The 121,896-nt window shown below is 40.9% G+C and overlaps 1 protein-coding gene across 1 annotated transcript; it reads right to left on the minus strand.

Annotated features, from left to right (window-relative positions):
• Nucleotides 1-48,413: 48,413 nt before the first annotated feature.
• On the minus strand, nucleotides 48,414-100,962 carry ALDH1A2 (aldehyde dehydrogenase 1 family member A2). The gene is made up of 13 exons (XM_088443117.1): nucleotides 100,720-100,962; nucleotides 87,733-87,837; nucleotides 87,243-87,383; nucleotides 85,786-85,915; nucleotides 84,259-84,320; nucleotides 69,490-69,618; nucleotides 69,273-69,386; nucleotides 63,315-63,417; nucleotides 62,442-62,626; nucleotides 60,784-60,948; nucleotides 60,069-60,226; nucleotides 56,559-56,633; nucleotides 48,414-50,783 (listed from the first exon to the last, which is right to left on the minus strand). The coding sequence occupies exons 1-13, from the start codon at nucleotides 100,834-100,836 to the stop codon at nucleotides 50,711-50,713; spliced, it is 1,557 nt and encodes a 518-aa protein (XP_088299243.1). The 5' UTR covers nucleotides 100,837-100,962; the 3' UTR covers nucleotides 48,414-50,710.
• Nucleotides 100,963-121,896: the final 20,934 nt, after the last annotated feature.

The raw sequence follows: 121,896 nt of genomic DNA on the forward strand, positions 1-121,896 counted from the left end.
CAGAAGAGGCATACAGTGGCAAACACAGGATTTCTGGAGGGGGGTTTCCCAATTGCTTGATTTTAGAGTGAGTGTTGCCTGCCAATGAAGAGGGCATAATTAGCACTTATCCAGCTTTAATATGTTACATACAAAGTATATTGTGTTGCATAATTCCAGCATACACAGGACCAGCGATCACAGTAAGTCCTCAGATGCGGCAGTAGGTCCATCTTGTCTGAGCAGAATGTTTTTTTTTTCAGATGTGGGCACCATTCCTGAGCATTGGAGCAAGTCCGGGAGTCTGGGGGAGCTGCAGAAGAAACTAGCACTGCCCTGGACATATATGTACATATAGGTCTCCTTATGTACTGGATAGTGTATTATTATACAGTATTAATAATTTACCCTATTGATGGTTTATAGCAGTGCACCCCTAACAGTGCATGTTTTCCATATCTCCTAGTTGGTGCACAGGTATATTTATTACTGGCTGACACATTTTAAAAGATCCACAGTTGGTGCTAATCATTTAATTTGTGATACTGAGAAGAACATGCAGCACTAATAACATTCTATTATTTTACTATTTCTATTGTGGCCATGGTGTGTGCTGGGGAGGGGGGTTTCCAGGCAGACAGAAACCCCTCCTGTGTTTGCCTTTGGCATATAATCAGGGACATAATCAGGGACAATAACTTACAGGCACACATCTTTTTTTTTTTTTTTAACTTGGGAATTTTCTCTGAAAGCTGCAATTGGAAACTATAACACTGATCACCAGCTTCTCCAAATAAGTCGTGAAATAGTCAGATACTGTAACAACTACAATTCACCCTATTCCCTTTGACAGAGGCTTCCTTCATCACTCGCATCGCACTCATACTAACATTTAGGGTAGATCGCATTTATGCACAAATGCATAATATAATAAATGGGGCAAATGTCCAACCATTCTAGGATTTTAATTACTTTTTGACAAACATGGACCCTAGTGCAGTGGTTCCCAAACTTCTTTGAACCACGGCGCCCTAGAGTATCAGCATTGTTTTCATGGCACCCCAAAGCCAAAAGTTTGTTATTAAGAAATTCTGAAAAAAATGTAGTAAAGTGAAGTAAATTGTGCTTACCTGTCATCCTTAGGGTCAGTTATGTGGTGATGGACAGGTTTGCGCTTCTGTTTGTCCACATATTTACATTACATTGACCATAAATAATTTGATTTGATGCTGGACCACAAACCTGAGGCACCCCTGCAAGTGTCCCGAGGCACCCCAGGGTGCCACTGCGCACAGTTTGGAAACCACTGCCCTAGTGTGTGGTGTGTTGGAATTCATTCTGTAAGCTGCAATGGGACAGTAACTCATGTGAATGATTACCTCAAATAGCAACTGAGTGCGCCTAAGATGACTGCCTCACCTCTTGCAATTATGTCAATTGGTTTGAGTCCAACTGAGAAAAGGTAATATGTAAATAAATAATTATTGCTATTATTATTATTATTATTATTATTACGTTTTATATACAAAAAAGAGAATATTGTCTTAACAGCTATTATTAAAGGACAAAGTCACATTTTAAATATAAGAGGTAATTAAACACAAATACCTCCTAATCCCTTGATTATCCTTTAAAATGAAATGGGAATCTTTTTTCCTGTTAGTAGTCAAACTCCAAATGATACTGTTAAGTAATGTGAACACACAGTAGGGATGATATACATTCCGGTTTTCCTGGGATCGTACCTGTTTTTGTGCATTTACCCCGGTGTCCTAATAACTGTGTTCGGGATGCACAAATCTCCCAGTTGATGGTGAAGCCAGAGATGGGTACTGGAGGGCGGAAGAGAAGCCGGTGGGGAAGGCACTGGAGGGTGGAAGAGAACCCCTACCACATGGCTCCTCACTGCCCATCCTCCTGGTCCTGTCTGAGGAGTCTGCTGCTGCTTCCTGCTGTGCAGCGACTTCACTGGTGCCCCCTGCTGCACCATGTGACTGATCCTGGCCACAGTTCCATCGTTATGCCTCCTTTGTTGCACCATGACACTCGGCAGCCGCAATCAACCCTCTCCACTCCACTGTCAGCTGTTTCTCTGATGGTTAATGCTGGATCTTCCAGGTCCCTTTGGCTACATCTGGGCTCCAATATGCTCAGTGGTGATGCTCAAGTTCAGGTCCTTTCACTTCTTGGACCCCAGCTTCATGCTACACAACCATTCTTGGACCCCAGTACCATGCTAGACAACCATATTTGAGAAACATTTACAGGGGAGCAACGTTCACCATTCCTGACTGCTCTGCCCCTGTACTCCCTGATCCTGTACTCTCCCTCACTCCCGTCAGCTTGCCATTGACTACCACCTATGATTGTGCTTGAATTGTTTTACCTGCAGCCAAGCTTGTTGTTCTCTACTTACAGTATCTACTGCCGTATTCTACATGCCAGTACCTACTATTATTTACTGCCCAATTTATTGTTTACTACCAACTGCACCATCTACTACCATCTACTGTACACATTATAAGTCTCCTTCACTTCACCACCAGCTTGCTCTTGAGTACCACCACTGGGGGAATTTCAATTCAACGCGATGTTGAATAGCCGCGGGAGGGAGCTCCCGAAGCTATTCAACACACCGCGCTGTTTGGGTGCGCTAAGGATTTCTTCTCTTACCCCCCTGGGGATGCGAGGAGAAATCTGACCAAAGTGCCGGGTGTGCAGCTGTTTTTCTGCTTAGCGCGGCGCTAAAAGCAGCGCGACCGGCACTTTGGTCAGTGAATGCCGGTTAAAGCGCCTTAACACCCTTGTTAAGGCACGATAACTGACATTCTCCAACCACACAACGCACTGAATTGAATAGCTCCGGGTGCTCACTCCCGGTGCTATTCAATTCGCGTTGAATTGAATCGCCCCCACTGATTGTGCTCGAATTGTATTTTTGGAAATACCCACCCTCACCCCCTGCTCAGCAGACACATTATTGCATATAATCAGGATAAATTGGAAACTTTAAATGTGCTTTAAATAATCAAACACAACCGATTTCTATGTACAGCCAGAATTTTGCCTTCATCGCAATATAATTCCTATATTATGGGGTTTACGTAATAGGGTCCGGTGCAGGTTGACTGGGATCCTCGTGAATGTGTCCCGTTCTATTTTTGAAATATAGCAACCCTAAAATACAGCCACGACTTGATATAATGTAGCCGCAATGTTTGTAATTTATGTTAGCTGAGAGTGTCAGTACGCATGAGGGAGGGGTTAAACTTGAGTACTCCTAATCATTGTTAAATTATTGTTGGCTCCTGTGATAGTACTTGTCTATTGTTTAAGTGACAATAGCTGATAAATGTCAAGGTAAAAAATTATGTCTGTCCGTTATATGCCCCATCCACAACAACTACTGTATAAACAAGCCCTACTGAAGTGATTCTTTCAGCCTCCTTTGATCCCCTGTCAGTCCTCAGCTAATGTAGTGGAGGCCCTATCCAAAATTCAGCCATACAGCTATTACTGTGCTTAATACTGTGTTTAAACCAAGAAAACAAATTAGCTCTCTGCCACAACTTATCAAGTAAATACATAAAATAGGTAAACGTGAATGTACACAGGCCAATGTTGGTGGGCTGACTTCTTCCTTGTGACCGGAATGTGGAAGTTGTACAAGTTCCAAAAAAACCAAATCTCCTTCAACCACTGGGGTGAGAATGGCCTAATTCATTTAGCCAAATCCTTAGCAGTTTTCTTTTGATTATCTGGAATTCCCATCCCATTATGGCCATTTGCAATGACATTAGCAAATAAATAAAAACTGGCTTCAGAACAGGATGCGTGCACTACTACCAGCTCTTCATCTGAAAGTACTACATCACCTGCAAACGTCATCCACAATGGTGGCACTTATAAATACAAATAGCCGTGAGTGTGTATTTTATACTCATTTTTGTTAGCATGTATTTAGGTGAGTGGATTTGTGTAAATATTACTTTGTTCTTCTGGTTACAACTCTGCTGCATGTGAACAGACAAACAATGAGTAAGAAAAACAAAAATTATTTACTGTAGCGAGAAACATGTTTTTTCTGGATGTGATGTGATTCAGATCAATGAGTGTAAATGGATTTGGACAGAGATAATATTCAAGCAGAGCCACTTATGATATAAGACGGGCCATCTACACTCTGCAGATGTTCTGTTTGTTTGTTAGATATTTACAACCATCTGATTCCTTTGTGTTTTCTTGCTGTTTATTGACATAATCTGCTCCAACTCTGGAGCATTATACGCTTATATATTTAAATAATGGTCTATCATGTATTTTGTTAGTTTTTGCTTTGTTTATGCTAGTTTTATTTCTCATCATATACTACAGACTTCAATTTTAATTTCTCTTAAAAATATTTTTATAATATTTTTAATATTGTATTTAAAACATTCACACATCTTGCTGAAATTTGCCTATGTGATTATTTTATTTACAGTTCTTTAAAATATAATTTGTGAAGCAAAACAAAAACTAAAAAACTGTGTTTAGTACAGTGCATTCTACAAAGTCTGGGGCATGTTATCCTCACTGAATAGTCTGCTGTACTTGGTATACCTAGATCTTCCATACTTGCTTCATTGTTTCTGCTGGACAGGACAGGTACAGGTAATAGTTTCACTAAACATATTAAAGTCTTTGCAATAATTTGCACTAATATGAAGCATAATGTGTATGATCTCTTAGTTTGGATGAAATTGGAGTTGGTGTTCAGACTGCCATACACAGTCATTTTTTATTAGATGACAGTCATGTCACCCACAATATGTGATGCCATCTTGTAGTGCCAGGGATAGGGTTAGGGAGGCTAGAAAGTGTGTATGTGTGGGCTTTACATTTTATGAAATAATTTGAAATTGTTATTTTTTTATTTGTTATATATTTGGCAACATTGTTGAACTCCCCTTTGAGATATCCTAGAGGTGAAGGGCATGGGGGCATGACTCACATAATTATGCCCCCCCCCTTACCTGTCTGCATTACCACAATGCGTAGCATCATTTAGTGATAGGACAGGCCATGATGGCATGATTCACAGTGAATCAGAGAATCACATTATGAAGCCCCGTCCACTGTACAGGTGGTGAGGTGTGGCAGGGTGTCTTATTCTTTGGGAGTCTACAGGTAAGTGTGACAGATTGAGAAAACAGTTTCTCTTAGATTTCTATTTCTATTTCTATTACATCTTTAGACTGTAAGCTCCATGGGCAGAGCCCTCCTCCCTTCTGTTCTCATTACCACTTTCTCTTGCACACAAGCTACACTCTACACCTCCTCCTTGGGCTCTCTGCCCTGGACTGTTTTATTTCCTCAGATGACCTAGACCTGTTATCTGTTCCCGTGCTAATAGCTACCAGTTTCAGCTTACAGTGAATATTTCCATTGCACCCATTGCATCAGTGGCTTTTATGATATTTCTAGCACTATTTGATACTTGTCTGCTATATTGTACTGTACTGTTTTAACCTGTACTGTCTTATTGTTTTGCCCTCTGTATGGCGTTGCAGACCACTTGAGGTGCCTTATAAATAAAAAATAATAAAAATGATAATAATCTAGTGTTACATTGTGTCTTATACTGAAGTGCCAAGTCATGGGATAGATACCTAGTATCGTGTAGGACCCCCTCTATCCCAGCAAAGTGCAGCATCTAGATGTGGAATCGACTCAAGTTGATGGAAAACCTCTGGAGAGATGTTGACCCATGCTGCCTGGATAGCTTCCCACAGCTCCCTGATATTTGTAGTTGCCGGATCTTGGTTGCGAATGGACATCTCTACCATGTCCCACAAATGCTCAAGTGGGTTCATGTTGGACGAGCATGGTGGCCACACCATTCGTAAGTACTCTCCAGAATGCTCCTCGAATGAATTCTGAACAACTTGGTACCGATGACCTGGTGCATTACCCTGCTGGAATATTCCATAATTGTCGGGGTACATGAAGTCCATGAAGAGCTGAATATGGTCAACAAGCAATGCACAGTAGTGGTTACTGGTCAATGAAGTGTTTAGGCAGACCAGTGAACCCAACCCATGCCACATGAACACCATTATGGAACCACCACCAGCCTGTATGGTGTTTAGTTGACAAATGGAGTCCATGGCCTCATGAGGTCTGCGCCATACCCAAACTCTACCATCAGCCTGAAACAACTGGAACCATGACTCATTGGGCTACGCCACATGTTGCCAGCCCTCCAGGGTCCAATTAGCAACATCATGAGCCCAGGTGAGACGCTGTGTCTGGTATCATAGTGTTGACCTGGGCACTCTGGTGGAACTTCTGCTCCCATTTCCCATGGAAGCTAAAGAATGCTGCACTGACCTGCTGGACATGCACAATATCTTATATGTGCTGCATACCAAGATTCACACAGTATAAAATCCCATCTGCTGGACATGCATCTGATACCTCCTGCATTGAATGTGGATGTGATTTGAGCCAGTGTCACTTGTATGTAACCACAGACAATTCTTACCAGATGCCACTGGACACTATCATTAAGCACCTGGAGAGGTTGGGTTGGAAGATATTTGAGATACGTGATGTATGTTGGTGTGGTTTGGTTAATAGCCTTATGAATAAGTAAAAGTATTTTATATTGAATAAAGTAGAAAACAGTGGAGAAATCAATGGAGGCACTGACAGAGCGGAGCAGCAGATGATGAACGTTTAGTGAGGAAAACCAGCCTTGCAGCTGCATTCAAAATGGATTATAGTGGTTAGAGTCTGTTTTGGGGAAGACAGGTGAGGAGACTATTAACAACAATTAGTGCGAGAGATAATGAATGTGAGTTTTTGCAGTGTCTTGTGTAAGATATGGTCGTATTCTGGAAATGTTTTTTAGATATGTATAACATGATTTGGAGACATATTGAATACGGGGATCAAAGGACATTTCAGAGTCAAGAATGATACCTAGGCAGTGAGCGGGTTTGATTGTCGTGTTATCAACAGTGATATAGATATCAGGTTGGCAACTACTATTTGCTGGTGTAAATATTACTAATTCTGTTTTGGAAATTTGAAATTTGAAGTGGTGAGATGACATCCAAGATGAAATGGCAGAAAGACATTCAGTGACACGGACTAATACAAATGGTGACAAAACTGGGGAGGATACGTAGGTTTGAGTATCTTCCACACACAGATGATACTGAAAATAGAAGGAAGTTTGACAAGATATGTGGTATGGATTGAAAAAAGCAGAGGACCTAAGACTGAGCCTTTTAGGTACTTTAAGTGATAGAAGTAGCAAAGAGGAGGTGAATTCAGAGAAATGAACACTGACAGAGTTAGATAAGTAGGATGATAACCAAGATAGGGCTGTGTCCTGTAGACATAGGGATTGTAGAGTTTCTATGAGAAGAGAGTGGTCAACAGTAGCAAATGAAGCAGAGAGCTCTATAAGAATAAGAAGTGTGTAAGGGTTAGACTTACACTATTCCCATTTCATGATGGCGGTAGCTCTAAGAGGATTGTGGGGGAACTTGTAAAATAAATAGAATTTACTACAGGAAATTTAGAACAGAAAAGTAAAATATCTTTGTATTAAGTCCATACCTCAGTTATTCCATACTTCTCAAGAGTGCTAACACATTTGGCCTGACTAACCACTGTAATAGCACATCTCCCCTACTCACCGCTCATTAATACATTCTTCTCCGAAACCTATATAGTAACACATACCTCCATCACCTATGTAGTAACACATCTGCCATTACCTCTGTAGAAATACTTTTCAGTAACTGGGTGGGTGGTTTGGCATATCGCAAGCCACCTTTCCCTGCTACCTGGGCCAAGTCTTAGCCACATTTAAGACCCTCTCCTACATCTATATTTACTATCATAGCCAGTAGTCACAGTGGAATGATGTCATGTTAGCCTTTTATAGCATCTCAGGCATGCCAAATGTCCTGGGTGCTATAGACTGCACACACATTGAGCTGAGACCACCTAGGGCCAGGGCCCACATTTACCTTAACTGTCATCATGGGCATTCTACCCAGGTGGGTTGTGATGCAAAGCAAATAATCATGAGTGTTGTGGTGGGCTATCCTGGCTCATGTCATGATTCCCTCCAGACCCTCAGCACCTCACCACCGCCATCAGCCCTTGTCACCTCATCACAATCTTCTGCTCCTCAGCCCCGCACCCCCATCCTCAGCCCCTCACCCCCATTCTTAGCCCCTTGCCATTCCCCAGCCCTTGTCTCAGCCTCAACATTCCCCAGCCCTGTATCTTCAGCTCCAGACCCCCTCTCCCCCTCCCCCTTGACACTAGGCAGCCAGATTTATTAGATCAAATCTACTTACTGAATATTGACTGTCACACTACTGTGACAAAGTCAGAACTGGCGGGACGGGGCTGGCTCTTTGTTCTCCTTGACTTCTGTCATGATGTGCACTGACTGAGCAGGGCTGCAGGCTGCTGTTGTGCAGTAGTGAAGGCTGGAGGGTGATGGAGGCGGGCCGTGGACGGGCTGGAGGAGGAGCCGTCAGTGGTGACTGACGGCTCCACAAAGGCTTATGGGAGGAGCTGCTGTGGGTGGGCATACGCAGCAGCTCCCCCGTCGGCCATTTTTATTTAACTTCATCCCTCCAGTAAACGCTGCCCGATTGGAGCCGATCGTGGCAGTGGCCAGCAGAGCAGGAGACTGAAGGGTGGCCATACACACAGGGACCGGCCCAGTGGGAAACGGCCCGGTGTCCCGGCGGCCCAATCCGCCACTGGGCAGAGCCTTTCCTTTCATACTTAGGTATACTCCACAGTTTTAGGGGAAGGGGGCCTGGACTCTAGCTAGCTCTTTCTAATAGGATGTGCTACCTAGCTGAGACTTAGTACTACAACATAGAAAAAAGAGAGAGACCAGATGCACCATACAACCATTGATAATTATACATCATATACTAGGTTTTTGGCATAAATTTGGCCAAAGTTATGAGCTTACCCACCAATGTCAAGGTGACCTCATCGGGGAAGTCCCTAACACTATGGGGGTTCATGTCTGGGGCGTGGGGCACCTCCAAACCATACCAGCCAAACTTCAGAGTTTTGACTATAAAAATAAATAAAATGTAAAGAAAATATTATAACTTTGTATTATTCAAATCATCAGTCAAAACTCTGGAGTAAAAAGTGTATGGCAGGTGAGGCACTGCCTCCCCTGTCTACCTTTGCCACACATCCCTGATCAAAACACACCAAATTTCCAGCACGATATCCTGCTGCACCTTTGTATAATGCCCACATAAACCCTCGGGTTCATATATGTATCTGTAAATCTTGCTCTGATACTAGCCAGTGCCTCCCCAGCCATTTACCTCACTGCATGTCACTGCAAGCAGAGGTAGTAAGCCTCTTAAGCGGCCGGTTGTTATGGCTGCTAGAAACGGACCAGCGGTTCTCCCCCGCTACTACAGTGGCCTGTGATCTAACCCCTGATGGTGGCAGCATGCCCGATCACTTACAGTGCTCTCTCTCCTTACTGTTACCTCAGCGGTCGTTCTCTGGACACCTGGTGCATCGCTTACCGCACCCCCCGCTGTGGTCACACCAGCTGTTCTCTACTCTGTCTCATCCTCTCATTCTGCTTGGCTGCTGACGGGATCTAGCAGCTTACTGGTTGTTCTCTCTGCGGCACTTGTCCTTCAGCGCAGTCCGCGCGGTCCCTACCAGGCTCTCCTCACTCCATGGGGCACCGGAACCAGCCCCCTCAGAGCGCTCTCTCTCTTCCTACTCTCCAGGCTCCGCCCCTCTAACCACTAGGGAGCAGCGAATCACCGGACTTTTTCCTTGGCGCTCTCCCAGCACTGTCACTTGCTTCCTCTGGGTCCTAATGCCTCCCGGGTTCTCCCCGCTGACATCACCAAACAACAGGGAATCGTTAACCCCTGCAGCTCCAGAACTTGAAGAGGCAGGATTGTTACAGCTGATCACCCCAGGGTTTCAGGGGGCCATAAGTGAACCAAAGTTGTAGTGGGGTACCACAAATGTATTTTGCCCACATAATCCTTGACCCATAGTACTGATCCAGTAAACAACAAGGGCGGGATGTACTAAAGTGAAAAATGCGGTAAAACTCCCCAAAATGCCATTTTCTGGAATTTTACAGCATTTTTCATATGTGCTAAGCCCTGGAATGCGTTCCGGTGCTTTGTCCCGGTGGGTAACGCCATCTTCAAGTTTTTTAAACAAACTACTAAATATACATGTAGGCTGCTAACATGTGCATGAACACTGGGTTAACTAAATCTATGTATACTGGGTTAAGTATTTCAATACCAGAGAAGCAACTGTGCTTATTGTAAGCCTTTACAACATGGAAACACACATTTTATACATTTTATAATGGCAGAAAGAAATACACATTCCTTTTTTTTCTGGACCAAGTAAAGTATTACTTTTGTGAGTTTCACAAATAAGCTACAATATGGACTCCAAAAATATTATGGTTTTGTGGACATTATTTTATCCTAAGTAGACATGTCAATGTATGCACAAAACACAGGACATTGTTTGTGAAGTACTATGCAGATTTGGTATCAAGTTGTTAAACTTATCTTTTACATGACATTATGTCATACATAAAACAATAAACTAACAATCCAAAGTTTTTCATTAACTTGTGCACATGTATAACCTGCAACATCTCAGGAGGAATTATGCTGCACAGTGGCTCCTCATATTCCAGTCATGCCTGCTGGAATGGGGAGTCCCACCAGCCTGCCTTTCCAGCTGCACCTCAGTGGTCACTTTCTGCTTCACAGTACGTTTTATGTGCTGAAGTGTTTTCTATACACCTCAACACTACACTTCAGCGAGCCAGAGCAGTTGACTTCATCCAGAATGTTTTTCTATATCATGGACTTTTAGCGTCCACTAGCTCTTGAGGAATGGCAGCCAAACAACACCTCATAACTTTTCATAACTCCTCTCATGAGGGCCACATTCTCCTCAAAGGAGAACCACACATTTCGGTTGTGGCCACTCTTGGTCTTTGCCCTCACCAAAGACCCATCATCATCATCATCAACCTCAGACTCCTCCAAAGGCTGCTGCACATGCAGCTCCTCCTCTTCCACATCTGACTCATACACCTCAAAATTCACAGCTCTCCTCCTAACAGTCTCCTCTGCATCACCACAAACAACACTAAACACAGAGAAATAAAAGAAAATAAAAAACATATTCAACACCACTTCTCACACACTCTTCAAACACACAAACACACACACACCACAGACACTAACAAATAATGACAAGACCAAAATTAAAATGACATGGGACAAAAATGAAGACAGACTGTAAAACCAAACAAGACAACAGAATAAGACAAGACAAAACCACCCAGCAATTACAAAAATATCCAAACAACTCTCTTCTCCAAACACAGTGCACACTCCTTCCAATGCAAACGCCACCAATGCACGTGTTTCAGTGGTTTGGGGGCGTATTTATTAGGTCATGGTGATGACACAGTAGCATATGTGGCTTTGGACCAATCAGAATAGATTTGGGAACGTGATGCAAATTTACTACTATTATATTGAAATTTCAGGTGCCTGTTCAGGTGCTTTGAGATTTTTTATAGTTTGTATTGATCCAGCAGGATTTGGCTTGTATCCTCTTCCCATTTTTACCCCAGAATCCATGGTCTTCCTGTTTCTGCTTTTCTTCCTTTAGCACCATAAGAAATGCTTTGTGTTGTGCAGCAGGACTCAAAGTTAACTGTACGTTTTGCTGCCAGGTGAGAGGAAGGGGGTATTGAAAAGAGTTCTGATAGCAGTGCTGGGCTTTCAGCTGCAGCCTCCACATGTGAACTAATTATTATCTGGAGATTCTCAGATATCCTCCACTACAGCTCATTGCAATAAATATATATTGAACCTCATGGTAATTAGTGCACACGTGTGAGGATTCCCACTAGAGTTCCATCACGACTGCTGGAACTCCACTAATAGCTTATTTTGTAAACCTATTACAATAAGTTAACTATAAGCTAACAAAAAAGCTTTATATTCTTGCAATTTTAAACTACTAAATGAAAAATGATCTAAAACAAAAATGTGTTACAAAAATGAAGATATTAATCCATTCAACCAGCCCTGCATAGCCATCTGGATTCAAAGTTAAAGTATTAAATTGTTCTTTTCAGCATAAAAATCATCTTTTGTTTTTATGGGTTTTTTTTATCCTTCTTTGTACTTGTTTACTAGAGATGATTTAAACTCATTATGAAAGCTGATTTGACCAACACTCTTGAGGTTGATAAAAAGCTTAAATGCTAATTCTTCTTCTAGTTCTACTTTATATCAATAAGAAGCTTTGTGTATCTGAAAACACACTGTATAGTAGATACTCCTAATATTTGGATGGATTAATCAGTATTTATTAGCATATTTCCACATTTTGTTGCAAATAAATATCATTAAGTGTTAATTGCTTGACCATAACGAGTAACGTCTTCATTGATGGAAGAAAGTGTATAACGTACAGGAGCGTATTTATAATGGGTGCACACCCTGCACCCATATTTTTTAATACTTACCCCTCCGAAGTCCGGCATCGGCTGTAGTGCTGCACAAAACACTTGGAAAATTGCCACCGTGGCCATTTTCCCAGCGTTTTGCGCATGCGCAGTAGGTAAATTACCTCCAAAAAGGCTGCCGCGCCATTTTCCCGGTGACCTGCGCATGTTCAGTAGACTGTGGGCACAAACTAGTGCCTATAGTTTACTGCTGTGGTGATGCGGCCGGCTGCCGGGGAGAGAGGAGGGGGCCCCCGACGGGGAATGCACATGAGCCCCCTCCTCTCTTGTGCACCAATGGTGAGTTTGGTTGTGATTGCTTACAATGTTTCCTTAGTGATGTCATAATTTAATCATTTAAAAGGCACCAGTATGTGGTGTCAGAATAATAGAACCAGATGTTTTTAAGGGTATAACAGTCACATTCATGTATTGTGACCTTGTACGTGTACTTGTATGGTCACAGAACTCCATAGCTATCTCCAAATTCCCAAATATCTATTACATGGCGATGATCAACTAATAAATAATGATTATAAATGTAATACATCAACTATTTCATATATGCAAATCAACTAATGTAAAACTATGAAAAAATGCTATTTGTTCAATATTTCGCAGCCCATTTAACACATGGAAGAATCTGATATAATTGCTCATATGAGATGAGCTTTTAAGCAATTAATCTAGTCAGGAATTTCTTGGAGACTTATACCCCTTTTACACCGACCTGCAAATCCCGGGTTGATGCACATGAACATGCATTAACCCGGGATATTTGTTAGTTAAATGGATACACCCGGATCCAGGGACCCTGGGATCCAACTTGGGTAGTTTGCAGGGTTGACCACGGGTCATTCCCGTGTCACCCTGCTGTGTAAACGGCGCAATCCGGGACACAATGACCCGTATCGAGCCGCATGCTGCCTGATTGGCTGGCTTCAGTGGTGCTTGGAGATGACATAATTTCCAAACGTTCACTGCAACCAGGGTCGGGCCAACCAGCTCCTAACTCTCTGCCTCTGGACCGCTGCAGAATGAGGTTTAGAGGGGAAGTGGAGGGAGTAGAAGAAGCGCTGCTCACCTGCGCCAGAAGAGCCGGGTCACTGCAGACCCGGCTCCGGTGTGAACGGTGCCGGCCACAGTTTAAAATGGTCTGTCCCGGGTTGGAAACGTGTTCCAAATCCTGGGTCAGACTTGGGACTTTGTTATAAAAGGGGTATAACATACCTAGCCTCTACTATTCAACTTAAAATATATTTGTCAACATTGTTTAATTGTATTGATGTAACTTAAAGTAGATCTTAGCACATAGGCCCTGTCTGTGTTAACATGGACCTATGCCAGATAATTAATTTTAGTTCCCTATAAACATACAAATGTCTTAAACAAGGCATTTTTCTTCTTTATACTCTAACTACCCTTCTTAGATTTTCTATTCCAATTATTATAATGAAATTATCCTGCAGAATAAAGTTACACACAATTTCAGACTGTAATGAGGTACGGTGCCTTTAGATTAGTTCATTTAGATTTTCATCAGAAACCATTAAACAGTAGCAGAGTAACGTGCCAAGAGATTTGTTGAAAGACTCTGCACACCTTTACAGGTAAACAGTTTTGTTTTATATGATGGTGATAATACATTTCTAAATTACATATAATTTACAAATGGGAACCTTACACCAGCACTCACAGTGGTGAGAACCAAGTTATGTTTAATGCTTCAGAACTAAAATTGTGGAGAAGCAGAAACTCTGACAACAGTGCATGACAGTGGTGAGAATAGGCCTGTCTTTAGTGCTTCAGAGACAAAGTTACTCAGGACTGTATTGGCTCCTATAACCACCTCTCATATACGTCATAGCACATTATTCTCCGGTTACTCCCATGAGGCTTATAACTACGGTAGTTGAGATCGACTGTACATTATAGATCTGTTTCATTGCTCCACCAATTGGGTCTAAATGTTTCTTATATTTTGGTTACATTGTTACATTAATCAGCTGATTATATTTTTCCATTAAAAGTGGTTGTGCACAATGTATACAATTGTTAATTATTTTTCATTTAATAATAACAAGCATTATTATTTATTTTTGTCAGAAATAGCTTTTAATATACTACTGATATACAATGGTAGTTAAATAAGTAAGGTAACAAGACCTCTCACATGTGTAATGTTTTCTATTTCATTCTAATTTCCCACCAGGGGAGAGCAGGGAGACCACTGCTTCCCCTCACGGCCATTAGACTGCGCCTCATAACAGTCATACTGTCCCAACACCAGTTGGAAGATGGCAGAGGTGGCGGAAACACAGTCAAACATTGAAGTGCGTAGTGTGATCAGATTTCTGAGTCTAAAGGGCACATCAGCAGCTGAAATTCATCACCAACCTGTCAAGGTGTATGGGATAATGTGATGTCATGGAAACAGGTTTGGTGCACTGCCTTTGATAACGTCAACCACATGCATGAGTTGTTACAGCGCTACCATTGGGAGGTGCTTATCTGTGAAATAAAACATGCAACAAAGGGCGTTGGTTGCAAATTATATAAAATTTTATATGATCTTAATTAAAATGTATTTGATTAAGGTTAGTATGGTGGCAGTCATGCATTCCAAACTCAAGTATTGGTGTGCAACCTTCCAATGTTAGAAACACTTGGACGGGCGGTATCAAAAGCCCGGATGGGTTGTAATCCTATATATTGGTTGAGGAGAGCACACCCACTAAGAAATAACTTAACAACTTAACAACTTAACAAGAAACAGAAGTTCTTACTACTACCACAACAATAAAACAGAACACCATATCAAAATTGGGAGGTCCAGCAGACAAGAGAGATTAAAATAGCTACAAAGACTAATATGAACCTTGAAAACCACACCCTAATTTGTGAGTACACAACCTTAACATTTTAAGCAGGAACCACCAACATCTTAAAGGGGCCGTGCAGTAGCAACTTTGTGGTTTCTTTTTTGCTCTGGCTTATTCAGCCCTATGCATCAATTCCTTTCATTGCAAATGTAAATGACATCTTATATGTACAGTGTAAGGTGTATTACTATTTATATTATTTCATCTTTACTTTCTACTACATGTCTTTGTATGCAGTTTGGTTTTTGTCATGACCCCCTCATTGTACACCAATAATATGTCCGCACAGTCTGTCAGGATTTCTCCTGATACTACTACTGCGCCATTTGGTGTTAGTGCCGTGGTTCACTACAAAAACTGCTAGAAGAATTTTTTCATTTGGTGAGTGCAAAGTAGCAGGAGGGATAAGTTGAGTTGAAAATGAGGGATCATTTATGATTTGAAAATTAAAGATGATAGTATGTGACCTTTAGCTGTTTTATTTCAAATCCATCTTGACTTCAAAATCAATTGATAATGATTAAAATAAAACTATTAATCGCTTCTGTAGTGTTAGGCACACACACTGAGAAATCACAAATTAATTCAGGCAATTGTCTTAATAAAGTAGAGATGAATGGTTCTGTTTGTCAGAAAACCAAACACACCCAAACTTGGGGTTTCCGAGGAGAGCACAGCCCCGGCTCGAGGCAAAATGTAATTTTCCCAGAAATGTTGGGTCTTACGTGTTTTGAATTGCATATAACAGTCATTCCCTCATGATCAGGCGCCAATTCACACAGGAGAAGATTTGGGCTTTAGTTGGGCTTTAAAAAACACCATTATAAGGGCAGAGAGAGTTGTATTAGTAGGTAGATCGGTAGTAGGTGGGAAGGGTAACAGTCCTCAGCGCTGTTGTGTTTTTATTTTGTGTATGTAGTTTAAAGTGAGCTTGCAGTTATTTTTCACAAGGATATTGTATATCAGTATCTCAGATACAGTAGTAATATGTCATATATAAAAATATAAAAAAATAGCAGGTGTTTTATTCAACGTTTCGGGATAGCAACCCCTTGCATCCTGACAAAGGGGTTGCTATCCCCAAAATGTTCAGTAAAACACCTGCTATTATTTCAACTACAGTCTCTGAGTGCCACCTATTATTGTCTACTACAATTTGGGGGCCAGCTTACCTCTCTGGAGTGCACTAAAGCAAGGTTTTTTATATCAGCTTGTGAGCGCCGGACCTTGTGTCTGAATATAAATATATTAGCTTGCATGCTGAATGGTTGTCCTCCTGTGACTGGTCCTGATAAATACCCTTCGGGGCCGAAACATCGACTAACTTTGGACTTTTGGTGATGTTGGATTAATAAATCTAGGTGACATTCTAAAACAATGGTGAGTGCCCTCTTTTTGGCTTAAGTAGCCATATTTTGTATATATATATATATATATATATATATTTATATATACAGTCAGAAAGGAAGAATGCACTCACCACTTGTTGTACAAAAGTATAAATCAATTGGTTTAATCCATAACACATGGTCTGTCAACGTTTCGGTCACTAAGGACCTTTGTCAAGACACCACCCAAGACAGTACAGCAACCAAGAAGCAATAACACCCATATGTCTGAGCCTGCTTATATAGTCCCCACACCTGGTAATGCACAACACCTGTGTCTCATCAGCATGAAACAGGAAGTAGCCTTGCAGAATAGCAAAAAAAACACTGCAAAGTGCCCATGCAGGCTAGGAGACATGATATTATATAATCCCTCATTTTCTAGCTAAGACCTTGCCATTGGATGGTTTGTCATCCAACATGTGGTTGGCTACCATGGACGTTGCCTCACTTTATATGGTAATCCCCCATGATGCTGGCTTAGAGGTTATGGAAGCTGCATTAATGATGGGTGTGCACAATGGACCACCCATTCCTTTATTGTTGGATTTGGCATGATTGGTATTGTGTAAAAACCACTTTATATATGGTGGAGAGTACTATATGCAGGTGGCGGGGACGGCAATGGGTTCCAACCTGGTGCCATACTACGCCAACCTGTATATGGACCACTATGAGCGTAAACATTTGCTAAGTACTTACGGTGAAAATATCAGATATTATAAGCGATATATCGACAATATTTTTTTGGTTTGGTGTGGCACAGAGGGAGCATTTTATGCGATGGTTAATGACCTCAATACACTAGAGAGTCCGATTAGGTTCACGGCCCTATTACATAGGGACACAATCAATTTTTTGGATGTTACAATCTTTTTTGATAATAATCGACTGCACTCTACTTTATTTTGTAAAAGTACTGACCGCAACACGTTGTTGCATTCCTCCAGTCACCACCCACCCCTATTGAAAGAAAGTCTGCTGATATCGCAGTTCATGTGAGTACTACGCAATAACACCAATGCGATACAGACTGAGAGAACTTGAAGAAATGAAAGGACGGTTCCTTGAGAGGGGATATGCATTAAACACGGTTGTTAGGTGCCTCCACAAGGCTAGACATCGACATGCAAATGAGACCACCAAGACAGTACTTGATCCCACCCAGATGATACATACATCCACTTATGATCTGTCTTCAGCACAGACCAAAAAAGCAATATATAAACATTGGGATATAATATCCACAGATAAGGCTTTCAGTAATGTGAGTAAGCGACCTGGTTGCTTCAAATGTGCCAACTGCACTACTTGTAGGTCTATGATTGTGGTTCCAGTTTTCCCCATCCCCATAGTGGCAGGAAGATCAATATTAAGCACAAATTACTTTGCACCATGGATCATGTCATCTATATCTTGATCTGCCCATGTGGGCTTTACTACGTTGGGATGACTACTAGAGGATTCTGTGAGAGGATGGTTGAACCACAGGTCGTCTATACAGTTGGCATTATCAACGCATGTTACCAACAAACCTGTAGCACAACATTTTTTGGATGCAAAGCACCAGTTGGCATCATTACGGTGCATGCTAATTGACCATATTCCCAAACTGATAAGAGGTGGCAAGTATTATGCACTTAAATGTGGTTATGATGAATATTGTATTTGTTCTATCCTGTTTGAGCCTGCTTGGTGTCCTTACTACTGGTTTTGCATTTATTTTTGCAATATATTGATTAACAGTTTTGAACAGCTAATTCTATTTGATTATTTACTTTTGTTGCCATGGTGACATTTTTCCTTTTAGTCTGGAGCGCAAGCCCTGATTTGCTATCTGGGCTATCTAGCCATTTTGATATGTCATTGGTGTGCTGCCTCTGTCTTTGTGCGCCCCATCATGTGGAACGCACAGTGTTTGATACAGCTGGGTTCTCTATAGATTCAATTGCTCACTCTGATGCGCTGCCGATCATGTGACTATGCAATTCCGGTTTGCATGCGCTCCACGGCGTGGAACACATGCCACTTCCTGTTTGTCCATGAACAGCTGTTTTTTTGATGTGACTATGTTTGTCCATACATATGCGATGCGCATCTGTCAAGGTGAGTGAGGGATTATATAATATCATGTCTCCTAGCCTGCATGGGCACTTTGCAGTGTTTTTTTTTGCTATTCTGCAAGGCTACTTCCTGTTTCATGCTGATGAGACACAGGTGCTGTGCATTACCAGGTGTGGGGACTATATAAGCAGGATCAGACATATGGGTGTTATTGCTTCTTGGTTGCTGTACTGTCTTGGGTGGTGAGTCTTGACAAAGGTCCTTAGGGACCAAAACGTCGACAGACTGTGTGTTATGGATTAAACCAATTGATTTATACTTTTGTACAACAAGTGGTGAGTGCATTCTTCCTTTCTGACTGTATGCAAATGGGCCTTTGAGCCTCTAGAGGAGCACCCGCTGATGTCATTCTGTATGGACTACAGTGCAATCTTTTCTGGAATAATATATAAATATATAAATATATATATATATATATATATATATATATATAGATAGATAGCTATATATATATATATATACACACACACACACATTTTTGTGCTATTGGTTTACCTTGAGTGCCGTCCTTGCTGGAAATATTTGTGTTGATTGATGAGCACTGGGGGCTGTTGTTGTGATTTACACTGAGTGACGGCAGTTTTGGACATATATATATATATATATATATATATATATATACATACTAGTATGCCCGTGGCGAACATTTCGCCAACTTGTACCCAGACCATACGAAAAATGCTTTGCTAGCTAATCGCTAGATCATATGTAAATACAACGGAATCGGGTAAGAAAAGATGTGATTTAAACAGAAATTCACATTTAATGTCTCTGTTTATTGAGTAAGAATAAAATTAAAAACATAATATCATTGACAAAGTTTTTCAAGTACCTTGAAAATTGACTCAAATTATTATCTTACAGTTTATTGAGCAAGTATATTAAATAAGAAATGTATAATATTATTGCAACAGTTCTTTAAGTATATAATTTTTGGTCTAATATTCCCTTTTATAGTGGAAAACATGCCACCTGTTCTTTTATACTATACATGCTTTATTACATAGGTACACATATAATCATAAACGCACAGTCATATACTTATAAAACATCCACATAGAGACCCCCATGTACATATTTGCACATATATTCATATATGCATAAATATAGGTACATACACTCAAACATAGAAATACAAATACACACTTATATACAGAAACGCATTTCCAGAAGTACCTACTATGCCAGTTGCACGATGGCTGCAAACTTCATTCTCAGTCTCAGCCCTGCAGCTGGCTCTGCCTCCTCGTTTACAGCCATGTATTCCCCAAGGGAAGTGGGGAGGAGAGAGAAGGGGAGGAAACCTGCTAGGGAAGGGCACCTGCGCTTGTTTCACAGCGGATGTCAGCTGATGACGTTAGCGCTGTGACAGCCCATCTAATGAGCATTACAATAGCTCTGACTTGTAGGGTTATCTAATGTGGGGGCATGCCTGAAGGTATTTGCTCATTCAAGAACTCAGTTGGCAAATGTAATACTGTTTCCTCGTCATCTGTTACAATAGTATCCACACTACAATATTGCTCAGACTCTCCATGAATCAAGAGTGCATCTTTGTTCCTGGCACTCAGAATAATTTTGTTATATAGCTCTGAAACTGATTCTGAGCTATCAACGTAGATACACCCATTTTTGGTATTTGGTAATTTTTTATCAGTTTTATTCCAAATTCTGTAATTTATTGCTGATTGAAATCCATTTCCAAAGAATCAAATGAATATCTTAATTAGCCTTTGAGATATTCAAATTGAAAGAGCGTTCTGGACAAAGGGAACTAAGCAAAATATATATATATATATATATATATATAAAAATATATATACAGGTTGAGTCTCCCATATCCAAATATTCTGAAATACGGAATATTCCGAAATACGGAATTTTTTTGGCATGACTCAGATAATGAAACCTTTGATTTTTGATGGTTCAATGTACACAAACTTTGTCTAAGGCACAGATTATTAAAAATATTGTATAAAATTACCTTCAGGCTGTGTGTATAGGGTGCATTTGATACATAAATTAATTTCATGTATGTACACAAACTTTATTTGAGCCACAAAATTTTGGAAAATATTGTATAAAATTACCTGCAGGCTGTGTGTATAAGGTGTATATAACACATAAATGCATTCTGTGTGTATATTTGGGTCCTATTCCCAAGATATTTCATTATGGTATGCAATTATTCCAAAATACGGAATATTCCGTTATCCAAAATACCCCTGGTCCCAAGCATTTTGGATATGGGAGACTCAATTTTCACTCGCTTCGGGACTCACTACAAGACGGGGCGGCTGTCGATTGTGATTGACAGCTCGCCCCGTTTTGTAGGCATGCAAGGGGGGTGGCTGGACAAACGGTGGCGTTCCTGAAGGAACGCCTGCCAGTTGTGGGCGGCCCTACTGACATCACCAGAGAGGAAGTTCACTTGGGCTTGTGGTGGACGAGACCCTACCACAAGGGTCTCGTCGCAAGCCCGATGGTCGCGATAATCGTGACCATAGCCAGGCAGCCCGCTAAAGCTGTGGGTGGTCAACCACAGCTTAGCGAGCGGCCTGGAGGCCGGTGAAAAAAAAAACATCCCATCCTGATTCAGAGCGAGCGCTCGCAAATAGCGAGCACCTCTGAATCAGGGCCTTTATTTTATACCATGTAGAGATTGATACGTATTATCCGGTTTCTCCAGGAAAATTGATGTAAGCGCTGTTTACTAATACAAAATTTCAGTTTTACCATTTTTTTACAATTCCTATTTCATTTGTGTGATAAATTATTCTTTAATTTAAAACAAGCCCAATTCCCGGTAAGAGCCTGCTTTGGCATGACAATAGAAAAAGCACAGGGACAGACACTTAACATGGCTGGAGTTGACCTAAGTGGTGACTGTTTTGCTCATAGACAACTTTGCAAGGCCCTTTTCAAAACTAAGGGCCAAATGTAATTGGTTGAGAGTTTAGAAAATGTGAGCGTTTAGCAGTAAGCTCTCACACTATTACATTGGTCGAGCTTTATTTTCAAAATGGGAAAACATCTGGATGAGTATTTAAATCGTGAGTTTTTGAGTCTGAAATACATACGAGTTTGTATGTTCTCGGACTCTATTACATTGGCCGAGTTTAAAAGGTATGAGAGTTTATTGTCACATTTTCTAAACTCTCACTCTATTACATTTGACCCTCTATATTTTCGTGTTGCTGTCAGAAGGAAAAGCGACTAATGTCATCTATAATCTTATAAGAACTCACATAAAAAAAGACTATGCCGTAAATTCAAACCCTATCCCTCCCTTTCCGGTGCCTGAACCTGACCTCCCCCCTAGTACCTAAGCCTAACCTCCCCGCACCCTAAACCTAACCCTCCACCTTAGTGCCTAACCCTCCCCCCAAGTGCCTAACCCTAACCCCTAACCCTCAACCTCCCCCTAACCCCACTACTTACCTTCGGGATTCCGGCGGTCGGAATGCAAGCCCAGGAATTCTGACAGGTGTCGAGATTCTGGCGCTACCATTCTGACTGCCGGAATCCCATCCGCCGAGATATTGAACGTATCCCATTGTTAGTCACTTGTGTGTGAGGGCAGAGACAGTGTGATTTCAACTTTAAGCTTATATTTATCCAAAAATGACTGTGCAGTGTCACTCTGAGTGAGCTGTACTCCAAAGAAGACCTCTATTACTGTTGTGAAAATATAATTGAAAAAAAAAAATAATAAAAATTTTTAGCTGGTGTTTAAAAATCAATTTCAAGGCTTTTATAACATTTCAATTAAAATTTTATTTTTTATCAAGAGTGTGTGTTTCCTAAAGGCAGTATATACTACTGTGCTCAGTTGGCGTGCCAAGTGTAGATTAGTAGATGTGTCCCAGACAGTTGTACCCAAAAATAAATAAGTGGAAACAAGGCATTTTATATTTTTGGTGTTAAAAAAAAAATCTATCTCATTGTACGCTCACATGGTGTGGTGGAAATTAAGTTCAACTACAGTAGCTTTACTCCTGTCCTGGTGTAAAAAATAAAACCAACCATGGATCAGTTGATAGAAGAGCAGACACCCAGTACTAGTGCTGCCAGTCATATTACTTCTTCAACATCTACTAAGGGAGTTCAAGGGGAAAAAAGGTGGAAAGGGCACCTAAAATGTAAACAGTATTTCACTATCATAAAGAAAACATCGCCTCTAACTATAAAAAGAATACTGACTGCCAAAGAAAAGTAAAATGTCACGTTTCACTGGGAAATTTCCCTGTGTGTGTGTTAAATGTAGGAAGCACACAAGCACAGAAGAATAAAGTGAACTGAAGGCTTTATTGAACACACATACTGTAGGGTAGCGCAAGGTGAAGCATGTTTTAAGCAGGCTAATATCTGGTAGATACTGGAGTATAGCAAATAGCTCACAGTAGCTTTAAGTCCATAAATCAGTTAGGTGCTGCAAACAGGAGACACTGGGACAGGGGTTAAAGTGGGCTGGAATGGGGCGAAACTGCGTTCCGTCACTTCTATTTGGAGACGGATCCTCCGACCCAACTTAGATTGGCGCCGCAGGGAGGCTCCATTTGCTGGGCACCTGCTGAAATTTTGTTACCAGCGGGTGCTCCACTCCCTCCCCGCAGTGTTAGCGGCAGCCGGAGGCTGGAGCTCACTCTTGAGCTCTGACTTCCGGCTCCGCTCCCTCCATGGGCACTATGGAAAAGACGTCATGACGTCTCTCCCATAGTAACTTCAGAGGACTCGAAGTAGCCAGGTGGACCGGAGCCACGCAGGAGCGGGGCTTAAGGTAAGTATTGTTTTTGGTTTTTTTGTGTAATTGGAGGGGGCACTACTACTAGGGGGAATTACACAGGGGGCATTACTACTGGGGGCACTGTATAAGGGGCACTATCACTGTGGGCACTGCATAAGGGGCACTACCACTACTGGGGGCACTGCATAAGGGGCACTACTACTGAGGGCACTGCATAAGAGGCACTACCACTACTGGGGGGACTGCATAAGGGGTGCCACTACTGTGGGCAGTGCATAATGGGCACCACTACTGGGGGCACTGAATCCGGGCACCACTTCAATGGGCATTGCATTTGCATAAGGGGCACTACTGCTGTGGACATTGTATAAGGGGCACAAAAGTGGGTATTGTGTAAAAAGGGCACTGCTGTGTGTCATACATGAATAAGGGACACTACTATGTGGTGTACTGTGAATCAGGTGAATCAAGATTGTGCTACTGTGTGGTGTAATTTGAATTGGGAATACTATTGTGTGACCACGCCCATTTATTTTGTGACCACGCCCCTTTCTTTTGAGATCACGCCCATTTTTGCTGCGCGTCTACGGCGTGCACTGTAATTTTTTTTAGAAGAGGGAGGGTGAGTTCCCCCACTTCTCTAGGACCACTTTAAGCACTGCACTGGGATATAACTGGTAACTACACAGTAACATAATGTCCTCAAATCAGTGAAGTGCAGCACCTGGGAAACACTGAGCTCTAGCAGGTAACTTCACAGTAGCATAATGTCCATAAAAAAGTAAAGTCTAGCACACAGGAACACTGGGATATAACAGGTAACTCCAGTGCTGTAACTAGGGCAGGGCCGCCGGAGCACCTGCCCTGGATGCTGCCGGCCACCGTACCGGCCCGTCCTAGTAAGCAAGTGTAGTGCCGATCGCAGTGAGTGCGGTCAGCAGTACCCATTTACACAGGACCGGCGCTAGGCCTCCCTGCGCTCAGAGCAGTCCTGTGCTGTACAGCCGAGCCCCTTCCCTCCCCCTGAGCACTTACCCAATAGCAAATGGACCTCAGACTGCACACCTTGAACATATATATACATAATTGGAGGTGCTACCTGTGGAGACAATATATTCACAAAAAGAAGAAATACAGGTGCTCAACTCCAAATTAACTGATTGGATATAAATTCATTTTTGCAGTGAATAGAGGTTTTTGGCATAATCTTGGCCAAGGTTATGGGCCTACCCACCACATCCGGGTAACCTCTGTCAGGTAGGTCCCTAACATATTAGGGTTCAAATCCAGAGCGCAGGACACCTCCAAACTGGCCCAGCTAAGCCGCCCCAGGGCACTGTCATAGTTAGAGAAGTGCAGTGTAAAATAGATAGTTAAGAGCAGACACTGCTGCATATAAAGAATGAAAATAAAAAAGTGAGGTACATGTATAATAAACAAACAGTGAAGGGTTAAAATGTGTTATAAAGGAAAAATGTGTTATAATGCGGTGCCCTGAAACAGATCAACCAAAGCAATCCAGGGGGACTCACGCCCCAAAAATTAACCAAAGCTGCACTACACAGTCTAAATATTTGCAGGACTTACCTATATTGTGCCTCTGACTGGTGTGCATATTACTATGCCAGACTCCATGCTCTAAACCAATGTAGTAAGGGTGCTAGTCTGAGTGGAAAGTGTCTCAGGCTTTCAAGGTGTGCAAAGCAAAGCACTGATTGGATTCATATAGGAAATGGACCTCAGACTGCACACCTTGAACATATATATACATAATTGGAGGTGCTAACTGTGGAGACAATTGATATATGCACAAAAAGAAGAAATACAGGTGCTCAACTCCAAATTAACTGATTGTATATAAATAAATACATTTTGCAGTGAATAGAGGTTTTTGGCATAATCGTGGCCAAGGTTATGGGCCTACCCACCACATCTGGGTACCTCCAATTATGTATATATATGTTCAAGGTGTGCAGTCTGAGGTCCATTTCCTATATGAATCCACCAGTCAGAGGCACAATATAAGTAAGTCCTGCAAATATTTAGACTGTGTAGTGCAGCTTTGGTTCATTTTTGGGGCGTGGGTCCCCCTGGATTGCTTTGGTGGATCTGTTTCAGGGCACCGCATTATAACACATTTTTCCTTTATAACACATTTTAACCCTTCACTGTTTGTTTATTATACATGTACCTCACTTTTTTATTTTCATTATTTATATGCAGCAGTGTCTGCTCTTAACTATCTCTTTTACACTGCACTTCTCTAACTGTGGCGGTGCCCTGGGGTGGCTTAGCTGGGCCAGTTTGGAGGTGTCCTGTGCTCTGGATTTGAACCCTAATATGTTAGGGATCTACCCGACAGAGGTTACCCGGATGTGGTGGGTAGGCCCATAACCTTGGCCAAGATTATGCCAAAAACCTCTATTCACTGCAAAAATGTATTTATTTATATACAATCAGTTAATTTGGAGTTGAGCACCAGTATTTCTTCTTTTTGTGCATACACTTACCTAATAGTGCCAGGTGGAGGGTCGGAGGTGTGTGTGTTTCAGCAGCCAATGAGAGTCAGACAGACTCTCATTGGCTGCTGCTGCGCCCACTGCAAGAGCCGGGCTGGAGCTCACTCATGAGCTCCGTCTTCCAGCTCCTGCAGTGGGTAATGTGAGAGACATCATGACGTCTCTCCCATAATGCAGAGTGCGCCAGCCCAAGATGACGGCGGCCGGAGCAGGAGCCGGAGCATGGATTCAGGTAAGTGTATTTTTCTTCATTTATTTACTGTGTGTTTTATTTACACTGTGTATTTGTGGGGGAGGGTGGACTACTCCTGGGGGCACCACTTGGGGGGCTTCTACTGGGGGCACCACTGTGGGGAGCTACTACTGGGGGCCCTGCATTGGGGGGGAGGACTACTACTGGGGGCACTATGGGGGGGACCTCTACTGGCGGCCCCACTGGGGGGATCTCTACTGGGGGCACCACTGGGGGGGGACCTCTACTAGGGGCACCACTGGGGGACCTCTACTGGGGGCACCACTGGGGGGACCACTACTGGGGGCACTGCATTGGGGGACCACTACTGGGGGCACTGCATAAGGGGGCTACTACTGGGGGCACTATATAAAGGGCACTGCATGGGGGGACTTCTGCTGGGGGCTGTATATAAAGGGCACTGCATAGGGGGGACCACTACTGGGGCACTGCATAGGGGGGTCTACTACTAGGGGCACCATATAAGGGGCTTCCTACTGGGGCACAAGGGACTGCACTGGGGGGGCACTACTGGGGGCACTGAATAGGGAGGACCAGTACAGGAGGCACTGGATAGGGGGGACCACTACTGGGGGCACTGCATAAGGGGCCCTACTGGGGGCACTGCATAGGGGGGACCACTACATGGGTCACTGCATAGGGGGGACCTATACATGGGTCGATGCATAAGGGGGATCACTACTGGGGCATGTATAAGGGACACTACTGAGGGCCTGCATAAGAGGGACCACTACTGGGGACATCGCATTCTGGGGGTACTGTATAAGGGGCACTACTAGGGGCCTGCATAAGGGGGACCACTACTGGGGCACTGCATAGAGGGGACTGTATAAAGGGCACTGCATTAAGGTGCCTATGGAATGTTCAGAGTGATGAGAAAGGGGTGTGTGTTATGTTGACACACCCCATTTTTAAGTGACCATGCCCATTTTTTGGTGTATGCACATAAGGGGGCTACATTTTTTAATTTGCCCTGGGCTCCAAATACCTTAGTTACGCCAGTGGCTCTGTCACTTAGTCTAGCCAGCCAGCTCGCTGCAGCCTTTGGTGAATATTGGTGAAAACATTATTGTGAGCTGTGAGGTGGTCAAAATGGACTGCAAATTAATGTTATTGATGTTAATAATACTGTAGGGACAAAAACAGTTCCTAGTGACATGATTTTAGCTGTTTTTATCAATAAAGCAGTCCAAAACCAAAACATTTGAGGGTGGCTTTGCCAAAACCAAAACCAAGACACAATGAAGATTTAAAGCTAAAACCAAAACACACTGGATCTGCGCACTTTCCTACAATAAAGGGGTTTGTGGCTCATGACCGTGCTGCATAATGATTTCATCAATATGGACACAGGGCCTGATTCAGACCCGCTCACGAGTGCATAGCACTCGCAAGTGGGTCGATGGTCGGCCACTGCGCACGCGCGCATGAGCAATGCGCGTGCCTTGTAGAGAGTGAGAGCTTCACTCACTCCGGGGCTCGCTACAAAACGGGGCGGCTGTCGATGCTACCATCGCCAGGCCTATCGCAAAAGCTGTGGGTGGTCACCCACAGCTATGCGAGCGGCCTGGAGGCAGAATTCTTTAAATAAAAATTCCGCCCTGATTCAGAGCGAGTGCTCACCTCTGAATCAGGCCGACAGTCCTTATGGAACATGCTGATAGATATGTTTGAAGGTTGGCCAAATATACTGTATTTCAACGTATGACTGCGCTAACAGGCACTACTAACATGATGGGCTAAATGTAATAGGTTGCGATCTTCCAATGCTGCAGGGATTTATGTGAGACTCCCCGTATATATTTAAAGTGACAATCATTGGTTTAGCATTTAAAATGATTGTCGCTTTAAAAATACAGGGAAATACGCATAAATCCCTGCAGCTTCGGAAGATCACATCCAATTACATTTAGCCCAGAATCTGGTCTATCTGCGAGGATAGCAAATAGATGGATCTCCTCCTCCATAGACACCCATTTCTCATTACATATTCTACAATGAGAATATGCGATTTGACTATTTCTGGGACAAAATTTACAATAGAACACAGGGCCTGATTCAGAGCCGGACGCTATTTGCGCTCGCTCGTTCAGAAAAAGGGGCCGGCTATTTAAATTGAGTGCTCACTCTTTGCGGTCTGTTGACGCCTCTATGTCTGAGCGAGCAAACGAAACATGCGCTCGCTATTTTGTAAAGACATATGATGCGAGCGGCCAGGGGGGGCCGCTCGCATCATACGTCATCTCCGCTATTTATTTGATTAATCGAGTACATCGAAAGGCATCTGAACTGCTCGCAGTGCTTGTGGTAGGATTTTCCTACCGCAATCATGCGAACAGTTCAGGCTAAGAAACAACCAAGTGACGTGGTCGATGACGCTGCTTTGTTAATTATGCACACCCTTAAAATGCCCGTTTTGACCATTTGGCACGCCTGCGTTCGGATCACCACTTCCCGTTTTCAAGCACCTTCCCCTGTTACCGCCCACAAACGCCTCATCCTGTCACTCAAATTAGCAGGCACTCGCTATTTTGCGAGCGCTCGATTTCCGACCGCAATGACTGGTTGGCGAATGCGCATTACGACCCATACCCATGCGCAGATGTGCGAACATCGCTCGGAACAAACGAGCGGCTGCTTACGAGCGGCTCTGAATCAGGCCCACAGAGTGATCAACGCATACGAAAGCAACTTATAAGTTGTAGATTCCTCAGAAGCAGCAAAAGATGGAATTAAAGTGATAATCTTTATTAGCCAACTAAGTAGACTTATAAGCTTTCCAGACTACTTGGGTTGTTTTGGTTTTTAACTATACTGTACCCGATTATATGATTTAAGTAATATTGAAAAGCTATTCAGTTAGCCAGTAAAGCTTTAACTCTAGAACTTTAACTCTAGAACTTCAATAGAATATTGAAAACATAATAACATGAACAACATTAAAACTGTGAATTTGTTTGGGGCCATAAATAGTTAATTTTATTCAGAGTTAATACACCTAAGCTTTAATAACAGTTAAATATTCCCCCTAGGCGATTACACTGGACGGATTCCCATTCAAACCCACTGGCAGGGAGCATTGAATCAGGAATCCTTCCTATCCACAGAAAACATCTGGCCGCATTCCTAGCCCAGCACATGCATGTGTCAGTGAATAGAAAAATCGCCTGCATTTACAGTATTAGGCTTTTATTCATATAGGCGACATTGTTATTGCGTTAGTATCTGGAGCTTAAAAAGACAATGCTGAACGATTTGATGCAAAAATGAAATTAAATTTTAGTGAGATCATATTTTCTATTTTAAACTGCAATTTCTGCCAGTTAAACTCTACAGTATATCAAATCAACATATGAAATGTAAATCACATGTACATAGGTTTTTGGTTGTATTTTACAGAAATCAGTACCGTTCACTACAAGGGTGGGGTAAATTTAGAAGCAACCAGATGCAAAACAAATTTTTCTATTTATTTCTACATAAAAAAGTACTGGGCATCGGCACTAAGATATCATTTGTGTGTGTGTTGTTGAGTGACATCATTGAGTCACAAGAATATGAGGATCACATAGGTAATGTCAAAGGATGGTATTCTCTAAATGTTATATGTTTCACATGAAACCGGAAGGTTTTACTTCATCTTTCAAATGTTCTCATGCATTTTCATCATTATTTTTTTATTAATTTACATCTGGTTGAAGTATGTCACCACATGAAATGGTTGGAAGCAGCTGCATACAGTAGTTGTTACATTGCAGTGGCTCCAGTACTGAGCATTGTGCCATGTACTGCCAGGGGCGCCGAGAGGGGAGGGAGCGGATACAGATTACCCGGGCCCGGGCTTCCTGAGGGGCCCGATGGGGGCCCGGGTCCGGTGCTGCTCTTCCCCTCACAGCAGCTCAGAGTGTGCTGAGCTGCAGTTGGAGACTGCTCATGGCTGCTTAGCAGTAGCCACAGCAGTCTCCTATGCCTGTGCGGGGGGAGCGATCACACTGATCGCACCCCCCTGGCTTTGCGCCAGGCTGAGGGGGCTCAGAGCTCCCCCCCTCCCCAGCGCGCGGCGCTGCAAATCTTTTTTTTTTCTCGCCAAGGGGGTGTGGCCACGCCTCCCGCGATTAGGCTATGCCCCCTATTACCAGGGCCCGCCACGGCTCTTGGCGGGCCTGTGTACTGCCTGTATGTGAATTCTACCATCATCGTCATCATCTATTAGAAGGTTAGATAAGAGGTACATTCTGCAAACTCACCAAGCACCTGATGTTTATCATGCTTGTGTTCATAGTCCACATACTGTATGTTACTTAAACAATATTGATCCTTATGATGTCTGGGTTTGTCACACTCCATATTTAAACTGGTTTGATGCATCTTACACACAACACATCCCTGTCAGTCTTTAGTGGACGAATTAGAGGTCTCTTTCAAAATTACAGTTTTTTGGTGTAAAACATTGGCTTCCCAATAAATTATCTACTGAGGAAGCCACTACAGATAAGAATACTAAATATAGATAGGGATCATTCAGAGATACACTAGTCTTATATGCTGGTATTTTGTCAATTGTAAGCTTTGACTCTGGGCCTGATTCAGATTTGGGAATAGAGAAAGAAAAAGCAAGTAACTTTACATCTTGGTAAAACCATGCTGCACTGCAGGTGGTGCAGATTTAAAATGTGCAGAGAGATTTAGGTGTTGGAAGGGTAAGTCCAAACTAACATCTAAATTGCAATGTAAACCTAAAGCATACTTGCCGACTTCTCGCTCCCTCCTTCTGGGAGGGAGCTGTCGGGCATTCTCTGCGAGGGGGCGGGTCATGGTAAAAAGGGGGCATGACCTGCAAATTACGTGATTTTGGTGGTGGAGCTTGGGCGTGACAGCGATCGCGTCATCGTGGCCCCACCCCCTATTCACAATTCCGATATTAATGGTATTGTGAAGTAGGGGGCGTGGTCACGATGACGCCATTCAGCGTGAAATGCGTCACCGGCCCCCTGGTGCCGGGGATTTACACTGTAACGGGAGGAAGTGGACGGGTCACTGGGAGGCTTGCCTGACTTTCCGGGGGGCTGGGAGCGGCACCCGATTTTCGGGAGGCTCCCGGCCGAATCGGGAGAGTAGGCAAGTATGACCTAAAGCTGTCCAGCATTTGTAGGCTACATGCAAAAGCAGCCAGGCTTTACCCACCATGCAAAATAATGTTTTTTTTTGTATTTGCACCAATTGTGATGGTTTGTCCAGGTGCACAGTAACTTGCTCTATCTTATACTATTTCCAAATATGAATCAATCCCTCTGGTTAGTGTTAAAAATGACCTCTACCAGTGGTAAAAACGTGCCATGTAATGCTAGAATATCTCTGAGAGACAGTGATTGTCTGTACTGTAAAGAACCTAAGTTAAATTTGCAATATGCATGTACCTTTTCAAGATAAAGATGTATAGTTATCATAGGGAGAAGAGCCTGGTAAAAGTGGTTGTTTTTACCGGAGATAGGGCTTCTCCATTTTTAACAAGTCCCACAGCTGGCAAAAGCTATAGCCGGGTATCGTCAGCAATAGTCTTTACTGACTGCCTCTGGCGATAACCCATCTCTTTGTTCTGAAACCAAACATTTTGAAACCCTCATTTAGATTATGTTTGTCCCAGGGCATCTGTGGAGCCTGGACAGTGTGCATCTCTACTGCGTGCATCTGGACTGTAGCGTCTCCAGAAGTAGGTAAGAGGTTTTTTTTTCTTTTAGCAAAGTCAAGTGTGTGAGGGGCTCGGAAGTGGGTATTGCAACAGGAGTGTGGTAGACCCTGCCCCATTGGAGCTTACAATCTAAATTTCCCCAACTCCAACTGCTGGTTGTCTCAGGTTGTCCTTGTTGGTTGGCCTTCTTACTCCTGGAAGTTGTCTCATGATTTACACCCATTGTTTGCCATGCATGATGAACTCACCTTATCTGATGGTGTCCTCATGAAGGTTCAATGGTTTGACATTCCTCATGCTCTTCAGAGTTTCTATGCCACTTAGATTCATCACCTGGAGTATGAAGCTATCAAGTGCAAATAATCAAAAGAGACCATTTTCTGGCCTTCCATCATCAGGTAAATGGGGTACTGGATGGAGAAAACTACAGGTACCAATACTTGAGGGGATTCCTCATGTGGTTTAAACTCCCATATTAGTAATTTCACAATGCAACAGCAAGATACTCCCTTGCAGCCTGCTACTGCACTATGACAGTGCGGAAACCTCTCTTAATGAATTTTAGAGGCATATTGCAAATGGCATACTGTGCTTCAAAGGGATTTAGTCGACATCCCGGCGTGCGGGATGCCGACAGTCAAGACTGCAGCATCTTTGGGGGTGTAAGCACTTGCATCTACTGTGTTTGATGGGATTATTATAATGAGATAACATGATGCTAATTTATAGAGTCATCTCCTGCTTTGCAGGCATGTGCACAACATTTTTCTCAACACAAAAGCCCTTAACTTAACCATCACCTCTGAGGTCCCAGGAACCTTTTCTCATTCCTACACCTATCATGTCCCTCATTACCCTCATTGCAAATATAAAGATGAAATGAGTAAAGGAGGTGAGATACCAAGACTGAACTCCTTATGATAGAGCACCACATTTGTTCAGTACATAATTACATAAAACTGCTCCTCAAATACAATATCCTCATAGATCTTCTATCTCAGTTCCTTACATACAGCAGTGGTGGGCCACCCCCACACATCTGATAACAAAATGTCATGAAGAAGAGGCTGGGACCAGGAAACGGAGAGGAAATTTAAGTGCAGACAGCTTTAAGACTGCTCACCAGGCTACAGGGTGCCTTTCAAGGCACCATTATTATTATCATTATTATCATTTATTTATATGGCGCCACAAGTGTTCCGCAGCGCCTTACAAAGTACATAAACAAATAAGTAACCAGCGACTTACAATACAATACAATGCAGGACACGGACATGGGCAATAAATGCAAGCCAAATGCAGGTGCCAACAGGGCAACAAAAGTGCCGCCTCTACAGCCTTGCGCCCTGGCCGGTGGCACAGCTTACACATTCCTAGCTATGGCCCGGCTTATGTATGCCCTCACTGTCATTGCCTCATAGTTACCTCATCCATATCACATATGTTTATTTATCCTAAAATATATGTAACATTTATAATTCTCTAATGAAGTAACCTGCTGCTTTATTTTAATAAAATGCACTATACTAATATATGAATAAATTCCTGCAATTAATAGCTGCACAAATGGTCAACTCTAATGTCATTGCTTATAATCTAAGCCCTGATGTCAATCACTGTGCATCAGGATAACATACATTTTATAAATAATGTACTCCTTAACGTAAATTATTATATTAGAAGTCAATTCAGATTTCCTGCAGTCTTGTGACTGGACATGGTCACTGAATTCATCTGTGACATCTAATATCTTAACAATTTACACTCAGTAGGGTGTACATTATTCCATATATACTGTGCATAATGAAATAAACAGCATGTTTGCAAGCCCTCTAGATATGGAAGGAAAAAGAAGAAAAATAAAATTGAAACTATGAAAACTCCATTTAAGAACTTTGTACTGGAGATGGTACAGACAAGAAAGCATTCTATTTGGACCAGCAACATGCGTTGTCATGGAAGTCTGATAAAAATACAAAGGGTTGCTTGAGTTAAGAATGTAATGTATCAGCTGCTAACAGAACAAGTCTGTTGAAACAAGAGGAAAACATAGGGAGTGACAGAAGAAAGATTAAAGTGATGCAATGTAATACTCTTTGGCATTGACGTGGTTATGTGTTGTGTTCTCCATTGGGAGAAAACATATAGGATGATTTGCCATCTCTTTAGTTCTTTGTGACTTAACCTCCGCTTGATCTAACAGAAATTCTGAAACTGCACCAAGAATCACTAAACAACTCACGAAAATTGATCCAAGCGCTGAAAAGAATATTTGTCCAGAAATGTCTCTGCTGAAACTATACTTGTATTTATTAGCTTCAAGTTTCTCAATTGAGTATTAAAACAATTGTTGTTGACTGTAATTACTGTTAAGCGCTGATTTTCTTACACAACATTATAGGCTGAAAGTTACTATGCTTTGGAAACCTCTCCAGATCTGTTTTCCCCCAGTAATAATAATAATAAAAAATAATAGCAAAATGCTGCTTAGATTTCTAAATTTGTTTTTTGACTTGTTCTTGATATGCTTCATTTATGGAGCCTCGGGCAATGATAAATAGAGGCTTACCTAAGTCATTGGAAGTGTAAGGTCAATGCAAGTACAAACCTAGCCAATCTCTAGCCAACTGTTTTTATGATACCGCTATTTTATGTATTATGTACTGTTGTTGAAAATGATGCAGCTCATTACTTATAGTCGTTTAAGTTGACATAACATGGTTACAAATGTAACTTACTTCTGGCAAGATCAGATTTATTTTTAATGAATTCTAGAAGGCGACTGAATAGGCTATCATACCGACCTGGTTAGTCCTTCCTGTTATGGCACATTTGAAAACTACATCAACTCCTAGAATCCGCTGGAGAGTGCTTCACCTATAACAGCGACCATTTTCCCATAGAGAAAGATACTGTCACTGGTACTTAGATGCCACCAGGAGCTAAACTATAGATAATAGGAACTGATGTTGGAAAGTGGGTGGCTGTAGGGAATGAAGTTGAAGTAGATAACAAGCAGCAGGGTACCTGAGTCATATGTAATGCAGAAATACAGTTTTCTGTAGTGAGAAATGCTGTCAGGCTGAAGTACTAAACACTGCAATCAGGTGTAATGCAGGAGTGCTGATTGCAGCAGTGAGAAATGCTGGCAGATACTGGAGTTGCTGAAAACTGCTGATAGACCAGCATAGACTGGAATCCCAGAGGAAAAGAAATGCTGAATATTGCTGCTAGACCAGTGGCGGATGCTACCTAGGGGCTGCGAGACTGCACCCCCCCAGTAAAAATCTGCTACTGTGAGTCCCAAGTGAGCTCCAGTCCTGGCTCTGGCACACCCCACTCACCGACATGATCAATGCAAAGCAGGGCAGGCACAGCAGTCTGGCAGTCTCAGGGAAGGAAACTCCTCCCCCTGTGGGTTTGCCAGTCTGGAGTGTGATAGCACAGTAAGAGCTTCCAGCAGGAAACATGCTCTGTGCTAATCACTGGCTGGCTGTAATGTGCTTCAAGGGACTGCACAGTGTGCAGCCCTAGAAGCTGTTATACTCCAGTGTTTTTTTTTACATTACTTTAACGAACCTGGCTTCTGCGCATGCACAATACAAGATTAAAGACTCTGATCAATGCTGACCTAAGTTGCAGCCCATGCAGCCCCCTGAACTGGAAAAGGTAGGAACTGCCTAGGGGCATTTCTATAATTGGTGCAGGGTGTGCGGGGCACATGGGTCCAGGGGGGGCCACACTGCACACCCTGTGCCCATATTTTGAATACTTACCACTCCGCCGCTGGAGTCCCACGTTGCCGCCGGTATCAGCGCTGTCAAAATCGCCTGGAAATTTTTCCCTGCATTTTGAGCATGCGCAGTAGGGAAAACACTGGGAAAATGGCTGCTGTGCTATTTTCCCAGTGACCTGCACATGCACTGTAGACTCTAGGCACACTCTAGTGCCCAGAGTTTACCAATGCGGTGCTGCGTTCAGTGTGCAGCCGGCCGCTTAATGAAAGAGGAGGGAGCCCCGGACAGAGACTGCACACAGGCCCCCTCCTCTCTTGAAACGCCACTGGAACCACCACTCTGGTAGACACAACACAGGCTGGAACCATGAAATAAAAAGGATCAGCAAAGGCAGGAGCACTGCAGGTCAGGATCAATGCAGGACAAAGACACTATAACTGTTCATGGGGTCTATTTACTAAGCAGCAGTGTTAGGAGAAAAGTGATAAGAAAGTGATAAGGTACCAGCCAAGCAGCTCCCAACTGTCATTTTTCAAACACAGCATGTCTCCTAACGCTGTTTAGTAAATAGACCCCTATAACTTTTACCTTAGCAGGCATACAATCACCTTGTCCGCTGAAACAAGACCCCTAATTTGCATAACACGCTGCAGCTGCCAGGCTGTAAGGGGAGACAGCGGGGAAAAAGTGTCTCGGCAAGAACCGGGACCAGGAGACAGTGTCCTGGTCAACTAGTAACGGCAGCGGGGCCATGTGCGCTGTCGCAGCCAGTGCGTCGGTTCATAACACTTTAATGATTAGTGTTACAATTTTGTTTACCTAATAGCCTCTGACTGGAGTGCCATTTTGGGGGTGGAGCGGGGGTATGGCTGGCCCATGTTTTTTGGGAGGGACAAGGTCAGGGATGCAGATTTCCTGGTCTTGCACGTGACCAGGACCCGGTCAGTCTGTGGTAAGCTTCAGCAATGGTTGCGATGGTGATTCAGTCGCAGCACTGGGATCACAGATACAGCAAGGTGATGTTTGTTTCCCACACACAGCTCCTGCTGCATTAGCATTCTCCATTGACGGAATTGCACAGCCGCCTGTGTGCGGCTCTGCAATTCTGTCCATCTCTGAATCAGGCCCGTTTGATTTAAACATCTGAACATTTTTTACCTGTAAGATTTGTGATTGGCAGAGTTGTGGTCATCAAAAAGATTCAGTATTAGCAAGCTAACAAGCATCAGAATAAAATAGTGAATAGATATAAACCTATGCAAGGCTGCATTCGCACGCAGCCAGCTGATGTTTGCAATCTGCTCATGCATATAAGATGCAGTGCGAGTGCGCGAACCGCCAACAGCGATCGGAAAGCAATCGCAGTGAGCACACAGAGCCTTCACACAGTGATTGACAGGAAGTGACCATTTGAGGGTGAATACAGGGGGTGGTCAGAGAAACACAGGCATGCCTGGGCATATAAACGCCATGGCAGGGGCGTGCATAATTAAGTCCCTGCGATAGCATACGCTGGCAGAGGTCTAGATGGCTACAGGAAGTTTAGCAGTTTCTGCGGTAGGGTCGCCACAACTGTGCGGATGGTTCTGATATTACTCGACGGTACCGATGTTTTCGCTGACTTGCGGATACATGTCATGGGAAGTGGGCATGCTTTATACAGTGATGGGCGTCTTGGTATAGTGCTGCGGTTGCCATGCAATTGCATGCATTACGTTAGGGTTAGTGGGGAGAGGGGAGGGAAGGGGAGGGTTAAAGTACTACTTACCAGCCGGTGTTGAGATCTCCTGCTGTCGGGCTTCTTGTGTCGGGATTTGAACAGCCGCTGGTATTACATACTGATTCTGTGTATTGATGTACAACAATAGAACAATGCATACAATCTGAATGCATGGTGAATACTGAGAGCACAATTCTCATTGTTTTAAATATATCCTATCTGCAGTGCAGTTGAGCCACATTGAATATACAGTACCACAAGGGAAATTTACAATTTATCAGCATAGCACCAGCATATTACAATTATGAAGTACCATGAGTATAAGCCCTTTATGCACAACTGCAAGGGAGGCAAAACCCCTCAGCTATGCATTCATGACTGATCAGCGTAACATAGGTGTACAGAGCCTCCCCTGAGCATAGGTTACCTAGGTACTTGCCTACGACGACCTAGTTCTAGTGGTGGCACCCAGGGATACAGCTGTAGGGGGCAGACGAGGCACGTAGCCCGAGTGGCAAAGGGAGGGGGAGCCACGGTTCCATGATCAATTATCACCCTTCAAATATGCGGTACAGCGCAGGCTCGGAGTGCAGGGAGGAAAGGGATGTGGATCTGGGAGGAAGACACAGACAGGCTCGGAGGAGATGGGAGGTAGGTCAGAGAGATAAGATAGGTGGGCCGGAGGAGGGGCGGGTGGAGCCTGGAGGACACTACAACTCCTTTTTTGTGTTAAATACATAAATATGTGTACTCATTTATGTACCAAAGGGGTGTGCGAGCGGCGCTGTTGCATGGTGGCACCGTCGCTGCCCTATAGTCCCTGCATCTGGCCAGCAGGGTGCCTGGAATGATACCCTCTGGACGTTCCAGACATGGACACCGCAACCTATACAGCACACCAGGATATCCTGAGGGTGCTCCGGAAACTGCTGTTCTTCTGGGCACTGGTTGGCACAGTGCGCTGTAACACCCAGTTACAGTGCTGCCAATGGACATATATACAAAATAAATAGTAAATAGTAAATCACAAAGAGAACAAACAAAGAAATGCTAAACTAAAACATTATATATACAGTATAACGGGCAACCATTGCATGGGTTTGAACTCAATTTAATCATTTAATATACACTATGAAGGAATTAAAACATGAACATACTCTGTCATTTGTTTTATAGTTCAGTGTCATTTAGCCAAAACACAAATTACCCATCCCCAATAAATTATAGACCAAAGCAATGTAAAAGGACTGAAACAAAGTACACAGACAGAACCTCAATCACCTTGAAAATAGGAAAAGGTCATATATACGTGTGACATGGAAAGAAAATATGCCATTCAAGTGGTTTTCCTTTAAGGTTAAAAAAACATTTCAACAAAGTGCTGAATACACTTTATGCCATCACTAATTTCCTGGCAACAGTTCACAATACAACTAAGATATTTATTATTATATACTCAATATCTTGAGCTGGAAACTGCTTTTAGAGGCACATCCATTCACGTGTGTATATATTAGGGATGTGCGCCGGACCATTTTTGCCGGATTTGGATTTGGATTTGGTTCTAATTCGTCGTCCGGCTTTGGATTTGGATTTGGATTTGCCAAACTGCGGTGACTGGCTTTGGATTTGGATTTGGATTTGGATTTGGATTTTTTTACAAAAATTTACAAAAAAAGCTAAAATCACATAAATTGGTCTTTTTTTTCTTCCTAGAGTATTATTAACCTCAATAACATTAATTTCCAGTCAATTTAGACCATATCACAGCTTATAATATTGTTTTCAACATTATTGGCCAAAGGTTGCAGTGAGCTGACTGGTTACTAAGCGACAAAGCAGCGGCACAACGACACCACAGTATAAAGCACATCTATGACACATTGCCACACAGCAGTGGCAGAAATGAAAAGTAGTGCACACACCCAGTGGGGTACGGCCAGCAGAGTCACAGTACTTGTTTACAAAGTGGGCTACGGCCCTAGGAGTCACAGTGCACAATCTTATTAGCATTACACCGCACATAGGGCCTGATTCACATTACACCATAAAGTAGTGTCTCTTATTTATGTTACGACACACAGTAGTGCCCCTTTTACACAATGCCCACAGTAGTGACCCTTTTACACAATGCCCACAGTAGCGGTGTCCCTTACACAATGTCCCCCAGCAGTGGTGCCCCCTATGCAGTCCCCTTAGTAGTAGGGTCCACTATGCAGTGCCCCCAGTAGAATGCCCCCCAGTAGTATGCCCCCCATTAGCAGCCCCCCCCCAGTAGTATGCCCCCCATTAGCAGCCCCCCCCAGTAGTATGCCCCCCATTAGCATGCCACCCAGTAGTATGCCCCCCCAGTAGTATGGCTCCCCCAGTAGTAGGCTGCCCCAGTAGCAGGCCCCCCCAGTAGTAGGCTGCCCCAGTAGTAGCCCCCCTGTAGTATGGGCCCCCCCTGTAGTATGGCCCCCCCTGTAGTAGGCTGCCCCAGTAGCAGCCCCCCCAGTAGTAGTAAGCCCCCCCAGTAGCAGGCCCCTCAGTAGTATGGCCCCCCCAGTAGCAGACCCCCCCAGTAGTATAGCCCCCCCCAGTAGCAGGCCCCTCTGTAGTATAGCCCCCCCAGTAGTATAGCCCCGCCTAGTAGCAGACCCCCCCAGTAGTGCAGACCCCCCCAGTAGTATAGCCCCCCCCCAGTAGCAGGCCCCTCTGTAGTATGGCCCCCCAATAGTGCAGATCCCCCCCAGTAGTATGGCCCCCCCAGTAGCAGACCCCCCCCCAGTAGTATAGCCCCCCCCAGTAGCAGGCCCCTCTGTAGTATGGCCCCCCCAGTAGTATTGCCCCCCCCAAGTAGCAGACCCCCCCCAGTAGTGCAGACCCCCCCCAGTAGTATAGCCCCCCCCAGTAGCAGGCCCCTCTGTAGTATGGCCCCCCCAGTAGTATAGCCCCCCCCAGTAGCAGACCCCCCCAGTAGTGCAGACCCCCCCCCCCAGTAGCGCCCCCGGACCTTTGACAAGTAAAATAATAAAAAAAATAAAACTTACCTGTATCCCCGCTCCCGCGCCGTCCGCTCTGTCACACGCTGAGGAGGGAGACGGAAGACGGAGCTCATGTGTGAGCTCCAGCCGGCTCCCTCCGTGCAGCAGCCAATGAGAGTCTGTGTGACTCTCATTGGCTGCTGTAACAAACACACAGCTGCCGCTGGCGGCTGTGTGTCTGTGTCTGTGTAGGGCAGAGCGCTATCACTGCGCTCTGCCCTACACGCGAGGAGACCTGATGTCGGATTCTCTAGTGAGAATCCGACATCAGGCGGCCGCCGTTCGGCCCCGAACGGGGATCCGAGTCAGGCGGTGAACACCCGAACAGGGTTCGGGTGGACTCGGATCCCCAATGTTCGGAGCGGTTCGGATTCCACAGAATCCGAACCGCTCATCTCTAGTATATATATATATATATATATATATACATACAGTATATATATTTTTAATAAACTCGTTTATACGATCTTCAGCAACAATTTAAATGGAAACTATGGCTTTTATACAAGTACTACTGGGGCAAAAAAAGATCTCTGTTCTTAGTGTCACATACAGTACATGAAGATCAGCACACACACTAATTGCATTTCTGTCTTCTGTGACTGTGACAGAGGTAAGAAGTGTGAGAAAAAATAAAAAATGAAATAAAAACATGATACTTTGACATCAGATCAAGGCTACATGAGCCAGTCTGGTTTGCATATGCTGGAATTTTGTACTAAACATGTACTAGTACTACTCTTTCAATCATTTGTCTAACATTACGCTTGAGCTATTCTCCTACCAATTACAATGTCTTTTGTTTTCGAACGTTTAAAAAATACCTCCATCACTAACATTTAGGTCTATAAATATTTTCCATCTTGTTCTCATTTCTCCAAGTTGTGTGTATTACGAGCTTCAGACCCTACAAATGATTGTAGTACTATAATCTAAGGTATTTGAAGCACTTTAAACTACGTTAAAGCTTTTTGATTAAGATTACATTTCTAGGTTTGTTTCTGTTTTTTTAAATGGGATTTAAAAAATTGTGCATTACCTCTTCCCTCATGTGCTTCTTTACATTTTCTTCTACTCTTTACTCCCCATAAGGGCACCTAACACGTCTCTACCAACTCCCTGCTGCTTATTGTGAGTGCTTTAATCACTATTTCAGCAATGTATATAAGTTGTGTCCTTGTCCTGCACTGTAATGTACTGTAAGTTACTTGTTTCTTGTTCACCTATTAGTTCTATGTACTATGTAAGGTGCCGCGGAACACTTGTGGCGCCATATAAATAAAGGATAATAATAATAATAATAATAATAATAATAATACAGGCCTGATACAGCAGCGGACACTAATGCTTCCAAAGCTTAGCCGAGCATAGGGACATCCGCTGCTGCCTTCACATATCCGTCTGACAACGTTTAACAGCGTAACCATCGGTACAATCAACATACATCGGGCAGTCACGCAGCATATAAGTCAAGTCTATATATATATATATATATATATATATATATATATATATGTCACATACAAGCAGTGGCAGAACTCCCGGAGACAATGGAGTAATTTGCACCTGGGGGGCACCTGGCTCCATTGTCACCTGGCTGTCCCGGGCACTGCTGCGGAGCTGCATGGAGAAGGAGCACCGCTGATCGGCGCTCCACCACCATTGGCGTAACTACGGAGGGTGCAGTCGCACCCCCTGCACCCTCCATTTGCCGGGCGCCTGCTGATTTTGTTACCAGCGGGCACCCGGCTCCTTCTCCCCCCCCGGCGATAGCCGGAGGACGGAGCTCACCCCTGAGCTCCGGCTTCCGGGTCTCGCAGTGCACTATGGGAGTGACGTCACTCCCATAGTTCCGAGGAGCGGGTGCCGGGGACGGACGGCAGCAGGCACTGGAGCGGGGTTTAAGGTAAGTATTTTTTTTTTTTATGCGCGGGGGGGGCACTACAGGGGGCTTACTACTGGGGGCATTACAGGAGGCTTACTACTGGGGCGCATTACAGGGTGCTTACTACTGGGGGCACTACAAGGGGCTTATTACAGGGGGCACTACAGTGGGCATTACTGGAGGCACTGCATAGGGGACCATTACTGGGGGGCACTACATAGGCGGGCACTGCATAGGGGGACCACTACTGGGGGCATTGTATAAAAGGAACTGCATAGGGGGGCGGCGGCAGCTTGGGCTGGCATAGGTGCTGGGGGGGTGGTACATTTTAATTTGGGGGATGGGGGGCACCAACATTTATCTTGCCTCCGGGCATCTGGGATGAAGTTACGTCACTGCATACAAGGCCCTCTCTAACTCTACTGCTACCTACATCTCCAACCTCATCTCCTTACATACTCCATCCTGCTCACTCTGGTCTGCCAATGACTGTTACCTCTCCTCCACCCTGGTTACTTCATCTCATGTTCGTATCCAAGATTTTGCCCCCCATCACTAGAATGAGCCTCCTCACTCGATCAGGCTCTCCCCGACCTTGCAGAGCTTCAAACATGCACTGAAAACCCACCTGTTCATCAAAGCGTACCCTTCCATCACATAACCGTGTCACCATGTCTCTGTCCCTCCTGCCTCAGCCATCTCTACCTCGCTTATTTCCTACACTCAGGTCCCTCTCTACACACTCATGCCATCTGTCTCCCCTAGATTGTAAGCTCCTAGGAGCAGGGTCCTCCTCCCCACTGTCTCACAGCCTTCTTCTCTAGCACTTCTATGACAGCCTTCACCTTCCCAGCTGTATTGTGTATGGAGAATTGTGTTGCTAATTGTTGCTTGTGCTCTGTTTATCATTTGGTTACTGTATTGTAATGTAATGTTCTGTGTACCCTTTACTGTATGTATGGCGCTGCGGACCACTTGTGGCGCCCTATAAATAAAATGTAATAATAATAATATAAAGTCTAACCAGCCGCAAACACTGCAGCTTTCTTGACACGCAAAGAGCTCTCATGCTATGAAGGCGATCTCAATAGCTAAATTATGCGCGCCCATGAAACAGCGTTTAAATGGTCAGACACGCCTGTGCTTTTCTAACCACACCCCCATTACCATCCCAAAATGCTGACTACCTGTCACTCACTGTGCGAATGGTTCCTCTGTACGAATGTAATCGCAATGCAATCGCTGTGTGAGCGCTGTTGGCATACCACATGCACAATAGCAAACAATCGCTTGAACTGCAAAACTGTGGGCATTGCATCTGCTGCTGATTCAGGCCCTAAGTTTGGATAAATAAGTAGATATATGTGCAGAGTAGTACCTCATGTTTTCATTTTATTCTTGGTTTTGTGTATAAAACAATCTTGGTGCTTTCAATTTGACAAAAGCTTTCCCAATGTGGTTTGGTTTTAGATTTCGGTGAAATAATTTTAAAGCCTGTATTTTGGAGCCGTTTTTATTCCTAAATTAAAATTTATACTATTGACCTTCATTTACAGCAAATTCTGTAATGATCACCTACGGCCCTTTGCCTGTCCTGTGCAGAGTCAAAGAACCACAGTACCCTGATTTTGTGCAGTTTGTTATTAAATATCGGATACAGCCCCTCACACAATACCCTGCAAATATAGCCACTTGTACTGTACAACAAGAATGTGTATTGTTTTGGGAGTGTGTCTGTGTGTGGGAGGGGTTGTTGCACACAGTAAAACTGCACAGCAACCTTTATTTTTGGAGATTGCTATCAGAGATGTGAAGATGCTGTCCCTCACACAACAATACCCTATTGTTGTAAACACTTGATTTTAAGAAGGATTATTTGTTTTCTTACAACTAAACATTGCTTTAATGTGCATAGTGACCTGTCCACAGCAGCCTTTTGCTTTCAGAGATATGATGATACTGATCACCACAAAACATTACCCTGTTATAGCCACATGGATTTGGAAAAAAATATATATATTTTTGCTTTCAACTATATTTTTTGGTGCATTAATGCACACAGTTAAATGCTCACAGCAGCCTTTTTGTAATCATAGATGTGACATATTGCCACTCATACTGTATATTTGGCTTTTACTACAACAATAAAAAATTATGTTTTGTCTCGCATTTAGATCCGGATTTTAACAGGGACTGTTTGACTCTGGACCCCAAACTTAACTTCTAAGGGATTTTAAAAGAAAATTCTGACCCAAACTCCATCTTAAATTTAGGGATGTGCGTCGACCCTGTGTTTTGCCTTTGTTTTTGGATCTGTATCTCCTTCGTGTTTTGGATCTGGATTTGGTTTTGCTAAAAACTCCCATGCGTTTTGGTTGTGGATCTGTATTTTCTTTAAAAAATTTATAAAAACTGCTAAAATCACATAATTTTAACTTTTTTTGTACCTACAGTATTATTAACCTCAATAATGTAAATTTCCACTCATTGCCAGTCAATTTTGACCACCTCACAGCAAAGTTTACATCCAGTTTAGGCCCAAAACTTGCACCAGCCTAGCTGGCTGACTAAGCTAAGTGGCAGCAGTGGGTGTCACAAATTCGTGGCAGTTCAACACCCAACATGGCACATGAGGAAACATATAACTTCTTTAATCAAGAGGCCTGAGGGGGATGAAGTATGTATGTAGTTGAAGGCAGGGAAAGGAAGGGTTGATTCATAGTAAATTGAATTTAATTTTCTGATTCCGAAGCAAATTTATGAGAGAGGAGGGGAGAACATGGGTGAATAATATGTCCCTTATTTTGCCCACAAAATCAACTTGGTGGCTCAGAATATTTTTTTTTAAACTAAAGGGGCATACAGGAGATGCTATCTGTGGCCATAAACAGTTAAGGACATTTTCAACATTCAGTAACTGCATGTCAAAGATTGCAGCAGCTGTGGCAGTTCAACTTCCAACATGGCACATCAGGAAACAAATGTTTTTATTATTCAAGAGGCCTGAGGGAGTTGGAGTATGTATATAGTTGTAGGCAGGGCAAGGAAGGTTTGATTAGTAGTAAATTGAATTTAATTTTTTGATTCTGAAGCAACATTTATGAGGGAGGACGGGAGGGGAGTAGGGGAGGCATTTACAAAAAAAATATTTCAATCATTCACATCAGTCCTTTCCCCATAAGAATCCTTAATCACTAGGCCTGCTGCTGCTGGAAGTGGATGTTCATCCCAGTAGGGAACCAGAAACACTACTAGTACTAGTTTAAAAAAAACTATTGACTGATAAACCTTTGCAAGGGGGAGCAAGTATGACAGCAGTCACCCAGTTACACAGCAGATCACTGACGCCATAACAACTATGCTGGTATTAGATGTGCGCCCAATATCCGCCAATATGCAGTCTGTTTTAGACAATTAATCGAGGATGTTAAAAAAACTTAGTGTCCTCCAAAATGTTATTGTACCCATTGTCCACTTAACCACAGATACAGTATGTGGACAAGCGGAACAGAGCAAACGCAAGATTACATGACTTACAGCCCACTGGGTGGGTGCATTGCCTTCAGCGGCATACTGCTGACAAACTTTTAGAAAAACTCAAGGAAGTCATTGCAAAATGGCTTACCCCGCTTAGACTCTCCTCAGGATTTGTGATTTCTGACACCACCAGTATTGTGAGAGCATTACAGCTGGGTGAATTCCAACAAATCCTACGTTTTTCTCACGTAATCAACTTGGTGGTGCCAATATTTTAAAAATGACAGGGCCGTGCAGGAGATGCTCTCTGTGGCCCGAAAAATGTCTGGACATTTTAGCCATTCAGCAGGAGCATGTAAAAGATTGCAGCACCCATCACACACCACTGCCACCTATACCATCTATAAGGTCTGCCAATACTAGCTACATACTTCATCAGCTATTCTGGAACCAGTAGTTTACTACTAGGAGGTGAGTAAATAGATTTGATACCAGGTGATGTTTGGCAGATCAGATTAGCAGCTTTAAGTAGTGCCATAACATTAGCTTGTGACTCTCCTAGGACTGTAGAAAAAGAGATAGTACTCTCCTTGTTGGGGCACTTTTCCACCAAATATAAATTGGTATGTTAAACATAAAACTAAACCTTCATTAATAAATTACAATTGAGAGACATCTCACAAATAACACAAAAGACAACATACAGATAAAAATGCAGGAACTAGTATAATATATCATTGTAATATTGAGAGGTCAGTGATCATAATTCTGGGTCATAGTCGTGCTGAAATAATACACAATTACCTCGGCCCAGAATATACTAATTTCTATTTGGTGGAAAAAGTGCCCCAACAAGAGAAGTACTGTCTTTTTCTACAATCCTACTTGCTCGTTTTTACTCTCATGGGAGCACCTCTGTGATTGGAGTTGGAGTCGGACTAAGGGTATCTATCTATACATAAGAATTACTTTCATGGAGTATTTCCACCATAGACATTATCGATCTTTGATTTCTTGCGAGTTTTCGTACCAGTGCTCAAGTCATCGCCCACTTCCTGCCTTTTTTCCCCCCACACGACTCTAACCACCTGACAGACATTCCCTCTGACTCCTGGACCAAATTGCCATTATTGTTCTATTTTCTTCTCTGCGCAAAAATAAATAAATATAAAGGACACACTGCAGGTGAGAGATTTAGAAAATATGCAAAACAACATCTATGCAGTATAATGGTATGGACTAAAATGTGTTTTTCCCCATTACTCCTCCATTTCCCCCAGAGTGCAACTTGTAAATATCCCTGTAGGAACCACCATGTTACTTTCCCTGAAAAAAAAAAGGTAGTCTTCTTCCCCAGCACTGGGCAGAATTCATGTCAGCTCAGACAAATGCTCTGTTATAGTCACACACACACGGTAACCATTACCCTGGAGCTTCTGACCACCATACATTTCTGTGGGAAAACATAGCAACTTAAAATGCTTGGTTACCAGGGACTTACAGTGAAACATATGTGGCTGGTGATTGGCTTTGCCCTGTGGGATTAGGCCATCCAACAAGTGTACTGAATGAAGAGTCAAGTCTCTGAGGTCTCTAAACACCAACAATACTACATTAGCTTAGGTCAGAGGTTCCCAAACGCCACCATTACATTCCAGGTTTTTCCGATATCCATGCATGAGCACAGGTGACTTAATTAGTACCTCAGTGAGTTAACCATCTGGACTAATGCTTTTTAAAATCTGGACTGTAGTGGCAGAGTCTGGTAAACTCTGGTTTAGGTCACAATTTGTTCTTGCTAAGTTGAGGTTCTCATTTTTAGACATTTCACCCCACAATAAAAATTGGTAGAACTTGTATTGGCAAGGGCCACACCATTTTTCTCTAGTTATTTGTATGTACACATATGGTGAACTACTAGGAAGGCTTCCTGCAAACTAGAACCAGCCTTTTTCTCCATTGGCAAGATCTACTAGATCTCCATAACCTGCAGCAGTGTGGGCATCTAGCTTTGCAAATGTAAATGCCTTCCAGCACAATTTAAAAAAAAAATTAAATGGGTCTCATGAACCTGAAACTGTCAATTAACACCCCACATATGAGCAGTAGTACATTTGTGATGGTCTATGAGGGGTGTACCAGGTCATTTAATCCAAAGGGATCTATGTACTAAGCCTTTTAGAGATATAAGTACCAACCAATCAGCTCCTGACATTTTTCAAACACAGCCTGCAAAGTGACAGTAAGGAGCCGATTGGTTGGTACTTTATCTCTCACCAAATGCAGTTAGCATTCTTTTGGCATGGTCTCCGACTGTTACCCTTATAAGATGAGCTCTCCTTCCTTCCCCTAAAATTTTCTTGGACAAAGCCTTTATCATCAAAAGAATAAAAATGCAAAAGGAAAAAAGTAGTTTATCTGGAATTTTAATGGAAAAAAAAATAGAAAATATTCATATCCTTTACATTTTAACAACTGTATATACATGAGTGAGAAAACAAACATGCAGGTGGTCATTTTAGTCTAAAGCCACACACAAGAGTGGTATACATTATCATTTTAACAAGCCATTAAACCCTTTTGCGGCTATCATTTATTAATTTTTTTGCCACATTTCCATACATTAAAACAAACCTTTTATAAATATCTACGGGCATGGTCAAACATTTATTTTTCAATTATTTATTAAAAACTAAAAGTAATTAGTTTCCATACAAAATTGCAAATAATGTTTAGGGCACAATAAACCCAGATGAGTATATGATGGGGATGAGATAGGGGCCCATTTTTTGGGTGGGAAAAAAAAAAAAGAAGAAGAACCACAAGGACCAAAACAATGTAATTTTTTTTCTTAAATGGCAAAATCAAGAGTGATTCCACAGTATAATATTATAAATTACATGTAAAGTTTGAGACACACTAGTTGTCTTCAAAATAATGCTTTAACTTAAACTTTGAGTAATATTCAATTACGGTGCACAGTCTATTAATCACCTAATAGAACATGATCAGTCAATATTGATTAAAAGAACACTAAAACACTAGTTTATAGGATAGCGCTAAAAAAGAGCTTTCACAAATACATATTTAAAATACAAGTTGTAATCTGATGATTTTGCAGTGTCCTTCAACAGGATTATTGGCAACGAGCCTCTTCATTGTGAAAATGATGATGACAGAATAGTAGACACTCTACTACATAACAAATGTAAATATGTCAAATGCCTCAAATCCTGTCAGAGGCAGGGGTTATTCTGATATACACAGGCATAATTCTCAGCCACAGGAGCCTCATGTACTTTAGTTCCACTCCTGCTTAAATGTATACAGTATTAGCAAACTTTTATCTCCTTCATATAAGACAAGTTGTACTTTACTTTTATTGGTCCCTTGGGATATGTACACCACAGGGATTTTCCTTTTTTGTATAGGCTAAAAAAAAAGAAAAAAATTGTTTGAGAAACAGAAAAGATGACATGTCATGGCAATGGGGCACACAACATGGCATGATATGCCAATGGTGGATAGAGATAGTTTTCACAGTACAGTATGAAAAAGCTATACCAGTACATGTGCAACAGAGATTAGCTCGAGATCCATTACAGAAAAAGTAAAAATGAGAACTTTTTCCCACACAAAAAAATACAAATAAAATATATGTACAAAGCTAAATAAAAAAAATAAAAAAAACCTCTAAAGTGTCAATTAAAAGACATTCCAAACTAGTACAATATCTACAAATTCTAACGCATATTTTATTTTAAGGGTCTGCTACAATGCTATAAAATGGATCCACTTGAAAGCAGAACTCTTCCAGGTTTTATTAGTCAATTTCATATAAACATTTGAAATGTCCAAAAAAATGAAGCATCTGCTTGATTTATCTAGTGTCTGTTTTATTGAGCAATAAAGCCAGTAATGGAAGCTTTAATATATCATTTAGAATGCTGAGGCTAAATTTACAGCATTCATAGTAATCAAGAACAGGAACTACTAGAGAAAGCCCTCTCCCTCCCTCCCACTCAAACATTTTAAGGGCCGTGATTTGTAATAAAAACCTTACAATTAAAATCCCATTTAAAAACATTGGCTAGATTACAAGAAATTATGAGCGCTTGTTATAAATAGGATAAATTATCTGGCTTGAAGTTCATTTTAGGCAATAAGCATAGCAAAACTGTTTGATTAAATTAAATGGAAATAAAAATGTACTAGTTAAGTCTGGGAGATTTCTGGTTTTAAAACAAGCCATATCTGTCCATGCTTACAGCGTAAAAGCCAGCTTGTCCAAGAGACGCAAGACCTACTTCCAATACAAGGCAAAAACATACATATTCTGCTCTATGCTACACACTTATGAACCATAATACAATGAATACCTACTGTAAATATACTACGGTAGCAATGAAATCATGTCTAAGATTTTGTAGAGTGTATTGAAGACCAATGACTGACTATTTCTGGATTGTAGCTCCAGAAACTGATTATATTCTATTGATTAATTCTATTCCTGAGTAGTGGTCTGGACACATATTACAGACGATGGCTGCAAACCAGCTTTCCTAGAGAAAGCTCAATCCAAGCTCGTCTTAATCTTCATTACAGTCAATAACAGAAGTGTTAAGACATGCTAACATTTCAGTACTTCCTAGCAAACAATAGTGATCTGGAGATTTTTCTTCTCTTTTTCAGCTGGCATTTTGCTTCTTAGGAATTCTTTTGTGTGATCTTTATGGTCACTGTTTTTGCTTCTGTGTATTCCCTCAGTCCATATTCTCCCCTAGGTAAAAAAACAAAAATATAATTAATTTCCAAAAACAAAACCGGGCACCGTGCTTTAGAATGTCAGGATCTAGCAATGTACCTGCAGCAAACAGGTTAGCAACACATGGGCGCCAAACACAACCTAAGTGAGCCAAAAGCATAAAGCCTGAAAGAGGTCATGATAACCAATTTTGAATATTGCTAATATATATATTATATATAAGATAAGTAGTTCTTGGATCGCGCACAGTGTATTCTCCTGAATGTGACGTTAAAGAGCAGGTGTCATACATATGAATATCATGTTTCGTGCACATGGCTTATGTTCAAAAAGATAAGACCTTTGTGAAAACATTTTTAATGAGGAAAATACTCAGGCTATACCTGAAATTGATGAGAATATTGATATATTCTTTTGGGACTTAGAAAGTACTCATTAAGGAAACTAAAATTTGGTGGGATATCAAAGGCCTTGAGTATTCCATCAAAGTTAATAGAATCCCAAGAAGCCTCCGGCTCAATAAAGTCCCTAGCTTTGGTCAGGACAACCCAGCTTTCATGGAGAAATGGGATAGTATTCTCCATGAATGCTCTCTAAATCTAATGAAATTGATCACACAAAAAAACCCATTTAGAAATAGTAGAGCAACTGATCAAAGCTAGAAGAAGTGCATATACTTCCACAACAAGAGAAGGAAGAGTTTAAAGTTAACGAGGTAGTACTTATTAAGAAAATTGAGAAGGCTGAGGAAGAGGTAATCAAAATCAAAGAGAAAAAAATTTCTAAGAGATAAAGTGGATTACGAAACAAATAAAATTAAAAATTGGAACCGCCCCAGGGATACCCAATTCCAGCCATCTAGGAACAAATGGAATAGAGTCCCACCGAAGACCTATGCACAAAGGGCTAGGGCTAGCCCTGTAGCAAAACAGGAACTCCCTCTAAGAAATAGATATAGTACACTAGACAGATTGGAATCTACTAGTGACAATGGTTTTTGTCCCCTACCCCCACACCTTACCATCAGCGACCTCAAAAGAAAGCCACGTTCAGGTAACAGTTCAGATTAGCGTCCCCTCTCAAAAGAAGACACATAGGGAAAGAAGAGCAGGCTGTAGAAAGGGAACCAAAAAGAAGAAACCCTTACAGACCTTAAAAGATCCCTCTACACTAGGCATCTTCAATATTTCAGATTATCCCCTATCCCAGGCAGAAACCTCTCTTCTTAGCAAAGGATTAACCTTTGCACCTACACAGAAAAATTACAGATTCCAGATGTTTATCGATTTAAACAAGTTCGTCAGAAAATTAACACTTAAACGACATTTCATGAAGAAAGATACGGCCATTATTCATAATTATGAGAATACTTCAAAATCAGGCCTTAAACGTGTGTCCAAATTTTACCCCCTAGAATCCAAGAGCAGCAACATATCGATGTTTTATAAATTGACTAAAAAGGACCTAATAGATACCCCAGCTGAAATATCTCCAAAGAGTAACCTGACGCATCAAGAGAAACAAGCACTTAAAGCTCTACAAGAGAATAAAAATTTAGTCTTTAAACAGGCTGATAAGGGGGGGTGGTCTTGTTATTATGAACAGGCTAGATTATACTAAAGAGGCTGTACGGCTCTTAGATAATCCTAAATCACATACACCACTAACCAAAGACCCCACACAAGAATTTGTTGAACTCTTTAGAGAATTACTTGTGCAAGGTTTACGAAAAAACTATCACAAAAGATGAATATCAATATGTAATGATGTCCAATCCAGTTATTCCCATTTTTACCACCTGCCCAAAATCCTTAAGAACCTAAGAAACCCACCAGGTCGACCCATTATAGCGGGCATCGACTCACTGACGTCACATGCATTTGAATATGTGGATATCTTTCTCAACAAATACATGAAATTACTTCCTTCATATCTTAAGACACAACTAGTCTCCAAAATTTGATACAAGAAATTAGGTGGGATGATTGTTTCATGTGGGCCACTATAGATGTCCAATCTTTGTACACTAGTATTGAACACCACAAAGAAATTGAGGCGTGCAAAAAATACCTAGAGAAGGATTTATCCATTGATGCGAACCACCAACAGTTAATTTGTGATGTGATTTTATTCATTTTAACACATAATTATTTTAAGTTTTTAGATGATTTTTTCTTACAAATATGTGGCACGGCGATGGGTACTGTTTTTGCGCCTAGCTACGCCAATTTATTAATGGGACACTGGGAATCGGAATATATTTTTAATAATAATCCTTTTAGTCATTTTATTCAATTTTACAAGAGATATATTGACGATATCATCATCATATGGAAAGGGTGTGCTAGAGATTTTAGTGAATTTATTGCATTCATCAATATTAATGATTTTAACTTGAAATTCACCTTTAACCTACAGAAAGATGAGATTGAGTTTTTAGATATTATTTTGAGGGGATCCAATGATGAAATCACTACCAGAACATATATCAAATCAGTGGACACTAATAGCTATCTACATTATAAAAGTGGACAAGTAAAAAGTTGGAAAGACAATACTTCATACTCTCAGTTTCTTCGCATTAAACGTAATTGTAGTGATGAAACTATTTGCCTTGCACAACTCAACATCTATGCTGACAGGTTTAAGGAAAGGGGCTATCCAGAAACACTGATCACGGAAGCCATTTCTAAAACAGAAAATTTGAATAGAAAAGAACTTCTGGAATATAAGATTCGACCTAAAAAAGATGATCAGGTACCCTTCATTAGGAAATTTAATGAAGAAGAAAAAAGAATTAGGCGTGTCCTCAACAAACATTGGGGAATACTCAAAATGGACCCCATTTTAGCTGACATTTTACCCAATAAACCCACCATTATTTACAAGAAAGCTAAGAACCTTAAAGATATTTTAGCCCAGAGTATGCTTCAACAAATCCCATCCACTAAACAAGTTCTTAAATGCTTAGGGGCCTGTAAATGTGGCCATTGCAATATGTGCAGATATTTACATCCCAATAGAAAGTTTTTTTTTAATTTTAATAACTCTAAACAATTCAACATGAAACATTTCATTACTTGTAATGCATGTTCAGTAATTTATTTATTGGAATGGCCTTGTGGCCTAAAGTACGTGGGCAAAACCAAGAGAAATCTCAAATTAAGAATTCAAGAACATGTAAGAAATATAAAAAATAAGGTTGAAAGCCACTCGATATCCAGACATTTTAAAATACATCATGATGCTAACCCAGAGAATCTATCCTTTAGGGGCATTGAGCATGTCAAATTAGGTACAAGAGGGGGAGATCTTGTTACAAAACTGTCCCAGCGAGAGATGTACTGGATTTTCGAATTGAACACATTACTACCTCATGGCTTGAATGACAATTATGAAATTGCTCCTTTTCTTTAAATGGCTTTTAACTCTTTTCTGTATATGTCTCCTTTTTTACTTCTATCTCCTATGTGATACTACAATGTCCGATGGTATTTCTATATTCATATATTTTAGTATAATAGATTATTTTATGATTATGTTTTATTATCAATATTTATCTTCTATCATTATTTTCTGTTCAATTCAGTTCACTTTTATTCCTGATTTTATTTCATATTGTCTTTTTTAGTGTTATTAATTGGGATATTTTATATTCTACATTTTATCTGGTTATCTGTCTAATTGATGTACTAAGTACCTTAACTTATATATCTATTTATTAATTTATTATGTCAACATGATATCGATTATGATTATTAGACTGTCATATAACAAGTTTGGATTATGCATCCAGGTTTATAACATACTCCTTAAGGTACTATGTATCTGTGTAAACCAACAAAATGGCCACCATCTAAATCATGTCACTTGTTGAGCCTGGTACTAACCAACAAAATGGCCGCCGGTTATTTAATTGTCTGTAGACAACCAATAAAATTGCTCATACTATTTATTAGGAGCACTGTGTTGCATCCTGACGACTGTTCTTTTGTATACTCGCTGCTGGGTTTTCCCACTTCACCCACGCGGCACACAAGGCGGGACTTGTCATTACAAGCCGCTGTGTACTTGCCACGAGTCGCGCATGCACAGTGTATCATGAGCGGCATCTTGGGATACCTCTGACATCACGGATGATGTCACCAAGATGGCCGCGGTGCACTGCGCATGCGCTAAATGGCGGTTAGCACTAATTCAAAGTTTATTGATTACCTCCACCATAGGGTATATAAGGCTGTACATGCACACCTATACCATTACCCCTGAGGAAGTCCAAAGGACGAAATGCGTTGGGGACTGCCAGCCTCTCTCAGATAGATTTGATACCACCTCACAGATAAGCATTTTCTCTTTTAATCTTTGTGTTAACTTGTCCCATATTTTCTCTATTACTTTATATATGTAATAAAGCCCCCCTGTTTTAAGTACACCACTGCTGATGATGGTTATTTATTTCATTTGAAGACCATCACCACTTCATGTGGGTACTTTTGGGGCTGAAAAAGAAAGAAGAAATATGGATAAACCACTAAGGATATTACTACACACATTCACACAAGAATTGATCGGGTACGCATAACCATTTATTACGAGGTTCACTACATTGGAAGTACTACACTATATTATTTTTCTTTTCCATCTGGCTCTGCCAAGAGCCTCTTCTCATCAAGGTCCTATTTGGCACCAGTAACCCGGGTCCAGCCTTGTTTATTTCATCCACCAACAGGACTTACAGATAAGCCTCAAAGAATGTTTCTTTGGTACGCTTATTATTTATCACACTATTTGGCACTTGTCCTTTCCACCCCATTTTCCATATATATATATATATATATATATATATATATATATATATATATATATATATATATATATATATATATATATATATATTTTATTTTTTCCCCATTTCTTGCTCAAAAACTAACCCTAACAGTGTATTTGTGATATCTGAAGTCTAAGCTTTTCTTTCTGAGTAGGTCAGTACCTTTTTTTCATAGAAAGAAAATTAAAGTACTGGCCTTAAGGGTTCAGAGGCCTATCCCAAATCACACAACACAGCATAATAGAATAAGTGTGCAGGAGTGAAGGCTATCTGCACATGTTCCTGGAAAGGTTTGCTGAAGCCTAAAAGGCTTTTGCTGGGCCCCCATTGCCAACAATGAGGAACATACTAGTGTCATCTACAGATGACATAAGCTGTAAAGTCAAATTAAGTTTACCGCTGCTCGCAAAATACTGCACGGATGTCATAATCCCTTTAGTGAGTGCTCAAGGAGTTAGAACTTATTCTCAATAGGAGCCCAAAGAATTATAGCATGAACACAAGATGCTAGCTGCAGTATCTATTGATATAATTACAAACCGAGTCATACAGTGCAAAGGAATCCTCATATTTCAGAATCTATGTACTAAGCCTTTGAGAGAGATGAAGCGGATGGAGATACAGTACCAACCAATCAGCTCCTAACTCATTTTTCAAACACAGCCTGTGGCATGGCAGTTCGGCGATAAAGTACCAGCCAATGAGCTCCTTTCACTTTATCTCCATCCAAGGCTTAGTATACAGACCCCACAGCCTGTACACTGACAGTTAGGAGCTGATTGGCTGGTACTTTCTCTCTCTCAAAGGCTTAGTACATAGACTGCTAAGTTTTGTCTGAACAGCAATATTGTTAGAAAATCATTTTGAAGTAAAAGGATAAACTATGACCAAGTGTATTATGCAATGCATAATTTATACATCCCAAAGAATTAAAATCAAGACATCTACACAAATTTACTTACATTTCCCTCCCATTTCCAGATCTCTTGTATCCTCCAAACGGGCTTTGGGCATTTAAGGCATTGTAGCAGTTTATCCTAAGTTTAGAAAGAAAATGGGAAGGGGTTATTAGGTACACAGTGCATAAAACCATTCACATGGGTAATGTGAGAAATGCTAAAGCAGATATGACAATGTGCAGTTTGTTGATTTTGCACAAGGATGTTGTGTTAAGATTGTTGCATGGCATGGTTCGCTTTTCACTGAATTAAAAACATGCCATTGCAAGTTCCCGAAACCCAGGACCGGTGCTAGCATGAGGCAGCTGCCACTGGACGGCGCTGCCGAGTCCACAAACGCAGGATGTCTCTTTCGGTCCTGGCAAGGACTACCGATGACCAAGGCTGATGCAGGTGTGTGTAGGTAGTGGGGTGTGTGTGTGTGTATGCATATGTGTGTGTGAGTGCGTATGTGTGTATGAGTGTGGGGGTGGTTTTTTAAGTGCTGGCAGGGTGAGGTGTATAAGTGTGTGCGTGTTAATGGGTGCTGACATATATTGGGGCATGGATGCATGGTATTAATATATATTGGGGTATGGATGTGTGGCATAATGTACTGGGGTACTGCTGTATGGAATATATAAATAATTTGGGGCACACGTGTGGCATATATATTAGGAGCATTGTGTAACATAATTCATGACTATGTGACATAAAATACATTTTTTGTACAGCTGTGTGGCATATGTATTGGGAGCACAAATGTGTGGCATATTATGTGTTAGAGGCATTGATGTGTGTCATAATTATGAATTGTGGATACAGCTGTGTGGCATATAATGAATGTGGCACAGATGTATGACATATTATGAATTGGGGGGCAGTGTTATTAGGCACAGTATGATTTTGGGGCTCTGCTGTGTGGCATATTTTAAATTGGCAACACTAATGTGTGGCATAGTATGAATTGGCGGGAGCAGGGGCAGTGGATAAAATGTTGCCTAGGGCACCCTGACACCTTGCAGCAGCCCTGCCTAAACCCATCCTGCCCAAACAATACAGGATGAAATTAGATCTAGTACGCCACAAAACGTTGCTCATGGACGACTTAATTTTGTGTAAAAAGTCACCAAGTCTTCAAAATCACTTTCATGTTTAAATAATATAAAAGGCTTTCTACATCATATATAAACAATGAGGAGTTAGGGAGAGTCATACTTTGCAAAGTGCTGCCATATAGATTTTTTTTTTTTTTTTTTTTTTACATAACACACACACACACACACACACACACGAATTGAATGCCCTTTATGGCTTCAAAGAGATTTTATAGGTGAAGACTGGAGGGGAAATGTACCAAAGTGTGCACATTAGCAGCAGTTTTGACTTCCAAACTGCTGGATTTTCAATTCGGAGACTTGGAAGCGATTTTCAAAATGCAGTCGATATGTGGCATTTAGAAATGGCTAACACCCCTACGGCTTCACCCAAACCACCACAAAACCACTGTAAAGCTATCTGGCCAGAGAGAAGATGAGCACGCATAACATATTTAAGTGGGACAAAATTTATTTGCTGAAATATGCTAGGGAGCCACATTAATGGGCTATTATAAATTATACTGATTTATTAATCTAATATAAAAAGTTGTCAATATTAAAGGATTGCTTATAGAGACAATAAGGGGAGAAATCAATCACCCACAGGGTATACACCATAGCTAAATGAGTGAGCTGCCTGATTCAATTAGCTGCAGGAACCCTGCGTGCTAATTACCAGAAGCAGGAGTTTTTCCTCACAGTCTGAGGAGCTGTGAGGAAAAATTTGGTTTGATATGCAGATTCTGCATTTAGCCGCAGGGGGGAACCCACTGATTCCGCATTTTACTCAGAATCAGTGGGTTAGCACGTGGCAACCCAGCGTAACCGCGCAGGGAAAAGGCTAATTAATTGAATAATCATTCCCCACGCAATGCAATCAATTAGCTGCAGGGTTATGTCCGGCGGGAAATTTAATTTCCTATAAGTAAAAATGCATTTATCATATGGGAAACAATAAATATATTGTTATGTGGGCACCATTTATAGCATAAGTAATTAATCCCCCCCCCCCCCCCCAACCGGCATGATAAATATATTAATAAATGGACAAATTAACATATCTAATAACTATTAGTTTATTAATCTATTTACTCATTACCTTGCCCCCCAAATATAATCACTAATATTTTACCCATGATAAATAATTAAGGTTTTTGTACCCTTTTTAATACATAATTGCCCAAATAATAAATGTATTGTACCGCGCCTTCTGACTAACCAGACTGCACAAACAGCATGCTGTTTGGACCATCTCGTCTGTCATATGTGATGTGTAATGCAGGGTTTTGAAAAAAATGGTGGTACTGTGATTATTGCCTTTCAAAACAGTCACAAAAAATTAATAAAAAAATAAAAAAGTGGCTTTGACAAAATCGCCCTTTAGTAAATTTTTCTCCCTATGCTTCTCAGCATAATAAGCAAAGTGTGACATTATATGTAGGCAGCAATTATGCCTCAGTATGCAAAGAAAAAACTGCCATGCAAAATTTCCTCTTAATAGAACTATACCTTTATTATAAAGTCAGTATATTTAGATATTTCTTATACAAAATAGTTAAATGCCAAGAGGCGCAGCATTTCATAGGCTTAATCTCCATTTACCTCAACGAATGGCATAAATTCCTTACAGCTCCAGAGCACAGACTCAAGGGAGATGCAGTTCTCAATTTAGTGTTGTGGTAAAACCTATAGCACCAATTCCATGTGTACATTAATTGCAATATTCAAGCTATAGTAGTTCTTTAAAAAGCTCCTTGGGCTAAAAACTACATAAATAGCACTGCCTTAAATAACTTGGAAGCAACGTCATGTGTGTTTTAATTAGGATTCATTGGTAATAAAAAAGTATTTTCATGAACTTGGAAAGGCTAATTTTGATCAGCATTTTTTAGAAACGGCCCAAAGGCAGAAAATGCCAGCATTGCTTACTTCACATACATTGTATGTTAGGGGAAATAAAAGAATGCACCTTAATAAACTACAGGATGTTACAAAATACTTTGAGATCTTGAATATTATCTACACTAGATTTTGCAATGTTCTTATAAAAATGGACCTACAGTAGATTACAGCAATTTACTGGGTCAAGTGGGGCCAGTATCTGGATTTAAGAAGTCACCAGACATTTCATTTTCTTGAAAAGAACCCCCCACAGTCACACAGAGATAATAGAAATATTATATACACACACAATTTATACTTTAATTCAGGGATGTGCAGTCAGGGTAGGCAGGGGAGGCTGAGCCTCCCCTGTCATACTCCCTCCCCTATCATACTCCCTGTCATGCTCCTGTTTTGATTTAAAAAAAACAACAACTGATTTTATACATGTGTGCCTCCCCAGCCATTGACCTCACCGCACGTCACTGCTTTAATGACTCATCACAGCGAGTATCGGTACATCATTACTACAGAGTTCCAGAAAAGTTCCTACCATACGGTTCCAGCTTGCATTGCAGATGACACTGTAAGGGCCTTGTTGATATCGTTGGTGAATACAGCTGCAACTAACCCAAAGTCAGAATTGTTCGCCCTTTCTATGACTTCCTCCATAGTTTTAAACCTTAGTATTTGTTGTACAGGTCCAAATATCTGTAAAGAATAAGTTTGAAGTTTAAAAATGACATGGAATTTAAAATGTCGTATATCTAATTGGAGCTTCTTTAAGGCATCAGTGGACACAGGGTAATGGTTTAAACTACTATCCCCAAACCCTTTGTAAAAAAAAATAGGTAAATGCCCACTGTATTTTATAGCAGCATGTACAAAGATATTCCCCCAGATTAGTGTAGATATTGTAAGTGCTCACCCACATTAGACAATTTGAATCACAACTTCAGTGGTTTACATTCGGTATATTACTTTTGAGTATGTTTCAGGCTGGTCTTAGGTTTAAAGCTAGGAGCATGCCCAAGTCTAGTGCTTGAGATCATGTACTGCAGGAAGTGTTCTGGCTGTGTAGGATTAGAACTGTTTGGGTAATGAACATGTTGTTTAAATAGTTTGCATACCCTCTAAGAAACCAACGTTGTACCAAGAGCCTAGTTTCAGCTATCCACTCTCTTTATTAGGACCTACTAATATATTGTGCATCATTTAGTGATTAGAGATCCGATTAGAATTTGTAATGGTGCATGTAGAGATTTTACCTCCTCTTTGGCGATTCTCATGTCATCTGCCACATTTGAGAATACAGTAGGTTCTATGAAGAGTCCTTTCCTCCCAAGTGGTTTGCCACCACATTCCAGCTTGGCACCTTCAGTAATACCACTCTGAATCAATTCCAGGATTTTATTGTATTGTTGCTTGTCAGTCTAAAATATAAAAAATTCAAATTTATATAGAAGTGTTAAACTAGAACTTTACTGGAACTTGTTTTCCAGTTTAATTTACATGTAAAGAGGTATAGCCAGTGATTTGGAAATAGCATGTACCAACTACAGCCTTCCTTTTAGCTCTATTTACACTAGAAGTGAACATCATCATCACTTTGAACTTCTCTAGCATGCCAGTGACTAACTGGCATTAGCTGGGGAGCATAGCCATAGTTGGCAAATTCCAGATAACTGCAAGTTGAGCTTGCAGCACTGTACTAAACTTACCTGTTCATTTCTTCATACAGGCGATTGTCATGTAGTCATTTGTACCAGACTGCATTCTGCCTCCTCAGTTACTATAAGTTATAAGCCCAAAGTGTGCAGTATATTTATGCTCAAAGCAATATTTTGTCATGAATGTATTTGTTTATGACCATATTTATCAGAGAATGCTTATGAGATATCCCCTAAAAACACCCCTATTTGGGTAATACTATACATTTTAAGGATCCCACGATTTTAACAACTCCAGAATAGTATTCCAGAGCTTGGCTCTGGGAGCAAATGCTATGCTCAGATTGAGTTAAGGTGCCCATCCACTAGCAGACATAAAAACGACTGCACGATTAAGACATTGTAATCGTGCAGTCGTTTGTCAGTCTGTGATGAGCCTGCACTGAACGAGCAGTCGTTCAGTGCAGGCTCATCAATCATCTGCAAACATACTAAACCTGACATTATCATCAGGTTGACCAGCATGTTTGCACGATGATAGATGTCCAAACGACCAGCGGGCACGCGCATCGCTGGTCGTTTTAGACATTTTTGTAGACGATTTTCCAATGATTTATGAACGATTGTTATCGTTCAATTGCTCAACTTAAACGTCTAGTGGATGGGCACCTTCAGACAATTTAGCCTATAGGCTACAGATCGTAAAAGTAACCAGGAGGGGGATCTTTGCTTGCACATGTGCAGCCATCAGACCACGCATGTGAGATTGCGCAGCTGGACCTTGAATATAGTACCCGCATTAGCATTACATAATTTCTTATTGCCGCAATAAGAAAAGCATTGGTTCTAAATCCTGATCATCAATATGTGCCTTAGTATGATCTACGAAGTGTGGCTATTAAACAACGAGACTGTACTTAAGAAAATAAACAAATAAACCATACTGCGCAAGCTAAAAGGAAGTGAGGGAACATGGACCTTGAAATATCCAAAAATAGTTTTGCAAGTTTCATCCCTCTTGCACAGTTTGCGGTCACATGGCGTTCAAAGAACTTGTTAGTAAATATACAATGCATGGGAAAAACACAAGGAGATAGCGACCTTGCTTGCAAATTTTACAGGTGGGCGCATTACATTCCTAACTATTTACTATGCTAAAGACACTGTAGCTACATAGATGACACTCCAAGTTGATGAAACATGGAAGGTTTGGAAGTGGGTAACAGACATAAAATGAAAGAGTAGTTTGATAATACCTGAGGGCCTTGTTCTGTAGTTGGATCAAAAGGACTTCCAACTATTCTTCTCTTTGCACGTTCAACACTCCTCCGAACAAACTCATCATAGATTGAGTCCTCCACAAACGTTCGGGAGCCCGCAGTACAGCACTGTCCTTGGTTGAAGAAGACACCCTGGTGTGCCTGTTCCACAGCATAGTCCACTACAAAAAATAATGTAAAATGGGAATCTAAATATACAAGATCAACTAAACTGCTGGTGACTTGCTCAATCATACATTCCAACTGTTTCAATTTAGGTGGGACAGTGCCGACGTCATGTTTCCATTGCTTGGTGGGAAAGAGTTGGGTGGTATCTCCTGTTCATTGATGGTCTGCTATGAACAGTGCCACACATACCTGTTACTGGTGTGAGCAGTAACAAACAATTGTTTAGAGTAAAGACCAAAGGGCAGCTTAGCCCTTCATGAATACTAGGTATGCCCTCATTGTGATAGACCTGTGAACCGATCGTGACAGGGCCACACCCCATCCCAGTTCATGGATATTCAGTGTCAGTATGCATAACTTTCAAACACAATGTATGGCTGTAACAAATGTCTGTTTCCCTATAGGTCATAAGCTTGCCCCTTTGTCATTACTCAGTCTATTATTATTGATTTGTTACCATTAGTAAAAAGCAACAGAATATGCTGGTGCTAGATCGTGAATGTAACATCAATAATAATATTTGTAATTTGCTGTAGCCCGCAGTAATGAAACGGTAGTTAGGGCCACAGAACAAACTGAAATAAAGACCTACTACATTGGTCTCCTTCCACTGCAACCAACGTCAGCAGCACTGGCAGCAATAAGGACAGAAGTAAAGGTCAAGTAAGAGAACAGACTTACAATCTGCATCTGCAAATATGATGTTGGGGCTCTTCCCACCCAACTCAAGCGTCACTCTTTTTAAATTGCTTCTTCCAGCTGCTTCCTGGATCAGCTTTCCAACCTAGCAGAAAAAGGGAGAAATATTATTAAATAAATACCAAGTTGCTGCAGCAGATTACATATACCTCTACAGCAGACTACACATAATTTCCAACATTTTTTAACCACTAAACTGGTGCATATACACAATAACCTTGTTACATAGAATTCAAGTAAAAAGAAATAAATAACTGCTCAAACCCAGAGAATAAGAATGTATAGTAGGAATTAAACTTGCAAAGAGAAATTTTATTGTGCAGTTGGCCAATATTTGAGAAACCAAAACACAAATTCCCAGGGACAAATCTATAAATTCTGGCTCTTTCTTTTTAGTTTAGGAACAGTTGGCAACTATGGATTGGGAGAGAACAAATACATGGTTCAAAGTGAAAAACTCATTAATATTCAGTACTACCTGTGCAGATGCAAATTTAGTCTCAAACTGGTAAAAGGAAGGGAAGGCCATACTTGCCTATTCCCTTGGAATGCGTGGTAGACTATTATTAGAGGAGTACGCTGCCCTTTTGAATCCCATCTCTTTCTGGTGAAGTAGATAGGACCTTTATGATGCAATTAGCAGCATTGCCTTGAGGTGGATGGGGTATGGTGATGAAAATGTAAATCTGGATATACCGTCACTCAATAGATTATTAAACTGTTAACCCAATGGTGTTGTAAAGCTTGTGACTAAATCCAGACAAAGAGCGATAAATTAAACAATTTATTACATAATGCATAAAAGACAAGAAATATAAAATATATAAAAATCACACACAATACAAAACAATTACATACAGACTGGTTCAATATTATTTTAAAAGGCACAACAGATAACCCCTGCAGAAGGTATCTCTGGTGTATTATATGTAGCACTTTTCAATGTAATTATCGGCCTCCAAACAAATAATTAATACAAATCGCCCGTTGTGTCAAGGCTCCCATATACATATATATACATGCACTAAGGATCCTTGACACAACGAGCGATTTGTATTAATTATTTGTTAGAGATCAAGGATCTGTTGTGCCTTTTAAAATAACATTGAACCAGTCTGTATGGAATTGTTTTGTATGGTGTGTGATTTTTATATATTTTATATTTCTTGTCTTTTATCCATTATGTAATAAATTGTTTAATTTATCGCTCTTTGTCTGGATTTAGTCACAAGCTTTACAACACCATTGGGTTAACAGTTTAATAATCTATGGAGTGACGGTATATCCAGATTTACATTTTCTGGCTGGTTATAGGTGTGTTTACAGGTACTACCTTTTAGGTGCAGCTTATTTACAGACATTATATTTAGATTTATTCTTTTTATGCGCCTGAATTTTTGCTCTTTCGTGACTATCTAATTTATGGTGATGGCCTCAATCACGGGTTTAACACTTACTGTATTTTTAATGGATCGAGGATTGTAGAGAAGACACCCAACACTACTTATGTAGATAACTGGTGGACCCTTCCAGCATTGAGATAACTTATGAACTAGGGCAGAGCAGATGCAAATAATAGGGCATTTTAAAAGTATTTAAAAAGTGGAAAGAACATTTATTATTTTTTGCAACATTATACTACAAAGCTCAGAGTAGAAGTCTGTTATTAGACAGTCACGTTACTTTATGTTAAGGGTTGCAGAGCATGTACTGTAAGCTTTATTAATCTACAGCATGATTTATTGATGGCCTCCATTTTCATAGTGTTTCTGTTTTGCATCAAACTATAAGCATTTTACAGAGAAGTTAATATGCACTAAAGGACAACTGAACAAAAGCTTTACTTCCAGCCCGGCTACAAGGATTAATGTATAATTGTAAGAATTGTAAAAGTATTGCTCCAATGCTGACTTATTGGAGTAGGAAAAAATTACTTCAATGAATCCAGTGTTATGAAAATTAAATTGCTTAAAGACAATGATATCCTGTATTTTATTTTAATGCTTTGACAAATATGTTTCATATATTACTGAATATGGCTGTTGAAGCATCTGAAGTTGCTGTATTTATGGTAACAAAAGTTACTTCCAGAACAGCTAAGTCATGTAAAGATGGAGACCATGGTTAAATGTATATATAATGGAGCTGCGGAAGTGGACTATAATACAAAAATCGCAGACAGTTTACGGCAGATTTAGGCAGGCCACGGTCAGGCTGTAATAGAAAACTGCTACAAAAAAATAAAATACCAAGATGTAGGTTTTGCAGGACTTCAGTTGTCAATACAGAGAATAGATAGAGTACCCAGCTCCCACTTTATTTTTTTGTGATTTACCTTTCATGTATAATGGAAGCTGCCACTAGTCTTTAGCCCTTTTAATTCTATATCATGCTTCTGGCTCATTAGTTATCAAAAACATTGCACAACAAAGTCAAGAACTGGTTTAGTGAGGAGGTCAGATGTTCTGTATATACCATACACAACATTAATCTCACTTAAGAAATGAAAGGGGAATCCTGCTGAGTAAATTAGAATAAGTGGTAATACAGCTGTTTGCTACAGACATTTGTTTGGCATTAAACACTTGCAATACTCCTGTAGTGCACTTTGATGGCTCCACTTGTATCTAGTTTAGCAATGGTGAGATCATAGTTTGTATAAGGAAAATACATTGCCAAGCAGAACAGAACATAAAAATAGGTTTAGTGTGTTAACAAAATATTTTGCATCAAATCAGCAATTTTCCTACTTTGCATGTTTTTCTTCAAAGAAAAAGGACAGATATGGGATCTCTTAAATCAGTAACCCTTTAAGAAACTCTCAAGATACAGTACAGAAAGAAATGTCCTGTCATTGATCATTTGGGGATTTTGCCATTTACAGACAGCTAGGGGGCACAGTGGTTAGCATTGTTGTACAGCACTGAGATTATGGGTTAGATTCCGGCAAGGGTCCTATATGTATTTGGTTTGTATGTCTCCCCACATTTGCATGTGTTTCTCTTTAGGTGCTACAGTTACTTCTCACAGAAACAAACTGGTAGATTAATTGGCATCTGACAAAGTGAAACGTAATATGTTTATGTGTGTATTCTAGGAAATTACACAGTAAACCCCAATTTAATGGAGCAGAGACTAAAGGTGGATGATTACTAATTCTCTATACTGCAGTGTGGGTGCTGCAGTTGCACGTCCCCTTACCCCTCTAACCAATGGCTCCCACACTGCAGGGGACGGAGTGTGAAAGGGTGATTCGGCCAAAAGATGGGTGAAGATTAGAGTTTAAAAAAAAAAAAAAAAAAGTGTTGACCATTTGTGTTTACCATACACATGTCGACCTTTTGTACATGTCGACCTTGTGTGTCGACATTTTGTACCTGTCAACCTATTATCCCTGTTGACAATCTGGTGTCAACCTATTGCTTATTGATTTTTTTATGGTCTGCTTTCATCCAAAATTCTGTGTACTGAGCTACTATACAATGATTAATATTGAATGTGCTTACAGGTGACACATCAATGTGTAAATCCAATAGGGCTTCAGTATTTTCAGACCATTGGATCCAGCACAGCAGGAACTTATATTTCAGCATGCATCGGTTAGGGCTACCTTGAATATGAAATGCTTCCATTAGGATTCAGGAATGACCAATCTGCATGCAGATCAGCATCACTGGCTCTTTACTGTAATAGTGATGTGTATAGGTCAGTGGGCCAGGACACAAACCTGCTTTTTATCATGGGGAGACGTTGTTTGAAGGACCCCAATCATGTACCTGCTCACACCCATTGACTGATAAAATGCAGCACAAAACTGCAGATTTGTGGAAAGTCCATACTTTTTAGTGAGCTGACTGATGAGCAATCATGGCTCAAACACAACTAAAAAAAAAAACCTTAAAAACACAAAGTAGTATTGTAAATAAACAGCAGAATTTGACAAATACTGAAGTTATTGTTTAGCTTGTTATTTTAAAATTATATATAAAATTTTCATTCATTTTTAGATGGGTACATTGTCTAGATAATAAACGAGGACAGAAAACCTATTGTAATAACAAAATTAAGCAATTTCCAGTTTATTATTTTCTTGCAATCTTCTAAAAACAAACCCTGGAAACTCCAGATTAGCCTAAGCTCCAGGCAGTTAAAGCCGAATCCATTCGCTTTTTGGCTAATATGGCTTGTCATTAGTTTGCTAAGCTATAGGAATCCAGTCTCCAAAAGCCAGCCAGGTACCTAAAGGAACAGCCAATTCTGGAATTTACAAGCAGAAGCTTTAATGTGACAGTCTCCCAGTAAGAGTATAAAACTGTCACGATGAAGAGGGAGGACACTACTTTTCCTGGAAGCATTTTCTTCATTAATTGGAAGTAAAGCCTTATGTTTACAAATTGTTATTACAGGGAGTGTAGTTTAGATGCGATAATGTTGACCAGTGTCACAGGAAATCGGAATATGGAGCAGTTTATGTTAGGCTTGCATGGAAGACAAAAATAAATAAAGAGATACATCTGTTCTTGCTTAACATCTTTAGACCCACTTCTCGCATATTAGTGTTGCTTACCACATCCTATTAGAAATCTTGTTTTAAAACTGGTTAAGAAAACTCCTTTTAAGAATTATGATGGCTTTTGATCTTCAAACTTATGTTTACCAGAAACCTTCAGATATGAAGATATTTTGGACTTTTTTTTTGTACAAAGAATAAATATTTGCATTGATATATTATACAGTTTAGATTTTACAATATGTTCTTTATTTTCTACTTTGGTTGCAGAATGATGGAATTTAGGACATTTGTCAATATACTTTTGGCTTGAACACCATCCTGTTTTGCCGAATGTTCAGAGAGCCAATACACAGAGAAGACTTGGATAACGAATCCGGCACTGCTTAATGGTTAAAAAAAAGGTTTCATGAATGTGAACCACTCAGCCCAGCTAGCCCTAAGTGGTTCTGAAGAGGAACTCAAACTTGCTAGGACTGTATGCAGCTTGCATGGTTTATTAGTTTATCTAAATGAATGCAGTCCACTGATCAGTCAGTGAAGGGTTTGTGCACATTGGTTCCTAAGTCCTTCTCAAAACACAGGAAAGACATCTCAAAAGAAAGCTCATTAGTGGGTAGAAAGCACTGTGCAAGTAGTAGTTCCATGTAAGTTAGTATTTTTAATTGTTCCCTAAGCCAGGAGCATTATTCGCTCAATTCTTAAATCAGTGCCATTGTTGGACATGACCAAATATGACAGGTAATATTGTATTTTATGGTTCCTTTTACATTAATTTATCATATTAACACACCTGATAATTTTGCTTTTCAAAGTTGTGCTATACAGGGACTTCTTTTGAGGGGCTAGCTATCAGGGTTGTAACATTCCATCACAAGCCCCATATCTAAACTTGGGGGAGGAAAGGGGTGGCTGGCAATGCTGGAATCCCTCTACCCGAGGCCCCAGCTTACTCTGCCATGTGCATGACCACTGAAGTCCCGTTAACAGCCTCCCCTCCATTGGATATTCAGAGGAGCAGAGCAGGAACCTTTGCAGCAAATGATCTGGCGCTGCTGGGCTCCACCCCTGGGCACCGTTCTGCAAAAAGTTATTGCTATTTTTGTAATATACTTGTAGTATGAGGCTTGCTGTGTATAATAACACATTTGGGACCATGAACACGCCTATGTGTTCTAAGAATAGTTCACTCTATGTCTAGAACAGTGCCTGGGTCTGAGGGTGGTTTTAGACTTCCACTGACCATTTCACCAAGTGTTGAACATCAGTTAGTATGGCAACACAGCAAATAATGGCAATTCTGCCAAACCTAAAATCATCAATTATACACCAAAGAAAAAAAAAAACACTATTAACCAGTAGTCTACATCCAATCCATGATTATTGTTAGACTGTAAATGCATGAGACACTGTCCTGCATACATACATACCTCTGTAGACCCAGTGAAAGCAATCTTATCTATGCCAGGGTGAGATGATATTGCTGCACCTGCAGTTGGACCATATCCGGGCAAAATATTAACAACTCCCGGTGGAAACCCAGCCTTAAAATATAATTGAAGGAGAAAATAAAACAAAGTATGAATATTCTCTGGTTATTACATTTTAGCACCGGCTAAAGCATAAAAATATTTTCATATATTTTACCTCCTTGATGAGGGCACCCATGTAAAGCGCAGAGAGTGGAGTTTGTTCAGCTGGTTTAATTACCACAGTATTCCCGCAGCACAGAGCTGGAGCAATCTTCCATGCAAACATCAAAAGGGGAAAGTTCCACTGCAGATGACAGAAAAGAGCATTGTAGTAGGACACAGACCACTTCATCCATTTCTGGTATACCATTCAACTTGGGAAAACAGACCAAAGGGTTAGATAACCTAAGAGGACATTCTATCCTTGACATGCGGGCTTAAAATAGGTGCAAAGCTTCAGACGGCTTGCATGGTTTTGTAAAACGTCACACACATGTATTTAGTAACATTTACAGGATGATATAACTACATAGAAGTATCTGGAATAATTACGCATGCGGATGTCCATATACTTCTGCTATGGAACCAAGCTTAAACTTCCTGTGTCTAAGATGCTGAGGTGAGGGCCTTCAAAATATTTTGTATAGAAATTATTTCCTTAATTTCTAAATAGGTAACATACGCCAAATTGCTTGATCTATCTGATAAATTCAGCTGCCCTTTCATTATTACAAACTCGTCTTTTTCCAAAGCATTACTCAAATACACAAGTGCCTTCATTTCAGCAAACACTCAATTTTCTCACTGCACAAATGTTTATAAACCAGATATTAAATATAAAGAATAAATAAAATTGGACTGAAAGTTAGGATGTTGGCAGCTTTCATTTAAAGGATTTTAGATGCCAGACACCCAGAGAAAGCATTAGGCACAAACCAGAGACTTTGCCAAATACTACTGCTGACTTAAGGGAAATTAAGTAAATTGTTTCATGCACAAACTTTCTACATTCTTTTAAACAATTGATAAATTATTGTTGGAATGAGATTTAAACAAACAAGTCTTTTTAATCCCTTGTATATCAGTTACAGTAACACTATATACTGTAGATATAAAAGGGGTATCCATGCCTACTACAATGAGTGTCGGCATGAAGGGCCCACCCGGGGAATGCAGTGGTAGGGACCCATGCATAAGGGGTGCGGACTGCCAACACAGAGGCTTGGCTAACCATTAGTGAGTGCATGGCATGGGCCCCTTTATATAATAAATACAGATAGTGCTTCTATATATAATAAATATGGATAGTGCATGCATGAGCATGTAACAGATTATAGTGCATTGCTATTATCAGTGAATACACCATAGTCCTGTGAATGCAGTAAATGTAAAATATGTATAAAAACTGAGAACATGATGGTGATCCCATCTGAATAGCACATTAGTGCACTGTACGTGCGAATGGGGACCCCAATACTGACTGGCCAATACCCAAATCTCAACTGCATTAGGTCTAGTAAAGGTGAAATACATGCCATTGTAAAAAAAAAAATGGGATGATTTATTTGTACTTTGTAGGGTAGTGAATTAATAGATTAACAATGTATAATTTGAGTGTACAGTCTGAAACCCGACCCTTAGAGTAGGGGGTGGGGCCTCAGGGAATGGGGCACACCCGGGACTTCCCCTGGCCTGTACCCATGTGGGCCAGATTGGCCTGGGCTACAAAAAAAAAAAAAAAAAAGATACAAATACAACAGCCTTAATGTTTGACAAATACACAATTCTTTTGCAAGAGGTGTGATGCTTTATGAGAAAGATAGTAAATAGACCCCTAAGCAGTGTTAGGAGACAGAGTGAAAAGTGATAAGGTGCCAGCCAATCAGCTCCCAACTGTCATTTTTCATCCTGTGAGATGGCAGTTAGGAACGGATTGGCTGGCACCTTATCACTTTTCAATCTGTCTCCTAACACTGCTTAGTAAATAGACCCCTAAGTCACTCACGTGATTATTCAGAAGCAATGCGATTGCTAGCTTGCGAGTAGGGACCTTTTTTTGCTTATAATTAACCAGTCTTGTTTTATTACCGTTTTGTTCCCAATTGTAAACGGAATATGCTAGCACTAGATAAGTAAATGTTGATAATAATAATAATCATCATCATCATCATCATCATCATCATCATCATCATCTGAGATCTAGCTAATTTTCTACAGGACATAATGTATTATTTTTTTCAATTTTTTATCAACTGTGGGCCTGATTTAGAGGTGGACACTAATGCAGCCACAACTGTGTTTTTCTGCAGCACGACTGAGTCTTTATGCTAATCCTGCAGTTGATGGGATTCATGCAGAGACTACCACCATCTTCGGTGCTAATCCACTGGTTTGCATATTAAAATGCACCATCGAACATTTCACCAACCCAATGGAAGTGCAGAATGTCTGTCTAAACATGGTCGTTGAAATCAGTGCAGCTGTGGCAAAAGCTGTAGTTGCCAACCACAACACACCAGTGAGATGCCTGCGTCTGGCTAGACACCCTCCTGTTACTACCCAGGAATGCTCATTGCCTTTCCCTGCGCAAAATTTGTTCTGCGGCTTTCAGTGGTAACCAAAATGACATAATGGTTAGGATAATCTGGGCTCCACTACAGTAGGCAGGAGCCAAATTGCCTAACAGGTGATCTGGCTATGCTGCATATACAGTTTTTAATGAAATCACATTTTATTTACTGCCTCCCCATTTCCAATGTGCTTCACCATCACATCTATCCAGCAATTTGAAAAACAGAAAGAACACCCATTCATTATGGGTTTTTTTTTTTTCTTTTTAATTATTACTGTTCATATTATGGAAAATGGAACCCATTTATCAATGAGTTATCATATGCAACAAGCTTTGAAACTCTTGCGTATGATAAACGGTGCTCAAGCCAATCAGCTCCCAACTGTCATTTTTCAAACAGATGACAGATAGGAGCAGATTGGCTGGAGCACCATTGTCATACACAACAAGTTTTATAACTCTCTGCATGTGATAAAAACTTATTGATAAATGGGCCTCCACGTCCTTAGAATGCACCATGGCAGCCATAACATGTGTCAACTATCTAGGGGTCTATTTATTAAGCCTTGAATGGAGATAAAGTCAATGGAAATAAAGTACCAGCCAATCAGATCCTAACTGCCATGTCACAGGTTGATTTAGGAGCTGGTTGGCTGGTACTTTATCTCTGTCAACTTTATCTCCATCAAAGACTTAGTAAAATAGACCTCCTAGTGAGCTAAGTAGAGACAGAAGATAAATAGGATAGGCAGGGGTGCCTAGGGGGTGGGGGGGGGGAGCGGGTACTAATTAATTAGTTGCAGTCGTCCCTCCCTCTTACCTGTCAGCAGCCCGGTACATGCTCCTGTGTGCTGAGATGCAGTGGGAGACCAGGGAGACTGCTGCTGCCACTGAGCAGCAGCAGTCTCCTTCTCCTCTGCCTGTGGATAAGAAGAGGGAAGGGGAGTAATCACACTGATTGCACCCACCCTGGATTTGCACCGGGCTCCCCAGCACACAGCGACACTGCAAATAGGGTTTTGTTTTGTTTTTTCCCTGAAGGGGACATGGTCATGCCTCCCGCAATTAGGCCACACCCCTAGTCAGTAATGGGGCCCAGGTTGACTATTAACGGCCCTGGTTATAAGATTTTTAGACCCCAAGGGGAATGCCTAACTAAAATAAAGTTCACATTTTCCAGAATATCATATTGTGTTGGATTATTTAAAGAAAATAATTAAATAATTTACAGTAATAATTCTTCCATTTCCTTTTCAACTCCATGTCAACCGTGACATATAGGCAGAGGTGGGCTGGGCTGGGTGGCAGGGTGACAGCAGGAAGCTGCGGGCCCCCCTGTCCCTGTTAAGACTACTGACAAGCGGCAGATGCGAGGCCAGCAGAGGCTGCAGGACTGCACAACTGTACAGTGTCCCTGCCTGCCAGACATGCCAGGCAAATTTCTCATCTGCAGGGGAAATGAGCAGTTAAGTACCCTCTCCCTGCCCAGAGTACCCACCCCTCCTGCTTTGCCCGTCCTCCCGAGCAAGCAGAGTGTGAAGTCCCATCTCCCTGCCCCTTTTCAGTCCCCACTCCAAGGCCCCGCCCTTTCCTTCTCCCTGACCTGGTGTGAGGGAAGACACTCAAGACAGAGCCTCCTACAATTCTGCAAACACAGGTAAGTGCCTGGGGATGGCTCTGTATTCATACTATGTGGGGGGTGTTTACTTATACTAGCCGGCTATTCTCTAGAAGTCTAGAAAATAGGAGAAACGTGTTGGGACCGTGCAATTCAGCCTTCCAGGACCTTCTTAAAATTGAGATATGCTCCATAAAGTGTTTTTCTTTTCCATATTTTATATATTTTTTTATATTTTTCTTACTTGATGTTGTCCAAGTTCATGCTTTCTGTGCAAACCTTTATTGCATAGTTACTGTTGTAGTCTTGAAATAAATTGTATACCCTTTTTTAGTAAAATCAGTACATCATTATGATTTTTATATATGCATATATACACCAATGACACTTTAAATGCTCCAGAACACTTTATATTGCTATTAGTACTAATTCTTAATATATGTTTTTTATGAAATTGTTACTGATTATTGCACATATACACTGCAGCTTGCATTGTGACATTGGTTGAAATATACCCTCAATTAATTAATCATTTATTTTTACAAGGCACTTAGCACACACACACACACACACATATATACATATATAGACACACACACACTATGCAGGAGCTGCAAGTTGTAGATGAGGGTGGGACTGGCTGTCATTAGGCCCATTCCATTGCGGCAAAATGCGAAAGACCCCTCTGATATGCTGGGGAAGTAACTCTCTGGGACAGCGGTTATCACTACCACTGTCTTTGCAAGTTACATTTAGTAAATAGCAGGGAAAATCATGTTGGGAGTGTTGCATTAAACCAGTGGTTCTCAAACTCTGTCCTCAGGACCCCCACACAGTTTATGTTTTGCAGGTCACCTAGCAGGGTGCACATGTGTATTCATTACTCACTTACGCATTTTAAAAGATTCACAGGTGCAGCCAATTATTTCACTTGCAATTCTGTGGGGAGACCTGGAAAACATGCACTGTTTGGGGTCCTAAGGACAGAGGACCTCATTCAGAGTTGGTCATTGCGGCTGCACGGTCGTATGCCACCGATGTTCGCTAAACTGCGCATACGTAAAATTTGCAATGCGCGTGCGCAAACTAGCTGTTACGATCGGAAATATCTCTCTCCTTGAACTTGGCCAGGTCGTTAGTTTGAGTGACAGGATGAGGCGTTTGTGGGTGGTAACAGGGGAAGGTGCTTGTGAACGGGGAGTGGAGATCCGAACGCAGGCATGCCTGACTATGCAAACAGCGTTTTATGGGAGTGCATAATTAACAAAGTAGCGTCATGGCACACGTGACATGGGAGGATTTTACACTGACTTGATCGTAGAGCTTAAGAGAGAGTATGGTCAACCTTAAGCTCTACGACCAGTTCCGATGGTTCCCGATGGTCTCGATTAATCCCTATATGCCCGGAGATGACGTGTAATGCGTACGAGAAGGGGGAGTATTTTTTGTCTTACGGCTGCATCCTCCCCTTGGTCGGCCAGCTAACGATCCGATCTTAAGGACGCAACTTGCGAGTGCATCATTTGCATATCCGGCCCCTTTCCCTTACGACCGTGCGGCCGCAACGACAGACTCTGAATGAGGTCCTGAGTTTGAGAACCTGTGCATTAAACAAATGCTTTATTCCAAGAATCAAGCATTTTTTTTCTTATTCTGATGACATATCGGTGGAGGGAGTACCACCTTCATAGCTAAAAAATTAGGGCTGCCACTCATGAGCCATTGCTTTGTGCATGCCCCCCAGGCTAAACTTTGCCAGACCCTACGTATAGGATGTACCCAAGCAATGTCTAACAGAGGAGAACTACGTAACAAATATGGAAAGAAATAGTGGGCGCTAATCAGGGTAGAATTAAAAAGGCATTTAATAAAGAGCAATAGGAGTAAACTCCAAGAGATAAAAACACATAATGTTATTATGATAAAAATGTATAAATTAAATAGAAATACAAAAATGAAAAATACTAAAATTGAAAATAATAAATAACAATAAAAAATAGAATATACAAATAAAAATAAATGAAATGAAACCTAAAGAATAAAAAATAATAAATGATAAATATAATGTGAAATGATACAATAAACACACAGTGTATACATACACAATAATGATAAATCAGCATGCACCACTACTCGTATGGTGCTGCACATAAAACTACATAAATGTATTGGACCACAGAGCAATTGCTGTTTGATACACACAAATGTAGCAATGTTGAATAGATTAGGATACTAGGACCACTTGGCAAAAGAGATACATGTCCTTCAAAAAAATGTACACATTTGTATATGGAATTGTTCCTGCTAAAAGATGTTCCCAAAAGAGAAAATTCCCTGGAGCAAGGTGTAAATGGATCGTACCTCGTAGGTATATAACAATCCCAGTTAGAGCTGTGAATGGATCCAAAGTGAATATTGGTAGTTGGAGGCTGTGGATTTGCAGCGTGGGTTGTCAGACGGGAGAATGTTAATCACATGCATGTGTGTTTGGTAAATGTCCCGCTTAGTTTTCCTACCCTGAATGTGTCCCTTCTATTCAGACCGAATGTTGCATGGCCAGCGAGCCGGCAGTAGTGTTTACCAGTATGATGGTCAAATGAACAGGGACCCACGATCAGGGGAACAGCAGCCCATATACTCTATGCTTCTCCACAGCGGGCACTCGTAACACGTTTTTCCGCCTATACGCCCATCAGCGGTTTCCTCAGACAGTGTCATAGATATCTCTCAGTCAGTCATCCTGCCACATCTCTGAACAGGGAAAATTGACGATATCGTCCAAGTTGGCCTGCATGCATGGACGATGAAAGATATCTTTATCGTCCATGCAGGAATGCGCATCGTTGGTCGATCGTTCACTGCCTAAAAATTACGATATGAACGATATATATCGTTTAACGATATAGTTATGGTTCGGGAAAATCGTCCCATGTGTATGCAGCATAAGGCTGCATACACACGTAAAGATTTTCTGACCAACCATCCACTAGTTGATTGGTTGGAATGAAATTCTGGTAATGTATGAAAGCAAATAACAATCAGCAATTTGCTCCCAAACACCGGAAAATGGACAAAAACTGTTGTTTGAACAAATTGTTTAGATCAAACATTTAACAAACTTGTCTGATGACCATTTTCATCTGTTTTCTGGCATTTAGGAGCAATTGCTGATTGTCAATTGCTTTCATACCTTACCAGATTTTCATTCCAACCAATCAACTAGTTGGATGGTTGGAGAGAAAATCTTTACGCGTGTATGTACCTTAAGTCACATCTAAGCAGGGCCGGATTAAAGGGGGGGGCAACAGGGGCGATCGTCCCTGGGTCCCCACACCTGAAGGGCCCCCACACCCAGCCATCTGGGTTAAAGTGAACCGGAGGAGACTGAACCAGTTCCGCCTCCTCCGAACACCTAACCCTGGTGCCGCACGGAGACATCATGCGCCCGCTGAGATTGTAACCAGCGGGCGCACGGCTCCCTCCCTGCAGCGGCAGCCAGTGCCGGAGACTAGAGCTCACTCGTGAGCTCCGGCTTCCGGCTCAGGCAGTGAACTATGGGATAGACGTCATGCGTCTCTCCCATAGTGCAGAGGAGCAGCGCCAGCCAAGCGGATCAGAAGGCAGCGGGAGCGGGGCTTAAAGGAAGTATGATTTTTTTTTTCTCTTTAGCGCAAGCGGCTTTTCCACTGCTGGGGGGGGACATTACAACAGGGGACATTACTACTGGGGGCATTACTCGGGGGACATTACTACTGGGGGCATTACTTGGGGGGGAATTACTACAGGGGACATTACTCGGGGGGGACATTACTCCTGGTGCCACTACCACAGGGGACACAACTACAGGGGGCATGACTACTGGGGGCACGACTACAGGGGTATTACTAATGGGGGTATTTATACAGGGGGCATTACTATTGGGAACACTACTACTGGGGGTATAACTACAGGGGGCATTGCATAGGGAGCACTGCATAAGGCGCAACACTCCTGGGGGCACTACTACTGGGTGCACTGCATAAAGGGCATGTAATAGGGGCCCCCACATGTTTGATGCCTACCACAGACCTTAATCCGGCCCTGCATCTAGGTATCTAGTAAAGGTTGAAGCACAAATTGTCTGCAGAGGCCGAAGCCCTGCTTGCCTAGCAGGACAATATTGCCATCAACATCATTGATCTTAACCTTGCAAAAAGGCTACAGTGTAGTAGCTGGAACCGTGGTTTGTGCAGATAACCAGGAAGGAATTCCAGAACATCTGACCACATAGCAGACCTTGGGAAAGCTTATAGGGAGTTCATCTTGTGGACTGTCCTATATGCGTTTCTATCTGGTAGGAGGCCTATTTGTCGAGAATGTAATTTTTATTTTTTCCATGTGACTGTATATTATTACAATTTATAGATTTTAAACTTATGGTAATACATTAGAATTGGCTTTTTTCCTTTTTTTCCTATTTGCACAGTATATCTCCAGTTTATGTAGAAACAAGGATTGAAAGAAAAAAAAAAGTTGACAAGAGTTTTTTAGATATGGTATGCCTGCAAATCAAGTTTAGTTTCCATAAGAGAATAATCAAGAAGGTCTCTTGTTATGAAATTTCTAAACTTTATTGTAAGGGCACCACAGGAAAGGTATTTAGCTCTTCTGCATTATTGGCTGATGTACATAACTTCCAGATTTACCTGCATGCTCCTTGGATTAGGCAACTCTAATTTCTGGCATTCAAAGTGAAGAGTGTGACATCTCATAACATTACTACACTATGGGCCTGACTCAGGGGTACACGCGTTGTCGATGCAAGATACAGTGAAGCGATTCTTGGCTACTGTACATGCCCCAAAGCCAGCAATGGGTTTGAGGCTGTTCAGAGAATTCTTTTGCAAAGTGAGTGACTGGTAGTCAGCATTTTGAGGAGGTATTGGGGGGGGCTACCAAAACACAGGTTTTGTGACCAACGGTGGGGCTACAGCGCAGTCCAAAATTCAAATAGGGGAGCCACACCAACTGCCATTTCAAATGCTGCTAAACACTGATGGCTGGGACTCACTGGCAGTTGGTGTGTCTCCCGTATTTGAATTTTGGACAGTGCTGCAGCCCCACCTCTGGAGCCGCCACTGGTTGGGACCATTTTCTGGGTGTGCCCTAGTGAGTCTTCAAATGGCATCTTAGGGGAGGCGAACATTCAGAGACACCATAGGGTTGCTCAGATTTTTGACTGAAGTTACCGATGTTTCGTCTTTAATACGCATTCGGCGGATGTGAGATGCCAGAGGTGGGCATCTCTGTGCACAAGATGGCAGCTAAATCAATCATTCTAATATGTTCACAGCAACGCTGCGTACATAGTCACAATTGTAATGGGATTCGCATGCACCTCCGAATCAGGCCCTATATTATCGTCTCTCTCCCCCATATAGGTATGATTTCGGGACAGCAATGTATGAAAAGATGTTTATGTGAACAGTGCTCTGCACTTTTAATTCAACTTATTTCAGGTATTTTATTTATTGGTATTATGTTTAATTAGTACTCGTGTTGAAATAAAAGCGACCTCTTAGTATAGCACCCATACCGTGACCCTTGCCATTTTCTTTTTAACATCCTTGGTCTAAAGTATTTGAGGGACCGAGCAAGCCATAGGTCCAACAGGACACAGACACATGGCTCCTTGCACCATAAGGCATGTAATTCTCCCCCTCCGTGGCCAGTCATGATTGTTCAAAGGAACACCTCAAGTGTTAGACATGTAAAGGAAACATCTTGAAAAGGTTGAAAGGGATCAGACTCACATCTAGGATACACTATATTCAGACCTCATAGTGCCACAAAGTCTTAATATGAGGTCTAATTCTCTTATTGCGTGAGAAAGAGTATCTAGTATTCCTAAAGAAGATCTAGAATGTGGATTTGGTAGCAGAAACAGTATGAAATAGGTTAGATTTGCTTCATAGAATGAATGTCTTCCAAATCCTAAACAGAAGAATTTTAGAATTGATTTTAAGAAGTATCAGAATTATTTTGTCAAAGGCTCCATTATGATTTAGCAATGGCCAATCAATCTCTTTCATAAAAAGTGTGGGCAATTTGAGGTAAAGGGAACACATCTTTGTTGTAGGTCTGTGGAATCAACAGAGCATCTACACCCTTTATTCTGGTTTCCCCGTGTTGTGAATAGAACAGAGCCCTATTGGTGTTTGAAGAGGTCACCATCAGAGCTATTTGAGAGAGTCCAAACTCCTGTACTAGCTGTAGAAAGAGAGATAATTTGCTGTTTGTCTTTGACTTCTTCTGCCCATGAGAAGATTATTGCTTCTTCCGCAAACCTTAGCGGCCCAATAAGCCGGACTATAAGGCTACATACAAAATGGTCTGGTTGTCGGGAAAAAAAAAATCTTGAAATATATGTATCTAAAGAGATTGAAAGTGCTGAACTGCAGGTATTACTGCCCTCATTTTCAGAATGTTTGTGTGCAGCTATTTTTTCTCTGAAGCCACACTTCTTGCACCACTTCTGTAAGTAGATGAGAGCCTCCACCTTTTGAGTTGATGTCTGTGGTGAGGACAATCCATTCTGATTCTGAAAGGGGCACTCCATGATCTTAAGCTTGGATTCTGCCATCAAATCAAGGAATTTCTTATATGCCACATTGACCAAGGAAGAATGCCTAGAGTGGATGAACATTTTCTTAGGAGACAGGCAATTCCTTAATAGCATAATTTACAGAAACTGAAGATGGTATGTTAAATGTTGACAGGTCTGCTGACAAAGACACTGCCATTTCCATTGCTCTCTGTATCCACTAAAAACTGACTGTTGAAGAAGTACCATATGGCACTTTTCACTGTACTGATGATTATACAATGTTCCTGTAGAAAACTGTGCTGAGCTGTTCTGTGTTTGGCAACATGGCCCAAGTTTTCGGTTACAAGAATGTTGTTATCTATATAAGGTCATACCATAATTCTTTGTTTCTTGATAGTGGCTTTTAGAACTTCCAACACCTTGGTGAAATCCAAATGGAAGACCCAAGTAAACAGGGGGGGGTCATTCAGACCCGGTCGTTAGCGCCGATGCGCTCGGACCGGGACGATGGCCCCCCACAGAGCATGCGCACGACGGCGCTGGCGCTGTCGTGCGCATGCGTGAGACCCGCTACGACCGACAGCACCGGTCATAGCGGGTCTCGATCCAAAGGGGGCGAGCTGTTGATGTTGATTGACAGCTCGCTCCGTTTGGAAGGCGGGCCGGGGGGGTGGCAGCTCAAACGGAGGCGTTCCCATCACTAGTGATGTCAGTGGAGAGCTTCCGCCTCAGGCAGAGCCAGAAGCTCTCCGGGGCTTACGACAATGGAGACCCTACCCTAGGGTCTCGTCGTAAGCCCCGATGGTCGCGATGGTCTATGACCATCGCGACCATCACCGGAGCAGTCATTAGAGCTGTGGGTGTTAACCCACAGCCTAATGACCGCAACAGAGGCGGGCGGTCAGGATGCCAGTGGCCGCCCAGTTTCTGAGCGACTGCTTGCATCCTCCGACCGCCTCTAAATGAGGCCCAGAATGTGGTGGTAGAGCACAAAGAATCTGAGTAACTTGTGATGTTGAGCAAGAATAGCAAAGTGGAAATAAGCATTTTAGAGATATTCTGAGGTTAGGAAGCCTCTTTTCTCTATAGAGAAGAGATTACAATGACTTCATGCAGAAAACTTTTGTGCAAATTAATTGCAAAGCCTTCAATAAAGTACTGTTCAGAAGCTTGCCGATTCTTTTTCGGCCATAAAAGCTTAGAACATAAGCTGGTTCCTCTCAGTGTCAAACAAGAAAATTACTCCTATCACCTTCAGTCTGTAAACTGCTATGTAGTGACTGCAGTTTCTTCATAATTCACTGAAACGCTATTGAGAATATGGAGGAGAATGCCTAGTTCTCCAACATAGCAAAAGAAAGCTTAAGAGGATGCTTAAAAGGAACAAATAAGGGACCATTTAGTGTTGGAGTATAAACTAGGCACAGCTATATTTGAAAAATATTACCATCTAAAGTCTGCACAAGTCATCAATTCCCAACATGAGGAACAAACTTGAAAGGTATTATTTCTAAAGCTACATGTTCAGGGAAAATGCTGTAGGATGTGATCTGTGCTTTTCCCTCTAATAGTTCAATCAGTTATAGTGTATTGTAAGATTTACAGTCCCTTTCGCTCTGGCCTATGCACTTAACCATCACTAAACTACAGTATAGGATGAGTGATCCTATACTGTAGTTTAGTGATGGTTATGTGCATGGCTTGAATGTGTGTCTAGCCTGTGTGTGTGTGTGTGTGTGTGTGTGTGTGTGTGTGTGTGTGTGTGTGTGTGTGTGTGTGTGTCTTTTTTCCTGAATTTGGAACTTTGTCACTTTTTTTTAAGTTGCATGCAATAGAGAAGTATCTCTTGTGTTACCTTGGGGTCTATTCCTAGAGCAGTGAAGAGTTCTATTTCCCTGAAAACAGGGCTTATCACTGCGTTTGTCAATTCATAGAGTTGGTTACAGTGAAGAAGGTTATTCCTTCTCCAGTGGTGGCACCTCTTCGTGCATGCATCGCATCACCATACTTTTGTATAGTGAGTGTGATTCATGAAGGAACAGAGAGCTTTGCTTCCATTTCTCTGGCAGTCTCAGATTCACCATCTGTTGATCTGATCATCTATGTGATAAGGACAGGGAAGTTGAACACTTCCTTGTCTTTCAGGTCATCCTCAATTATAGCTCTGCCCCTTTTATCTCCCAGTAGCCTAGTTTGGACTAGTATTCGCTCCGAGGAATACAAGTCCACCCTCACATGAACGCAGACTCCCACGCATGCGCAAACATGTACATCAAGAGCAGCAAGCAGTGCATGCACAAGAAAAAAAAAAGATGAGGCACCAAATAGACGGCACATGAGCAGAAATAATAACAAAGCGCAGAGAACGGTAAATCTACCGAAAGGAAGGAGAAGATAGGATTGCTGGGACCTAGGAAACAAGATCGCATCACGGAGAAGGTAGGTGTACATGAATTCCTACTTAGGACACTAATGTATTTCACATTACAATATTGTGATGTGTAGTATTAATTAACATATTGGTAATGTAAATATACAGTACATAAATAGACCCCTTTATCAGTGTAATGTAGTTGATGTATAATTACTATGGGAAGGTGCCAATATTAACCATAGATGCCTTTTACCTGATTGCATTAAATGACAAACAGTAAGACAGCCTAAATTCTAGAGTAAGTTGGACAGCGATTCATCAACTTGATCCTTTCTCTCATTAGTGCTCGAACAAAGATTGTATCTTATGAAATGTAGTTAGAGATGTGGAGAGGTCAAAGCACATTCACATATCACAGTCATAGATTTCCCCCTTCATCTGACCATCCCTCTAATATCACAGAACTACGGCATCATGTTCATCCCCAAACCGCTGTAAATAGTAATAGACATCAATGAATTGCAATTTCAGGCTAACTTAATTTTCCACACTGCTAGGACCTGATAATGACAAAAGGGTTACTAAATAAGGCCCCTTATCACAATTTGTTAAGTAGGAGGTTACAGGAGATTTGCAAGTATGATTAGCATCTGTACCACTGCCATGGACTAACCAGTATATAATTTCATGGTGAACTTGGCAGACCGTATGCAGGCATGGCAATACAGAGGAAACTTTACAGTGTAACCGGTCTGTTCAGATTTTGGTTTAATATAGGCGACCGTACTCCATAAAATCAAGTCAGCCACGTCTCACAAACTCATACACACAAGGCGATACTTACATGGTTAGGTATTAACAAGCAAGATCACAGAAATAAAGCTGTAGGGTGCTGAAATAGTGTTATTACTATTAGCCACAGATGGGTGACATTGGAAGAATAAAGTGGCAGATTGGAGTCTTTTCCGCATGAATGCAGTTTGGAAATGTTATTTCTGACCATCTCCATAGATATCTAAGGACTCTGGAAACTTCATGCTCTACAACCTATTCTGATCTCAAAAGACACGTGATGCACAGAAGAGAGGAAACATTTACCATAAAAGTCAATGTTCAGGCTCTTTGAAATTGCAGCCATACAGTGCCTGCCACAAACATTTTCCATGGGTGTGTTAGGGAAAAGAATGTATTAGATTTAGATGTTCCGCTGGCTTTATGCTGTAGTAAGTCACATAGAATGTTTCCAATTATATACCTTAAGTTAATTACACAGTGCAATCTCTCTATTTAAAGCCATGGTCTATATTTTTTTATAATATATATATATATATATATATATGTACACACACATATATACATACATATACATATACATACATACACACACTTTTGCGGAGCACATGCATTGCAACTTTAGACCATCAACATAATTTGAGTGAGGCTTTACCCTCCTAGGTGCCTTTCAAACTCTGGCCTCTACCTAAATTCTCTTAACAGAATATTACAGATGACAAATAGAAGTCCATTGAGGAAAACATGCAGCCCTGCATTTAGAAATGGAATACAACATACAGGGGCTGATTTTTTTTTTTTTTTTTTTTTTAAAGCGAACTAACCAATCTCATAAACAACGTATTAACCATTTCATTGTACAAGAAGCAGGAGATTGTCAGTGTTTGGTAACTTCTTACAGAATTTTTCCTCTCCGTTAAGTACAACACAATCACACAGCTGCAAGCCCACATTGTGTGGATGCCTGCCAGGCACCAAGTGAAGGGAAAGGTTGATACTCACTGGTATGATTTGTCCACAAACACCAATAGGTTCATGTTTTGTAAATGTAAAATAATCACCATCTACAGCAACAACAAAAAAAACCAAAAAAACAGTTAACAGTGAAGTTTGTACACAATATCACAGACCAACATGTCAGTCAATTCAATAACTTGTACATTCACTGAAACTCTTAAATCTTCGTGGTACATGCAGAGAACAAAAAAAAAAAGACTGTTTACAAAGGATTGTGCATAAACATTAAAATGCAGATACTTTTTCCCTAGATGTCCAAAAACGACAGTTTCTTTTACAGATTTTACAAACAGGAAGAATAAACATTTTAAATTTAATTTGAGATTTCTTCAAGTTATTTACTTGTTGGTACAGTTTCATCCATTTTCCCATATCGGCAGATTTTAGAACTTTTTTTTTTTAACAGAATCCTCTGCCTTATAAATTTGGAGGCATTCTGCCTATTAGTGATAGCTGCAGACATCTCTGAATGGGGAAACTTTAATTATGGCCACGTTGTACATTTTATAAACTATTTTCATTGCAACAAATGCATTTGTTATTTGGCAGTAATGTCAGCTGTACATGCGGATCTCACATTAACCTTTGGCTGGCAGTGCTATGCTTCTGGTGACCAAGAGAAGGACACTGCCAAGGAGGGAGATACCAGCACACATCACAGAACAAGTAAGGACTATTGAATACCAGTGGTACCAGACTATGAATCACAGTGAGAAGCAGATCATATTCCCCCAGTTGTGGGCCATATAGATAGAGTCCATAATTTTTTTCAGTCAGTTTCCTCAGAATGTCCTTTAAAGCTGGAGGTCTGTTGCTGCCCTTTGTCTAAAGACTGGCAACAGCAACCTTTAGTAGAGACATAGAAAAAGAAACAGCTTTTATAGAAAGCTTTCATTATAGATTAGTGGCCTTTCATTTGGTCAATGATAGAGGAATCCACTCACACGAATACACATGGTATCCATACTTGCCAACTCTCCCTGATTGTCAGGGAGACTCCCTGAAATAGTAGCAATCTCCCTGACTCCCTGAAGAGACTAGCAATCTCCCTGATTGCCCCTTGCCCCATTATGAAGCTGTTATATAGAAAAAAAAACAGATATATACATTCAGATGGGATCATTAGTATAATTTCCCTGCATAGGTTATAAGGTACAATGATCCCTATAGCTACATGCATTTTCAGAGAAGTATCAGTGTGTTTTCATCAACAAATAGATCTTACTAACAGCTTAGGGGCTCATTTACATTTGGATGAGAGTTCATTTTATGATATGCCTCTCAGATGTAGCAGTACACATCCACTTTACCACCGCGCTCATAGGTGTTACTTTTCACAATCTCCCTGAAAGGCTTTTTCAAAAGTAAGGCAAGTATGATGGTATCCAAGCTTTTCCATTACAGCTGGAGTCATTTAATACAGTCTAGTGCCTGTTTTAAAGATGGCAGACATTATCTGTGTGCAGTCATAATTGTTGTACTGAAAGAGATATTCGGAAGGTTACTACCAACCTGCTGGGATCGTCATGCCATGTATCTTGTCTGCCCAGCCAGCATAGTACCGAAAGGTTTTAATCACTCCTTGAAGATCCACATAAAAAGACTGTAGGAAGGGCTTGCCACTATTTAAAGATTCTAGTGTCTGAAAAGTGACATGATATTCACATCAGCAAGAGGTTATAGTAAATACAATCCAAAAAAATAAAAAAGAAGTGTAAAATACATTAGACTTCTGTCTAAGGCAATAAAAAAAAAAAAAAAAAAAGCCTACCACTTACTGGAAACGTACTATTAAATGAAGTCCTTAAATTAATAAGCAAATGGTTGGAATAAAACTTTAACTACCGACACCTGGCTTCCTATAATGTTATTCCAAACCGTTTTAAAATTAATTAGTTTGTAAGAGTGCTATAGTAGCAAGTGCCTGCACATTAGAACATTGGCAGAATATATTTTTAATTATAGTGTGATATATTATATATATTCTATAATATAAAAAAACAAAACGCACATATACACACACACACACACACACACACATTTTAGTAATCACGCAGCCAATTACAGAATTGGGATAAATTGCTGTCCACAATTCAGTAACTGAACTGTTATCCTTCCACAGATTCATGCCAAGTAGCATAGAAGCCAATCAGTTATCTGCCATAGCATTTAATTTACAACTTGTAGCAAGATGTAGCCTACAAACTGAATAACACATGATATATGCATAATAATGATGTTCTTTAAACACTGCTTTTCTTGGTCAGTAAAACAACGATTACTCATTTTTTTTTCTTTTTACAGTCCCACCAAGCTCTGTATGCAAAGTTATCCAGACGCAGTATTTTTGCCAGTCATGCAAGACATGCTTCACTGAACATTTACAGCAGTGAACAACATCTGCTAGTTATTATGGGCACCAGTTCCTTTTGTAGAACATGAAAGATTTAATAACCAAATGAAGATCCTGCAACACCCGACGGTTACTGTTACAAGTATACCATGTTTTAGTGTAACCTGTGCCAGAAACACCAAAATATGACAGATTTAGCTGGCAGATAACGAATTGGTTCCACCCTATAGGAGATTATGGCGTGCATATCTAAAAATACAAATGTCAACATTAGCAAGTCACCCTCAGGTGTTTACATTTAAACTGGAGACCATTTTCCACACCAGATCAGCCATAGCAGGAATGTGTTCTGTATTATTTAGCCTAATTTAAGTTTTCTTTAAAGTCAAATATTAAAAACAAGTGATTTGGCTTGGTGTAATATTTTGTATACTTTACAGAAAAATACAAGTGCCTGTTTATTGTTTGATATAACCCCTCTCCTCTACCACCCCAATCTATAGAACCCAAATTTAAATTTTATATATATATATATATATATATATATATATAGACGCTGGGTAAAGTTTCATCCCCATTGTACATCACATGCAGTGGTATTAGATATGTTACTTACAGCAAGTATTGCCCGCTCTCTTTCCACCAAATCAGCCAGCTTATCCAACAGTCGTCCTCTTTCCGATGCATCCATTCTCCGCCACACAGAACCCAGGGAAAACGCCAAGCGTGCTGCTCTCACGGCCTTGTCTACATCAGCCTTTAGAGAGGACAGATAAGAACATGGTTTATGGCTGCCTTTACCAAGAGGAAGCTATCACCTCCTGTACCTATACTGGGCAACAGATTAAGTTCAGGTGGGGCATTAAATAAATCCCACCAACTGCATAATGCCATGCTAACATGTACTAATTTAACTTGGCAGTTTTAAACAATCAGAGACTACTTGAGAAGCAAAACGTGTTGCTTTCTCTAAAAAAAAAAAAAGAAGTTCAGTTCATTTGAAAGGGCATAGAGACCTGTATATGCAGGAGTGTGTACTTGTATGTGGTTTATCCCGTAAGCAAGGTCATATGCAAGTGGCTCAAATCCATATTAATAGCAGTTACCTTCTCAGCTTCCTGGACTTCACAAATCTGTTCCCCTGTAGCGGGATTGTAGACAGGGAACACATGGCCACTTTCAGAACTCTGCCACTCATTGTTTATAAATATCTGAAGAAAATTAGAATTTAAAAAAAAATTAAATATATATATATATATATATTTATTAAGCACAATTCTATTCAGTACATTTAGAGTAATGTAAAGCTACATTTCACACCATGAACATAAAGGAGCCCTACAAGCCTCCATTTCATCAGTATCTATTCTACAAGCTAATGTGTAGATTATACAGATATGTGAACTGTCAATACTGATCTGTAGCTCTATTGCATGTTCTATATTTTTTTCTTTCAGTATTCACTTTTAACATGCCAAGACTATTCTAGCCCTGCTCAGAGCAGGAAATCATGAAGAACACGTCTTCCATAGAAACATCCCGTGACATCAAGCTGCTTTGAGAACATTGGCCCAGAATGATCACATGAGCCAGTTTAAATAATGTTTATTAACGATAAAAGAGAAAAAGCTTCATAGTAGAGTTATCACATTGGTATAGTATTAATTACAGTACATTGTAATATGATTTTACAGTAATTGTGTTTCAAAACTGCATGAGTGGCACTCTTCCAGGCAACTCCTATGTAATATTTTTTTAAATGCTAAAATACTTTTTAATTAAGGTTTTTGAGCAACAATAATTAATCTGTCACACTGTGCTACTTTCCAGGATAACAAACATTGTAGGTTTAGTTTCTATTGATTTCCCCAGTTTACCCATCAATCCCATACAAAACATCCAACACCCTTATCTCTCATTTGGCCTGTACTTTGCAGTGCACAGTATTATACAATATGACTCAGGGGCTTAACTAGGTATTTGAAGACCCCCATAGAAAAAGTTTGTAAGGGCCCCTATGTACCACCCAATGATGTAAAAAGTATACAACACGTAGCTTTGACAAGGAAGATGGGCCTCCCTCAGCTCTAGGCCCCATAGCAGCAGCACCCCTTGCACCTATGGTATTTTCACCCAAGGTAGGAGTGTATACATGTGAAGAGGCATGAGTGGGGACTACAGTGTCACGGGATGGGTATGGGATGCCGGCGCTTGAGATCCAGGCGGTCAGAATCCCGACACCGGCATCCCGTCAGGGTTAGAAAGAATAAAAAAACACTTTGTCGGTCGGTATCCTAACCCTCCCCCTACCCTAGCCTTCCCAGCTGCCTAACCCTAACCTCCCCCCAAGTGCCTAAATCTAACCTCCCTCTCCCCGCACCCTAAACCTAACCTTCCCTAGTGCCTAACCCTAACCCTCCCCCTAGTGACCTACCCTAATGCTAACACTCACCCTAACTCTGATACTTACCTTCGGGATGCCGGCGGTCAGGATGTAGACGCTGGTATTCTGACGGGTGTAGGGATTCCGGTGCCAGCATTCTGACTGCTGGAATCCCCTCGCATTTTAACGGTATCCCAGTGTCACTATTCTTAGTCAGCCCCACATGTAACTGTAGTAAAGATGGCACAGGCCATAGTGTACAGTTATGGTTGACAATGGCATTCTCTTAACCATCCTATAGCTCGTTATCACAAGATTTTTTTTCCCTTTTAAATACATCCCCCCTTTGCTGTATTAAGTAGCCATGACTACCATTTAATAATGGACTGCAACAAGAAGGAACCAGATCTTGCAATAGGACACGCTATGGTCAAGTCTTCTTTTTTCACCCAAGGTAAACAAGTTTTTCCTTTAATTTCTTATGAACAAGAGTTGATCACATATAAATTAGGTGCAAACTCATACCATGTACTCCATTGTGTGTAAAGTACCTTATCTAACATTCTGGAACAGCTTCAAGTCTTGAAAAGCAGCAGCTGTTGGATTTACAAGGCAAAACCTTTACACTTAAATAACTCACTTTTGAAAGTCTTAAGTGTTCTGTGTCAGGTAGTACCAGTCTGCAGACATCCATACCAAAAAGCGCACACATTCTTTTGTAATATATTTGCATTCACTCGGGGCTATTATACACATGTATAGAATTCTTCCAGCTATACAAACTGATGGTTGTCGATTAAATGTATATACCCCTGTGCATTTAATCTGACTTTCATTATGGTCACTTCATAAAAATGCCATGTAGTGGACAAGTGATGACGCATTGCAAGAAAACACAAGGAATCCCTGCAAAGCTTAAATTAGTTTCCCCACCACCACACTCTAATTTATAGAGTGTGGTCCAAGGGCAGTCTGTAAATCAGGTAAACTATGACAAGAAATCATCCTATCTGGAGATTATATATAGCCATCACTGAAGGCTGCATCACAAAGAAATGAGGACCCTTAGTGAAGCAGGGCTTGTTTCCATGTAAATCATGCCACAAACCCCTGAGAGCCCATTGTTCAAATTCAATAGGAAAAACTATCCACTATGTCCATTCCCCTGGATTCAGCGTTAATTAAAGCTGACTTTTTACCATAAATCAGTCCTGGTGTTTTTACAGCTTAATTCAGCAATAAGTACATATAAAGAAAAATAAAAGTAATTGATTAACTACAGCAGGTCTTTGTGAGGTGCAGAGGTTATTTTCCTATAGAACCAGAAACCAGATTATCTTTTTTCATATGCTTCCTAAATGTAGTTAGATATAGCAACAGTAAATTAAAAGATCGGGAAAAAAAAACAAGTCCACGTATACCCTCTTAACACAAGCTATAATTTCATCACAGAGCAGCTCACATAAACCTCTCAGTGTAGGGCACAGAGAAGATTCATTTAAAACACACATCAACAGGTGGTGGCAACGTAAGATCTAATTTCCTTTTTTAAAAAGTAGTTTGAAAAATGATGTGCTATTGTAACAATGGTGATTTACAGTCTTCATTTGATATAGCTGAGAGATGGTAGAATTTTCTGCATCCTCCTGAGTGCTTGTTACTGAGAGTATCCAGACCAAGCAAATTTAAAACAGTTTTTCATTCTTTAAATATCCCTCCACTAATCTTGTGGAATTAAAGATCAGCTTCCCGTTTTAAAATATATATATATATATATTTTTTTTTTCATTTATTTATTTTTTTTATATCCAAGTGTGACACAGGTAGAGTTATTCTACAAGATATGTGAACCCCTGAAGGTCATCATTTACTTGCTAGTGGTTGTAACTAATGCACTGCTGCAGTAACGTATAAGAACAAAGTAATTGTTATTTGGGAAACTAAAAGTTGAGAGTCAAGCCGTTCTTGGAAAGAAGGATGAATTTAGAGTTCAATGCCACAATTTGAGTACCACCCCCCAAGCAGAAATACTTTAGTGCAGTGCCTGATACCGACCACCTCCCCCCAAATATCTCCCAACACCAGCTGAAATATACTCAAACCCTGGTATTTGCCTAACTTTCAATTTTCCAGTTATAGGAAGTAAGAAAAGTCCTTTAGTTGTAAGACGTTCATATGAGTTAAATAAACTTGTTTATTTAATTTTTTACTTTACTGACCAGTTAAGGGTAATAACGAAACCAGTGTTTGTAACCCTGTTTTACATTTAATATTGGTCTTTTCCACTTCATTACTCAAAGTTGAATTAGGTACAGGTTAACCCAGCAAAATCTTATCTAATATAGGGATTGTAGAGTATATATATGCTACTTCTGTGTCTCCAAGTATTCTTCCTTTAGATGTCAGTGTGATTTAAAAGCTGATCATTTTGGTCTGTGTTTCACTCTTTTTTTTTTTATAGTCTATTTAGAGCTGCGAACTGCTTACAGCAGATGAACCCAAAGTCTTCATATCATATATAACAAAATGGAAAGGCAGGGCTCAACACTAAATAAGGGTTTTCCTAGCCCTGTTTAACATCGTCCTTTATCGTAGGCTGTCAATCATGTAAGAAACATCAGATATGCCTTGTTTGAATGTGAAAGGCTTTGGTTATCCATGTGCAGTTTGGGAGACATTTGGTGCAATTTACACACAGCATCACACAAAACAGGGGGAGGCCTGTACTGTTTGTTTTCAAAGCCACAGGGGGCAAACATTTCAAATCCCAAGCACTGCATACACATGTTTTAGTATGCTTGGTTTTAGACTGATTGTTTAATCCAACCACTCACCAGTATTTTTATTGAGAACTGGGCCATAAACATTGGATTCTAAATTTACTAGTAGAATCAAAGTTTAAAGCAAAATTTTGCTAAATATATATTATATATAGGTTTTGGTTTTCTCTTTTTTAAACAAATGTAAAAAAGCTTTTCTACAGTCTTACTAAAGTGATTCTTTTACAGTGTAATAATGTTGTAAAATCAATTCATACAACAGGGAAAACACAATAAGGCCATAGTATTATAAGTTTTCCATATCAGGAATCCAAATAATAGCCATCTCTTTTTGTGGATCTCCAGTAAGTGGCAAACTTTATAGATACTACACACTTCTGAGCAAATGGCAAATCAGTTAGTTTCCCTTTACAGTCTATAGCACTAATAAAAAATATTACCATTATAACCTTCTGAGGCAGTTGAGCAGCACTAGCTGATAGCTTTAGGAGTTAACATCCTGCTTTGCAGTATGACAGGATGTGAGCAGGCGCTGACCTAGCTAGCCGGGCCAGTATGACGGGATGTGAGCAGGCATGACCTAGCTAACCGGGCCAGTATGCCGGGATGAGAGCAGGCATGACCTAGCCAGCCGGGCCAGTATGACGGGATGTGAGCAGGCATGACCTAGCTAGCCGGGCCAGTATGCCTGGATGAGAGCAAGCATGACCTAGCTAGTTGGGCCAGTACGACGGGATGAGAGCAGGCATGACCTAGCCAGCCGGGCCAGTATGACGGGATGTGAGCAGGCATGACCTAGCTAGCCGTGCCAGTATGACGGGATGAGAGCAAGCATGACCTAGCTAGTTGGGCCAATATGACGGGATGAGAGCAGGCATGACCTGGCTAGCCGGTAAATGATAGGGAAAGGTTCCATCTCTGGCAGAAACACATTTTTGTCAGATAGAGGTTTTCTCCAGTTAGTAAATAGCTCCCTTAGTGCTGCAATAAAAGGACTCAAGATCAGGGGCAGATCTATGAGAGACAATGGAGGCGCCTGCCGCCAGCACTGAAGGAGCACCTCCATCGCCCACAATATATTCCCCCCACTTAGGGCTGTAAATATGTACTGTCACGGCCGCCCAATACATGTCACCTCTTCCTGGCACCTGAGAAGCTACCATAACCATATACTAGTGGCGAGCTCCATGTTAGACCAACAGATGCCACTTCCATCTATCTATAGCCTGTCCCCGCTCATTGAGGTCGCTGCTCCTCAGCAGCTTCTCATGCCAGTGTGACTCAGGCGCCCTCTCTCACCCACAACTCTCTGTCCCACTCCTCCCTGGTGGCATCTCTAGCCGTGGACCTGTGTGGCAGGCCCGAGTATAAGCGCGGCTGCAGATCTTCCAGGAGCTGGATGTCAACAAGAATGCACCAGACGGAGCTGTGGGTAAGAGGGCATGAGAGGCGGGGGCTTGGGGCACCAGCAACTGAGTCTGTGGGTCAGATCTTTGGTGGAGCAACTTCCCGGCATGTGAAGCAGTATTCAATAGACTGGGCATTTTGTGATTTGTAGTTCCACCACAGTAGCAGTCTTACAGTATCTTGACTCAAACTCAGTCCTCAAAACCCCCACATCAGGTACCAGGAGGGCTCCCCACCCCACATCAGACAGCTTTCACCTCCATCAGGAGCACTGTGAGCCTCATTCTAATTGCAATATATAGGTCACTTTCTTATCTGTGACTAAAGCATAGCTGTAAATACCTGAAAAAGGGGAGGGCTATCCCTACACATTTACTTTAGTAAATAGGCCTAACAAAAACAAAGTTCCATATTCTATTTTAGTTTTTTTGTGCGTATGGATAGACATAATTTGGTCTATAGGCCTCAACTAAACATATGGGAAGCTATGATTTTTACAACATTTAAATACACAAACATCACAGGATTTGGTTAATTAGAATTGTGAGTTAATGGGTCTCTAAACTATTCCAAATTATAAGGGTCATCTGTCAGGGTCTCTAAAGCTGGGTACACACCTGGATGAGCAGGCAACCCAGTAATGTCATGTACCGATATATCACATCACCGTACACAGCACGATCAGCTGTATGACCGTGCAAAATATCATTACATTATTAATGTAACTGCACCGCATCAGCCGTCTTCTCTTCTCATCCGATGTGCAGTACATCAGATGGGAAGATGCAACCACCCAATTCATAGTACAATGATTTGGGTGATTTTCAGGGTACACACTATACAATGGTTGTTCTGATCAGTCTCTGGTAATATACTGTATACGCTTCCCCGCACAGTTCGAGAAGCCTCCACTCTAGAGTCCTTCAAAAGTAGACTCAAGACTTTCCTGTTCCCCCAATCATTTCACTAATGTCCCTTGTTAAGCTTGTATTGTATTTTGTGCTGTAAAGGCAAATGTAAAGCACCTAGAGTCCTATTAGGAGAAAAGAGCTATATAAATAACAACATTATTATTACTACTACTACCACCTACTTAAGACTATTGGTCCCTTACTGTTTTTGCTAGGATTTACTTCTGTTAGCGTCACAATCCAAGATTTACAATTATTACCAATTGTTAGGTTGCACTTAAAGTAGAATCTGTTTACTTAACTTTAATTGCTCTCCTTTTTATTGTAGGCTTAAATGAACCAAAACACTTACAAGTAAAGTGTCAAGAAAATACTTTAACAAAATGATGATCATAGAAATATTCACAACTTAAAATTTATTCTGAAAACATTTCATTACTTAATAGTGGCAAACAGGAAATGCAGTTTTTCAAGGCACTTTGGCCAGTAAGGGCACAGTTAATTTAATTGTTTGGACCTGCAAATCATTCATAAAGTGCAGCTAACAAAGAAGAAAACAACAAATCAGAAAAACACATTATACTAATACATTTTTATTACTTTAACGGGGAATATACAGGGTGGCCATAATTCATCTTTCCCTATTCAGAGCAGTCTGTAGCTTGATCTAACAATCAGAATGTCACCAAATTTGGTAGAGACACTAATTAGGACATGTGTAGCATAATTCCACGTAAACATTTTTAAGTGTAAATAGGTGCTGATACGCAGGGGTGTATTAAGAGAGGAGGGGGCCATGTGCATTCCCCTTCTGGGGCTCCCTCCTCTCTCCCCGGCTGCCGGCAGCGCACTGACCACTGCAATAGACTCTGGGCACTAGTCTGTGCCCAGAGTCTACTACATGCCCAGATCACCGGGAGAATGGCGCGGCCACCATTTTCCTGATGATTTTCACGCTGCACTATTTTCCCCCTATTGGTGACTTTTTGCACTCAATTTTTATTTGCAGTCCTGCATCCCATGTTCTAATTAGTCTCCCTATCAAATTAAGCTACAGACGGCTCTGAATAGGGCAAGTTTTATTATGGCCACTCTGTATACACTTATTTTATATTACAGACGTAAAACTGAAAAACCCGAGTCCAGGCTTCCCATTCCACCACGTATCTGTAAACAGGCCTGCCAGGTCACACATGCTCACCCCGCAGACCAGCTCACAATTACTGCCAACAGCCAGTTGAGTATTGAAAATCTGCCCCAGCAATAATTTAGTAATATATTATGATGATCCCTGTTGCCTTTATTTATTAAATAAACAGGCCGGTTAATAAGGAATGTATTGGAGGAAGTCTCTCTCACCTATTCATAAGGTTTACAAACAGGTTTGCTACAGGGCAAATGCTACAGTATGTTAGATATATACATTTCAGGATATTTTTTGTTAGCATCAGTGGAGGCTCCAGAGGTGGGGATGCAGCACAGTTCAAAATTCAAATAGGGGAGCCCCACCAACTGCCAGTGAGTCGCGGCCACCGATATTTGGAAGCAGTTGGGGTGTAAGGTGGTGTGGCTCCCCTATTTGAATTTTGGAGTGCACTGCAGCCTCACCTCTAGAGCCGCCACTGGTTAGCACTGAACTATAGCAATCTAAAGAAAAGGATGTGGAACTATTCTGGTCTCAAAGTAACGTAAACCAGAAAGCGAGTTATTAAAGAACAGTTGACAAAGTTATAGCTACAAATTCAAATAGGGGAGCCACACCAACTACCAGCGATGTTTGGCAGCAGTTGGTGTGACTCCCCTGTTTGAATTTTGGACCACGCTGCAGCCGCCACTGCTTGCTGTGACCGTTACATTTTCCAGTTAAAGGAGGCAAGAAAAGTGAAATGAGAAAACTTTGAACTCTGTAACAAGAGTACAGAGAGGACGGCTAGGTAGGTAGTTGTCCAATCTGTAATCTCAACACATTACTGTAGGTGTCAGCAGTTTGACTTTGCATATCAAGAACTCATTCTCATAAATGGTGGGTGGCAAGGGTTCCAGATTCTCCATGTCTGCCATTTGCGGAGGTGATATACCGAGGGTTTTTTTTCTTCTTTTTTTTTAAGCCACTAACTGTCTCCTGACCATCTTCCATATTGCAGGACATTGATCAGTCTACTTCTCAAAAGACTTAGAATGGAAGGCATTTAAGGCCTTTACATATATATCATCTGAAGACATTAGGGGGTCTATTTACTAAGCCTTGGATGGAGATAAAGTGAACGGAGATAAAGTACCAGCCAATCAGCTTATAACTGCCATTTTTCAAACACAGCCTGTGACATGACAGTTAGGAGCTGATTGGCTGGTACTTTATATCAATTGTATAAGAAACATATTATACAAGGCATCTATTATTTTACACTTAGTGTACATCAATGGTGGCAAACTATTAAGGTTGTCATTGATGCAAACCAAGTGGTTCAGCTTTAGACATCCCTAACATCTTAGAAGTATTATACAGGACCACTCAAGTGTTGTCATGCTGAACACATTTATAGAGCACTACATTCTTCTAGCGAAGAATCATTCTGTAGAGGTGAGAGTGGAAATGGAGCCTACAGTAGCTGTGGTTTCCAGTTATTCTGATAGTAGTTCACACTAAGCATGTGGCCTCCAAACCTCAACACCAGCACTGTATGTACTTTACTCTTCCGCTGGCTGTAAGAATTTATGTCACAACTGAAATATAACTGTTAAATAATTTATTAAGGCAGTTTATGCTTATGCATTCAGTGTTACGTACTACATTGATATAACAAACACAACCAAATGTATTGTGAAACGTATGCCTTTTGCTACATGCCCCTGCTGCAGGTCATTCCATCCCATTGTAATATTCATACATACCGAAACATACCGCCAGCACTTAATCATTTGCTATACTATTTTATAGGTTTGTTATTTCTGCTGGAAGTATCTGAATTAAGTACAGATTAATCTACATTAAGCTAAGCTGCACAAATAACCAACCTAATTGAAAACATTCTTAAACTCTGACTTCTTACCAGGTTTATATGAATTCACAGAAATGGATGAAACTTGTTTACACTGGACAGTTATCGTCACCTACGTACAATGCTGAGGAATACAGTTTAAAGAATAAATGTAAGGCAGGCATCTGGCTTATTATGTTGTATTAAATACTCCAGCTTCTATATACAACTGTAGGGGTGGGGCAGGGCCATCCTTGTGCAAAATCCACTCTGCTCTCCCTGCTGTTTATGTGACAGAATTATGTTCAGTGTTGCAAACACAATGACAAATAATTACTAGAGATTTAAAACTACCATTGTAGAATTAATCTGGGACATTTTTCACCCAGATGGTAGAAGTGCCTACCAGCATGAATGGCCGTATTCATTACGACGCCACCTTTACCCCCATTGCAGCAGCAAAACATTCTTTTAAAAGTGCTCCAATAAGTATCCATTTGTGGAGGTTAATTTAATGCAATCCTGGGCAGTTATCATGTACTATATGTGTTACTAATTTCATCCATTAATCAAGTAGTAAATTCACCACAGGTCCAGTTAAAGTCAAATACGGTTATTCGAGGTTCACAGTTTTTCAATCCCTAAAGACCGTTTCGTTTTATAGCTGGTCATTTGGATAGATAATAAATAAAAATCAATTTAATCTTACATTTATGTTTCAAGCAAAGAAATATACCATTGCTCTTTAATCATTAAGCCTGTGTGCAAGATTAGTATCTGCGCACTGCTATATGTACCATTTAAACCAACTGGCTAGACCAATCATTAAACACAAAGTAAGATAGGTCCATTACCCACCTATTAATATGATAACATAAAACATGATTTAAAAAAAGTAATGAATAAATTTAAACCAAAACCTAGACGTAGTTCTAATGGTCAATGTGACAGTAGAAAAGTGTTGATGTTGGAACCGATTCAAAACTCATTGTGGACACAATCGATAACCGCCTGTGTTTTTCTGATTCAGAGTTGGATATGAAGCTTTTGCCCTGCATCTTAAAAAGATAACTGCAATTTAATCTCCATAGGACATTCAAGATTATACTGTAGGCCCTCACTCAAGCACATTGGCTACAGGAGACAGGCAACAATATACAACCTTCTGTAAATACTGAACATTATTTTCTAATTTAGAAATGCTTTCTCCGGTACCCAAACAATCTGTCTGCATTATATCAACGCAAGTGTGGAGTTGTAATCTAAACGGTTTTCTATAGTATGGTTATATGAAGCATCCAAATATATACAGTTCTCTGCCTACAACATAGATTTCATACTGCTGACCTAAAAATTTTACTGCACATCTTCAAATGCCAACTGTTGTAACTGCTACGGAAACACCAATGTTTGCAACCCACTGTAAAGGGTCATAAGAAAACCCTCAAACACGTATGAAACAGATTAATGCTTCTAAATTTGTCTGTCATTACCCAGTTTTGTTTTTTTACCGTTTTGTTCCAAATTGTATAGTGCATCAGAATATGCTGGCACTATATAAGTAAATGTTAATAAGGAAATGCAAAGTTAGGTATAAAAAGGTTAATGTATCAAGACGCACTACTGAGGTGTATGTGAAACCTACATGCCATATTTCGCCATACTGTGCCTTTTGGGGCAGGCTTCTACTGTATTCTGTTCATTTATTTACATTTTTTAAGATTTTGGTGAAGAGATTTTAAAACAACTGAAAAGCCTTTATGGTTTAATTAGGCAGACTTAATGACATTATATAATAAAAACGCAAAACAGAATGCTTGTACTGTATAACTATACAAAATACAGGATGCACACAGTAGGTCTCTATACAAAACATGGGCATCACTTAAAAATCGCCATAGCAGGTATTGGCTTATAAATGTGTACACATCAATTATCAAATGGGTCATTACTATTAACAAGGGTGAAGAATATAAACTAGGCTATGGAACTTAGATTTTTCTTATAGCCAAATAAATTAATTTTAATAGTTTTTTATAGCATTAGAAGCAGTTATTTTGAATGAATAGATTCATAAGTGAAAAAAACTTGATAAAAGACACAATGTAAATTGTTACTTTGTTACTCATAAATGTACTTCCTTAATTTCCTTCCAGGTAACATTCATTTTGTTTAAACATTTACCATTCTACACAGAAATGGATTAGATCAGGTCAGGTTCTCAGGACCTTGGCTGTCTAATGAAATCTGGCAATAGGTCAGAAGTATATTTATTCTGCAGCCTTTAATAAATACCACCTTTTAGTAATGTGTTGTTCAGATAACAATTCATAAGATACTTCAAAACTCAGAATTTTTTATTTAGATTTGTCCATTGTGAATAAAAACATAATTTCCTTCTGCGTTTAATGAGTGAAAAGAAGGGTTGTATTGGAGGAAGTGTATTCAGCTTGTAGATACAGCAAAAACCCAGGCTTCCTGTTAATAGATGGCACTTCATTGAGATATTTATTTACATAGAAATGGAGTTTGTTTTGGACAGATCAGTTTAAACTTCTAATATAGACAGTAATTAACTCATACTGGAGTTAATTAACATATTTTCTTTGGAGTTTCAGAGGATATCAAGTTACCACAATTACAACGCAAACAAATTGATTGCAGATGGCACAACAGAATTATGAGGGTAAAATAGTTTTATAAGTTAATGAGCTATAATATAATTCATTTCTCAGAAGCCTGTAGTATTGTCATAATATTAGATTTACAGGATCCACAAACTAGGTTTAGAATATTGCAGAACTGTAATGGCATGTGGTACAGTCCTGCTACAACTGGAAGAGTGAATAAACTTATGTTCTTGTATTATTCATTAAAGGTCATGTCATTTTAAAGCGATGGGGGGAAAAACAAAAACGCAGGAACCAGTATAATTGTACAAGTAATATTTATCAGCAGATTAATACTTGCTTTTGTGGTTAACGAAATAGAAGACAATTATACTGTGCTGTATATTGATCGAATATATGAAAATCAGACAGCAAAGAGTTAAAAATGACAGAATGATCTGCCACCCAGGTTACATTTAAGAAAATATATATATAATATATATATATATATATATATATATATACACATACATACATACATACATACATACATACATACATACACACACATCGGATTTCATTCTTTAAAATACATCTTAAGTTACTTTGGTGCATTAACCCCATAATATCTCTTTCTAATATCGATTGTAGCAATATATAAATAGAATTTTCTGAATTGAATAAAAGGGGAGTTGTTGCTTAAACGTACAGTGACAAGAAAGCGCAACACCTTATACACTGTAACATCAGGGTCTGGTCCGCTGCAGATCAGGGAGCAAGGGTGCGCAATCAGGGGAAATGTAAGCTGCAGCTGCGGGACCCAATGTAAAGTTGTACAAAGAGAGAGCTGCAACTTAGTACATAGGACATCGCTGCACAGTTATGTGGGGACTGCTCGGAGAGAAAGAATGTAGCTGTAAGAAGTCATGGACTGGGTGAGTCCCGCACTAGTCACAGCTGTGTCTGTATTTAGTGGAGGAGATCCAGGCTTCCCTCAGATGTCACCCAGCAGTGGATCCTCTTACCTTTGTGTGCTTGACCTCCAGGTTTGTGGTGGGTGAGGGCAGAAGATGTAAAGAGGCCATCAGTGCTGCGGGGTCTGTCTTCACTTCCCCAGGCATTTCTATTTTACTGGAAGTCATAGCTGGATGCTGCAAAATGTGTTTTGATTTTTTTTTTCTCACTAACCCACCTCTTCCTTTCTGGCTCTTATTAACTGACCTAATATTTGTTTGTGGTGGAGCAAAGATGAGTGTTCTGGATATTTGCTCCTTTCCCCTGTATATAGGCAGGTGTCAAGCTGGGTCTCTCCTCATTGGACACAGGGGGAGAAGCAGGGGGGCTGGTTCATCCTATGATGATATAATTACAAACGTTTATTTACATAAGCCACTCAACACAAGTCTATTCAGTCACATCAGCAGTCAATAGGACTTCCCTTTAACACATTCAGTGCTGCCCAGTGATGGGGGCTCTCCCAACACCTCCATATTCTATAAAGCACTGACTTGCTATACATACTTCTGTCAAGTACTGGATGTTTGCAGAGTTCTTTTAGGAGGATTAACTTGCAGTAATTAAAAAAGAATTATCACCTCAGTGTTGTGTTCAATGCATGTGAAAAACCAAAAGGGTTTAGACAATGAGAGAAAAGTGTTACATGAGCTCATTACCCTTACCAGCATCTCAGAACCTAATTAGATACAATCTGTTAAACAGGACCAGGGAAATTAACAGTGAAAACAGCTCCTTGACCAGCACCTACAGTAAAGTGCATGATTCAGCCAGTGTCTGTAGTAACAATCCGTGTGATGAGGCTTTAGGTGCAGGGGATTTGTACCTGAGTCCGGGCTTCATTTAGCTAATTATTCTCCTTGCACACAGCAAGTACGGGACGGATAGGACAGGCAGTACTAGGGCAGTGGCAGCATTAAGGAGGATTGGACATTTTTGATTTTACTTATATTGTAGCTATATGCTTCATATAATTGTAGTTATATGCTTCATATAACTTCACTGTGTGGACTGCGTAGTGTGGTAACTGTAAAATCAGGATATTTCGTTTATTTATTAACAGTTATTGATATAGCACACTCATCTGCAGAACCTTAAAGGGAATAGATTAGTCATTCACATCATAGACCTCTAATATCCACTGACTGTGTGGTATGCAGGAGGAAAATAATAAATGTACGGGCATTCTGTGTAGTTATATCCATATTATTTCTTTATGGAGAAAGTCTATGGAAGACACTACACCCAAAAATATGCAAGCCATAAGTACAGATTGGGCCCATTACTTTAAAATACAGGAGGCATGCTGATTGCACCACAGTAACCCCATCCCACCACTGTATTTATGCAGAATGTGGGCGTTTTATGCACTGTTATAAACTGTGTGGAAGGCACTGTGTATCATTTTTTAAAATAATTTTTATGTCTTTCTATGATGTTTTTGTAGTGCTCCAAAAATGAACGTTATTACAAACTTGTGGCTATTCCTTAAATGCTTAGGATTTAATTTTTATTTATGTTCAGCCTATCAGTGCCTCTAATATTGCTGTTTTTTATTTTTAGGAAAATCACTTTAGACAGCAGGCCTTAAGCACTTACTGTTCCAATAATGATACAAAACTCACATGTACTGCTACATTTTGCCTCAGCTGTTTGTCTCTAAACCATTCACCTTTTATTTAATTTATGGTATATTGAGCATTTAAGGGCATATGTATCAAAGCTTGATGTGAGATAAAATTGTGAAATATATATCACCAACTAATCGGCTCCAAACTATCATTTCTTAAAAACAGCCTGCAAAATGTAAGTTAGAAGCTGATTGGTTGGTGATATATATCTCACAATTGTATCTCCCATCAAGCTTTGATACATATGCCCCTTAGTTTATGTTTTGACTCAATATTTCAGTCTAACATATTGAAATGCAGATGCCTATGTAGTGCCGCAATTATCGTCAGCCTGTATTGCAACAGACATTAATTTTTAACAAAAATATCCCCTCTATGCATTAAATGTAACTCGCAGGGACATTACGAGGACCACTATTCCTGCAAGTTACATCCCGGGCATTTCGGAGGAGTCTTTCACTTTTTTGAAAGACCCTTGTATGAATACCTCCTATAGGCAGAAAGCATTTTATGCCATCTGAGGATGAAAAGCTTCACTTTTTGAAGTTTGGTACATAGGGGTCAGTCTGTAGTCCCCATTCATAACTAATTCACTTTTTGCAGGAGATTTCTGTGATAGTTTCTTCTTTATGCTGTTAGTACATAGCAGAGAAACACAATATTATGCAGAGACGCAGTTTCTACATACGTACTTTTCTAGAAAAAAAAAAAAGCTTGATAAATAGGCCCATTTAATGTTTAAAAAATAAACTATATTAGTGTGATTTGCCACCTAATTCATGGGGATGATGGTTGAGCACAGGTGGTAAAATCAAATTGACTGAGGTACTAATTAAGTCACCTGTGCTCAACAATGGATATCTCTAAAGCTGCATACACACACAACGATTTTGTTACCAACTATTTTCTGTCAGATTATCTGTCAGATTTTTTAAAGTGTAATGAACGATTTTTTTTTGAACTACAAATGATTTTTGCATATTCCCTTAATGAAAATCGTTGAGTTGACAAGTCTGACTGAACCACAAACTACAAACGTGAACTCACATAAACTATTATTGTTCACGTTTGACTCAGAAAGTGAACAATTTTTTCAAACTATTATCGTTAAACAATATTGTTTAACAAATCGTTGTGTGTATGCAGCTTCAAACCTGAACTTTTTGGGAGCCTTGAGAACGTCTGATCTAGAGTCATGTATAAAAATGCTAGACCGTTTATAATTATGGCTAGAATGACTGCAGTGATTTTGAAAGGTGGGTGATGGTTGGGGCATGTTTAGCAGGAGTTCCAAAACAGATGAGCAACTGCAAATTTAAACCAGTGATACATGCAGTCAGTTTTATTACAAGATCAGGATACCCTAGTTTGGTTGCAGTGCACAGACCATCATACCTAGCGATGTGCATTTGCTAATTTGTTTTTACAATGGGCACAGGTATTGGACAGTTAAGCAATGCAGGAAGATGATATGGTCAGGTGAATCATTCTTCTTAATGTTTTCAACAAACTGATGAATGCATATGTGATGTCAACTTAAATGTACTGTTGCTAATGCTTGTTTAGGGTTCTGATAGTTCCGTAACATTGTATGGCACATTTTCAAGACCTAATTTGGGTGCAATCATTCCATTTAAAAGACCAGGTCAAAATTAATTGATATTTAATGGAACTGGGAGATCAGCTTCACCCCATGATGTAGCATTTCTTCCAAAACAAGATGGTTGTCTGCCGCTCCATGCAGCATGTGTGCTTATGCTATTGGATTGATGAGAATAATGTTGTCCTTGCCTACTCCATCACCAGATCTGATCCCAATAAAGTACATATTAAGGGGCCTATGTATCAAAGCTTGTTGAGAGATAAAATTGTAACAGAAAAAGTATTAACCAATCAGCTCCTAACTGTCATTTTTCAAACCTTGCTTGTAAAATGTTAGAAGCTGGTTAGTGTTTTGTCTCTCACAATTTTATCTCTCTCCCAGCTTTGATACATAGGCCCCTAATTCTGCAATGATGCTAGAGAGAGTGTTTACCAACCAGCAGCAACCAGATATCCATTAAGTGACATTCTTATGGAAAAATTGTATTAAATTCTTCCTACATAATTCAAGACATTGTTAGAAGGGAAACAACTTCCTTATACCTCTTTTCCGCCAAAAACCCAGGTCCGACCTGGGTTTATGGACATGGTTCCAACTTAGGTCAGACCCCATTTACACTGCACCTTCGATCTGGGTTACTCCCAGTCAGCCCTGTTCTCACTGAACTCAGGTCTGCCCTGCTAAACCTGTGAGGTCATAAAAAGTAGGAGGTGAATGTTCCACAACCACCAATCAGCTCATTTTAGGCATGACCCAGGTCAGATAACCCGGGTTGCACCATTACCCGGGTCCATCCTAGGTCCAACCCTGGTAGCTACCTGGGTTGGAATGCTGGGGCACTTGACCCGGGTTATTTTTCAGGGACCCTTTTACACTGAGCTGCTACCCGGGTAGACCCAGCAAAAACCCAGGCTCTGGTGTAAAAGGTGTATTATATATTCAATAAGTGGATGCGTGTTTCAGATGTAATCATTTTAATCAAATATAGAATCACTACAATTAAATAAGAAAAAAAAAGTACTACACTTTATAATGGACACAGAAATTGCTAAATGCATTTCACTTTAACAGAAATATGGAAATATTTAAGCTGTATTCTAACGTCAAACTATGAAAACAATCAATGGTTTTCAAAACTAGTTAAAATCTTCTTTTAACAGTGAAAACACATATGGAATCCCCCATGTAGAATGCATGTGCACCTCATTGAAAACTGCAGGTGGCCAGTGGAACACTTCTACCCAATGTTTGAAAACTAAGACGGCCATTCACATACATTTCAAATCACGGCACAGAGTTCTGAATTTTCAGTGTGTTGTGCGCTTTAGAAATAGTTTATTTTTTTTTTTTTTTTTAGTAGTAGAAACACAAAAGGTATCAAACTATCTAACAGTATCTGTTATTTAATCATGGTAGCACTAGCTTTACTCTGTACTGTACTGAAAAGGAAATTTTTTTTTTTTTTTTTTACAATATGTATTTATATAACTTGGTAAATATGAGATATTTCAACTCTAATGCATTGTTTTTTTTTATATAGACCAGTGGTAAAAAATAAGAGTACACACTCAGAGTGACTTCCAGCTGTGCCTTAAAATAAGTGCCTTATAATTCAAGCTATTGAAAGACACAGCAGGAGATTGTTCTTCAGAAAAGGATGTAGAAAGAAAAAAAGTCCTCCTTTGAAGTAATTAAAACCAGCACATACAGAATAAGTTTGTTTATGATTTTAAAACGTTTCCTAGTATACTGTAGTTACACTGCCACATCTGAGTATATGTAAAGCATGACCCTAAAAAGTTTACTTTACAAAAACTGGTGATTTCTAACTTTTGACTCTGGCTTCGGATGCAGATAAATTTGTCCCAACCAGATTTAAATGAACATGTTACAATATTATTTATTATTATTTAAAATGTTACACAATCTGCAGTGCTTGCATAAAGGAATGACTGTGGCTGTTATAACAAGTTTGGTCTGGCCAATGAAGCCTTGCATAAAGACTAATGGAACTTCAGTAGTTAAAGTCTGTGGTATAAACTGTGTGGATACGTTTATATAAACAGTTTTGTAATAATAGTTAAAGATTTCTAAGGAGAGATAGCAAATGATATAATGTATTTAATAAGTGAGGTGCTGGTCAGTAAACTCTTAAAGAACTGCATGCAATCTAGTACCAGTTATTCTGGGATCATTTGGGGGAGTATTTAGAACTAGGAGAGGAGATCTAAGTGGGCTGGTGTGACAGCTTTATAACTTTTGTTAGAAGTTAGGGCCTGATTCAGACCTGGTCGCAAGCACTGAGCGCTCGCAACCGGGTTGATGGTGGCCCAGAGCGCATGCGCACGACGGAGCCGGCTCCGTCATGCGCATGCGCGAGACCCGGATAACGACGGGCAATCCGTCGCTCCGGGTCTCGCACCAAAGGGGCCATGCTGTCGATGTTGAGTGACAGCATGCCCCCTTTGGTGGGGGGGGTGAGTGCCCAGACGGAGGCGTTCCCAAGGGAACGCCTACCATTTGGGGGCGGCCCCACTGACATCACAAGTGATGTCAGTGGGAGAGCTTTCGGCTCTGTTTGAGCCAAAAGGGTCTCGTTGCAAGCCCGATGGTCTTGACCATCGCGACCATCATCCTGGCCGCGCGCATTAGCTGTGGGTGGCAACCCACAGTATTGCGAACGGCCAGGAGGCCGCTCCATAAAAAAAAAAGATGCCTTGATTCAGAGCGAGCACTCTGTCAGAGCGTCCGGCTCTGAATCAGGGCCTTAGTGTGCTGAATTCAATTAGGCTCGATACCGTATTTTTAATGAGGATGTGTGCTTAAATTTGCAAAATTTAAAAGTAAATTTTGACTCTAATTTATCAAAAATCTCCGGCCGGGAGACATGCTCCAATAAGGGCCCATCTCTGTGAAGAGCTGGAAGCAGAGCAATAGCTTACATGGTCACTCTGCTTCCGGCTCTGGAGTCTGTACGCATTGTTGGTCGTTCATGGCATACACACAATATATCGTTGAACTATATCGTTATCGTTCATATTGTTGAAATATATTGTTCCGTGTGTACGCGCCTTTAGTTCAGATGTTAATTACAATCTACCAGAGACAGTAGTGAATAAGCAACTACAAATAGTTAAATGCTTTAAATGGGGGAAAAAAAGGCTGTTACAAAATGTTACTGCTGTCTGTAAAATGTGAGCCTAAATAGTGTGAAGAATAGTTTAAAAGGTATAAATACAAATGAAGCCGCCGTGAGAGAGATATATATATATATATATATATATATATATATATATATAATGTAAATTGTGACAGTACTTGCAACTGACTCTGAATATGGCTCTAAATGAGTATTGGTTCTAAGCAGCATTATGCCATTATTCCTATTATAATACCATTGCCATAATCATTTTGAAGTTTAATTAATGTCCATAGAATCCATTTAGTTTTTTTCTCTTTATTTTGTTGATTTAAACACGAATTTAAGCCATTTTAATTTTTAACATAAAATACCCCAAACCTATTCCCCACACACAGTATGACGCTCCTATTCCTCTTTGTCTTATATTTTTCATATTGGAGATTGCCCTCCGTTGCTTTCATTGTATGTATAGTTTGGTTTTAATCCCTTATTTACTGTGTTGGGCTATAACTTCCCCTAGCCATCAAATGCTTCTGTACTATTTGTTAAAGGAGAGATCACCTTTAAGGTCTGCATACTGTATGTAAGCTGCATTGCCATGAACCAATACAATTAATGTAAATAAATGCATTTCTATCAAATATGGTGAATACAAAATCATTTGTAATTAATAAACACAATAAATTTGATTTGTGTTAAGGTGGAACTAAATATAGTTACCCAAGTCCTGTCAAGTTATTTGTTTCAACAAATAGCATGTAAAAGTGAGCAATGTTGTTTGCAGGGACTATGTGTCACAGTTCTTCTGGCTAATCTTCTAAGATCCCTTGTCAGGAAAGATGGAGAATGTTGGAAAAAAAATTGTGCCTCTAATTATTACTTTCACATGTAGGACTAGTTACATATTACAACACATATTCTCAGTTTAGTTAACCACACGGGTTTTAACAATTGGGACATTTAGGTTTATTCTGTAATTTTATTTTAATATAATGTACATACAGGTAAGTTAAATTAAAATAACAGCTTTGCTAAATTGTTTTTCAGTCTCACACAAAAACACATAATTACCTTAAACCTCTTTATGTAAAGAGTATTTTTTTTTCTTGGTAACGTTTCTCTTTACGTCATAAGAGTGGCTAAAGCAAACAAAATTGGCAAAACTTCCTTTCTCCACTAACTCTCCAGACAATAGGAGGCTTAATAAACACTGAGTTGTGATTAGAAGACTGAGAGGCTGTAATTTGTAAATCAGTGTTTTACCAGATCCCAATCTTGGCACATTATCTCCACTAGTCTTTATTCTCAGCAGGCCTGATTCCCAAAAATGACTTGATTGCCTGCAACACCTTACATCAAAGAAGCTACACCAAGTATGTGACAGTTATTAATGCAATCAAAAAACACCACAATAAAGTGAATTATTTTATTTAAAAACTCAGTTAAACACCTGCATGGCCTTGTATCAGATAGTAGGCAGTAATGGTAGAACTTCAGTGCCCTCTGCTGGTAAAGTGGAGTCTTTACATTGCAGTCTACCAAAATTACTTTTATACACAATATAAACCTTACATGACTGCATTTGTAACCACAAAAACATAGTTTGTGGTATGTATTAAAAGGGTAAAAGATAATGTGCATAACATTAATTTGAACTTTTTAAATAAAGGGAAGCTCTACTACATTAAAACTATAATTTAAAATCAAGTTCTTAACTGCAAAGGAAAACACTAGTAGCACATTGTGCCCAGATAAATATCTTCCCTTATTGCTGGTATAAATTACTAAGAGTCTTACCAGGACAGCACAACTGAAAGATGCTGTCCTGATAAAGGTTTTCAGCATTGTGATGGCTTCCTCTATAGCAATAAATCTGGGAAAAGCTTCTCTTGAAGAGCTTGTTAAATAACAATATATTACAGTCTCCATAGAGAACTATAGGGACGGCTGCGGTGTGGTTTGTTTTACTAAAGGCAGGAGAGATTTCGATATCTCCTGTATTACAATTAAAAATGACAGGAGCTGATTGGTTGGTACTTTATCACTCTCCACGGCTTAGTGCATCTCCCCCTGTCAACATGCTAAGCATGTTGACATTTCAATCGTGCCACCATTCGCATGTTGAGATGATAACTATCGACCTGACATACCACAGGCCAATAATAAGGTAGGGGCTAGGTTGTTTATTATTTTATATGATGACAGCAAAGCACCATTTATTTCATTTAATCTGAAAGCTGAATGTGGACCCTTATTATGCACCAAGATACTGCTCCACTGACTTATCTACTGAGCTAAATAACATATATTGTGGTAAGAGGGGTTGTCTCTCACCTGAATTGCCACATTCTAGTGGAATCAGCTCCCTCCAAGGGATGCTGGAGGGAAACCTGTGCGTTCTGCATTAGCAGTGACGGTGTGGAATTCCAGGTTTTCAGATTTATACAGACCCAGCTGGAATAATCAATGGAGCACAGGAAGGGTTTAAAACTCTCACACACCTTATGCTCCTTGCTCCTGATGCCGGACAAGCTGGCCAGGTGATAGGCCGAGGATGGCGGTTCGCATTAGGGTGCAAGGAACTGGAAGGTCCACAGCTATTACAATTGCTGACTGTTACACACAAGGAGTGCTGGGACAGTTACTTTTATGTTTACAGTATTTGCTTATTTTCTGTTATGTGCCTTTCTGTATCCAGGCCTATGCTCACATATGCCAAGATGCAGTGTTTGCTGCTATTAAAAGCCACTGCTTTACCAAGTACCTGCTTGTATGGAGTTCTCATTTCTATACCCCGTGTTGCTAACTATATATATATATTCATAAAACCACTGCACTCGCCACTCCTAGATCTGGGGTGCAAACCTGCACTCGCCATGCCCAGGGTTGGGGTGCAAGGTGGCCTGTGACTGCATTGCTTAAATAAATAAAAATACAAAACTCATAAGTATGACGGATAGTGTAGGACCTGCAGAGAAATGGGGTCCCGTGATGTGGGCTGCAGGCTTAAATGCATTGATCAATCCATGAACCAAAACCCCATTTATTTATATATTATGGTTTAACAATGATGAGTGCTGAGCTTTGTAGATATATATTATACACACTAGGTCCAGTTATTATGTTTTATTATGTGATGTCGTCCAAATCCATCCAGTGGAAGGCCCAGATCAGGCTCCCTTGGTCAAAGTTCTTCCTGGAGTACTCCAAAGTGAGGTCTGACCAGGAACCCAACCACTCCATTAGGCATCCCAGACCAATTGCCACCCCTCTGTGGTTTTCATCCAAATCAATCCAGTGGAAGGCCCAGGACAGGCTCACAGCGTCAAAGTTCTGCCCAGCATTGCATCCCCGTGTCAAAGTTCTGCCCAGTGTACACCAACAGGAGGTCCGACCAGGACCTCAACCTCCTAGTATGACTTCTGGGATCCAATGTTACTCACTCTGAAGTTTTCATCCAAATCCATCCAGTGGAAGGCTCAGAACAGGATCCCCGGGTCCAAGTTCTGCCCAGGGTACACCCAACAGGAGGTCTGACCGGGACCTCAACCCCCCCTACAATGTGGCCAGGACCCAACTGGACCACCACACGTTGCTTTCATCTTAACCGGAGCAGGGGTGTCCGGATGCATAACCGAATAGACAGATAAACAAACAGACATTAATTTTATATATAAGATGTGATATATATAAATAACATGCACTCTTTTTGAACCCTGGTATCATGCATGTATTGTGTTGGGTACACAAAAAGGGGGAGTCTGGGACAGTTTTATAATTTGGACTTTTGTTTGCAGAAAACGACCATTATACATTGCTAGACTACAAATTATTAGTAGAATCTTGCCTTAAACTTCATTATTTAAAATAGACATGTTTGTTAAGCATAAAATATTATACCTCCTAATTTTCTGTATGCTGCTTTCCCAGTACCATGCATACTGACCTTTTCTGTAATGTTTATGTGCTAAATGAGAGGCTGTTATTAGAAAAGATTTATTCTAGAAGACTGCGCTTCTGGAGTCCCATCCATCACAGCCGCAAACCATCAACTGCCCTTCCACTTTACATTTCTTATCATTGCCCTTTACAACAAAAGGAATACATCTCTTATCTAATTAACCCAACCTGAACCTCCAATTAGCACATTCATTATTCATTAATGGATATGAAAGGGTGATGATGATTTTTCATGATGTAAGGAAGTAAATGGAAAAATATGTTTCATAAGATTTAAACATTTAACTTTGCCCATTGGCACATAATAAACTTTACAATAGATACTGGTCCTCATTTAGAATATGCCATAATTTTGTGTGGCAAAAAAACAACCATATAGATATGCTCAGAACAGAATGTATAGAAATAGTTGGAGTAAAGAGACACCAGTCGTCTTCATTCAATTTAATGACTGCTGTACAGGGGCGGATTGGGAACTTATAGTGGCCTTGGAAAATACTCTGAAAGTGGCCTCATGTTGTAGGCGGAGGCAAGTTGTCAGTACACAGGGTCAAATTGGAAGGTTGCAGTGATCACCATGCCTTTCAAATACACTGGCAATACTGTGTGCGTCATAGTTAGGTGCACGCAGTTCCCAATTTAAAGACCAAATAGATTGAAGCAGAACATGACTTCTGATAGGGTGACAAAATAACAATTCCCCCATGATAAAGATATTAACAAATTTATAACTAGAACAAAAGATAATTGTGAAAAAAATGTAAATGGCATTTATATAAAACACAGAGCATCTAGTGACTGCCATACAATAATGAAAGCATTCTAGTGATCTTGGTAACAGTTACTATAAAATAGTAATATACCAGTTGTATAAAATAGTATTAGTTAAAAGATACCCTGTTTTTAGATCTTTCCCGTTATGGTACTTTTTAGTGCCTTTTTAAACATCCAATTTGTTTTTAGAACTGGTGTAGAAATGATCTGTAGCAATCAGCAAAATATACATCAGTTTGTAATAAAAAGGTTAAGAAAACGACATGGTATATGTATTGCAATACTCTTCAACAATATGTCAGAGTTGAGCAGTTCGGTTTCCTTAGAAACCAAACACACCCGAATTTAGGGGATCTGAGTTATTCTGAGACTGGGCTCAGATGGTCCCGCCAGGTTCGGATCCCAAAACGAGGCAAAAGAGCATCTTCCTGCTGTCTGTTCTTGTGTGTTTTGGATTGACTAAAAGTCCCTCACTCGTGGTCGGGTGCCAATTCACACAGGAGAGCGGAGGACTGTGGGCTGGAACACTGTGTTGAAAAACACAAAAACAAACGCCATTAGCACACCAACTGGGCACCATTAGGGTGCCATTAGGACTAGAAGGAGTAGGTAGGAGTGCAAACAGTAGTTGCTGGAGAAGGTTCCTGGTGGAAAGGGACAGGGTGACTCAGGCATTGTCAGCAGGGATGGATTAATTGCCACATGGTCCTGGGACTGAAAATGTTGAAGGGCTTATTGTGAAAAGGGGAGGAGGTATGACCAGTGCTGTATGGTATCGCCAGAGATTGTGTGTGTGTGAGTGTAGGGTGTGTACATGCCCACATGGCACTGACCACACACAATCAGCCCCAATGTCTCCTTGAAGATATATATAAGTTTAAAAATTGCATAATTTTGTGAGGAAATTAGAAATAACAATTTTGATACTTCTGATTTATGGCTGACCATGTGGCCAGCTGACGGCTTGTCATTATCATACTGTCAGGATGAGGGCGGCATGGCTCTATTGTTATGTGGAGGCCTGGAGCTGTATCTCCATATGCCCCCATTGTTAATCTGGGCCTGGTTGTCAGTGTGTTTTTTTAATTTGTCGCACACACACTGACTGATCACCACAGGCAGATTCAAGGGGGTGGGCACCCAGGCACGTGCCCCCCCCATTTCAAGATCTGGTGCGTGTGAGATCATGATTGCGATGCCGGACCACTACAAGAGCTGGGATGCATGAGCAGTAAACAATAAGGGTAAGTGTTGGGGCTGGGGACACAGAAGTTGAGGCTGGGATACAGAGGAGGGACTGGCTGGGGGCACAAAAGGGAGGCTGCCGTGGGACTGGGACACAGAAGGGGGCTTCTGGGGCTTGGGGCACAGAAGGAGGGTTGGCTGGGGACACAAAAGGGGGCTGCTGGGGCTGGAGATGCAGAAGGGGGGCTAGCTGGGGACACAAAAGGGGGCTGCTGGGGCTGGAGATGCAGAAGGGGGGCTAGCTGGGGACACAGAAAGGGGGTTGCCAGGGCTGGAGACACAGAAGGGGGCAGCTGGAGACACAGAAGGGAGGCTGCTGCGGCTGGAGAGACAAGGGGGTTGGGCAGTGGACACAGAAGGCTAACTGGGGACACAGTACAGGGGCTGCTGAAGAAGGGTTGGCTGGAGAGACAGAAGTTGTGCAGGCTGGAATCACCATCGCGATCATCGGTGGCTGAAGGTCGCGATGGTGGACAGCCCCGGTCCACCGACCAGCAGAGTAATCCTTGACACAGTGCCTGGCCTTGACACTCCCAGAAAACAGTGGACACACCCCCATTTCTGGGAACGCTGGCCAACCCCGGCCCCGCACCGCCCCTTAAATGCCTCTGCCTTTCAATCAGGCAGAGGCATCAAAGGGGCTGCATGTCATTACACAGGACCCATTCTGCACACTCGCAGAATGAGTCCTGCGCACGCACAGATTCCTGATAATTGGTTTGCAATGTTGAATCAGCCCCATAGTTCGAGGGGTGGCACTCAAAAATTTCTAAACACTGGTTGCTAGTGAGTGGGGAGTGAAGTGAGGTGGACATTGGATTGGCCAAGGGAGTGTTGTGAGGTGATTGTTAAAGGGGTTGGGGGGTGTTGTGGGGAGTGGCAATGAAGGGTGGGGAGGGGGAGTGCTGTATGGTGCACACCTTCCTCTATCATGGTGCCCCCCCTGTCATTTTGTTCTGGATCCACCCCTGCTGCACACTCACACACTGCAGTACAAACAAACTTTCCCTGTATGGTGTTATTGATTTTTTTTCTGTCTGTTAAAGTGAACCTGCACCTTTTTTCTCTAGGAAATCTATCACTGCGGATTGTTTATCTGCCCAAAAAAACCTAATCCTGGCACTCGTACCTATTGACAATTAACTATAAATGATGAATTATATTGGTGCAGCAGAATATACAAACTCTGTGTATGTTTGTTATATTTAGGATACAAGATAAAGACAAAATTCTGCACTAACAATATAATATTCTCAATATAAATTAAAAATATAAAGAATTATGAGAAAATCAAAATGGAATGTATATAAACGAAGAATAATTATTAATTAGCCAAAAAAATAACCCCTGTGATGACAAGATAAAACATGAGTTGTAAAATAAACCATATAAGTACCTACTACAAATGGATACATAAGACTATTAAACTGTACAATTGAGAATAATAATGTTGTTGAACACTGTGATTCTTTTGCATAAATTGATATATACGTGATCTATATTCCAAAGCTAGCTTTCCTTCATGCGGAGCTAGTTATCACTTCTGATATGTCTGTTATAATGAGTCGGATTTCTTTGAATCATAACATATCAAAGCAGAGAAAAAAGGAGTGTTAAAAATATGTTCCCTACATAAAATATAGGCATAGTACACTATAACCTATATTTAAAAAATACCTATCTTGGGGATTATATGAAACACATTAATCACAGAGTTGATTTCGATGACCTCATTGAGACCATCGGGGTAAAGAGAATTAATTCTAAGCATCCAATAAACTTCCCTGCTGCAAAGTCTATTGAATCTATTACCCCCTCTTGCAGTAGGTGAGATAGAATCATAGGATTAGAAAACTAAGTCGGGAAGGGTCGCTGTTGTGTTTTTCAATAAAATGTCATGGAACACTATGTGTACTGTTTTTAATAATGATGTTACGTTGGTGTTCCATAAACCTGATTTTTAGAGATCTTATTGTGCGCCCCACATAGAAGAGGCCACAATCGCACAACAATAAATAAATAATGAATTTGGAGTCGCAGTTCATAAAGGAACCTAATTTGTATTTTCATTAGAAATTGGCATATCTATTTCAGTTGTACGTCTTGCCATGTGGGAAATCGAAATGTATCATGTGTTCCCACATCTATAGAACCCATTGGGTTTTGAAAATAACCAACTGGTATTTGTCTCATTTGTTGAATTCTTATTTATGATATTAATATTTTCAGGTGACTTAGTGCAAGAATGGTTTTCAGTGATCTGTTTCTTCGATAGGTGATTTTAAGTTTTGGTGGTAGGATGTCTTATCTTGTTTTAACACCCTATAGATTTTTACTATAATGTCTCTAATCTGTCGGAAACTATTGTATTTACATACAAAGGATATATCTTTGTTTTGATCTGTCTCTTTTTGGGAGTGTTTAAACATGTCTCTAGGTTTCAATAATTTTTGTCAATCCATTTGAAGTACCTCTTGGAAAGATTTATCCAATAAGGTTTCTGGATAGCCTCATTGTTTAAAGGTATGTATCATGTCAAAAGCCTGTTTTGAAAAAGTCTCTATATTTGTGCAGTTACGATGCAAAATCATAAACTGACCTTTCGGTATGTTATATTTTCAAGGTGCATAATGTGCACTATCAAAATGTAAATAAGCGTTTGTGTTTCATAAAATTAGATGTTATAATTAGGTTATCTCTAATTTCGGGGGTCACATCCAGAAAGTCCATCCGGCTCTTGTGGAAAGTATGTGTAAAGTGAAGGTTGTGAGTATTAGTGATAAGAAAAGTGACAAAGGATAAAGCTGATAAGTCCCAATCCCAAATCATAAAAATATCATCTATATAACGACCATAAAAGACCAATTTCGCAGCCCAGTCGCTCCTCCAAATATGGGTTTCCTCAAGGTCCCCCATATAGAGGTTAGCATAACTAGGCGCAAACCTGGTCCCCATGGCCGTTCCCATCACCTGTAAATAATAAGTGTCAAGAAAGAGAAAATAATTGTGAGAGAGAATAAATGAAATACAATAAGTGCACAAAAAGAAAACTAAGGATGAAGAACAATCTGTCTGTTCACAAAGGAGCTCATTCACACCCACTCACTAGATGCATATGCTTGCACCTAGCATATGCAAGTTTGGTTAAGTGATGGCATGGCAGGTGATCACATGGTAACCCATAAGCATGCCTACTATGTTTTGGCATATCATTGCTTTGTGTATGTAAACACCCACCAGCCTGTCCTAAGATGCCCACTAGCGCACTTCATCTCCAGGAAGTGTATGCAAGCATCAGTACATCGGGTACCATTGGAAGCAAACGCAGCACTTGAGGTTGACTATACCCTGCCACAAGCACTCCAAGCACTTCAGTGTGATATACAACCAGGTGACATGTACTATGAAGCTGCCTGTTAATTATGCACACCTCTGAAACGGCCTTGAGATGCTCAGGCATGCCTGCGTTTGCACTTCCACTCCCCCATTTCTAGTGGCCTGCCCCTGTCACCACCCACAAATGGCTTCTCCTGTCATTCACTCTGCTGGATAGTCTATGAGCAACGAGCGACCACTTCCCGATCTCTCACACTGGTTTGCGCATGCACACTGCAATGCGCATGCATGCGCAGAAAGCGACAATCGGCCAGCCACGAGCGAATGCATCCTAGCGAGTGGGTCTGAATCAGGTCCAAACTTTACAGATCCCTGAGGAGAGTCTAAGGGTGTTCACGAGTTCTATGAGTGAATCTGACAATGTAATCCTAGAGTAGTCTCCTTCTACCAATTCTGCAACCTCTGAAAATGTGAGGATGAGTAGTAGTTAAAGTAATGATGATGACATAGAAACTGAGGATGCTACTGTGGAAGTGCAACAGAATGAGGTGGATATTTGTGGAGAAGTTGATAAAATTCAGGAAGAGGAAGTGGTTTGTGTTGAAATAAATCAACCTCCCCATTAATGATCAGAGGTAGTCCTCATGCATACAATTTGCTAATTTTGAGACTAAAGGTTGGAGAAGCACTGGAACACGCCCTCATTATATTGCCCAGTGACAAGATGCCTGCATTTTTTTTACACCCTTCCCACCAACTTTATTTGTGTTTTTTTTAGTTCTGGTCACAGGCAAGTTTATCCCACATGGTCTGCTGCAAGTTGATGCTTGAACAGAGGGGCATATTCTACAACAAGGACATCACAGTGAGATAAGAGAAGTCTAGTGCAATCAGTACCATGTCATCTCTCTCTTCAATCATTCCTGAATAATGACCATTTGTTAATTAGTAGTCATTGTTAATTATTGGTCATTAGTTGTTAAATACTAGTGTATGAGTGGTACTACTAGTATGGTGTGCACAGAGGCATGGGGGGGTCTGAATTGCATGTGGGTAGCTTTATCAGGGGTGTATCTAGGGGTCCATTCACCCTTGCTCAAGTAAGAGACTGGCACCTCCCCCCCTTTCCCCATATTTTCTGAATAATTACATTCTGTATAATTAAACTTAAAATAAAGATTTATTTAGTATAAAAATAGCATTTTTAGATGGATATAATTATAATAATAATAATAATAATAATAATACCACTAACCTTCCCCAGGGGCTTTGCTTCGAATTCCAAGTTGCTGCTTTCATAGTTTTACCCCTCAGGCTCCTTCTCTATAGACTCCAGGTCTCCAGCCACTCCCTATTAAAATATCCCAGTAGTCACCAGTCATGTAAAGGATGAGATAAGGGGTGCACCTGTACAGTCTCTGCTCTGGGCTGAGAGAGAGACTTTAATACCCCTTTTACACCGGAGCTAAAACCCAGGTTATTGCAGGGTTAACCCGGGCAGCTCCCTGGTGTAAAAGGGGAGAGGGTTGGATCACCAGGTCGAATGACCCGGCAATCCAACCCAGGTCAATAGCAGGTTTTAACACGGGCATAGCCCGTGAAACCCTGCTGTGAGAACAGCGCACTCTGGGTCACGATGACCTGGAGTGCGCTGCTAGCCGGCAGATTGGTCCGGCCTCAGACCCGACTCCGGTATGAGCGGCGCCGACTCGGGAATATCCGGATAGGAACTCTGTTCCAACTCTGGGTCAGACACGGAATTTTGGTGAAAAAGGGGTATGAGAGAGTGCACAAGTATCTGTGGACAGCGTGCAGGTACAATACAACTTCAAGAGGCCAGAGCTGTTCCACTGCCTGTCATACTATATATTGACAGGCAGTGGAGCAGGAGCAGTATCAGAATGCCTGTGCTGTGTGTGATCTCTCACACAGTCATACTCCGGCTGCTGGTGCTGATGCTTCTGCTGTACTGCTGCCGGTCATATAGTAGACAGGGCTCAGAAATTTTGGGCCCGGGACTGATAAAATTGTCAGGCCCGCCCCCAACTCTGTAGGAATACCATCGGGACGAATGCACAGTGCAACTCAGGAGCTGCTCCTGGCTAACGGCAACCGGAAGTGCCCACTAGCCAGAGCAGATCACAGCTTCTGGTTTGTGTTCCACAGTGGAACGCAAATCCCAAAAGCGCTGCAGCCAACCCGGCAGATGTATGGATCAGCCCAGGTCGGCAGGCCATGTGAGCTGGCCCAACTGCTAGGCGGGCCCCCTCTCTGTTAGGGCACAGGACTCCCCTAGGCCAGTGCCCCTGGTAAGTGCCATCCTGGCTAAGGGGTAGATACACCCCTGAGTTTCATTGTCATGTGGGAAAGACTAAAAAGAGCTTTGAGTTTATGTGGGATATGACATTATGTGGGGCGATTGTGGAAAGTAATGTCACAATAGTTTTATATTGTTTTAATTTATTTCTGAGGCTAATGACAATATGCAACCCATGAAGTGTGACAGGCTGCCCATCCCTGCTACATTTACTATTTCTAAAACTGGAAGATATTTAATTTTTCTACTGTCTTTTGTGCCTGAGAGCTTTGAAAGAGACTGAAAGAAGGCAAGTCATCAAACGATATCTGTAGTGCCTGGAGTTCCACTTTGACTGCTGGGCACTATCTCTGGTATTTTTGGGGTGTCCTTATGAAGTCTTAGCTATTGGAATTGTTCTCAATACCATCAGTGGCGTGCACAGTACATTTCATTAGGGTGTCCACCCAGGGAAATCTGGAGAAATATATTCTGTGCCAAGGGGCATGTCTAGCACCACTCATGGGCATGTCTACCAGGATCGGCTTGTCATCAATACTCTTCATAATTATGTCTCCCTAATCACTCCTCATATAGGGGTCTATTCATTATCACTTAATGTTAATTTTCACCAGCTTTTATAGAAATGATCACCTGCTTTTATAGAGATTAAGTTTTGGGGCAATTCATCAAAAAGTTAATGCTTGAGATATCACAGATATCGCCTGCTTACATTTCACTTGCGATGTGGCCCACTGACCCCAAACACTAGTATGGGGACAGAAATTCATGAGATGACGTTTACTCCCGCACTCAGCGCTCACACTGCTCCTTCCCTATGGGAAGGTGTACCGGGTTGCGAAGAGGGATCCTTTTGGAACCTTCCACCTGTCTGGCTCATTCTGCCAGACACTGGGGCTTTGTGCGCCTGCGTAAACTGTAGTTCATGTAGGCGCACTAGCACTGCTGAGACGCTTCGGGGAGACAGCTGATTTTCGGATCAGTTATCTCCGTGCCAGAGCAATGATGAACTGCTACGGCCCTCGCGGCGAGTTAGTATGTTAATTATCGGGCCCGATAATTAACATAATGAATAGACCCCTTAATGTCTAACCAAATCACCCACATATCATGATATCTCTATCAATCCCTCCAACACGGTCACCTCATTTACCTATGACCATATTATGCCTAACATTAGTGTCCCCAATTCATATTATGCCACATTGAACTGGAGGGCCTATTTTATATAGTACATGCACATCTCACTGCATTAAGTTGACTCGCTCACTGACAGTGATGTCTCACATTAGGATGTGCCTGGGGCATCATAAGGGAGGAGGGGGCCAGTGTGTTGCCTCCTCTCATCCTGGCAGCGAGTAGACTCTGAGCACTAGTAGACTCTAGTGCTGTGCCAGAGTCTACTGTGCATGTGCAGGTCTCCAGATAAATAGTGCAGCTGGCATTTTACTAGCGATTTTCCTACTGCGCATACGCAAAATGCTGGGGAAATGGCCGCCACACCATTTTCCTGGTGATTTGTGCAGCGCTGCCGACACGGGACTCTAGAGAGGTAAGTATTGAAAAAATGGGTGCAGAGTGTGCAGCACCCATTATAGATAAGCCACTGACTCGACCCTATGTGTGCATGCCTGTGAATCCTGTGCTGTGAAACCAGAGGTCTACCAGTGAGTGTGACATGGTTAGATGTGTTTGCAGCTGTTGGTGCAAGTAACTTGCAGAAACTTAAAATGTATCCTAGCTACACACTGTTTTCAATGACAAAAAGCTGAACATTTACAGCAAGATCTGGCCACACTACCAGCTGACGGAAAAATGTTGAATCAACCCTTATTAAAATGTACATTTCTCAGACTTTCTAGCACCATAAGCAAGGTAAAGTGATCCACAGAGCCATCTTGTGGTAATTGTTATAAGTACACAGTAATATTCTCAAGAGCTGGAGATTGGTAGACATTTGTGAATTAATTATTATATTATTAGATTTGCATACTGCAAAATATATTTTCCTTTTTAGTATAACAGGCGTGGTACTGTATATTATAATATTTAAATTATAGACAATCATAATACAGACACCATAATGTTGACGGGTACATTATTTGATTACTGCAAGACCAGTGTTTGTGGTGGACAAGTAAGTACCTGGAGAAGCAATTGGCACCCAGTGTTAAATGAGGATTGCTGTAGCATGCCTGCCAAAAATTTGAAGACCCATTCACATGACCCCTATCTTGTTAGAAGTAATACAGTGGAAGTGCAAACCAAAATGTTTTGACTCCCAGCAGATGATAAAAGTGCTCCCTACAGTCATGTCATCAGTTTATGCTACTGTACTTTCCCTGAATGTTACTCTGTGATTTTACTAAATTAAGATTGTTAGTTCAGCAGATTGTTTACAAGTTTACTTTGTGATGAGCAGTGGTCATGCCAAGGTACTTCACTGTATGGACTGCCCCTATTACACTGATAGGACATTTACATAGCTGGAACATGAAACAGAAATACTTCCATACAGGGCCGATGCAGGGTTTCCGGGCGTCCTAGGCAACATTTCACCAACCGATCCTGCTCCCTCCAATTCATAATATGCCAAGCATCAGTCTCCCCAGTTAAATAAATAACATGCCACACAGCAGTGTCTCAAATTCATAATAAACCATATAGAATATTACAGACAGCAGAGCACCAATATCATAATGTACCTCATAACACTGCTGCCAATTCATAATATACCACACAGCTGTGGCACAAATTCATTATATGCCACTCAGCCATGCATTATGCCATTAATTTTTTTTCTTTGTGGACCCAGCAGCACCCTCCAGTGGCCGGTGCCCTTAGGCGGCTACCTAATGGTAGCACCGTCTCTGCTTGCATACATCTACCCCTTAACATACCCCTTAACATTTACATAGCAGGAAGATGAAACAAGAAGACTTCCATTCATTTACCTCAGTGGTTCTTAAACTCTGTCCTCAGGACCCCCACAGTTCACGTTTTCCAGCTCATCCAACAGGTGCACAGGTGTATTCATTAGTCACTGACACATTTTAAAAGATTCACAAGTGGAGCTAATTATTTCACTTCTAATTCTGTGAGGAGACCTGGAAAACATGCACTGTTTGGGGTCCTGAGGACTGAGTTTGAGAACCTGTGATCTACCTCTTAAGAAGATAT

Source organism: Taudactylus pleione, unplaced genomic scaffold (assembly GCF_031769625.1).
Source record: "Taudactylus pleione unplaced genomic scaffold, aTauple2 ptg000019l, whole genome shotgun sequence".
NCBI classification, from domain to species: domain Eukaryota; kingdom Metazoa; phylum Chordata; class Amphibia; order Anura; family Myobatrachidae; genus Taudactylus; species Taudactylus pleione.

What these genes read in the sequence shown, in the direction of transcription:
- ALDH1A2 (XM_088443117.1), bottom strand. Translation starts at nt 100,836, where the DNA reads ATGACTTCCAGTAAAATAGAAATGCCTGGGGAAGTGAAGACAGACCCC. An exon ending in GAGAGCGGGCAATACTTGCT is followed by an intron (nt 85,916 to 87,242) that starts GTAAGTAACATA and finishes GTCACTTTTCAG; the next exon opens with ACACTAGAATCTTTAAATAG. An exon ending in CTTTCACTGGGTCTACAGAG is followed by an intron (nt 63,418 to 69,272) that starts GTATGTATGTAT and finishes TTTTTCTGCTAG; the next exon opens with GTTGGAAAGCTGATCCAGGA.